This window comes from Culicoides brevitarsis, chromosome 3 (genome assembly GCF_036172545.1).
Source record: "Culicoides brevitarsis isolate CSIRO-B50_1 chromosome 3, AGI_CSIRO_Cbre_v1, whole genome shotgun sequence".
Classification (NCBI taxonomy): Eukaryota; Metazoa; Arthropoda; class Insecta; order Diptera; family Ceratopogonidae; genus Culicoides; species Culicoides brevitarsis.
The window spans coordinates 10,168,066-10,278,480 of record NC_087087.1 but is presented as its reverse complement, the minus strand read 5'-3'; the positions used below and the strand labels follow the sequence as shown (position 1 = coordinate 10,278,480).

General features: G+C 26.7%; 6 protein-coding genes across 8 annotated transcripts; 2 read left to right on the top strand and 4 right to left on the bottom strand.

Moving 5' to 3' along the window:
• Positions 1-2,378: 2,378 nt before the first annotated feature.
• Positions 2,379-76,996, bottom strand: LOC134834057 (guanylate cyclase soluble subunit beta-1). Of its 3 annotated transcripts, none has more exons than XM_063848581.1 (18): positions 76,901-76,996; positions 74,536-74,798; positions 67,955-68,028; positions 45,042-45,142; positions 42,355-42,473; positions 37,307-37,349; positions 34,314-34,423; positions 33,455-33,824; positions 29,878-30,186; positions 29,349-29,460; positions 25,945-26,190; positions 24,619-24,789; positions 24,488-24,559; positions 24,061-24,226; positions 21,961-22,098; positions 21,793-21,871; positions 21,652-21,730; positions 2,379-2,638 (listed from the first exon to the last, which is right to left on the bottom strand). In XM_063848581.1, exons 2-18 carry the CDS (start codon positions 74,536-74,538, stop codon positions 2,470-2,472), a joined length of 2,361 nt encoding a protein of 786 aa, XP_063704651.1. In that variant the 5' UTR covers positions 74,539-74,798; positions 76,901-76,996; the 3' UTR covers positions 2,379-2,469. The 3 variants fall into 3 exon arrangements, with proteins under 3 accessions (XP_063704651.1, XP_063704652.1, XP_063704653.1); XM_063848583.1 differs by lacking the exon at positions 2,379-2,638 and adding an exon at positions 18,676-18,777; XM_063848582.1 differs by lacking the exon at positions 76,901-76,996 and having other exon boundaries at positions 74,536-74,931.
• Positions 6,249-21,605, top strand: LOC134834058 (uncharacterized). The gene is made up of 8 exons (XM_063848585.1): positions 6,249-6,560; positions 7,664-7,763; positions 7,830-7,939; positions 8,044-8,147; positions 10,634-10,729; positions 17,118-17,277; positions 18,931-19,049; positions 21,481-21,605. Exons 1-8 carry the CDS (start codon positions 6,342-6,344, stop codon positions 21,584-21,586), a joined length of 1,014 nt encoding a protein of 337 aa, XP_063704655.1. The 5' UTR covers positions 6,249-6,341; the 3' UTR covers positions 21,587-21,605.
• A 9,455-nt stretch (positions 76,997-86,451) lies between the features above and the next one.
• LOC134835178 (uncharacterized) lies at positions 86,452-92,874 on the top strand. The gene is made up of 10 exons (XM_063850049.1): positions 86,452-86,512; positions 87,762-88,560; positions 89,737-89,897; positions 89,959-90,361; positions 90,422-90,868; positions 91,386-91,642; positions 91,700-91,904; positions 91,974-92,115; positions 92,563-92,692; positions 92,759-92,874. Exons 1-10 carry the CDS (start codon positions 86,452-86,454, stop codon positions 92,824-92,826), a joined length of 2,673 nt encoding a protein of 890 aa, XP_063706119.1. The 3' UTR covers positions 92,827-92,874.
• Positions 92,875-93,454: 580 nt separating this feature from the next.
• On the bottom strand, positions 93,455-95,190 carry LOC134834805 (uncharacterized). Its single transcript, XM_063849588.1, has 2 exons — positions 95,077-95,190; positions 93,455-95,000 (listed from the first exon to the last, which is right to left on the bottom strand). The coding sequence occupies exon 2, from the start codon at positions 94,904-94,906 to the stop codon at positions 93,476-93,478; it is 1,431 nt and encodes a 476-aa protein (XP_063705658.1). The 5' UTR covers positions 94,907-95,000; positions 95,077-95,190; the 3' UTR covers positions 93,455-93,475.
• Positions 95,191-95,648: 458 nt separating this feature from the next.
• LOC134835009 (cardio acceleratory peptide 2b) lies at positions 95,649-99,244 on the bottom strand. The gene is made up of 4 exons (XM_063849854.1): positions 99,026-99,244; positions 96,735-96,869; positions 96,148-96,370; positions 95,649-96,013 (listed from the first exon to the last, which is right to left on the bottom strand). Exons 1-3 carry the CDS (start codon positions 99,111-99,113, stop codon positions 96,165-96,167), a joined length of 429 nt encoding a protein of 142 aa, XP_063705924.1. The 5' UTR covers positions 99,114-99,244; the 3' UTR covers positions 95,649-96,013; positions 96,148-96,164.
• A 3,167-nt stretch (positions 99,245-102,411) lies between these two features.
• On the bottom strand, positions 102,412-109,431 carry LOC134835177 (transient receptor potential protein). Its single transcript, XM_063850048.1, has 11 exons — positions 109,006-109,431; positions 108,808-108,950; positions 108,551-108,752; positions 106,544-106,955; positions 105,331-106,206; positions 104,294-104,433; positions 103,809-104,025; positions 103,596-103,752; positions 103,367-103,539; positions 103,102-103,310; positions 102,412-103,047 (listed from the first exon to the last, which is right to left on the bottom strand). Exons 1-11 carry the CDS (start codon positions 109,429-109,431, stop codon positions 102,412-102,414), a joined length of 3,591 nt encoding a protein of 1,196 aa, XP_063706118.1.
• Between the last annotated feature and the right edge of the window lie 984 nt (positions 109,432-110,415).

The window sequence follows — 110,415 nt, the reverse complement described above, 5'->3', positions numbered from 1 at the left end:
TTTTTTTTTTCGAAAAATGGTCAAGGAAAAAAATTAAAATCAATTTATTTGAACTTTAATTTTTTTCGTATTATTTTTTTTTCAATTTGTTTTAGAAAGATGTCAATAAATTATTTTGTTAAAAATTAATCAGATTTTTTTTAAATTTTATTTATTTTTTTATATATATTTTTAATTATTTATTTATTTTTTATTATAAAAAATAATACAAAAAAAAATAAATTAATCAATTTAAAAATAATTAATTAATTAAAAATAATTTTTTGAAATAAAAATGTTAAATTTTTACATTTTTTTGTCAAAAAAAAGGATGATTTTTTTTTGTTCTGTGCATTTGCCTTGTCAAACCTTTTGTCTAATGCATCATTTTTATTTAATACTTTAATATTACTCCCCATTCGCTGTCAATGATAATCTCAATTAACATTTATTACATGGCGAACTAACTCGCTCATCATAAAACGTGATAAAAAGTGGAAAATAATGAATTCTTAATTAATGATGCGTTTAACTTTTAATTTTGTTATGAGTCAAACATTTAAAAACGGAAAGGATGAGATTTTATGTTGCTTTTTTTATGAGAATTATTTTTATGCTAATTTTGAATGCAAATTTGTCATTTAAAAAATCAGATTTATTACTTTGTGAAGTACAAGGCGTCTCCATTTTTGTCGAACATTTTTGCCCCATATTGAGAAAAAAATTATTTTAAAAATTAAAAGAGGTTCAGGTTTTGTATTGACTAAATTTTTTCACGATAGCCCAAAATTCAAAAAAGTACCGTTAGTTTCTTGCATTTTTTATGTTCTTCCAGAAAAAAATACCCTGAAAGCTCTTACTTTTAAGACAAATGAGAAAAATTCGAGGATTTATGGCCCATATTGGAAAAATTTTTCAAATAAATTTGTAAAGTCGAAATTTTTTTAAAATTCTGATTTAATTTAAAAACTTATTAAAATTTAAAAAAATTCAACTTACCAATAAACGAAAGAGAATCAAACCAAACTTTTATCCAATTTCATCAAGTTCCATCATCATAAAAGGTGATTGCACGAAATCCATATTGAAACCATATATTTTCAGTAGAGAGACTAAAATTTCTCCAAAGAAAACCGCACAAAGCTATTATTATTATTTTTTTGTTTCCTTTCCTTTTCTCTACTTTTTACCTGAATATTCCTCATTTCTCGAGCCATCTAAAATTTCTAGTTAGCTATTAATTGGTTTATTTGTCGGTGGTTCGACCAATTTTCCTCCTGAAGCTGTTCTCTGTCTGAAATGTCTGGAAGGTAACGAAACGATGTTTTAATTAAAATAAAACAAAAATTTTTGATTTCAATTTAACATCATAGAAGCATTTATTTCCGTTTTTTGTTCCTTTATACTCAATATTGTAACACAGTGTTTACTTAGCCAGAATACAATATTTTTCCTATTTATATAGATCGAGTGTGTGTGTGTGTTTTAGCATATTTTTAGACAGTATACAAGTATATTCTAAGATTTCATTTTCTTTTATTTGTTGTAATAATTAAACACAGTTCACATAAAGATATATGTGATAAAGCTATTAAACCATTGATTGTTTAAATATATTTATTTATTTTTCGTTTGCTTATTCTTTATTACCCTTAATAAATTTTTGATGGCTTGAAAGCTTTTTTTTTCTTTTTAGATTGCATTTATATTTCTAATTGAGGCAGGTGCTATTGGTAAAAATGTTTCAATTTTTTTTTTGAATTTGTAAAAATATTTTTAAATAAAATTAAAAATTATTTACTTAATTTAATTAATTAATAATCAAAAAAATAAATTATTTTTAAATTACAATTAATTAATAAAATAATTTAAATTAATTTAAAAAAATAAATTTTTTATTTTAATTTAAAAAATTAATTTAAAAAATAAATATTTTCAAATTAATTTAATTAAATTTAAATAATTTTTAATTTAATTAATTATTATTTTTATAAATTATTTATTAATTCTTATATTTAATTAATTTTTTTAATAAATTTGATTTTAAATTAAAATTTTAACATAATTTAATTTTTTAAGAATAAAAAATTTGAATTGTTATTTAAAAAATTGAACGTTATAAATTTTGAAAATCGCTTTTTTGCTAATTCAAACTCTTTTTTAAAATATTTTTTTATTTAAAAACTTATATAATTAATAAATATAATATAAAAAGTTATTTTTAAGCAATTTTGAGCCTTGTTGCTTAAAAAATTAACATTTCAGTACAAAGCTTATCAAATTTCCTGTCAAAAAAATTTTAAAAACTTTAAAAGTGTAACATTTTTACCAATTGCTCCAACCTTTTTTATCATTAAATATTAGGCTTTAAGAGAAAATCCTAGAAAATTTGGGTTTCAATTATTTTCAACCCGAAATTGGTCTTCAGGCTGTTGTTTAAATTCATTTTGTGTTTATTTTTGTGATTTGTGGAGTTTTCTAAATTTTTTTCTAATTTTCTGGTTTTACGACTTCTCCCAGCAAATGGTCCTCAACCTCAGCTTGAGACGCTCGCGACAAAAACCATACATCCATTGGCGTTGCTTTGCCTTTCATCACTACCGGTCCTCGATAGTCGAAATGAAACGATGGATCGTAGTTCTTCTCCTCCTTCAATAACCTGAAACGAACACAAAAAACCGTCGTTAATTGAATTTTATTGCCGCTTTTGTGTCTATTGTTTCCAATTTCAATCGTATATTACACAAAAGGAATTCAAATAACAATTTAACCAACTTTCCGGGTAAATTTGAGCGACGGTAGAGTGGCGGAAGTGAAGACAAGACAATATGTGATATGCGGCAATGAACGTGTTTGACATAAAAAACTACGTGTGTGAGAAGGTTTTTCCTTTGTATTTGCGTCAACAACTTTCATTACATAGAAAATTTGTTTACTTTTTTTAAATGTTAGTTCCTTCTCTGTAATCATGTTCAAGGAGAACAAACACGCAACAAACAGTGTAGCTGCGAGAGAAAAGAAACTTTATTTGAGAGTGTGTAGAAAAACAAACATCCGTACTTCACATCTTCATTTTTTTTCTGCACTTTATCATGTGGATTGAAAAGAGGTGACTTTTAAATGACCTTGAAAATTTTATGAGGTTTCAATATTTTTTTTAAGACCCCGGAGGAAAATTTAGGACCCCAAGAGATTTATTTTGGACCCCAAGGGATTCATTAAGGACCTTAAAAATTAAATTAGGGTCTTAAGATAAGAGTTTAAGACCTAAAGAGTTAAGTTTAAGACCTCAAGAATTAAATTTAAGACCTCATGAGTTAAATTTAAGACCTCAAGAGTTAAATTTGAGACCTCAAGAGTTAAATTTAAGACCTCAAGAGTTAAATTTAAGATCTCATGAGTTAAATTAAGGACCTTAAGAATTTCAATTCGGAGCTCAAGAGATTAATTTAGGACCTTAAGAGATTCATTAAGGACCTCAAAAAATTTAATTAGGGTCTCAAGAGAAAAATTTAAGACCTCAAGAGTTAAATTTAAGACCTCAAGAGTTAAATTTAAGACCTCAAGAGTTAAATTTTATCTCGTTAGGGCTTTAATGACTAATTTTTCTCATTTTCTCTTCACAGGACTCGATGTACAGCAAATATTTAGTTTAAGTTGCCTTCAGTTAAAAATCTTAAACACAGCAACGAAGAAGGAACGTAGAAAGAGAGAGGTAAATGTTGTTTACTTAACATGCTTGCCATATCCCTAACGTTGTACAGTGAAGTCGTCTTCCTTATCTCGCAAAATGTTTAACACTCAAGTTGTAAATTTCTATTTTTATTTGTATAGTTGCAAAGGTATTTTCAAGGGAAAATTACGTTACTTTTTGTGTAATTGCCCACAGATGTTGAGTCGTTAACGAGAATCTTGCTTGTTCACTTTTGAGTGTTACGTAATGAAAATTCACCCGAAAAAAAAATATTGATTTAAAAAAAAAACAATTTTATGAATGAATAATTTATTTGTGTGACAAACTGTGACTCACATGTCGCAAAAGTTATTCGCAAATTATTCATAAAATATTTATTAAAGTTTTGGGATTGTGTTTTTCTCTCATTCTGCTGTTTGTTTTTGCATGAGAACAAAAGTTACAACATATTTTATAATTATAACTCGTATAATAGTAATAACTTAAAATATTAATAACGTTTACCGCCGTCTGGAGTAACATAGGAATTTACAATGTTTGTTTATTAAAATTGTAAACTTTCATAATTATATGTTGATGTTGTGTTGGGTTAGGTTGGCTTCGCGAAAGCACGGTTTTTTATTTGTTTGTGGGTATGTGATAGGGAAACAATAGAAAAAGAGTTAACAAAGTTTAGTAAAGGGATTTCGGATAAAGTTTAGGGTTCGAACAAGTAGTTTTTGAACAACTGTCAAAATTTGACAGCTTATGAAATTTGACATTTTCTAATTCTTTAATTTTTTTCAGGAAGGAAGTTTTTTAAGAGTTAGTAACATAATTTGAGGTAAGTGTTCTTTGGGATTTTTTAAAAAGCATTTCATACTTTTTTGTTTTAGCTTTGAGATTTCTCACTTTGGCAGTCCCATGCATCCATCCAAGGATTTAATGGTTTGAATTATAGCGGTTCGAAGTATTTTTATCATTCCATGGCATAAAAGATGAAGTCCTAAAACTAAGTTCTTGATTTATTTTAAAGCCCTCATTTATAAAAATCTGTGGATTTTCAGTCAGTAACAACAATTGAAAACATATCGACTTATGAGGTCGAAGAGCTTCGAAGTCTAAGATCGAGCAAATTTCAACAGTAAAAGTCAACATGCCCATGAGACTATGTTCGCTCAAGCAGTAAGGGACAAGTTGAAGTCGTGTAATTTTTATGAGACAGTCTCCACAAGGAATTTTTTTTCTCTTAAATCCAAATCGAAAAGTCCTTTCAAAAGAAGGAACAACAATGGACAATGTTGATAATGATAGTGTAAGATTTTTTGTAGTAGAATGGACCTGATTTGAACATTTATTTATTCATCGTATGATTTCCGAGTTAATGATACTATTTGCCTGAACGGATTTAAAAGTTCATCTGATTAATCAGGTCATCAAAGATTACCTCCTCGATAACTCGGAATAAAAGGTAAAAATAGAAAGGTAGTCATTATTCATCGAAACAAGCCACTCGAAGAAAAAACTCTAAGCAGCAATTCCCCGAAGTCATCTAACTCCTTACCAACTTTTTCATCTCCGTGTAACAGATTCTTATTTAATCATAATTTATCATCTGTCAAACCCCCGAAATCTCAAGTTAATCCACTTGTTCACTCCCGCAACAGCAAACGAATGAACAATAGTCAACAACCTTTATGAAATTTTTAATGTCATCAACCTTCACGTACCATGACAACCTTTTCACTTTGCCTATTATGATTTCAAATCCATTCGTACACCTGACGTCGTGATGTTGTGTTTATGGTTGCCGCAAAACTTTTCCTCTCTGCTTTCTCTCGGTTACATCATCGCAGACACCAATTTACATTTGCACATCAAATTAACTTGTTACTAAGGTAGAAAATCTTCTTCTCGCAAAAACTTTATAATTTTACGATAAATTATACAGATTATCGCGCACTGTTGATACTTTCATTCCTTTTGTTGTGATTCCTAAATTTAAAGCTAAATTTGTTGTTGTTGATAATGGAATGCTTTGAACATTGCACCGCGATATGATAGGAACACACGACTTGTCGACTTAAATGCCGCATATTTTTTTCTCGTGCAAAAACCATAAATCACTCGTAATGCTAATAAATTTCAAAATATACCGCACTTGCGTCTCAAATTCCTCCAGTAAAACTCTAAAAAAATAATCCTTTATGAAATATTACTCTCCCCGTTATCGTTTGTTCTGTTCGCAAGCGATGAGAGGTTGAACGCATGTTCTTTCAAATTTATTTATTTTTTTTTTCGGGAATACATTTGGCGACACACTTTTCACAGGAATATCCCGAAAAATTGCCCTTAATTGAAATTGATGGAGTAGATTTGCCATTTGAATGGAGAAAAATGTGTGTGGCAAAACGGAGTTTGTCAATAAAAATAAACAAAACGGAGACTCACGTAGGGAAAAAACGACAACGACGACTCTTATTGATTTATGAAGCTGTAAAAGTTTATGTCGCTACAAAAAGTGACACAGAAGGTATTTCGACAAAAAAAGTAAAATAAATAAACTATTAACGTAGTTAGTCATGTTTCGATTTTACGTGCGACACTTTTGAATATTTATTGCTCTCTTTCTCCATCTTATCACTGAAAAGCAAAAAAAAAACTATCAAAATAATAAAACGAAGACAAAATGGATTACATTTTCGACATTTTCTACGAAGAAATTTTCGAGTCAATGGACCGTAATGGCTTACAGACACGCCAGAGTCGTCGTGACGTTATTGATCGTCTCAATTCAATCATATCGGGCGGCATTGGGGGGCAAAATTTGACGGCAACGCAAAGTAGCAGGCAGGCCATCTTGTCGGCAATCGAATATCATCAGCGACACAAGGAGCAAAATGGAAATGTAAGAATTCCCAAATCTAATTTTTTATCTCAATGACTTTCGAATTTGGTTTCGCGTGTTTTTTTTTGTTGTTTGAATGTCGTCGACGATTTTGAAGGGGCTCGTTTGTTTGTCGAGGCACTTAAAATGTTTTCGCTTGTTTTTTGCTGTTAGCAGCAGTAAAAGACAAATAACGAGCGAAACTCTAAAACAAAGTAATTAATTTTTTCTTGAATAGCTTTTATTTCGTTTAATTGTAAAAAATTCATTTTTCGCAACTGAAAACATTTTTCGAGAAATTCTTTCAATAATTTTGAAAAAAATTAGGTTTCAAATCAACTAAAAAACTTTTCTGACTCCAATCGTGCTTAGACTTTTTTTTAGGATTCTTTGAAACTCTTCGGAGCTTCTGAGAGAACTAAAAGAACTTTGAGGTCATATAAAGGTCATTTGATTCACAAGACAGATTAAACTCTACCCAAAAGGAGGTTTTTCAGACCCTGAGGATTTCAAAATAAGATCATACAAAATTTCATTGAAAATATTTTAAAATATTTCGAATGAAAATTTGAATGATCTTATTTTGAAACCCTCAGGGTCTAAATAAGGGCAATATCATTGGGTAGTATTTAACCTGTCTTTTGAATCAAATGACCTCAAAGTCTCTCAGAAGTCCTGAAGAGTTTCAAACAATCCTAAAAAAAATCTAAGCACGATCGGAGTCAGAAAAATTTTTCATGATTTGGAGTCTCGAGGCTAAACTTTGAGTTTTATTTCCTTTCATAAAATCTTTGACCTTCAAATAACCTTGAAGTTGTACTTTCGATAATTCTTGACCTTACCTCAACTTTCGAATCGTAAATTTTTCACATTTCACAAAAATGCCTCTGATTGTATTGAAACATGATAAATGCAAAAAAAAAACTTGTAAAACTTGCCAACTCACTTTTGTTTCGCATTCAATTCAATTCGAGAAACAAGAAAACGTAGAAAACGAGAAAACTTTTCGCGAGTTTCATTACAAAGAAACACAAGAAACGATCTCTTAATAGAGTGATTATGTCGAGAATTTTCTCACTAATTTTCCCGTTTTTTGTTCTATTTAAAACGAAAATTCTATGCAGGTCTGTTTGATGGGAAAATTCCACAATATTCTGTATGTAGCGGTTCGTGTCGCATGGGATTGGGGCGTCGAGGATTCCCATGTCGTAGCTGAGCTACTGAGTAAGTAAAATTCTGTCTTATCATCGCGTTTCTGCGATAATTACACTTGTCATTCACGAACATCAGGAGAAATTTATTCGTGCGAAAAGACATTCGAACGACTGTTTTTGGGCGCAATTTTTGGTACAAATGCTCCGTATTTCATTGCTGGATGGCGCAGTGATTTCAAGGACCAGGTAAATATTTGCTTTAGTTTTCCGCATGAATTGATATGGACGAGCGATAATTAAAATTTAAATAATTAATTTTTGATTTTTTTAAATTGAATCGATTTGAAAAGGACGAGAATACTCGAGCGATAGTTTTCTTTTTGCAACATGCAGCAAATGCAGGATTGGAATTTCCCATTTTCGTCCGAAAAAGCAATTGTCTGAAGATGATAAGGTAGGAAATGTTTGATTTGCATGCAAAAAAGGAAAATCCCCAATAGAAAAAGGAAGAAAAATTGATTCTTTTGTGCGAGAGAAAAGACAACGATAAAGCTGAAGATTATAAACTTAATCTTTCTTTCTCTGTACTTTGCTTGTCTTTTGTTCCTCTTTTACCGCTTTTTTCTTTGTTCAACGAGAAATAATCTCTCGAAGAAGTTGAAAGCTGCAGTTTTGCTGCCACATAATTTAATAAGTGTGCGACTGAAGTTCATAATATTAAATCAAATTTCAAAGGATAAGACGAAAAAAAAAATAACTGACAGTAAAAATAATTAAAGCCATGATAATTCCCACAAAAAATGCCTTTGACAGCTCGCACAATTGACACAAGAATCATGGCTACAATTAAGACGCTCGTTATGAAAGCAAAAAAAAAGAAAAAAACTTAATTATTGCACAAAAAATTATTAAAAAAAAAATTAATAGAGAAAGATGAAGAAAGTGCATCAACAAGAGAGGTTAATTGTCTGAACAAAAGCGTCTTGAAAAAAAATGAAGAAAAAAGTTTTTCTTTCATTGCTGCCATTGTTGTTGGCTCTGTAATTTATCGTATGCCAGACCTATTAAAATAGTTTATCTCATCATCATCAGACGAGAAGAGAATAGTTTTGAAAATTCATAAACTATTTTTGCAATTGATAACTGGTACAAGTTAAAACCGTTCAAGTGGGTAATGAGGAAAGTTTTGTTGACTTTTATGTCGTTTTCTTGGAAAAAAAGGGATGAGATGCTAAAAGGCAAATTTTTTGAGCTTTGATCGTCAAACACGAGATTTTTTTTGAGTTGGATAAGCAAAGCATCAAAATGAGTTCATCATTTCATCGAAAAAAAAAAATATGGAATGAGATTTTTTGATGGTTTTGTGCTATTTAGGTCTAAAACAATTGAAAATACCTGAATTCAAAATTTTGGAACGAGCTTTTGAGATTTTAAACATTTTTTAGTGCATTTGGTGGTTTTCAAGTACCTCTTTGACATACCTAACCAAACCAACAGTGCCTAAAATTTCAAAGCTCATTCAAAAATTTTGAATTTAGGTTTTTTCGATTGCTTTAAGTCTAAATAACACAAAACTATCAAAAAATCTCCTGCCATATTTTTTTTTTGAATATTTGGAGATGAAAACAAGAAGGACTAAAGAACTTAAATTTTGTTAATTTTTTTAGGTTATATAAAACTAAAAAGCGCACAAAATTTCAATTTTTAGCCCTTCTTGATCTCGGTATATTTCAAATAAATTAAATTTGAAGATCAAATTAGATTTGATGTTAAAAAAAAATTGTTCTATATTCAGGGCCTGAAAGACTTTAGACTTAAAAAAAACTTAAGTTTAAGTTAAATCGACTTAATTCGCATAAATTTTCAAAATTTGACAAAATATATTTTTTTTTTACAAAAATATGATCAAAAACTTAATTTTTTATGAAACTTAATGTTAAGTCAAAAATTTGAAGATTTTATTAAAATTTACTTAACTTTAAGTTTTTAAGTATTTTTAAGTTGAATTGCCAAATTTTTTTTTAATTTTTTCTTCACAATTTTTTTTCTCTAAAATTATTTTTAGCAAAAATTTAAAATAAAAACATTAGAATTTTGAAGTTATACTCAAATACTTAAAAATCGATTCTACTCATCAAATTTAGTAAAAATAACTTTTTTTTCAAGTATCTGAGTATTCATAACTGAAAGTTTTAAAATCAGATTTCGCTAAAATATTTTAAATCAAAGGTTAAAAATTCAATTCCAAGAATTTTATCCAGAAATATTATCCAAAGTTTTTGCTTCGTTTCTGTTTATAATTAACAGCAAAAAAAAATTGAACATTGATATAAGCACTTTAAAAGGAACTCACAACAGGCCGATACAAACTTTTTAAATCAATTTAAGAAACTTTTTTTTTTGCTTTAATTTTTACAATAAATGGGAGGAATTTTAATTTTTAAGCATACTTTTGAACTTGTTTTATGTGGATGTTGCTTGTTTTATCAAGCGACTGTCACCCAACCGACAGCAGAAAAAAATGTTAAACATCACTTAATCCCTCTTGAATTTCAATTTGGTGACATTTTAAAGGAAACTTTTTGATTAAAATGTCATCTGTTTGGTTTCTTTTTTATTTCAAACTTTTTTTTAATTTATTTTTTTCAAATGAAAAATGAAATCCCGAAAATGTTGTAAAAAAGCGCTAAGATTAATTTTCATACGAAATCCAATTTCACAAATCGATGTGCATTTTAATTTATTGATATAATTTTTGTGCAAAATGCATTTATTCGAGCGCAAATTGAACAATCATCTGGCTCGGTCATGTGTTAAATTTTTATTTATTTTTGCAAAATCTCGAACAAAAAAAAAATAAAAATAACTTTTTATCGTCAAAATTTTTTTACATCATCACCCGACAATTTATCACATTTTCTTCTCTCATTTTATTCGCAGATTCATCGATGTTCCGATCGAGTCGTGTGGCAAGGCGTCTCCATTGCGAGTGACGTTACAGGCAAGTGCGCCCGACATTCTCATGATTCTATTGAGGTAGGTTGGAAACTTAAATTTTCTTTCTTTTCTTTTCTGTTTTTATGGCGAACGACGGATAAAACTGTCATAAAAAGAGTTTTATCGATGTTTTAAAATGATTGATTGCAATTTTTTTCTCTTTCTTTTTCTCGTGTCTTGTTTTTATCATCATCAACTTGCTTGGAGGCAAATAAAATCAAAAGCAAGAAAAAAAGAGGGTCGCTCTTTTAACGTGATTTAATGAAGAACAACAACAACAAAAAAAATCTGGAGTGCACTTGATTTACGACTCTATCGAGCGTACGAGTGAATGAAAGAACTATAAACACAAATTATCGTAATTACAATAAATTTTTTCCGTAATTTCATTGCAATTACGTGGCTTTTGGCAGATGCGCGCGTTCACCTGTTAACACTAATTAATTTAAAATAAAATAATGCGTTTAATAATTATTTGTTCAAACATAAATGGAATTAATGGCTTTGGGCAAACACACGCCAATTGACTGAAATTACAACACACAAATAAATTTACGGCAAACCCGCAGTCGGCATTAAACGATAAAATAAAACGATTTTAAATGGACTCAAAACAGAAAAGATTTGTTCTAATTGATTATGAAATGATATGAAGAACGTGCGAACGTGACTGAAATTGTAAAACGCATGCCGAGAGCAATCGATGAGAGGACATTTCGTACTGCTTGCAAAAATATAAAAAGATTTTGGAAAGATTTCGTTTACGGACTCTTAATGAGCCAGACGTAAAATTAACTGCACGTGTGAATTTTCTTCATTTCAGAGCAGATTTTTGCTCAACGGATATCCTGCCATTAGACAATATGGGAAAAATTTTTAATTAAGATTTGAGTTTAAAATTTTTAGTTGAATTTATAAGCGGATTATAAGATGGTCAAAAATATCTGTCTTCATTTTCTTTTAATTTTTTTCTTTATTTTAAAGATAATTTTTGTTTAAATTAATTTAAAATATTTTTTTTGTTAAAAATATTTCTATTGTTTTTTAGCAGTTTTGAGTTATAAAATGATTAAAAATGATAAATTAGAGCCCTCTGATAAATTTTTATCCATTTGGAGCAAGAATTGACAAAAATTGCTTTGACACAGTTTTTTTGTTCTTGATTTAGTTTTCAAAACAAAACTATGTCAAAGGAAAAAATTTTTTTCAGTTTCAATTTTTTAGCAGTTTTGAGTTGTAAAATGATTAAAAATGATAAATTAGAGCCCTCTGATAAATTTTTATCCATTTGGAGCAAGATTTGACAAAAATTGCTTTGACACAGTTTTTGACACAGTTTTTTTGTTCTTGATTTAGTTTTCAAAACAAAACTATGTCAAAGGAAAATTTTTTTTTCAGTTTCAATTTTTTAGCAGTTTTGAGTTGTAAAATGATTAAAAATGATAAATTAGAGCCCTCTGATAAATTTTTATCCATTTGGAGCAAAAATTGCTTTGACACAGTTTTTTTGTTCTTGATTTAGTTTTCAAAACAAAACTATGTCAAAGGAAATTTTTTTTTTCAGTTTCAATTTTTTAGCAGTTTTGAGTTGTAAAATGATTAAAAATGATAAATTAGAGCCCCCTGATAAATTTTTATCCATTTGGAGCAAGATTTGACAAAAATTGCTTTGACACAGTTTTTTTGTTCTTGATTTAGTTTTCAAAACAAAACTATGTCAAAGAAAATTTTTTTTTTCAGTTTCAATTTTTTGGCAGTTTTGAGTTGTAAAATGATTAAAAATGATAAATTAGAGCCCTCTGATAAATTTTTATCCATTTGGAGCAAGATTTGACAAAAATTGCTTTGACACAGTTTTTGACACAGTTTTTTTTTTGTTCTTGATTTAGTTTTTAAAACAAAACTATGTCAAAGGAAAAATTTTTGATTTAGAGCAGTTTCAAAAATTTTTTTTTTGACACAGCAGTTTTTGTTCTTGATTTAGTTTTCAAAATAAAACTATGTAAAATTTTTTTTCAGATTAAAAAAATGATTAAATTAGAGCCCTCTGATAAATTTTTATCCATTTGGAGCAAGATTTGTCAAAAATGGCTTTGACACAGTTTTTGACACAGTTTTTTTGTTCTTGATTTAGTTTTTAAAACAAAACTATGTCAAAGGAAAAATTTTTTTTCAGTTTCAATTTTTTGGCAGTTTTGAGTTACAAAATGATTAAAAATGATAAATTAGAGCCCTCTGATAAATTTTTATCCATTTGGAGCAAGATTTGACAAAAATTGCTTTGACACAGTTTTTGACATAGTTTTTTTGGTCTTGATTTAGTTTTTAAAACAAAACTATGTCAAAGGAAAAATTTTTTTTCAGTTTCAATTTTTTGGCAGTTTTGAGTTATAAAATGATTAAAAATGATAAATTAGAGCCCTCTGATAAATTTTTATCCATTTGGAGCAAGATTTGACAAAAATTGCTTTGACACAGTTTTTGACACAGTTTTTTTGTTCTTGATTTAGTTTTTATGTCAAAAAAAATTTTTTTTCAAAACTATGTCAAAGAAAAACAGTTTTTTTTCAGTTTCAATTTTTTGGCAGTTTTGAGTTATAAAATGATTAAAAATGATAAATTAGAGCCCTCTGATAAATTTTTATCCATTTGGAGCAAGATTTGTCAAAAATGGCTTTGACACAGTTTTTGACACAGTTTTTTTGTTCTTGATTTAGTTTTTAAAACAAAACTATGTCAAAGAAAATTTTTTTTTCAGTTTCTATTTTTTGGCATTTTGAGTTATAAAATATAAATAAAATAAAATATAAAAAAATTGGTAAACTTATATTTTTTAGAAAGAAATTTTTTATTTAAGTTATAAATTAAATCAAATTAAATTAAATTTTTATTTGTTTAAATTAATTTAAAATTGATTTTCTTCGTCAGATATTGTTGCAAGAAAATTCTTGAAACTAAAAACAATCAAAGTTAACAATTTTGTCATAACAGTTTTCTCTTTTAATAGTTTAAAAATTTCTTTGTAGTTTATTTTTGAATTAAAAAATTCAACTTATTGATTAAAATTGAAGTTTAACTTCTTTTGACATTTTAACTAAACTTCAATAAGTTTTTTTTAAATATATTTTATTGAATTAAAAACTGGAAGGTTTTGCAAATTTTAAGTTTTTAACAACAAAAATTTGTTTTTCCATGAAAAATTTGACATTTTTTTTGTAAACTTTTTGAGTTTTTTTTAAAGTTAAGTTAAATGCAAATTTAGTTATGAAATTATTAGGAAATAAATTGAAAGAAAAATATTAAAAAATTATTTAGAAGTTTCTTTCCAAAATAATTTCATTCAACTTTAAAAATAATTAATTCAATTCATATCTGCCCAAATTTTATTCAAACAAAACTCATATTTTTCTGCTGAAATATGAAACTTAAACCAACAACGAAATTCCTAGACAGACATTCCATCTCCGCATTCAAAACGATTACACATTGTTGTTATAAATAAAATGAAATATGAATCATATATAATTATACTTTGGAGATTATCCGAAATAATTATGAGCATATTTCATATTTATATGTTTTTGTTGCAAATTAAAAAATAAAATACAACAAGAGGAAACAAAAGAGGAAACAAGGGAGTTAAAGATTTCAATTACAGATAAATCATAAATTTTTGTTTGACTTGAACTGACTGAAAAACGATACAAAAAGTTATCACATTTTGTGTCAATAAAAGTCATTAAATAAGCACTCTTTTGTTTCTCTAAAAGCTTTAAGAGATTAGTTTGTGCAACGAACAAAAGTGTCTATGAAGAGCTTTACGGGATTAAAAATTTCTCAAATATCAATTGATTCCAAAGTTTTGTAGGCATTGTTGTACAATTTGAATGGCAAACACAAAATTCATGTCTCTTTTTCCCTCTCTCTTTTGTTTTTGCTCAGAAAAGTGTGAAAATTTAATTAAGAAACAAAAGTTACAATAAAAACCAATATCTTCTACTACACTGGCTGGTATTTATGGGGAAAAGAGACACAAGAAAGTTTGCACAGTGTTGATTTTATTTGTTAACATAAATATCTTCCAGCCGATGATTATTTGCATAAAATGAAATAAAAGGACGTCCAATGTGTTGACGATATCGATATCGGGGAAACAAAAGTGAATAATATGAGCACAAAAATAAATCTATTAAGCGTAATCCGCACGTTAATCTGATAAGTTTTTGTGTTTGTGTTCCTGCTGAGGCTGTGATAAATAGTAGCTTGTTTGTTTTCGGGCACGTTCCCATAATTCTTTAGGGAAAATTTATTTTGTGGAGGCGTCTGGTCCCTTTTTTTTATCTCGAATTTATTTTTATTCTTTTTTTCCTTGGTTCAACAAATCCTCATGTATGGAAAAGTTTTGAATTCCATCTAAAATTTCATACAATCAACCCGCAGAAATAGTTTTCTGAATAGATTGGATTGAAACACACAAAAGATATTGATCTGATTGTAAAATATAGTTTGCAATATAAGAAATTCATCAGTAAGATAGAGTAACAATTTGACTAGAAATTGACTTGAAATTGGATAAGGGCATCCTTTTGACCCAGATATTTTTTTGATTAAAGTCGTAGGTTGGGATTTTCTTATAAAAAAGAAAGGAATTCATTTTTAATGGCATCATATCAAGTTTATAAGCAATTTTCCGTACAGAATGCCTCCTTGTTTGATGAAACAATTGAGATATAACGAGGATAATTATAAAGCTGCTTGTCATCTGGCATGAAGATAATTATTACGCTGTTTTGAGTAAACAAAAGTATAAATGGAAAGAATCAACAAATCCCTTTATTGTATCGACAGTTGTTTGCGTGTTTATTCTTCGAGATGGCACACGCAGTAAGACAAAAACATTTCAAGGTTTCATTGTGCGGGCTTTCAAGGTTTTATTTTAAGGAAGATGTAATTATGGAAAAATTTTACAAGCTTTATTTGATTTTTTTTAAGGAAAAATTACAAAAATTAAATGAATTTTTTAAAAGATTTTTCTTTACATTTTAATTTAAAAAAATATTGAAAAATCTTTAAAATTTCATTAAAATTATATTTTGTTGAATAAAAAATTATGTTTTTTTTTTTATTTTTATTAAGATTAATTTTTTTTTAAATATTTTAAATATTTTTATTTTAAATTTTATATATTTTTTTTATTAAAATATTTAAAAAAAATAATATTCATTTTTTAATTAAAATTAATTTTTTTTCTTCTTCTTCTTCTTCCTTGCTTTATTTTCTAAATACGAACTATATGAATTGAAAATTCTCATTTTTTTGACAAAAAAAATTAACAGTGAGGTTAGCAAATTTAAACATTAAATTTCAAAAAATTAATTTCATTAAATTTTTTCTTAATAATTTTTTTATGAATATTATTATAAAATTCAATTTATTTAATTATTTTTTTAACAAAATTAAAAGTTTTTAGCTATTTTTTGTTATTAATCTATTTTTTTTGTTTAATTTAAATCATTAAAATTTTATTTAAAAAATTAATTAATGAAATTAATTAATGAATTAATTAATTAATGAAAATTCAATAAAATTTAATTTAATTTAATATCAAATGAAAACTGAAGAGACTTGAATTTACAAAAAGTATTAAATTTGACAAAAAATTTTCATTAATAATAAAACTTGAACCAATTTCCATAATTACTTTTTCCTATCAAAGTAGACATCTATATTTTTTCGATAAACGGAAGCAAAAAAAAAAGATAAATTTATTATAAATAAAGCGTAACTTTCCCTTAGAAGAAGAGTAAGTATCGTCTCGATGGTGCTTGAATGTTGCCTCAAAACGTAGGGAAAGATAAGCAAACAAATTGTGCGCACTTTGTTAAGAAAAAGGAAAAACATTGATTAAGAGGCTTCCTATTATTATTTTTTTTTCTTCTACTATTTATTAGGTATCATCTCTTGTTGTTATTATTTTATTAAATCAATCGTTAAATAAGAGTATCATGTTAAAGACCATTTTATGAGAAATTTAATACAGCAACATTTTATTATATTTTTTTTTCGTTTGATTCATTACGATATTGACCTATATTTAAAGCTGTCTTTTTTTTAGTAGCTAAATGTGTTAAACGGCTGTCTGTTAACGCAAAAAATAAAGGGGTAAAATGATTGATTTGGAACTAATTAAATTTTGTGTCAAGAAAAGGAATTTTCGCGTAGCTTTTAATTATTTATTATTAATCATCAACAATGAACAAAAAAAATATTAAAGGGGAAAATCGAGTTTAAATTTTTCTCTACGATGTTTGTCAAGCTTCACGATGATAATAATAATTAAAAGTGACGCACGATGACTTGTCTCAAAGACGCTCCTACTCCAATTAATAAATAATGATGAAAATTTAATTTTGGCATTTACTTGCAGATACGGTGCTTCTCCGAATCCCTTTGATGACGGTTTACCGCCCGTAATTGCGCTCTTCGATAAATTAATTGAGTATCAAGATCGACGGTATCCTTATCAATTGGATGCTTGTCTGAGGTTGCTATTGAAGACACTCTCCTTCGTAGAAATGCCTTTTAAGGTAAGTTTACAAGCAACGAACATAAACAAGTGTGTGCACTTTGATATCGATGACAAGATATGATTTTAATGTAATTATTGTTGCATGATTGCATGTCGATTTTAATTGAACGTTATTGTTATTAATTTGATTAGGGACGAACTAATTAATTTATTTGATGGCAAGCTATTTCCGTCATGTTTGTGGTCGCGTTTTATTTGTGCGATCCCAAATTCGATAAAAAATGATATTATTGAAACGCAGAACGCAATTTGTACGTCAATTAGATGTGTAATGAGATTAGCAGTGGCGGGTGTGGTTAAAAGGGGGTTGGCAAGGTCATTTGAAGGATAAATAGTAATAAAAAATTAAATCTTTAAACTTATTTATTAAATTCAGAATGAAATATTGAATTATTGGTCAATTTTTATAGGCTAAGGATTTTGCCGTGTTTAAGAGTAAGCCTGGCTTAGATTAGCTTTTTCAAAGTTCAAAGAAAAAATATTAATTAGTTTCTGTATGTTTTATGATTTTCTTAGAAAATTAACTCACTGCAAGGATGTAAAAACAATCTGTTCTTTTTGTCGATAAAAAAACATTAAAAAATCTTTTAGTTCTGATAAAATGATCTAAAGGTCGAGTTAAATGGAAGAAGGTTCGTTTCTCTTCAAGGTTGAACGATATATTGAATTTTTCAGTTCTCGAATCATTGTTCAAATATGAATGTATCAAGTGTTTAGCAAGTTGCATATTAATTTTTATAGAAGAAGAAAAAAAACTGGAAATAGTTAAGTGAACCGTCGAATCTCAAATAACGAAAATTTTCCATGTTTGTTTCATGTTGATTTGTTCCTCGTTGATTTTGTTTTATTTTTAATTTTTGTCTTTTCGCACGATTAGTCAAAGACTGACCCTTTTTCTCTTTCTTCTCCTTCTTCTTAGTTTTTCAGTATTTTATTCACGTGCAGATTTATCGATATTTGGTTGGAAATGTTTATCATGCATATTAAAGAACTCTGCGTAGTTAATGTGCTTTTTTGGTTTGAAAAATTCTATCAGGTGACTGTTTAGAGCCAAACAGAATAAAATAATTTTAAGTTTCTTAGTTCGTGGTTTTATTGAGACTGACTAAAAATCATATGAGCATTGTTTATATACTCTTTCTAAAGCTCTGAAAGTTCTAAGATTTAATTTGTTGGCTCGTTTTTTGCATCTTAATTAATTTTGCTCGTTTTAAGTCGATATATGTATCATTTTTAGTTCTAAAATAATAAGAAAGCAGTTTAGATTCAACTTTAATTATTCCGAGAAATTTTGTCTTACCAATTTGCTCCTATTTAAAGATAAGTTATACATTTTATTGTTCCTGATATTTTTGAAGTCTCAAATAAATGGTAAATCTACTTCTTTTAAACCCTTCTATTGTATCTGCCATTCCCCGCCACTGCTCGAAAAATTTTGTTCCAAGTCCAAGGTCATTTTTCTCGTAAACGTAATTCCTCTGCGATTCACTTCAAAAAACTTCAATAAAGATCATAATTGACGATAATGACGTACAAAAAAAATCAATTTTATTAATAAAAGACGATGAAAAAAGAACGGACGAAAGAAAAACGTTGCAATATCCTCGAGGCAAGCACTATCACTGATTAATCTACACCAATTATTATCTAGCCACTCATGTACGATGCACGTAAAGAAATGTTTCTTGACAAGTACGAGCAGTTACTTCAAGACAAATTGCTGGATGCTAATCTCATTTTTGGCGTGCCTTCATTGAAGCATTTGTGCAGGTGACTTACATAAATTTTTATTTATTATTTTCCTCCCGCGCCGCTATTTTTTTTATCCTTGAACTTTTATCGAGCTAGTCAAGTAGAAAATTTTCATTAAAAATTTAATTGAATCCCGTTCATCGGATTGTGTACAAAAAAAAAACATAAATACTTGTTGACGTAATTCACTTCTGTGTGGATGTGTGTTATGCCATAACAATTACAACGAACACGGATAATCTTTTTCGTCAATTCCTGATGTCTCTATTTAAAGCTCGCACGCGGAAGAGCATCAGTGACAACGTTAATCCCGGAACGCGGCGTGTGTCGTTTTCATCTTTCGCATTCGTCACGTTGTTGGGGGATGTGCGACGTGAAAACGACGAAAAAAAAAACAAGTTAAAACCACTTCAAAGAGCACTCATCCATTCCGAGATATTTTGTAAACATTGTGAATTAAATTGTGTTTGTTGTCTTTTTTTTGTTGTCACACCTCTTTGATGGAAAAATGGGATTAAATTTTTTAAAAGGATTTAAAAAGTTTTCGATAATTTTTTTTTCTTGAAGAATTTTAAAATTTTTTTGAGATTTTTATATATTTTTTTTTTTAAATTTTAAAGAATTCACCATTTTTTATTTTATTTTTTAAATTATTTATTTTAATTTTTTTCAAATTTTATTTTAATTTAAGCTTAATTTTATCTAGTATAATTAATTTTTTTTATTCAAAAAAAAAAAAAAAATAAAATAAATAAATAAAATAATTTAAGATTTTTTTAAAATCTTTTTTCAGTTCTTCTTGTTCAAAATATTTTTTTAAATTAAATAAATTAAATTATTTTTTTTTAATAAAATAAAAAAATTAAATTTTTTAATAAATATTTTTTTTAAAATTAATTAAATTATTTTTTTAATTATTTTTTTTTAAATTTTTTTAAAAATAAATTAATAAAACATATTTTTTAAATAAATTAATTAAAATAATTTTTCAAAGTATGGAAACATTTTTTTCCTCGAAATGCTGTAAAAAAACTCACATGCTATTCCAGCCGGTAATTTACCAATGAAAAATCACACACGTTGTAGTTTCGTGTATTAATGAGTTTCATAAACAACTGCATTAAGCGGATGACTAAACTTTTCTTGTTATTCGTGTTAATAATGGCATAAAATATAACGGTAACACCGAGACAGAAAGCGAGCAACTGAGACAAACAGCTCGCAGATTAGCTTAAACGAAAAGTGATGTTCTCCGGGTGAAAGTTGCATAAAATAAGTGATATGAAACTTTCGTAATTGAATTTGATGAGAGTTGTTATTTTCGTTGTCACGTGGGTTGGACAGCAGTTTTGTGTAGGCATTCGGGAAATGCCGAGGATAATTTCATAAGGAAATAAATAAATTAAAGAGAATTTGCGGATAATCTCGTTTAAAAAGTATATGAGAGGAGTTTCGTTTGTTGGTTGAGCGAACAATTAAATGCTGGACATAAACGAGGGGAAATGTTCGCATAAAGATCCCTTTTCGTGTAAACGTCACATTGTTCAATCTGAAATTCTTTCCTTTTTTGAAAGTTTGTTTATGTGTTTTGGAAGAAAAATTCGTACTGAATGAAAAGTTTCTGTCTTGTATGAAAACTTTGGTAGATTAACAAAAATATTGTACTTCAGTCTTTTAAATTAGTTTTGGGATGAAATTTTAAAATGTCTTTTGGGTTAAATTTTTTAAATGTGCATTGGGGCGAAAGTTTAGAATATGTCTTGGGGTGAAATTGTGTTTCAATGAACATTTTAAAATTTCACCCCAATGTATAATCTAAAATTTTGCCCTAATATGCATTTTAAAATCTTGCCCCAATGCACATTTTAGAATTTACTCCCAATGCAAATTTTAAAAATTTAACCCCAATGCACATTCAAAGGAGTTACGAAAGGTCATATAGTTTTAAAGAGCTTCTGCAAAACTTTTGTATGTGTATTAGGGTTAAATTTTAGAATTTGCATTGGGGTGAAGTTAAGTTTCAATAAAAATTTTATAATTTCACCCCAATGTTTATTCTAAAACTTTTCCCTAATGTATATTTATGTAAATTTGAAAATTTTGAAAATTCATTCATAAAGCACATTTTAGAAATTTAAATAAATTTTTAAAATTTGCATCGAGTTTAAATTTAAATTTTGCATCGGGACAAAATTTTAGAATACTAAATTATGAAATTATTAGAAAAGCGCTTATGTCAATATTGCTTTTAAGAGTTTTGCTTTGTTTTTATCTCTCATTTCTATCCCTTCTTTCACTAAAATGTATTGCATGCCATGCCACTTTTGCTAAAGTTAAAAGTCGCTAGTGCTAAAAAGTTTCCTTTTTTCAATTTTTCTTTTTTTTTATTTTCAATTACATTCATCCTTTTTCTCTCCTCGTTTTTTTGTTCTTTTCATTTCATCCGCAGATGCACGATTCGAGAGAGATTAAACGAAAATTGTCAATTGCCAAAGGGAATCAAAGAATTGAAAATACCCGGGAAGTTGAGACGATACATCGATTTAATGGAGTAAAATTGAACAAAAAAAATAAATTTATATCTTGATAAAATTCTTTTGTTTCATTTTTTTGTACTTACTTGTACGCCTCTTCACTAACGTTAATTTTGCCTGCAACGCCAGTTGTTTCAGTTCTGCTCGTTAGGTTTACTGCATTGCCTGATTGATCAAAAGGAAGAAAGATTATTAGCTGTTCAAAATCAAAAAATTGCACAAAGTACCGAATAAACAATAACGGGGCATTCGATTGCCAATCACTCCGGTGACAACTTCCCCTGAATGGATGCCAATTGTGATTTCCTTCAAAAGTGAGAGAGAAAGAGAGACAAATTGACGTTGTCATGAAAAGTGCAAATAATTAATGATGATTCCGAAAAAGCAAAACTTACGATCGGTTCTGTGCCCATTTTAACATTTTGTGCCATTATTATCATGTCCAGTGCCAAGCGTGCGATACATTTTGCATGATTTTCACATAATTCTGGTAATCCACTAACCACAAGATATTTATCACCAACAGTCTCTACCTGCAAAGAAGGGAGAATGTCGTGCCAGTAGGTAAGCTATTCCTTTTTCATTTAATTAGAGTAAAACAACAAACACGCATTCCGGTTTAATTAAGTTTCCACAGAGAGAGAGCGAGGGGCGGGGGTTTCCACGAAATCTCGATGATTGTTATGAAAACCAATAAAAACCTTTGCTATAAATTTTCGTTAAGCTGCCCGTTATCCGTTACAACTATTAAAATTAACTGCGGTAAATATTGAACATGAGAGAAAAAAAAATGAACAAGACTCGTTTTTACCGCATGTTTTTGCCGTAAATAACATACAGTTCGTAGCTGACAAAAAATTGTCTGTTGAGGATGCTACTGCTACTGCTGCTGCTGCTGAAGCATATCCTCTTTCATACGTTTAATTAATAAATAAACGCGTGGCAAATACTGTAAATGAATGGCCTGAAGAGAAGTGAAATGTGACAACAGCAATTTTTAACCGAAAGTGAACACTATGTTACACAAGGATTATTTTTCTTTCAAGGGCTGTTCAAATTTTTTTAAAATAAATTTGATTTTCAAAAATATTTTTTTAAATTATTTTGAATTTAAAAAATTTAATTAATTGCTTAATAAAATTTAATTCAATTATTTTTTATTTAATTTAATTAATTAAATTTAATTTTTTGATTTAAATTTAATTAAATATCTTTTATTTTTTTAATAGAAATAATTAATTTTTAAATTAAATTAAAATTTCTAAAGATAATTTAACAAAATTTTTAAAATTAATTTAAATAATTAAATTAAATTTAATTATTTTTTTTAAATATTTAATTATATTTAAATTTATATTTTTCATTTTTTTTATTTTAATTTGATTTCTATAAATAACTCAACAAAATTTTTAGAATTAATTCAGATAATTAAATTTAATTTTTTTATTTTTTGAGAACAAATTAATTTTTTTTTTTTAATTTTAATTTTTTTAAATTTATTTAAATTAAATTAAATTAAATTTTTTTTTTATTTTAATTAAATAATTTAAATTTATTTATTTGATCAATTCGTTTTAATTTTGATATTTTATTTGATAAAATTAAACTGAATTAAATATTTTTTTTTATTAATTTCCTAAAAATTACTTTTGACCCAAAATTTATTTTAGACGATTTTTTAATAAAATTTTTGAATTTTTTTAGAGTTGAAATAAATTTGAAAAAATATTGATAAAAAATTCTATTATACTCAAAATGCGTTATTTTGGAAAAAAATAACAAAAATAAAAAATTACTTCAAAAATTGACATTTGTGAAATTCCTTTATTTTTAAAAATTTCATTAACAAAAATAAATATTTTTTTTTATTTTTTATAAAACTTAATTTTGTACTTTTTTAAAAAATCTTTACTTTTAAAAACATTTTAAAAATTTTAAATGAGAAAAAAATATTCAAAATTTCATGAAAATTTCAAATTTAAAAAAATCTGAACAAAATTTTATAAAAGTGAATTTTTAGGGAATTTCTTTTCTGTTTTTTTAATCAATTTTAAAAATTTATTAAAAATTAATTCAAAATTTAAATTAAATTTGAAAAAAAAAATCAAAATATATAAAAATTTTAATAAATTTATATTTTTTAAAACTTTTTGTTTCAAAAAATAATAAAAATTAAAATAAATTGGATCAGCCTCACAAAATTTTCTATCATAGGACAAAATCCACTGATTCGCAACATTTTATTGCCGCTTACTTTGCCGTTCTGTGTGCATCGATCCAATTCATTTGCAGGTTTTCAGTTTGAATTGACACAGACTAAACAACACTAAACTAGCTAGATATCTTCCCGTCGGGATGTGGTTTAAACTGTTTTCGAATTAAATTTTCTCTCTGCTTATTTATGGTTTTTCGAGCGGAAATGGATACGTTTGGAGTGCATTTTGCACTGACACACACAACAATTTATTTATAATTCTAACAACTATTCCACGTACCTTGTAGACATTCGAATTCCTCTTGGAGTCTGTGAGCGAATCGAAAATCGTGTACAACTCGTTCAGCATTTTGACGATTTTCATAGCACCGTTGGCATCCGTATGCGCCGCACAGTACTTTGTGAAACCAACAATTCCCGAAAACAGTAATGTCACACAATCGTATCTGCAAAAAAAAAATTGGGCCTTAATTGTGCATAAATTGTGTGCGAAAATGTGTGACGAGCAAAAAAAGGTCATCATTATTCCCTCGTTTGTCAAAAAATTGTCTCCAACTAAAGAGCGAATGAATAATTTATGACACGCAAGTGAAAAAAAAAACGTTGAATTTTAATGTTGATTGTTCCATTGGGTGATGTTAGACTGGTTTATTGTGAAGCCTTCATTCGTGTAACAAGAACATTTAGCAAAAAAAAATGATCCTTACCTTTTGGGTGCAACAGGTCGTTGATGTCGCAGTTCGTTTGCCACAGTCTCCGGCAAAACTGAATACAAAAGTCTACAAAAAAAAAAATATTTGCCTTTTTAATCAACGAGAAGAAGAGAAATAAAACTCACCTATCGGTTTTTTGCTTTTCGCTGTCGAGTTCGCGGAACGTTTGCTGCAGTTTGTCCGTCAATATCTCCAAATTACGCGTCAATTTATATTCTGCCTCGAATTTTTCGGACAACAATACCAAATCACGCGTCGCATCGTGTAATGGCACGTCTGAGATAAACAATCCTTTCCTATGGAGCGAAATAAATAAAACAAACAAATAAAATTGTGATTTCTGCCAGAGTCATCATTCACAGAAAAAAATGCGACGACCCAGTGATGATGACAAACACAATAAAAATTCTATCCTATTATTTTAATCTTTACACAAAAAAATTTTCTGTTATGATTTGAAATACGAAACAAACAACGAAAAAGGAAAAAAAATAATTTAAAAAATTTCCGAAAAAAGTAAAAATTCAAAGTAATTTTTTTTCGAAAATGTAAAATGTTTTTCGAAAATAAAATATTTTTTTCGAAAATGTAAATTTTTTTTTCGAAAATTTAATTTTTTTTTCGAAAATGAAATTATTTTTGGAAAAAAAATTTTTTTTTTCGAAAAATTTTTTTTCGAATTAAAATTTCGAAAATTTTTTTTTTTTTGAAAATTTTTTTTTATCAAAAATAATTTTCTGAAAAAATTTTAAAAAATTTCAAATTTTCGAAATTTAATTTAAAAAATTTATTAAAAATAAATTTCTTATATTTGAGAATTATTTGGAGGAATTTTCAGAGATCATAACAGTTTTCGAAAAATTTTAAAAGAACAAATTTCGAAAATTAAAATTTTATAAAAAAAATTTTTTTTTTTAAATTTTTGGAGTAAAATATTCGAAAATAAAATTTTCGAACATTTTCAAAAATTATTTAAAGATACATTTTCAAAAAATTTTATAAAAACAATTTTCGAAAATTTAATTTTTAAAGAAAAATTTTCGAAAATTTGAATTCTGAAGGATTAATTTTCGAAAAATTTCGAAATTAAAATTTTTTCGAACTTCTTTCTCTATAAAAAAAAAGTATTTTTGGAAAATTTTCAATAAAAAGCACACAAAAAAATAGAGTAGCTGCTCTGCTCCTTTGTTTGTGTCGCTTTTCATATTTTTCGTTTAATTGTGTGATATAAATGCAACAACAACAACAACATCAGCAAGTTTCTCTCTTTTTGTATGCAAATTTTCTATTTCGAAATTGCATATGGCGTTGAATGTCAAGAAGTGTACTTTACACATGTTTTATTACGTTTTTACAACAACAACAACAAGCTCGTCATCGTGGAATTTTATTGTTTTCTTTGCACAAAAGGCAGCTGAAAAGATGAAAAATGCACACAGAAGACTACTTACTTTGTCAAGTCATTCAAATTCATGACGCTCGGGTAGCATTGGAACAAGATGAGATCAGCGTCTGGCATGTACATCATTTGTCCCTTGAGGCGCACATTTCGCTCGTGATTGCCACAACTGACGCCCTTCCGCGTCGACAACACATAAATTGTGTTAATGTGTGCCAGAATGTTGTCGAATGTCAGTTGGAGATGCGGTCTCACGGCTTCGAGGATCTCGACGAGCGAACAATTTTCGTCAGATATTCTGGAGAGGATGATAAAAAACACAAAATGTCGTTATTATTCTATTATTATTATGGAGAAAATATAAGTTACGAGGGAATTACTGACCAAGAGTTTTCTATGAATTATTCTGGACATGTGACAGTTACACAGTAAAAAAAGATGCGATAAAACTTTGTATAAATATGGAACAGAAATAACGCAACAATTGATGAATTATTCATTTTTTATTGAATTTATGACCTTTTTTTCTTTTAAGTCATTTTTTTTGTAATATGGTGTTATAAGTCGAACCCTGAGTAAAAGCTTATCATTTTCGATAGATTTAATTAAAATTTATATTTTTTTTTTTACGAATTCGTTTTTATTTTTTTAAAGCAAAAATCCGCTCTTGATGAATATTAAAAATTTTAGAGACTTCATCTTTGAGATCAAATTTGTTCCTTTTTTTATTAAGGAAGGTTTAGCAATCAAAAAAATTAAAAAAAAAATTAAATTAAAAAATTAAGTTAAATAAAACAAAAAAAAAAATTAAAAAATTCATTGCATAGTTTGATAGGGGCTAAATTTCTATTTTGTTTTTTTTTTATAAAAAATTAAAATTAAAAAAATAAATAATTTAATAAAACCATATAAAAAAAATAATATTAATTATTAAAAAAAATTATTTTAAATTATAAAAAGGTTTTTATATAAATTTAATTACTTATACTTTTAATAAAATATAAAAAAAATTAATTAAAAAAAATAAAATAGAAATTTAGCCCCTATCGTACTATGCAATGATTTTTTTTATTAATTTTTTTTTTAATTTAATTTTTTTTTTATTAATTTTATTTAATTTAATTTTTTTTTTATTAATTTTTTTTAATATAATTTTTTTTAAATTTTTTTGATTCCTAAACCTTCTTTAGAAGAAAATGGATAAATTTGATTTCTATGACCAAGTCTCTAATTTTGATAGTTTTCGAGTTATTGCATTTCAAAACAAGTATGGAAATTAAAAATTGTTTATTATAGATCCTTTTTTTGTAACTTAAAGTGACCCAAATGTCTAAATTTTTCTTAATAAAAAATATTTAAATTAATTCATTAATTCGATCAATAAATTTTCAGATTTTATGCTATTTAAAGATGATTTATTTGAAACATTTAAAATTTTACCAAATTTCAAATTATTTAAAATAAAAAATCTAAACCGACAAACATACCCAACAATATCTTGAAACGCAATTCATCACTGTAGACCTCCATCAATCACTTACGTTTATGCAAATAATACAAGTTAACCTCAAACAAAAGGGTTATTATTATTGTGTTTTGTCAATATGTTCTCTCCAGACATCGTTTAGTGTAAATATTGAAATTAACAAGAACATTTTGCACAAATAAAGCTTTAAAACTTTAAGAAATTTCCCCTACAAGTCTACTATTTTTAACGACTCACATAAAAGAAAGATTAAAAATTTCATCCTTTTTTCACATTTTGTTTCTAACTGCCATTGCCGCTTATATAGAACAACATATAAATATTCGAAAACATGCCATCCCCATTATAAATTGAATTAAATTTTATGCAATACTAAACTTGTATAGAATTTGTAATTTAATATGAAACGATGACAACGCCAAAGAACATTTCTATGGAAGAGAAAGAGAGAAAATTCATTTCACATCCGAATAAAAATAATATCAATACCAATAGAATGTGAAAAAATATAAAAAGGGAGGAAAAAATATATACATCAAATATGTATGTGACTGGCGTGATAAAAAAAAGTGGACATTTTACACTTGAATGTGTGTAGAAATTTTTTTTTAGAATTAAAAAAAATTCTTTAATTAAATTTTTTTTTTCTTGAAAAAATTTTTAATTATTTTTTTTCATTCCAATTGAATTTAATTTAAAATAAAAAAAAAAATGTTAAAAATAAACTTAAATGTCAATTCAAAAATGACCGTTAAAAATTTGAAAATTGCTTTCTTGCTAATTCAAAAAAATATTTTTTATATTTTTAAATAAATTTAATAAAATAAATAAATTAATTTTAATTAATTAAAATTAAATTAAATAAATTAAATTAAATCAAATAAAAAATAAATTTCAATATATTTGTAAATAAAATAAATTTAATTATTTTTTAATAAAATTAAAAAAAATAAAATTAATTATTTTTTTTAAATAATTAATTTTTTAAATAAATTTAATATAATTGGTTAGTTATTAATTTAAAAAAAAAATCAAACCAAAAATAAAATTTACATTAATTGAACCAACACTTCTAATCTTTCTGAGTAAATAAATATTCAATGTTTCCAATAAAAAAATTTTACGAATAAAAATATATAACTTTTTTTTTTAAATTTTATCCATTTCCCATTCCAATTCGCCGAGTTAATATTAAATTATTAATATTGCAACCAATAACCATTCAAACGATCATTGAATGAATGGCACTTTGATTCGGTCGTGGCATGAAATTCCTGTGAAAACGACAGAAGCAAACTAATAATAATAAGATTAAATACGTTTTGTGGGGCACATTAATCCCCAATATTGGATGTGATTGAAAGGATATTGTAATTTATTTATCGAATTAGGTCGAAATGCTCGGAGAAGAAACAATTGAATCACTTTTGGGGCAAAGAAGATTATCAATATCTGGTCTACGTTCAACGACGAAGGTTTCTAAGCCTCTTATCTTTGCATTAACAGTCTTAAAGATACTTTTTTTTGTTGTTAAAGACAATCGAGATTTTAATCATGGGCGACATAATTTGAACATAATCGCATTTTATTTTATAAATTAAATTTTTCATGACTTTCAAAATTCCAAGTTTTTTATGAACTTAGAAGTTTGAAAAAACATGAAAAAATTAATTTATAAAAAATTACCACATTTTTTCTTCGAAATGCGGTAAGAAAAAGGGAAACGCATGGTACTTTGTACAAAAAATGTCAAAAATCGTTCAAGTGGAAACGCCTGGTCAAGCATTTAAATCAAAGTAGTGACATGCCCGCCTTCGAATCCGACAAAGGTCGTAAAATCCCCGTAATTCGACATATTATTTGGCATCCCTTGGGAAAATGCGTTAAAGGGATGACCCTACTAAATCACACATAAAATTACATTTATTACGAAAAAAATAAAACAATGAGAAAAGGAGACATTTACTTACCTCGGGATGATGCGTGAAACGGACCTTCCGGCTTGTACGACATGCATTCGGCGATCGAACATCAAATGAAACGGAAAAATGCGACAGAAGGTATTCGGTGATATAAGGGGTTCTGCAAATGACACAAATAGCAAAAAAAAAAAAGTATTCGTCAATTCTGTTTCTAACGACCTTCGATGAACGTCAAACAGAACGAAAAAAGGGTTTCGACGTAATTATTTACAATCAATATTATCAGTAAAGTCGAATAGGACGAAATATATCACGTATTCTCTGCTAAGTAAGCAAGTTCCATTGTTGATTTGATTATTTGTCTGTACGAGAGACGTTCATTGACTCGTCGTCGAAAAAAAAGGTAAAAATAAAAGAAAATCGCCCCGAAGGAAATTTTTCCAATATTTTTCTCTTTTTTTTTTTTTTTTGATTCAGAATCAATCAAGTTGATGATCTGATTTCTTTCAGTAGATTGGCGCTCTAATCAAGTGCCAGACAAGTCCGTGACGCGTTGATTAAAATGAATTTTACTTACCATTAGCTACGAACTCCGAGTCATCTGTCACATCATCGTCTTTATTAACTATCCGGGTGCCTTTTTCGGCATTGCTCGAGTTCACTTCCGTGATGAGAAATTGCACGTGGTCCGAAATTTCCGGCGATTTTACGCCATTCTCCTCGTCGTTCATGGACAACAAGTTGATTTTCGCAGATTTTCGTTCGTCGTCCTCGAAATACAAATTCAATTCCTCCAAATTTCGCGGGATATTGCGACGACAGCGTTGCGGTTGTTGTCGTTGTGGCTGTTCGTGATGATGGCTGTTTGACGATGATGCCAATTTATCTGTTGGATAAACTTTTCGTTACTAATCGCCGCGGGCAATGACTCGGAATCGAACGAAGAAGAGAAGGAAAATGAAGAAACGCAGAAGAGAGCAAAATAACGGATTATCCGAGTTGACAACCGCAAGACATGAAATTTTAAAATTGTTTGTTTGTTGCGGTTTTCCAAACTGGGAAAGTGACGTAATGTAATAAAGTTTATGAAGAGAAACTTTATTGTATTTATTTTTAGGCTGAACTAATTATGAAAAATTATTCACGTTACAATTTATAAAAAAAAAAATATTTTAGACTTAAAAATTTTTAAAGTTTAATATATATATTTTTTTTAATTTTTTATTAATTTTTAAAATTAATTTAATTTTTTTTTTTTTAAATAATATTTTAAAAAAATAATTAAAAATTAAAAAAACATAAATTTTTAACAATTTTATTTATTAAATTAAAATTTTTTTTTAAAATTATTTTTTTTTATTGATATTTTTTTTGAATTAACTAAAAAGCGATTTCCAAATTTTTTATTTTTTGAATTCAAATTTTCAAATAATTTTAATTTTATACAGTATGAAAGTTGAAAAATATAAGCAAAATTTAATTTATATTTATAAAAATATTTCATATATATTTCATTATAAATAAATTAAATAAAAAAATTAAATAAATTATAAAATTTTAATTAATTAAATTAATTAATTTTTATTTAAATGATTTTTTTAATAAATAATTTTAAAAATTAAAAAAAATAAGAAAAATCAATTTAAAATAGATAATTTTCAATCATTTTAATTTTTTTTTGAATTAGCGAGAAAGCGATTTCCAAATTTTCAATAATTTCAAGCAATTTTCTTTTCTTTTTTATTCATATTTAATTAAAATTTCTTTATTTTAAATTAAATTGATTTCAAATAAGTTAAATTTAAAAAAAATAAAGAAATTTTGTTAATTAATTAATCAAAAATTAATAATTGAAAATAAAAGCTTAATAATTTTTTTTGATGGTAATTTTAATTATTTTTTTTAATTGTTAAAAATTTCGTAATTTTTTTTTACGTGAATTCAAAAATTAATTTAAAAATAAAATTTTGAAGAAATTTAATAAAATAATTTTAAAAATAGAAATAAAATAAATTAATTAATAAAACATGAAACAAATTCATTCATTGCAACTGCCTTATATGAGGGAAAAATTTCCGGTCCAAACATTTTGTTATTACATATTATGACGTCGATGTCGATGATGTTTTTCAATATCGAAAATGATATAAATAAATAAATTTATGATTATTAACATTTGCTGTATCGCCAATAGTCCCCATATAATAAAACGTTGTTTATATTTTTCACATTGCCTCCCCCGTAAATTTTAGTTCAAACAGAACAAAAAATTTGTGTCTCTCCATGGTGTCATAATTGCAAAAATACCCAGAAGCTTGGGGCCAAAGAAACAAAAAAAAATTCTGCCAAAACCACATCATCGTACAAATTGTGTGAGACTAGCCACTTAATATTTTTTATGGCGTTATTCGGAAGTTGTGACACCAATGCATTGGTAGCCAACGACAGAGTGTGAGTTTATGTTCCGTCAGTTCGCATTATCATAAAAAAATAAAATGTGTGTGTATTGGAAAAGTAGCAGCAGCAACAAAATAAAAAGTTGCAGAAGGAGGAAGAAGAGATGAGAATTCAAATGTAAAATTTTATTACTGGAATTGTGTCTTTTGGCAATTTATACTGTATTTGCTTCTTTTGTCCGATTTGCTATTATTGAAGTTTTTTCTTCTTCATTTCTTGTGGGGCAATGTTCAAACAATGGAGACATCGGAAATCTGTGTGGAGGAAGTGAAACAAAAAGTTGAGCGGAGATGACGATGGCAATGTATGATAGGAGAAGGATATTAATAAAAAATGAGCAACTTAATAAAACAGGACAGGGAGTTCTAAAGGAGTTTGCACTAATTGGTAAGAAATTTTTAAAAAATATCGAAAATTTCTCAATTTTAAAAAAAATATTAAATTTTCGAAATTTCATTTAAAAAGCTTATGAAGGTCGAAAAAAAATTCTATTTTTTAAATTTTTATAAATTTAAAATTTTCTTTAAAAATTCAATTTTAATTTTAATATTAGTTAATTAATATTAATAATTTTAATAAAATATAATTTTAATTTTAATAAAATATAAAAAATTAAAATTGAATTTTTAAAGAAAATTTTAAATTTAATTATTTTTTTTCATAAAATACAATAAATATAAATAAAAAAAATATAAAAAATATTAAAAAAAAAATAAAAAATTAATAAAAATATTTAAAATAAATATTTTGTGAATTTTATTTCAGGTTATAAAGTAAGATTTTACTTTAAGAAAATAACAGAAAAAAATCCTCACATAAAAAAATGAACAAATCAGGATTTTATATGAAAATTTTATTTTTTGTATTAAAGTCCTTCAGTTTTACTTTTGAGCTTTTAAAAGTACTTTTTGAGGGTATAAAATTAATTTTTAAATTAAATATTTCAAAACTGAACTAAATCTAAGGTCTTTAAAGGGTTCTTAGACATTCTTAGCTCTTAAAACTAAATTTAGTTTTTTTTTAAATTAAAAAAATATTTAAAAAAAAATTTTAAAAAAATTTATAAAAAATATTAAAATATACCTATTTTAAAAAATATAAAAAAAAAATTTAAAAATATTTTAAAAGAATATTTAAAAAAAATATATAAAAATGTTTTAAAATATATTAAAAATTTTCATCTATTAGAAAAATTAGAAAAAAACTGTTAAAAAATACTAAAAATATAACATTTAAAAACGAACTAAAAAGTATAAAATAAGGGAATCTTAAACTTCCTATAAAAGTAGAATCTAAGTTCAGAAATCACAAAAAGTAAAATTTAAAAAAAAAACTAAATTTAGTTTTAAGAGCTAAGAATGTCTAAGAACCCTTTAAAGACCTTAGATTTAGGTCAGTTTTAAAAAATTTAATTTAAAAAATTATTTAAGACCCACAAAAAATCTTTTCAACAGCTAAAAAGTAAAACTGAAGTACTTTCATTCAAAAGCTGAAATTTTCATATCAAATCCTGAATTGTTCATTTTCTTTTGTATTTCCTTTTAAAACTAAAAGCTTTCAAAAAAATTAAATCTTTTGTGTTAAAAATTTATTAATATTTCCCTCACAAAAAATTCAATTCAATTTCTCTGTACTTTCTCCATCTTCTTCTCTTCCCTTGTATCAGATTCAAAAAGTAACGAAAAAAAATTACTTACTATTTGTAGTAGTACATGAATCACTTGGACTGCTTGCCAATCCATTCCTATTATTCGAAGACATAAATTCGTTCGGACATTCTGACAAATTATTATTGTTCCCATTTTCTAATTTATTATTATTGTTTGTAGCTGTAGTCGTCGTCGTCGTTATCGTTGTCGTTGTCGTACAACAACTGTTATTACTATCACTACAGCTGCTATCTATTGTTAAGCAATTTTTATTGTTTTCTTGTTGTTGCTGTTTGGTATTACTACATTTTGTCTTGACGGGATTTTTTCTCGTTTCCTCCGGCAGATATAATGGATCACCTTTCCGTTTGATAATTTGGATGTCAACGTCAACGCCGTGAAGTTTTGATGCCACTGCCTAATTTCCCGTGAAAAAATAACACGAAAAAAAGTTGTTGTTTAGGATAAGGGTAATTTAATTTTTTTTCCTTCTTCTTCGTTATTTTTTTCGCAATGTGTTTCTGTGTCAGCAGAAGCAACAAGAAATAAATAATAAGAAACTTTTTTCATATCCTGTCTGCTGCTTGCCCAGTTGGAAGAAAAATAAAATCCACACAACCACGTGACACGAATTCGCAAGAAGAACAAAGTTTATTAAATTTACTGCTGAATTTAAAAAAAAGGTGTCTGACGAAACCGGAGGGGAATGAAACGAATCAATCATATCTGTCAATTTAGCGTTATCATCAATAATCTCGTTCATTTGTGTTCAATTTGCGTCAGAGACAGACAACAATTCTCCAAGTCTCCTTTCGCCACATCAACAAAACGAAATAGACACAATTGCAAAGAAAGAAAAAAACGAAGAAGGAGAGAAAAAAGCAAACAAATTTACGTCATTCCTTACCTTTACAATTCCAATAACAATGTGCTCTAATCCATCTCGATCTGAATAGTAATGAAGAATCAATGTGCCATCTTCGCCTTCTGTGCACCGAAACGACGGCGCTCGCATTCCTAAAGAAATAAATAACACAGAGAGAATTAGACGAAAAAAACTTTTGCGGAATCATTTTTGGATTAGTATGATAATTAAGAGACACACAGAGAAACGCACAAAGACACACAAAATGGTAAGAGATTTATTTATTATTTACTTTTTATCAACTGTTACTGCCAGAGACACTCGTTTGCGAGGGAAGCTCAATCAATTTTGCATTACGAGCGATTTACGAGGGAAATATTGAAATGAGGCACAGTTGGCGAAATGGAGCAGCAGAACGAATGGAATTTAATTGACAATCCGAAATTTACTAGTTTTTGGTGAAAGTGTGTCTTTGTAAGGGAAAACATGTTGGAAGGATGTTACAAGTAAGATTTTATTTTCCATTTATTTAAATTTTTCATCTTATCTTTTAAACTTAAGCTTTTGAATGAATTAAACTAAAGTTTAAGTTTTAAAAAATATTTTGACTTAAACTTAGAAATTAAATTTTAGAAAAAAACCATATTTATTTTTTAAGAATTAAAAAAAATAAATTAAGTAAAAATTACTTAAATTCAAACTTAAGTTGAAATAAGTCAAAAATAAAATTTTTTCAGCCTTTCGACCAAATTTTGGATTTTTTTGAAAATTAAAATAAATTTAAATTAAGTAAAGAATAACTTGACAAGATTTCGATCATTCAACAAATAAAAATATTTAATTTATATTTTACCGCCTTTGCCTTTTTTTACAGAAGAATCCTTAACAAACGGAATTAACATGATGAATGTGAAACAATTAAACTAGATTTTCAAAGCAGATGTGACAATCGATTCAACTCTATTTCGACTCTATTACAACAAATCTATTAATCACATGGATTATAAAAAACTGACGAACAGAACCCATTATAAAATTTCACAAGGAATAAAGAGAAAACAAATTAGATCAACAAACTGGATGGCGCTCATATAGACTACTGCAGTTCAATATTGTTTCTGAATTGAAAAAAGAAGATATCGCATCACTACAAAAAGTACAAAATCGAGCTCAAAACTCATGAAAATAAATATGGTAGTACGTACAATTTCCCATTTAACGAAAATGCTATATAGTGAATCCCCATATAGCAAAAATCAACGAATTGTACGATTTGAGCAGGGTTAGAAACCAAAAATGTGCATTGGGACAAAGGTATTTAATGTAAATTGGGGTAAAAATTCAAAAATGTTAACTGGGGCGAAATTTTTAAATGTGTTTTGGGTCAAAACTTTTTAATGTGTACTGGGCCAATTTAATTAAAATGTCAAATGGTTCAAAAATGATGAATTTACATTGGGTCAAAGCTTTTAAATGTGCATTGGGTCAAAGTTTTTAAATTCGCCTTGGGTCAAAAATCTTAAATGTGCATTGGGATAAATATTTTTAAATGCAAACTGGGGCAAATATCGAGTGTATAATACTTTAAAAAGTTAAAATATGCACTGGGATGAAAAATCCAGTTGTATATTAGAATATTTTTGATATTCGCTATATAGTACCGATGTTGCTATATAACGAATTTCGTGAATACAAACCAATTTGATAAATAGGAAGTTTTACGTTTTTGATAAATGTTACAGCAAACTAGTTAATATGGGAAAGACTTTCGCATAGAGCTGAAGAAGAAAAATATTCTCGATGAGAAATTCTCTTAGAAGTTTAGAAAATTAGTTAAGGTTAATTCAGAAAGAATGTGTTCTTAGTCTATGGCTTCTAATTCAGGATTTCATGATTAAAGATGAGGTTAAAGTCGATTTCATTATGATATAGAAAATTTTTGGATCAGATGAGTTGATTCTCTGAATAATAACTTCTATGATTGCCTAACGTATGAAAAACGTATAAGTTTGATCTCCTAAAATTAATTTCTTATGAGCCAAATTCATCCTTTATGAGTGTTCTGATCACTTAAAGGTATGAATTTGACTCCTAAAGAATTGTTTTTGATCCCTTATTGATCTCATCCGTTTTTCATCCGAAAGGTAACGAATTCCCGATTTCACAACAAAAATTGTCTCGACCAAATTTAGACTTCTCGATAGGTTCTGAAGCTCTTGATTTAATTTCAAACTCATTGATAGACGTTCTTAGAATGCCTTTAGAGATTTTCTTTGAATTTTTATATCGAATCGTATATTCTAAGATTACTTTCTTCAAATATTGATAAACTTTTGTAAATTCTGAGGAAATTGCAAAAGTTTTAAATAATTATAACACTAAAAGGTTAAAAATTTAATTAAAATTTCTTTGAATGAAATTTTGTTTCGAACTATTTATGAATAGAGAAGACAAACTTTCTATCAAAAACTTGTTCCGGCCTCAAAAACTTTCATTCCGAAAGAAACAAAACCCAATTTTTTATCATACTCATTCGCACAAATCGAATAAAAGTGTGTCAAACGGAACATAATAGAGGAAGTCAGAGGTGACATCCTTGCAAAAATTTCTGTATCATTGTTCTATCTTTTTTTCCTTCTCCCAAGTTCACGAAGTATTTAAGTTTTTATTTTTTGTTTCTTGTTGTTGTCTTCCTCTATCTATTTAGTCGTCTCGCATGTCGAAAAACAAAAAAACTGGCAAAATTCCATCTCGCTTCCATGCCTCTCCTCCTACCATCGTCTCCGCCTGTGTCGACTCTTTTTTTTTCCTTCCACATTACAATGTCATTCCCTTATTTATCACGCACGCAACGACGAAGAACAAAGAGGAGAAGAAATGACACAGATGTGAATCATTTTGGCACACATATGCGGAACGAAATTTTTGCATATCCGGAATATTTGCGCGTATATCGATCGTGGGTACGGAGATAACCGAATTTACATAAATCAATGACGAGGAAATACACAACAGAAAACGGCAAAATTACTTACCCGGATACAGCGTGCCCAGATGATCGTGGAGTGCATCCAAATTCTGTGTGCAGCATGGAAAAATATTGCATGGAAAATCAATAAAATGTTATTTTTGTTTGCTTTTTATGGAGGTTTACTTGATGTCATCAACTTTTGAGTGAATGGGATGGCAAAGAATATTTTTACAAATTTTTTAACAGTTTTTTTCGGAGTTAGAAAAATTTTTGACTTATTTTAATTTTTTTAAATTAATTATTTTTTTATTCTTTAATTTTATTAATTAAAAAATTAAATTAATTAAATAAAAAATCTAAACAAATTTTAAAAATAAAAAAAATTATTTTAAAAAAAATTAAAATTTATTTAAAAAAAAATAGAAAAATTTATTTAAAAAAATTAAAATAAGTCAACAATTTTTCTCAATTTGAGACTTAAAATAGAAGATTTTTTAAATTAATTATTTCTTTATTTTTAATTTAATTTTATTTTTTAATTATTATTATTAGGTATTAAGAAATTAAATTAAATTTTAATTAATTAAATAAAAAATTTTAAAAATTAAATATTTTTTTAATTTGAAAAAAAATTAAATATTAATTTAAAAAAAAATTAATTTAAAAAAAATAAAAAAAAATTGTCTTCACTTTTGATTTATTTTATATTTATTTTTATAAATTAATTATATTTTGTTAATTAATTATTTTAATAATTTTTAATCAATTAATTTTTTTTTTCTTTTTTTAAATTTTATTAATATAAGAATTTTATTAAATTCAAATTTATTAAATAAAAAATCTAAAAAAATTTAATAATTAAAAATTAAATAATTTTCTAATTTAAAAAAAATAATTATTTAATTTTTTTTCTTATTTTTAAAATTTATTTTAATCCCAAAATCAAAAAAATTTAAATCAAAAAAAAAAAATACTTTTTATTTTTCCAATAAAAATAATTTTTTTTATAATATTTTTTTTAAATTTTTCACTGACGTCATTTGTCAGCTAGTTAACTTCACCACCATCGGAATCCCATTCAAGTTCACTGCGAAAAAATATGTTTTGTTCTCGATGAAATAAAAACAACAAAATTAATGATATCCGAATGAGTAATGGCAAAAAAACTTATCGATGCAGAAAATTCATTAGTTTGGTCAAATCAACAATCGTTACACAGATGACGAAGAAGAAAAAAAATAAAAAAATCAAACTAGCATTTAGCAGGCAAATAGGCAAACAGACATCAACAAACAAATATCCATTTGAAATGGAGCAAGAGAGAGAGAGAGAAATGATGATGATGATAAAATGTGAAATATTTTTCCAAGTGTGCACTTCAAATACACAGAAAAACATAAGAGGAATCACACAAAAGCTGGGAAAAAAAAAGTTTTCTGAAGAAGAACATTTTCACACTTGGCCTTTGTTATGCAATTGATGCATGCAAAAGTGGATGTTTTTACGATATTTTTATTTGTTTGGATGGAATGTTGTTGGCGTCGTCAATGCGAAAATTTAGAGAAAGAGAACGATTGTTAGAAGAGATACACAATGTAACGAGACATTCCTTTTTGTGCTTTATTTTATTTTCTTTTAAGAAGGATCGACTTAATTTCTCATAACAAATGCTTTACAGTCAATTTGGGAAATGGCAATGGAAAGAAGCAAAAATAACAATGGAGGAAACGACTGGTTGCTCATTAAAAAAAGTTTTTTTTTTGAAAATCTGATTTTTTTGTGAAAAGAATTGCTTTAAAATGCGAAAATCAATAAAAAAATTGAGAAAAATTTAAAAAAATTAAAAATTTGAGAAAAATTTGTAAAAATTTGAAGAAAAAAAAATTGAAAAAAATGATAAGTTTTGTAAAATCTTGAAAAAGGGAGAGAAAAGTTTTAAGAGCTATCAAAATTTTAGAAGAAATTAAAAAAATATGAAAAAAAATGATAAGTTGGCTCCAAAGTTTGAAATAAGGAGAGAAAAGTTTTAAAAAAAATAAAACATTTAAATGTCTGTGAAAAATCGAATAAAAAATCAAAATCGAGAAATTTTGAAAATTTGAAGAAAAACGAAGAAAGTCTTTTCAAAAAAAATTTTTTTTGAAATTTTAAAAATCTTAAAAATGTGAAAAAAATTAAAAAATAGCTTTTAGTTTAACAAAATGAGAAAAGCCATAAGAAAAGCCTTAAAATCTTAAGAAAAATGGAGAAAGTTATACAAAATGCGATAAAGGAAAAAATTAGCTTGAAATTATAACGAAAATCGAGAAAAGTTTAAAAAATTTAAGGAATGACTCAAAAATTTAAAAAAAATCGAAAAAAATCATGAAAAGTCCTTAAAATGTAAAAAAAATAGAAAATGTCTCGAAAATCTGAAGAAAGTCGAGAAAAGCCTTGAAAACTAAATCAAAATAAAATGTTCAAAATTTAAAGTTTTTGTCAATTTATAGCTTTTCCCGTATCTCCCAGAAAAGTTTAAAAAAATTTAGGAACGACTCAAAAATGTAAAAAAAAAACATGAAAAGTCTTTAAAATGTGAAAAAAATAGAAAACGGCTCAAAAATCAGAAGAAAGTGGAAAAGCCTTAAAAATTGAAAAAAAATCGAGAAACCCTTAAAATTTGTGAGCAAAATTAAAAAAAAAAGATTTAAATTTTAAAATTTAATTTAATTAAATTGAAAGTCGAACAATATGAAATAAATACGAAAAAATCTTTAAAAAATTCAATTTTCATAAAAAAATAAAAAAAAAATCATAAAAAATTACTTTATCTTCCACAAAATCCATTCTCATAAAAAATTCAGCGGAAACGTCTGGTCCCGCAAAACAGTTCATTAATTTTACATTTCTCACACAGTGCATCGCCTCGCATCATCAAACTCGCACGAACAAAAGTTAATTGTCTTGCTAAATTGTTTATCTCTCATGTGTGTTGGCACGATAAAAAATTTAACGGGCTGCATTCGCCACACAGACATAATCAGCAGAAATTTATCGCTTTCTCCGCTGCCGTACAGCAAACTACCCCGAAAAAAAAAGTTAACTGAAACAACAGTAAATTATTATATATTTTCTATTACAACACCCGACAACTTGCGAAACAAAAAAAAACTGATTTATAAAGTTTATAGCAAAAATTTATCGCTAGTTAAATTGAATTTATGTCATATTTTACACTAAACAACGCAACCACTGCTGCTGCGATATTTTACGTGATTCGTAGACGACGGCAATAATAATAAAAATTGAATTAATACTGTCATACGTCTTTCGCGCCCTCATTCGTTTCTTCCGAAGAACAACACGGAGAAACGAACAGTTTATTTAAGTCAACAGCAACATTTTTCACAGATGATGATGTTTCGAGTGTTGCTGTTATTGCGCGTCCCGCTACAAGTTTGTCATAATTTTGTTTCCTTGAAATATGTTCCGTTCTCACACACAGAGACACAGGAAACGGGAAATGAAATAAGGTTTTTTTTTTGAGAAATCTATAGCGATATTTATAAGCATCGAACACAGCTTTGAAGAATTGCTTCATAAATCAGTCAATTTATTGATTTTTGGTTTATTTTGTGAGATAAAATGTTTTCATTTTTTTATTTATTTTACGAAGAAGTGCCTAATCAAAGTCGGATTTTACACGAAGAATAAATGCAGTTGAATTGGAAAATTGGTCCGTGGAGAATTGGATGAATTGCAGTCTTACACAATTTTGCTATTTTTGAAAGCAAATATGAAAAGGTGAGCAAACAATCAATACAGGGTTGTTTACTAAAATTAAATTTTAAAATTTCGTCCCATTGCACATTTGAATTTTTTGGTCAAAAGCAAATTTTTAGTTTTTACCCCAGTGCACATTTTGAGATTCTTTAAAATTTTAATTGGAATAAAAAAATTTATCCCACAGCACATTTGGATATTTTTTTTTGACCCAATGCACATTTAAAACTGATCTTAACAATTTTTTTTTCAGTAAAAATTTCAAAGAATCTGCAAAATGTGCATTGGGATAAAAACATGAGAAATGTCAAATTGTACATGAGGCTACAAAATTTAGAATGTGGTTTGGGTCAGAAAATCCAAATGTGCTATGGGATGAAATGTCAAATTGTGCATTGGGACAAAAATTCAAAAATGCTTAATAATTTTTAGAAATTTATAAGCTTGCAGGATTTAATATAAAAATTCACAATTTTTTTTTAATAATTTTTTTAATTTTTTCTTTTGATTTTTAATTTATTTTAAAGAAAATATTTTTAAATATTTTTTTTATAAAAAAAATCACTAAAAAGCAGGGAAAAAAATATTTTCAAAATTTAAGTAACTGATTGACAATTTTTTCATGTATCTTCAAGACAATTAGAAATTATTTAATTTTTTTTTCTTTAAAAAATTGAAAAAAAAAATTACTGAAAAAATCTTAAATAGAATTTTAATGAAAAAATCAAGGAAAAAATAAATGTTTTCGAAAAATTAAAATAAAAAATTATAAAAACATCCAGATAAAATTCAATAACATTTTTTTAAGTCATTTCGAACTTAAAATTTATTCTCATTAATGAAAATCAAGCAAAAAAAAGAAAGAAATGTTTCATGATTTTTTGAAAAAATTCAAAACTTAAATTAAAAATTAAAATTAAATAAAAAAAAAATAAAGTTAAAAATCGGAAAGAAATAAAAACGCTTAAAAAAAATTAAGTAAACTCCTCTGTACCAAATCCCAGTGCCTTAATACCTCAGTATATTGTTTGTTTCCGTTTCTTTGCCCACACACAAAGATCCAAACGATCTGAAAAATGCAACTTTTGTGTAAAGAAATTTTTCCCTCTATCTAGCTTGGCTTGCTCATATAGACACAACATCACATTTATAAAAATAAATTATAATTTCAACTCAACCATAAATATTCTGACATGCAATTTTTTCTTCTCCTATTCTCTTCTGTATAAATTTTATCTGTCTGTGCCATCCCTTGCACACTCACTTGATGATGATGATGATGTTGATGACGATCGTTAATATAAAAAAAAAGATTCGTAATAAAACGAAGAATAAAACAAAAGTTTTTACCTGTAAAAAATCTCTCGGTGTCGCTCCAAGCACTTGCATAATTTTATCGTAGCCAGCATCTTGGCAGTATTCGAAAAATATTTTGCCGAAGAGCTCGAGAATGTCACTGGCAGGAATGTCTGCGAAAAAAAAGAAAAGAAATAAAAATAACAAATTTGACCAACAATAATTTCAACAACAACGAAATTTCCTGTTTTTGATGTTTCCCGAAAAAAAAAATAGAATTAATTAGTTGTAATTAAATCGTTATTGTGACAAAATTTCCGGAAATTTAGTGGAAGGAAAAGCAAATAAAATGTTAAATTGCTACAAAATTGGTCGATTTAATTAAGTGCTTTAAATTTGCTGAAATTCCATTCAAAAAAAATTTACAAAAAAAAAGTTGAACAGCAAAAAAAAAAGTTGAACAAGACCAAAAATGTAACAATTTTTGTAATAGAAAAAGTTTATTTTTTGGGGTAACATTCAGATGTTGGTTCTGTGGTTTCGGCTGCTGCTCTTTTTCTCTCGAACATGGGAGCGAACGCAACTGATCTACCTAATAACTCATTTTTATCTATTAACTACACACACAGAACACATGGTTTGCCCATAAGCGTTTTGTGTTAGTTTCTGTAATGTTATTAGGCTGAAATGGAGAATGTTTGTTCGCACACACACACGATGCGACGAAAGGAACGGCGGAGATGGAGAAAAAATGAAAAATTATGGAATAAAATGTAAATAAAATGATAAACGAATGAGGGGCTTTGTGTGTTAAAGGTTAAAAGGAACATAAAATCCGACACTTATTGTTAAACGAGGGCCTCGCACTTTTTTTTTGCTTTGTGTGTTTGAGAGGAAAAACGCGGTATTTATCTGGAAAAAAGGATGAAGTTGAGAAAGTGATGAAAAGCAGACGGTTTGGTGTGAGAAACTGTTGATTTCTGGCAAAAGAAGAAGATACTGTTGAGGTTTTTTTTTGTAAATTTAATCTTTTGAGACAAAATTTAAGTTTTTTTTTTAAATTATCGTTATTTCTTTTGTAAAACTAAATTTATTTAATTAAATTTGAAAAAAAAAATTTAAAATTAAAAAAAATTCAATTTAAATTTTACATTAGACTAAAAGTCCTTAAAATTTTATTTGAAATAAATTTAAAAATAAATATAAAATACAAAAAAAAAAATAAATAAATAAAAAAAATAATTAAATAAATGAAAAATTAATAAATAAAAATAAATAAAATTTTAGTTCTAAATTCAAATTTTGTAAAGAATTATTACAAATTTTTTCTTATATTTTTTGTGAAATTTTAATTGAAATAAAATTCAAAAATTATTAAATTAAAAAAAAATATTAAATCAAAGCAAAATGTGAAGGTTATGAAACAAAGCTTTTATTAAGCCCAAAAATTATATTAATTAAATTTAAAAAAAAATAAAATTGTTCTTTTGTTAAAAAAATTTAGTTTATCCCAAAATTATTTTTTTTTTCTAAAAATTATTATTTTTTTTATTTGAAAAAAAATTAAGGAGAATTATTTTAAAAAAAATTATAAAATTAACAATTAAATTAAATTTATTATTTAATAAAAGAAATCAAAAACTTAAGAGTCACTCAAAAGTTTTAAATGATTTGAAAAAAATTTATAAAAAAAAATTTTAATTCCAGTAAAAAATTTTGTAAAATTACAATTTTTTCTTTGTGAATTTAAAAAATTAAAAATCAAAATTCATTATAAACAAATTAAAAATCATATAAAAGCCTAAAAAAAAAATAAAAAAAAATTTTAAGAACTTTTATATGATTTTTAATTTTTTTTAAATGAATTTTAATAATTTTTTTTAAAAATTTTTTTAAAGTTCAAACTCACATACTTATTTAAAAAAAAATCCATTAAAATTAAGAAAATTATGAGAAAATCATAAAATTCATTTAAAAGTCGCATAAAATTTAAAAACGCGAATTAAAATGCGATAAAATTGTTCATTTCACGCCAGCTTTAATGCTCATTTTTACAATGTAAAAGTCTCAAAACGACATCTTCTAAACATTTTATTTCTTCATAAAGTATCGCTCTTAACATTTTGTGTCTTTTCACAGTCCATCAAGTTTTCTTTAGTGCCCTACTTTTCCAACATTGAGAGGATAAATTTTAATATTTTCTGAATAAGTAACTTCGCCCGTCATTAAAAAAAATTATTAAAAAAAATATATAAAAAAATATATAAAAAAAAATATATAAAAAAAATATTTAAAAAAAATTATTAAAAAAAATTATTAAAAAAAATATAAAAAAAAAATATATAAAAAAATATATCATTAATGAAGTCGTGTATTTACCAACAAAAACAAGCATCCTCGTCATCTTGTTAAGCAGATTTCAAAATTACTTAAAACATTATTACAATTTCGGCAAAGTCATGTAAATTACATGAAACTGAAAAGATATTAACATCCCCCGGAAAATTAATTGTTTTGTTTATAATTCCATCTAATCACAATATTTGGCCATATTTCAAGAAGTCTCTCTGTATTTGCATTTAATAAGCTTCTTGTCTTTCCTTCCTAAATTTAAATTGGGGACAACGACGGGAGTAATGATAACAATCTTAAAATTGAATGGGAAATTGCCACAACTTGAGTTACAACAACAACAACAACAACAGGAAAAGTCGGTATTGGTAATAATAATGGGTACTTACTCAAAATCTCAACGGCAGCTGTAACCAAATTATATGTAATTTGGTCGTCATAAATCTGTCTAACGAGAAATTGTCCTTCCATGTTTACTTCGGCTTTTTTTCTGGAATAAACAAGATAAAAAAAAGTTTCGATTAATAATTTTGAATCAGCAAGAAAATTCGATTTCACAATTTTTTAAAAAATATTGTGAAAAAAAATCTAAAAAAATATTTTTTAATTTTTTTTTAATAAATAAATTGAATTTAATTAAATAATTTCAATTTTCAATTAATTTTTAAATTTTAATTGTTTTTATTTGTTTTAAAAAAAACAAGCATTTTTTTTAATTTCAAAATTACTTAAAACATTATTTTTTTATTTTATTAAGTTGTATTTAAAATTAATTTTTATTTATAATTCATTTAATTAATTATTTTTTCTCTGTATTTGCATTTAATAATTTTTAATTTTTTACATTTAAATTGGGGAATTTAATTAATATAAATTAAAATTAATTTTGAAAATTTTAAACAACAACAACAACAGGAAAACTCGGTATTGGTAATAATAATGGGTACTTACTCAAAATCTCAAAGCTGTAACCAAATTATATGTAATGGTCGTCAAAAAACGAGAAATTGTCCTTCCATGTTTAAAAAAAATCGATAAAAAAATTTCGAAATAATTTTGAATTAGCAAAAAAAGATTTTGAATATTTTTGTAAGAATTAAAAATCTCTAATTAAATAATTTAAAAAAATTTTCAATTTTCAATAAATTTTTTTTTTTTTTAAAATTAATTTAAAAAATTTTTTATTTCATAAAATAGTAAAAAATTATTTTTTTTCAAATTTTTTTTTAAAAAATCAATAAAATAATAATATACTTTAATAAAAAAAAATTAATTTGAAAATTTTTTAAAAAAATTATTTTAATTTAAAAAATAATTAAAATAAAAAAATTTAAAAAATCGAAAAAAATTAAAAATATTTAAATTATAAAAAAATAAAAAAATAAATTAATATTTAAAAATTAAATAAAATTTAAAAAAATATTTAATCGATAAAATTAAACAATTTAAAATAAATTAATTTTAAAAAATTATAAAAAAAAATATTAAAATAATTCAATCAAAATTTAAAAAAATAAAATTATTAAAAAAATTAAAATAAAAAACAATTATTTTAAAAAATAAATAAAAAAATATTTAAGACAAATAAATTTTATGAAAAATTATTAAAAAAAAAATTAAAATATATTTAAATAAAAAACAAAATTTAGGAAAAACCAGACCAAAAACAAAATAGAATAAAAAACATAAAATACCATTAACATGAACATGACTACTGACGACAACAGATAATAAGAAACCATAAATTGGGGAACGTTCCAGTATTAAAAAAAATAATTTGACCGACGACCTCCTTTTGTTTTTTTTTCATGTCTTTATCTCATAAATTTCTTGCTTGCCATAAAAAAATAAGCCACTCTTATTTACATTTCATGCGCTCGGCCAAAAAAGAATGTTTCCCTTACACTGCCTTTCTGTTTATCTCCGCAACGCAAAGTTTTGTTTTCTGGATTAACGAACACAATGGCAGAAGAATATTTTGGATCGAATACAAGTTAAATGAAATATAAAGTGTGCTTCATGACCTTTGTTTAATATATTTTTAGCTGCAAGGACAAATGTATAAATCATAATACTTGTGGATTTTTTTTTGCGTGTTCTCTTTGTGTCTTTGTGCCGCGTGTAATGAGAACAAAATTCTTTTTGATGTTGCTTTTAACCAACAAAATTAATCCATCTGTGGCGTTAGAAAGAGTGAGAGACACAAATCCACTTGAAGCGCCACAAAAGACACCAAAAAAATTTGAAAAACGTGAACGGAATAATAACTTCTCCTTTCCTTAGATATTTACGTAATAATAATTTTATATTTTTTTTTTTTTGGTGAAGAAACATATTTTACCATTTTCTGCAATATTTTTTCGGTCTTCTGCGTTTTGTGTTTAGAAATTTTAAAAAATGAAAAAAAAGCTCTTTTGAGGATTCTATTGAAGAATTTTCTTATTTTTAACATGAAAAATAATTTTTTTTCGAATTTCATATTTTTTTTTGTTTTAATTTCTTTTTTTTTGCATATTGGAATAATTATAATTAAAAAAATTATTAATTTAATTTTAAAAAAATAAAGTAATTAGTTTAATTTAAAATTAATTTTAAAATAATTAAATATTTTTTTTATTTAAAAATTAAAAATACGTAAATAAATTAATTAAAAATATTTTTTTAATTTAATGAAATAAAAAAATAATAATAAATTAAATCATTTTTAAAATAATAATAGAATTAATAATTAATATTAAAATTTAATTTATAAAATATATTTTTTTATTTAAAAATTTAAAAAAAAATATTTAAAAATTAAAAAAAATTATTTAAAAATAAAAAAAAATAAAACCAACATGAATAATTTAAAAAAAAATTAAATTTATTTATTAAATAAAAAAAATTAATTAATTAAATTTAAAATTATTTTTTAAATAAATAAATAAATTAATTAATTAATTTTAATTTATTAAATATTTTTTTTATTTAAAAATTAAAAAAAAATATATTTTAAAATTAAAAAAAAAATAATACCAGCATGAATTAATTAAAAAAAAAATTAAATTTATTTATTAAATAATAAAAATTAAATTAAATTAATTTATTAAATATTTTTTTTAATTTAAAATAAAAATACAAAATAATTTTTTTTTATTTTTAGAGAAATCTAAAAAAAAATTTTTTTAGAAAAAAAAAAAATTTTTTTTTTTTTTTCTATATAAAAGGCACTTTAGCCCATCTTTCATGTTTACCCGTTAACGCAACTTGTTTTTGTTTGCCCCTTTTACTCTCATAATACATCGAGTGTAGTAAATAATAAGAAAACGACTTTCCATAAAAATTCCTCATCGTATCGTATTTGTGGCTCGTATTGTTGTGGTTTTTGTTTGCTTCGTCGGATAGATGAAAGTTGCCGTTCTATTGTTAAAAATTGTATAACATAAAAAATTATTACAAAAATCTTCTAATCCAATATTTATGTAGGTAGCGCAATTCAGCGAGACGAAAGAAGAGAAGATAGCAAGAGTGGATGAATGGGGATAAATTTGATCGAAAATGACCTAGATAAGTCGTTACAAACTCAGTAAATCGTCTCGAATGTTTTTCCATTTATCGCTGTCTCCATTTCACTTCCGATTGCTGCTGTATCGATGACATTGGGAGGGGGATGGAAAAAACAATGAGGAAGAAAAAAATTGAAAGAGGAAGGGAAAAAATTCCCGATATATTGGCATAAGATGCTTTCGTCTCTCAAGAGACGCGACGAGGGACGAGCAATAATGATAGCTATTAATATTATTAAGTGCTGCTACAAGGTCTTGTCTCTTCGCGCGTCTTTTGCATATTTTTCAAGGAATTGCGCACTTTTTTGAATGATTGAACATTTATTTTTATGTCATCATTACTCTCCCCACTCAACTTTTTTGATGGAGATTATCCAATTTTGTCGTCATCACCATATAACGGGCCATTTCACCTTTAAGACAAGAGTGCGAGAGACCTTTGTCGATAAGATGTTGACGAAGGTATGCCATCGCCAAATGGCAGCCCGTGATGACGGATAAATTTCAGTGCAAACCAATAAATGTGTCAGAAAGTGACTGCTCGGTAAGAGATATCTTGTCAAGTGTTTTAATGGAATTCGTAACACATCATTTTTCACCATGTACAAACAGTTCCTTTCAATGGAGGCAGAAAAATGTAATTCTTGAATAAACGTCATTCACACATTTCGGAGAAGAAAATTACGGAGGAAGACGAAAATGGCAGCTCCAAATGTGAATGAGAGGCACATATCCGATGCATTAACTCTATGAATCGAAAATGGATTAATTTAACCTCTTTTGATCGATATTGATTTCGAAAAAGATTCAATTAATGCCTTTTGAACTTTTAAAGACTCAAAAGGGGTTGATTTAATCCAATCAATATCCAGAAAGAGGTTAAATTAACTCATTTTCGATTCATAAAAGGATTCAATTTAGGCCTTTTTAAAAATTGGGCCTCTTATGAAGGAATTTTTCCATGTTAGGCCTAATTTTTAAAAAGGCCTCTTTTATTTACTTCAATTAATTCAAACCAAGCAAAAAATTTCAAAACTTTTAGAGGACCTATTCAAAGTCTTAAATCAGAAAAATATTTAGAAGGTATTTTTTCGTTTATATCATAGCCTGAAAATTAAGCGTTTAGCGAAAAATTAATTTTCAAATTTTTAACGGTCATTTTTTGAATTGACATGTATGAAATTTTTATTCAAATCTGTCAAAATTTTGAAAAATTTTTAAATTTTGATTAATTTTCTTATAATTTGAGTCAAACTTAGAACAAACTGAGCTTTTTAATTTTTCTTAAAAAAAAAATAAATTTTTTAGTTTTAATTTATTTTATAATAATTTCCGTAAAATTAGATTAAAATGTTTATTTTTTAGTTTATATTTTTTTGAAAAAAAAGAGATTTTAAAATTTTTAAACAATAATTTTTAAATTTACGAATTTTATCCATTCGATATATTTTTCACTTAAAACCAACGTGCAATAATCCCCAAATAAACAGATAAAAATTAAATGAAAAATTCAACATATTTTTTTGACAAAAAAAAACTGCAACAGCATTTCTTTTCTCTCTTTTTTCCGGAAACGAAAAATCATCCGCAAACAAGTGTGTGACATAATAAAGCATAAAATGACAGAAAAAAAAATTGAAGAGATGTATGACCTTGCTTTGCGTTTGCAATCCACTGAGCAAGTACAACTGGCTCGAGACTAACAGTACACATATCATCTCTTCAGTGTTGCTGCCATTATCATCATCACCATCAATGCACACAAACACTTCCATTTTTCGCACAAGCTGCTTGAAAAATCGGATAAAACTAACAATAATACGACGTAAGTAGCGAAAAAGGGAGAGAAGAAGAAGAAAAATGAAATAAATGAGAATGACAACCCATTTCTTTCATTCCCTTTGTTATGGTGTGCCATCATGTCATCAACATCTTAGCTTTATGTTTGAGTATCAATTTATTATATTTTTATTATTATGATAGTGAAATATGTATCTCTTTCTTACTCACATATTTTTTTTTCTAACAATGATGACATTGGGCACAGTGAAAAATTGCAGTTTTGCATAAAGAGAAATTTTCTTTAACTTTAAATTTTACTGAAAATCGAAAATTAACCAGTTCATTAATTTCAAAAAATAATTCTTTAATTAATTGTCGATATATTTCATTAATTTATCAAAAAAGTTTTTAATTTAATTAATCTTTAAAAGAAATGATAACTCAAAATCAGTTCTTAGTAAGATTATTTGATTTAAAACTTATTTGATGAAATTAGTGAACTATATTTTGGTACTGTGCTTCAAAAACTGTAAAGATTCCTTTTAATATGAGTTGCTTGATAATTAACAATTAATTTTTGAACGGATTTAGACTCTTTTTGCTTTTATGAACTTATGACCTTCAAATGACCTTTACTTGTTTCTAAGCGTTATTGTCAGATTTTTAAGCAGATTTTGATTCAAACGAAGTTTTCATCTTCAAAGCTTTAAAATTCTTTAAGATTAACTTAAAATTTTCAGTTTTTACCTTCAATTTTGAATCTTAAAGCTTTCCTGTTCATTTGAAAAATTTTAAAGACTTTGATATCTCGCAAGTTTTTTTTCGCCAAATCATTTATTGCGAAACACTTAATTTTAATAGAATATCAAACAGCTACGAGATCACACGAGAAGCAGAAGAAGAAAAGAAGAAGGTTCTTTTAATTATTATGAAGGATTTTTTTATTATTATTTGTGTGAAGTCATGTTTCTTCATTCATAAAATGCAGTCGGTGCTTGTTTTCTTGCCTGCTTGTTGTTTGCGTAACATCTTACTTTATTATTTATGTCGTAAAAGAGACGTCTTTTGCTAAATTTATCTTTGTTAATGGTGCACCGTCGTGCTATATTTGCCTTCGCGTGGGGAATAACAAAAATAATGATATTACTTCTGACTTCGGCAGCGAGTTTCTACAACAATGCAGTTGCTTATTTGAACTTTTTTATTTCTTGACTTTTAAGCGAAGGACGAGGTTAAACGCCTTCATAAATGCCCATTAACAATTTTTATCTATTAAAAAAAATTTAATATAAAAGTAGCAGGCGTCTCCATTTTTTTTTCATGAATGGGCTTATCTTACAAGTAGAATCTCCCAAGCTATTAAGGAGAGCTATTCATTATGTATCGTTAAAAATAGAAAAGATTAAAATCTGCTGAACGCAACAAATTTTTTTCGTTACATCACTTTTCTTGTCGACTCGTTTTCTTATTAAAACATCATTTCCTTCCACTTTTATAATTTTTTTTTTAACAAGTCATCTTATCTTACTCTTTCCTTTGTTCATCTCTTAAGCATTTCGAGCGTTTTGAACCGTCGTCAATGGTTTTTTAGCATAGAAAATCTTAGACAAAAAAGGCGCTCTTGCAAATTTTTTCAATCCTTCTCTTCCATTCATTTTTCTTCTAATATCCTTATCCTTTTATGTTTCGCAGAAGAAGTGTCAGATTTGCCTTTGGCGATTTACACTGATTAATTTATATGTCTCTGTTGAAGAAGCAAAAAACGATGGCATTGTGTAAGCGTCGCCTCCTTGTTTCGCTCCGTGGAACAATAAAACTGCCAGATAAGTACCCGCATTATCAGAGAATCAAATTCAAACGATCTTACTTGAATTACGAACAAAAGAGGCTGGCGAAAAAAAAAGATGTGAAAAGCGAGAATACCGTTGGGTAATCAACAAGGCATCAAACGTCTCGACAAGTACCTCTCAAGCGAATTGCGAGTAAAATTGATGAAATTTCGTCGTTCCCACGATTTTTCAATAAATTACAATTGCAATTTTTCTTTATGACAAAAAAAAAAAGATTTTTTTTCAGAGGAACCAGGTAAGAAAAAAATTGAATAAAAATTATTTTTCTTTTTCAGGTTCATCAATCGAAAGATTCGATAATTTTTGCGTGTTCATGCTTTATATTATTCATAGAAATGCCTCGCGGATTGTCGTTCGTAAAAGGCACACAAGTTAACGTTCATTCACAAAGAACATAAATAAGAGGATTAATAACAGTGAATAATGTTTTTTTTCTTTTCACGAGCAACAACAAAAAAAAAAGACTGAAGGACTTCTTTTACTACATTGAACGCAAAGAAACGAGAAAAAAAAGATCATCAACGTCCGTTTACTTTTTTTTAATGCGCGAAGAATTTTTTTTAAAAAGAAGTAAAACAATGCATAAAATGCGATGCGAATTAAGGACTGTCAAGCGTGTCTTTTAATGAGCAACATAAATCTACTTGTTTGTAAAACTGAAGTTTTTGTTTTAAAATTTTTATTTTATGGAGAGAAAAAATACTTAATTACTTTGAAATTCCGTTCAAATAATTTCCTTCGACTTGACATGCTGCTCGAGTTCATGTTCACTGATCTTGTGTGCAAATGCTTGGCTTGGAAAAATTGGAAAGGATTCAAACGTAATTGCACTAAATTGATCAAACGAAGCATTGATACGTGTAATTAAAACTGGAATTGGAAGAAACGAAAGACATTGATTGGGTTAATTGAGGTGCGCAATTATGCTTGAAGCGATTCTGAAGTAAGGTTGATGTAGAAAAAGGTTAAATTTTATCGAAGTGTTTTTGCTTGATTTTGAAATTTTTTGCGCATTTCAAAATATTTTTTTAAATTTTCTCCAAGCAAAAAAATTAAAGTTATTTTTTTGAGTTTTTAACAATGTCAATCGAGTTAATCTACTTTAAAATTAAGAAATTTTTTATTTTTAAATTAAATTATTTTAAAATTTTTTTTTATTAATTTTAATTTTTAAAAAATTAAGGAGGTTCAAAAAATTTTTTTTTGGTTCTTATGAAAAAAAAATTCTAAATAAATTTGCTATTCAGCATCTTTTTGAAAAAAATGCTTTTAAAATTTTGTTAAAATAGATTTTTATTAATTTACGAAAAATATCTGAATTTTTAAATTTGAATACATTTTCAAAGGCTTTTCAATCAGCATTATTTTTTAAGCTAAAAAAAGTGTTAAAAAATAGATAATTTAAAAAATTCTACTTTACTACCTAAAAAATTTCTTTTAAATTTAATAAAATCATTGCATCTTACCTATTTGTAACATGATGATACGAACAAAAAAAAGTTTCCCAAAATAAAGCATTTTCTCTCGTTCCTTTTTTTTTGTTCGAAGCACGTAACACGTCTTTTATTGCAGATAAATTACTTCAAGAGCCAAACTTTTGCATGTTCAAATGTAAAATTTACATATACCAAGCATGAGTGCAAAATTCTAACAAACTTTCCTAAATTTCTTCTTTTTTTTGCCATTTTCGTGCTCAAGCCCGAAAAAAAGTTCTTTATTAAGCTCTTACAATTATGTAAATTACTGAAAATTCCTTTTAAAATAAAGCTAACATGAATTTTTTCATCTCTTCTTTTTTCCGTTTTCTTTTCTTATCGCATGCGAAAAATCAATTTATCTAAAAGCAAAAAGAGACATGTCCTCATAAGTAATAATTATATTGGGTTTCGAAAGTTGCACTTACAATACATCCGATTTCGTGTATCCAAAAATAGCATTCCGAGAGAAAAAAGTTTCTTGTATTAAACTTTTAAGCAGTTTTTTCTGAGGATGTAGGTCACATAATTCGAGATTTTGTTTCAATTTAATGCACTTGAAGAGTTCATCGATGCATTCATGGACTTTTATTTTTACTCGTCATGCAATGAAAGTACGAAAAAAATCATAAAAAATTGTCAGAAAACTATCTGACTGAGATTCCGTTCATTTCGCATTAAATATTAACAGATGGAAAATTAAATGTTGAATTATAGAGTAAGTTTTTCAATTACTTTAATAGATTCTTATTACTACTGTAGTTTTTCTTTTTTTTTATAAAGGCATATCCCACTTCAGCTTATAGCTGGTTTCGGGAATTCATACTGTGAAATCGTAAGCTTTCTCAGTAAACGCCGAGGAATGGGTCTTAGCTTTTTACCTGTCATCCCAAGCAGGCGCCCTTAAAATTCACTCAGCTCTCCCAGAAGGTCCCAAAGGGTTTTTAAAAGATCTCAGTAAAAGCACGATTGGAGTCAGAAAAGTTTTTCATGATTTCGAAATTTCATCAGAATAAACCACTGTTTGACTCCCTTTTTAAAAGAAAAATTATGAAATTAGGAAAAAAAATTGAAGAAACATTTTTGCTGAATAGAAAAATTAATCAAAAAATTGTAAAAAATATATAAAATTTTGAAAAAAAAATTGCTGAATAAAATTTTATTGTTTATAATTATTTTCATATTTTTATATAAAAATATGAAACTAAAGAAAAAAAAATTGCTAAATATAAATCACGAAATTGGAGAAAAAAAATTTAATAAAACTTGCTGAATTAAAAATTTTTAAAAAGAAATTTGCTGAATTGAAGAAAAAATAGAAAATTTGAAAAAAAATTTGCTGAATAAAAAAATAATCACAAAATTATGAAAAAAATGTAAAAAAAGCTTGCTGAATTGAAAATTTTAAAAATAAAATTTGCTGAATTGAAGAAAAAATAGAAAATTTTGAAAAAAAATTGCTGAATACGCTCAATAATATCTTGAAAAAGCAAGTTTCAAACTTTGTTAATATTTTAATGCAGAAAAGTCCTAAGGTCAAGTATGTAGAGAAAGAATTTGTTATATGAAAAATTCCTCAGTTTTGTGTCTCCATAAGTTTTCAATGCTTTGATATCTTTCTCGGACTTTATTTAAAAGCAAAAAAAATTGCAAATATTTCTACCAAGAAAGAAAAAAATTCAAAAGAAAAAAAATGTAAGCAACTGTAAACTTAATGCATCATACCGAGATTAAATGTATTCAAAACCTTATCACTTTACAAGAAAAGCATCTTATGTCGCCTTAGTGCAACACTTTCCTGTCGTCTCTCTCTCTTAAGCAGGAACTTGTTACAATAATAATAATGATCTAACAAAAAGCAGTTTCTCCCGAGAATATTATTAGATATTACGATTCAACTCCTTGGAGCAATGCACATAGGAACATTCCAACTTCTGAAGACGACACGAAAATATGCACTTCTCAATATTATTGCTTGCAATCCTCTTTGCCAAGGCAGAGAATGCAAAAGGAAAAATTACTTGGGGATAAAAATTATTATTATGTACCTGAGTGAGTAGATATCAGACGCAAATCGAAAAGGTACCTCACATAAATGTTTTATTGTCGATAAAGCGAAGCAAAAAAAATCCCGTAGACGAAGATGATGATAATAGCAAGACACGACCTGTAATGCTTGATCTACTTCTTCGTTTTGTCGCAGCAGCAAGGATTTGCTTGTTCCCCGAGTAATAATCATGACAATAATAACAATAATGGAAAAAAAATTTATGCAGTATAGTCTGAAAACAATGCAGTTTTTATTCAGCATTCAAGCAGGCTGAAACTTGTTAAGACTATGACTGAAAGAGAGCGAGCAGATGAATAAAAGAAAAGAATTGAGTGAAAAAGAATTGTAGTTTATTACCGTGTTGATATTCAAAAAGGGATTGAAAGAGTACGTGATAGTGTAAATTAATTTTGTCGTGACACATTTTCTCTCCATGGTTGGGCACGTCGGGTAGTCCATGTAAGATGAACTTTTCACATTTTTCAGTGTGTTTCGATTTTTTTTTGTTTGCTTCAAAGTTTATCCTACGAATTTTGAAGATAAACTTAAAAAAAAACAATATTTTGAAATTTGCTGAATAAAAAAAAATGTGCTGAATATGTAAAGCTAAGTATCTTAAAAAATTATCTGAACATCTTAATATTTTTGCTGAACGTTTAAAAAAAATTTTGAATATTTTAAGAAATTTGCTGAATACATTTTCTGGATATCTTTATAAATTTGCTGAATATCTGAAAAAATCATTTTAATTATTTTTTTTTTAGATATTTTAAAGTTTTCATTATATTTTATATTTGTAAATTTTCATTAGAAATTCAGAGACACAAATTTCGATTCAACAAAGTTAACACGATCAAATTTTGATTAATTCATGAAAAAACGAAAAGTTGCTGAATACATTTGAAATATCTTCGAGAATTCAGCAAATTTTCATAAATTTCTCAAAATTTTATCGTATCACAAACTTTTAGAGTTTCAAGATGCTTTCAAGATGTTTTTTTCAAAGTTTTGCATGTTACTGAACTATAAAAAATTTATTCAGAAAATCTATAAGATATTCAGCAAAATTTTATTCAGATATTCAGCAAATTTAAAATATTTATTTTTACTTTGCTATTAACCTTTAAAATATCTTAAAAATTTATTTAGCAGCTTTATTTTGATATTCAGCAACTTCATAGATTTCCAATTTTTAATTCAGCAAATGTCTTTTTTTTTAGTTTTTCGTAAAATTTTCAAAATTAATGATAGAAAATTATAAGATCAACATATATTTGAAATATTTTCTAAAATTGACAATCTAATATCAAAAGTTAAACATCAAGTTAAACAACAAGACGGCAATTACATCTACTTTGTTTACTTCATATAACGTTCGGAGTTTTCATAGTTTGCTCCGAGTCGACTCTAATAATTATTAGAGTAGAGTTGAGTCTGCTCTATTGAAATCCAAATTTAAAAAATTTTTCACGATTCTTCCTCATGCTGAATTAAAATCGTGATAAATTTTGCAAGTCAATTTTTGAGCAATTTTAAGCTTGAAACTGAATAAAAAGTCATTCTGAAGATGATTTCCATTCATATTTTCTCAATTTTCGAACAAATAAAATTTTTCACGATTCTTCATCATGCTGAATTAAAATCGTGATAAATTTTGCAAGTCAAATAAAATTTTTCACGATTCTTACTCATGATGAATTAAAATCGTGATAAATTTTGCAAGTCAATTTTTGAGCAATTTTAAGAATTTTCCATTCACTAATTTTAAAAAGTCATTCAAATTCTTCCTCATGCTGAATTAAAATCGTGATAAATTTTGCAAGTCAATTTTTGAGCAATTTTAAGCTTGAAACTGAATAAAAAGTCATTCTGAAGATGATCTTCTCAATCATGCTGAATTAAAATCGTGATAAATTTTGCAAGTCAATTTTCTAAAAAAAGTTTTGAAGATGATTTCAAATAAAATTTTTCACGATTCTTCACGATTCTCATGCTGAATTAAAATCGTGATAAATTTTGCAAGTCAATTTTTGAGCAATTTTAAGCTTGAAACTGAATAAAAAGTCATTCTGAAGATGATTTCCATTCATATTTTCTCAATTTTCGAACAAATAAAATTTTTCACGATTCTTCCTCATGCTGAATTAAAATCGTGATAAATTTTGCAAGTCAATTTTTGAGCAATTTTAAGCTTGAAACTAAATAAAAAGTCATTCTGAAGATGATTTCCATTCATATTTTCTCAATTTTCGAACAAATAAAATTTTTCACGATTCTTCCTCATGCTGAATTAAAATCGTGATAAATTTTGCAAGTCAATTTTTGAGCAATTTTAAGCTTGAAACTAAATAAAAAGTCATTCTGAAGATGATTTCCATTCATATTTTCTCAATTTTCGAACAAATAAAATTTTTCACGATTCTTCCTCATGCTGAATTAAAATCGTGATAAATTTTGCAAGTCAATTTTTGAGCAATTTTAAGCTTGAAACTGAATAAAAAGTCATTCTGAAGATGATTTCCATTCATATTTTCTCAATTTTCGAACAAATAAAATTTTTCACGATTCTTCCTCATGCTGAATTAAAATCGTGATAAATTTTGCAAGTCAAATAAAATTTTTCACGATTCTTCCTCATGCTGAATTAAAATCGTGATAAATTTTGCAAGTCAATTTTTGAGCAATTTTAAGCTTGAAACTGAATAAAAAGTCATTCTGAAGATGATTTCCATTCATATTTTCTCAATTTTCGAATGCTGAATTAAAATCGTGATAAATTTTTCACGATTTTTTGAAACTGAATAAAAAGTCATTCTAAAATTTTTCACATGCTGAATTAAAATCGTGATAAATTTTGCAAGTCAATTTTTGAGCAATTTTAAGCTTGAAACTAAATAAAAAGTCATTCTGAAGATGATTTCCATTCATATTTTCTCAATTTTCGAACAAATAAAATTTTTCACGATTCTTCCTCATGCTGAATTAAAATCGTGATAAATTTTGCAAGTCAATTTTTGAGCAATTTTAAGCTTGAAACTGAATAAAAAGTCATTCTGAAGATGATTTCCATTCATGTTTTCTCAATTTTCGAACAAATAAAATTTTTCACGATTCTTCCTCATGCTGAATTAAAATCGTGATAAATTTTGCAAGTCAATTTTTGAGCAATTTTAAGCTTGAAACTGAATAAAAAGTCATTCTGAAGATGATTTCCATTCATATTTTCTCAATTTTCGAACAAATAAAATTTTTCACGATTCTTCCTCATGCTGAATTAAAATCGTGATAAATTTTGCAAGTCAAATAAAATTTTTCACGATTTTTCCTCATGCTGAATTAAAATCGTGATAAATTTTGCAAGTCAATTTTTGAGCAATTTTAAGCTTGAAACTGAATAAAAAGTCATTCTGAAGATGATTTCCATTCATATTTTCTCAATTTTCGAACAAATAAAATTTTTCACGATTCTTCCTCATGCTGAATTAAAATCGTGATAAATTTTGCAAGTCAATTTTTGAGCAATTTTAAGCTTGAAACTGAATAAAAAGTCATTCTGAAGATGATTTCCATTCATATTTTCTCAATTTTCGAACAAATAAAATTTTTCACGATTCTTCCTCATGCTGAATTAAAATCGTGATAAATTTTGCAAGTCAAATAAAATTTTTCACGATTGCTGACAAAAAATCGTGATAAATTTTGCAAGTCAATTTTTGAGCAATTTTAAGCTTGAAACTGAATAAAAAGTCATTCTGAAGATGATTTCCATTCATATTTTCTCAATTTTCGAACAAATAAAATTTTTCACGATTCTTCCTCATGCTGAATTAAAATCGTGATAAATTTTGCAAGTCAATTTTTGAGCAATTTTAAGCTTGAAACTGAATAAAAAGTCATTCTGAAGATGATTTCCATTCATATTTTCTCAATTTTCGAACAAATAAAATTTTTCACGATTCTTCCTCATGCTGAATTAAAATCGTGATAAATTTTGCAAGTCAATTTTTGAGCAATTTTAAGCTTGAAACTGAATAAAAAGTCATTCTGAAGATGATTTCCATTCATATTTTCTCAATTTTCGAACAAATAAAATTTTTCACGATTCTTCCTCATGCTGAATTAAAATCGTGATAAATTTTGCAAGTCAATTTTTGAGCAATTTTAAGCTTGAAACTGAATAAAAAGTCATTCTGAAGATGATTTCCATTCATATTTTCTCAATTTTCGAACAAATAAAATTTTTCACGATTCTTCCTCATGCTGAATTAAAATCGTGATAAATTTTGCAAGTCAATTTTTGAGCAATTTTAAGCTTGAAACTGAATAAAAAGTCATTCTGAAGATGATTTCCATTCATATTTTCTCAATTTTCGAACAAATAAAATTTTTCACGATTCTTCCTCATGCTGAATTAAAATCGTGATAAATTTTGCAAGTCAAATAAAATTTTTCACGATTCTTTCTCATGCTGAATTAAAATCGTGATAAATTTTGCAAGTCAATTTTTGAGCAATTTTAAGCTTGAAACTGAATAAAAAGTCATTCTGAAGATGATTTCCATTCATATTTTCTCAATTTTCGAACAAATAAAATTTTTCACGATTCTTCCTCATGCTGAATTAAAATCGTGATAAATTTTGCAAGTCAAATAAAATTTTTCACGATTTTCTTCATATTTTCTCAATTTTCGCTAAAATTTTTCACGATTCCATCATTCCTCATGCTGAATTAAAATCGTGATAAATTTTGCAAGTCAATTTTTGAGCAATTTTAAGCTTGAAACTATTTCTGAAGATGATTTCCATTCGATTCTTCCTCATGCTGAATTAAAATCGTGATAAATTTTGCAAGTCAATTTTTGAGCAATTTTAAGCTTGAAACTGAATAAAAAGTCATTCTGAAGATGATTTCCATTCATATTTTCTCAATTTTCGAACAAATCATTCCTCATTTTAAAATCGTGATAAATTTTGCAATTTTTTGAGCAATTTTAAGCTTGAAACTGAATAAAAAGTCATTCTGAAGATGATTTCCATTCATATTTTCTCAATTTTCGAACAAATAAAATTTTTCACGATTCTTCCTCATGCTGAATTAAAATCGTGATAAATTTTGCAAGTCAAATAAAATTTTTCACGATTCTTCCTCATGCTGAATTGAAATCGTGATAAATTTTGCAAGTCAATTTTTGAGCAATTTTAAGCTTGAAACTGAATAAAAAGTCATTCTGAAGATGATTTCCATTCATATTTTCTCAATTTTCGAACAAATAAAATTTTTCACGATTCTTCCTCATGCTGAATTAAAATCGTGATAAATTTTGCAAGTCAATTTTTGAGCAATTTTAAGCTTGAAACTGAATAAAAAGTCATTCTGAAGATGATTTCCATTCATATTTTCTCAATTTTCTTTTTTCACTCATGCTGAATTAAAATCGTGATAAATTTTGCAAGTCAATTTTTGAGCAATTTTAAGCTTGAAACTAAATAAAAAGTCATTCTGAAGATGATTTCCATTCATATTTTCTCAATTTTCGAACAAATAAAATTTTTCACGATTCTTCCTCATGCTGAATTAAAATCGTGATAAATTTTGCAAGTCAATTTTTGAGCAATTTTAAGCTTGAAACTGAATAAAAAGTCATTCTGAAGATGATTTCCATTCATATTTTCTCAATTTTCGAACAAATAAAATTTTTCACGATTCTTCCTCATGCTGAATTAAAATCGTGATAAATTTTGCAAGTCAATTTTTGAGCAATTTTAAGCTTGAAACTAAATAAAAAGTCATTCTGAAGATGATTTCCATTCATATTTTCTCAATTTTCGAACAAATAAAATTTTTCACGATTCTTCCTCATGCTGAATTAAAATCGTGATAAATTTTGCAAGTCAAATAAAATTTTTCACGATTCTTCCTCATGCTGAATTAAAATCGTGATAAATTTTGCAAGTCAATTTTTGAGCAATTTTAAGCTTGAAACTGAATAAAAAGTCATTCTGAAGATGATTTCCATTCATATTTTCTCAATTTTCGAACAAATAAAATTTTTCACGATTCTTCCTCATGCTGAATTAAAATCGTGATAAATTTTGCAAGTCAAATAAAATTTTTCACGATTCTTTCTCATGCTTTTAAGAATTAAAATCGTGATAAATTTTTCAAGTCAACAAATAAAATTTTTCACGATTCTTCCTCATGCTGAATTAAAATCGTGATAAATTTTGCAAATCAATTTTTGAGCAATTTCAAGCTTGAAACTGAATAAAAAGTCATTCTGAAGATGATTTCCATTCATATTTTCTCAATTTTCGAACAAATAAAATTTTTCACGATTCTTCCTCATGCTGAATTAAAATCGTGATAAATTTTGCAAGTCAAATAAAATTTTTCACGATTCTTTCTCATGCTGAATTAAAATCGTGATAAATTTTAAAAGTCAATTTTTGAGCAATTTTAAGCTTGAAACTGAATAAAAAGTCATTCTGAAGATGATTTCCATTCATATTTTCTCAATTTTCGAACAAATAAGATTTTTCACGATTCTTCCTCATGCTGAATTAAAATCGTGATAAATTTTGCAAGTCAATTTTTGAGCAATTTTAAGCTTGAAACTGAATAAAAAGTCATTCTGAAGATGATTTCCATTCATATTTTCTCAATTTTCGAACAAATAAAATTTTTCACGATTCTTTCTCATGCTGAATTAAAATCGTGATAAATTTTGCAAGTCAATTTTTGAGCAATTTTAAGCTTGAAACTGAATAAAAAGTCATTCTGAAGATGATTTCCATGAGTTTTGATAGAGTCGACTACAAAAAAATTGGAGTTTAGCACGGAGTTGGTCGACTTTATTTCTCAATGGAAACTTTTCTCCGCAATTTACGAGTGACTTGGAACTATAACGAAACTTTTACAACAACTTTGCTAACGACATCATTGACAAGATCCTGCTCGAGGCTTCACGTGTATTCTGCTCAACGACCTCGTTTAAAATTAGATTTCTCCGAAAGCTACAGAAACAAATTCGTCATGCATTTCATGCGTAGAATTTTAATCAAAACAAAAACAACATTTTCCAAGAAAAAGGGGAACAAACAAATATTGGCAGCTTGAACAATGTTGTTCTCGAGTCTTTGAAAATAGAATGTAGTACTGCATTTGTCATCTTCTGCATCTTGACAAGTTCCCGGAAATAGCGACATTCGCAGGAAAATTAATATTTGCAAATGTATTTTTTTTTCTTTGCTTCGTATGTTTTTTTTTATTTACGTTCTCCAGCGGGAAATTAATGTAATTTTTATTTTTCTTTTTCGCGATGTGCACGACGTCGCATCTCACATCTCACACAATAAATAATGAAATTGCCTTGGCGCACGTTACATAATGAGATCGCTCTCTTTCGTTCACACACAAGTGCCTGCCGCCTGCCTGTCATCTTGTCATATGCTTTACCGTCTCAACGTTTTTTATGCAACTCGCAACTTTGTAAGACAAACGGTTTGTTTGTGCGTCGCTGTGCCTTCCATCATCATCATCACATCTCACTTTGTTGCACAGTTTAAGTACAATAAAAGACAGTCGCACGTACGGAAAATGTCATCGGGTTATGGCACGCAAATAAGCTTCTATATTACGCGACGACGTGAGGACGAAGGAGATAAATAGAATAAGAGTATGGGGGAAAAAGTAGGTTAAGTTTACCCTATTTTATTTTTCATAAATTTTCATCGTCATTTTTCTTCATGAGGCAAGTGAAATTTTCAAAAATATTTTAAATTACATCCCTCTTTTTTTAAATAATTCAAAAAAAAAAACAAAGAATTGATATTTAAAATTATATATTTTTAAAATTTGCTGAATATCTTAATAAATTTGCTGAATAACTAATTTAGATATTCAGCAAATTTTTGTCGGATATTCAGCAATTTTTTTTCAGATATTCAGCAAATTTTTTTCGGATATTTAGCAAATTCATTCAGATATACAGCAAATTTATTATGATATTCAGCAAATTTTGTAAGATATTCAGCAACCTAGTTTAGATATTCAGCAAAGTCTTGAGAAATTTATTAAATATCTGAATAAATTTGCTGAATATATGAATAAATTAATTGAATATCCGGAAAAATTTGCTGAATAACTGATTAAAATTTTCAGCAACTTTAAAATTTTCTTAAATTAATTTTTTTTTTAAATTTTAAATGTTTGCCAAATTTTAAATTTTTTTCATAATTATATACTGCGTTTTTATTATAAAGCGTAAAAAAATAGGAGGGATGTAATTTGAAACATTTTTAAAAATGTCACTTGCCTATTAAGACTATAAGTAATTTTAGTTATTCATCTTCATGCATGAAGCAAAATAATAATAATAAAACAAGTGACAGGCAGTTTTTTCTGTCTCCTTCGGTCTACTGAAAAATGCATAAAAAATTCAATGCAAATTCTCTTATCGTCATCCATCATTCATTTCATTTCAAAAATTATAAAAAAGCAAAATTTGTAAGACAAGACAAGAAACGAGCTCAAATGACGGACAACGAGTAGTTTAGTGGGTCGCTTCTTCACCAGCACGATAACTTACACGTCGCACACTTCATAAATCATCTTTCAGACAACGAAAATAGAGCCATGAATACTAAATATGTAAATTAGAATAACTCATCCGGAGTGCATCAACAAGCAAGCAAAATAGCATGTCAAGCTGGCAAGAGGAGCGCTATGCAGTGTAAAGACTTAAAATATTATCATCATATCTTTTTACGGATTTCAGACGTATTATACTTTAAAATTTAAACACATGTAATTGAATTTTCATCTTTTGACGTGATGTCGCTGCATTATGTGTTTGTTTGTTTGCAGTGTCAAGTGAGAAGGGTTTTCTAAAGGAAAGGAAAGGATGCAATGAAAATCAAGTTTCAGTAAAAGGATTTAAGAAATAAAAAATCTCATAAGGTAGATTTTATATGTAAAAAAATCTGTTTTTGACATATTTTTCTAGGTAGTAGTTATTTACATCGAGTCTAGACTCTTGAGCTAAAGGCTATTCATGGAAACTTTAATATTCAAATTTTAATTAAAAAAAAATTTTTGATGGCAAAGCTGGATGATGATGGCTATTTTCGGTAAATAAATTCAGGTATGTATGAAGTTGATAAAGTGACCGTTATATTCATGAGGAAGATATTCTGGACATCAACAGTTAGACAGGCAACAAAAAAGGTAAGAATAAATTGAGTTTAATTTTTAACATAAGCTAATGAGTTTTTTTTTTTGTTTTTCTCTTTAAGACTTTTAAACAAAATTTTTGAAAAAACAAACGAGGATCCTGAAGAGGTAACTTCAAAAAAATCAACGACCTGAAATTGCTTTTCAAGAAAGTTTTCAAATGCGTAATGCGTCAACTCTTTTGTTCATAAGATTTTAAAATTCAGTATAAAAATTGTATCAAAAGAAAGTGAAATACGAAATAATACTCTGCAAAGATTAGTTAATAGACTTGATGATGAAACTGTTGAAAGAAAGTTCGTACTATACGAAAATCCATTCAATTCACTCACGATATTTTTTTCATTCATGTGATGACACTTACAAAAATCTACTCCGGATAAATTTGATTTGAAAATTAAATTGAAGTATTCATTGGAAACTTTTCATATGAAAAAATCACTAAATAAATTCAGTCGAGTCGTTAGATCCAAACATGTTGATTCATTTTAATAATTAATCAAAAACCTCCTCAAAATATAATTACGTACAATTTTCCATGTTTAACAATATTTTTGTTTTCGACATCATCGAATATCGAAAATAACGACTGGATTTTTCATCCCAATGCATATTTTAGCTTTTTAAAGTATTATACACTTCACATTCGCCCCAGTTTACATTTTAAAATATTTTTCCTTTTGCTTTTTAATTTTTTTTTGACCCAATGTGTATTTAAAAACTTTTATTCAGTGCACATACAGCTTTTTTTTTGCCCCAGTTGACACTTTTAATTATTTGTCCCAATGCAAATTCAAGTTTTTTGGCCCAATTCGAATTTAAAAACTTTGACCAAATGCACAATTGAAAATTTTTACCAAATGCGCATTCTGCATTTTTTTGCCCCATTTGACATTTTGATTTAATTGGCCCAAAGCACATTGAAGATTTTTGACCCAATATACATTTCAAAACTTTTACCAAAACAAATGTAAGATTTTCGCCCCAGATAAAAATTTGAAATGTTTACCCCTATTCACATTTTCGGTTTTTAACCTTGCTTACCTTGGGAAAGTTGTACGTATAACAAAATAAAGAAATTTTTATTTATTTGATTTAAATAAATACTTATTGAACATCTAACTACATTGAAATCTAACAATTAAAAGTTTTGCAATATTCAAAATTTACTTTTTCCCAGAAAAAAAATTTCAATCCGACAAATTCAAAACACCAAATCCATTAAAACCACAACCTTCCATTCGAAAAATTTCCTTTTTCAAAATCCAACAATTTTCATTCCATTAAGCAAATGAATGTATTATTGATCTGCTGCTGCTGTAACAACGCATCGCGTAAAGTCGTTAACGTAAATACCGTTCGTATCTAATTTCACAAAGGTATTTCAACGAAGAAGATATCAAATTACTCTTTTTTTTTGCAAAAGAAATAAAACGTATTGCACATTGACTAAAAAGGCGACGACGATAACGACGGGCCGTCTAAGAATCTCATAAATTTCATAATTTACGGTATTTTTACGCGAATATCTGCAAAGAGGATATAAAAAACATCCCGCGTTAAAAGATGGCGATAACATAAATTGGAAGCACTTAATTAATATCTGATCGCCATAAAGATACCTTTACCGTGGAAATTTTTACGAAAAAAGGATTTCAAAAGAGCTTTAATTAAAATTAACTTCCAGTTTTTTTTTTGTATTTTATCGTAACGCGGATCAATTACATTTTTACGTTCATTGCAAGCTTTTTGATACGCTCGTCATTCGTTAACCTTTGAACTTTTTTTCAGTGATTTTTTTTTGCAGGCATATCGATTTCCCTTTAAGCGAAACGAGCTAAAAGTGTCGCAATGAATTTTATACGAGTTACATGAAAAAAAGTGAAACAGCTACTAATTAAATTAAATCAGCGAAAAGTGTATAGAATCACTTTCCTCACATGTCGTCGTATGTGTAGCATCATGTAATTACTCATGACAAGTACAACGACATGTGAATTCGCGCAAAGAATATGAACGGCATAGAATAATCGATTAATAAATTATTTAATGATATAATCTACAAACTCAATTATGGCAGATAACAAATTTATAAAGGATTTAAGACGCAAAAATAAATCATTTAAAGTTGTTCACATGTGAAATATTTCTGTGTCTTTTCCATGTAACAAGAGCATGTGTAATGGCATGTAATATTTCTTCATTTACCTGTCTGAGACATGTAGAAGCGTTTTATCTTCATCTGAACTCTATCGCTGCTTTGTACAGGTAGATGTTCAAGATAATTTGCTCAATTCAGATTTTAATAGAGATTCACTGAAATTTTCCTGTGGTACTTTAAGGTTTAAATTTAATATCGCCAGAGGGCGTTTAATTTTTTTAATTGAATTTTTGCTTTTTACGTTTTCCAATAGAGGGCGTTACAGATCTTAATCCGTAATTGCTTTTTCATCGAGTTTTACAAATCGAAAAGGAGCTAATTTAAAGCTCTTTATGCAAAAAACGGGTCAGATAAAACCATCAGGAGTTAATTTTACCTCACAAATGATTTTTTAAATTTATTAAGGGATTAATTTAACTCTTTTTATGAAATAAGTTAATCCCTTAATTAAATAATTTGACTTCTGAAGAACTCCTGAGAAGTAATCTGACCCGTTTTTTGCCCAAAGGAAAGCTTAACGAATAAGGGGAGGGTTCTTACGTACAGAATATACGTTGTCTATAGATACAAAAGAGGAGGGGGTATCGGTCTGAAATTCTATCGTATTTTGTTTGTCTTTTAAAAATCAAAAGATAAGTAAAAGACAATAGAATTTCAAACCGATTTACCCCCTCCTCTTCTGTATCTATAGATCACATATATTCTGTACGTATGAACCCTCCCCTTATCCGTAAAATCTTTAAATTACCTCCTTTTTCATTTGTAGAACAACATATGGTAACAAATCACACGTTACAGTAGAAAATGAGGATTATACGAGAAAATTTTACAACCTTTCGTCTTTTTGGATAAAATTTAGAGCACTTTTGATTCACTTAGCAATCTTTGCCACTTAACATGAGCTCCAACACAAGAGTGAACTCAAACATTGCTTTTGTAGCGTGAAATGGCAGCAAACAAGTAACCCATGAGCAAGAAGGCTTTTATGTCAAAGCCATAATTCGACATGAGCGCTTTTTTTCAATAAATTAATGATCCATGTGGCAATTAATGGTCATAAAATTGACAAAAATTGCTCAATTTATGGCTAATTGACATATTGTGGCAACATAATGACGCCATTAAAACACTAAATGTCCCATTCCAGAACGACGTAGATTTTTTTTTGCTGAAAAAAAATTCGAAAAATCATAAAAGAGTGTACTTACTTTATTTCTTCCCATATTTCCACTCCGAACGTTTTTAAAACGAGCAGCTCGAGCGCGTAATTTACAAATCCATACTGAAAAAAGAGCAAGAAAAAACAACTTGATAAATATAAATAGAACATAAATATTTAATGAAATTACATCACAAAGGCTATGAAATCTTTTTTTTTAAGTTCTGAAAAGAAATCGTCAAGCAACGAACGACGACGACGACTCACTTGGCGTCATAAAATGAAATTTTTATAAAGTGCAAGTCCTTTGTTGTCGAATATTTTGTTTTTTTACGTGTTTTTTTCTAACAAAAATGAAAAATACAATGAAAAATAAAGTGAAAAGCGAAAAATTCATAGGCGAGAAATTTGAGTGGGAAGTTACTTTGTTGAGAAAATAATTTTCATCATCAAAGGTGCATTAAAACTCTCTAAAATATGGTTTGGTAGCGCACATATTTTACTTTTAAATCACGATTGAGACGAACAAATTGCTTTTATTATTTTTTATTGTCCTGTTTTTTTTGTATCTCCTTTTTTAACGCAATTTTTTATTAGAAAATGAGATTTTTCAAGTCTGTCTGTCACTTTTTCAAATTGAATCAAATTTTATTTTATTTTTTTATCAAGTTTAAAATTAATTTAAAATAAATTTTTAATTAAATAAACTTTTAATTTATTTTTTTTGTAAAATTTTATTTAAATTAACAAAATAATAGAGAATTTTTGAATTTTAATTTAAACAAATAATTCGAATTTAAAATTTAAAAAATTACTATTTTTTAAATCTTAATAATTTTATTTAATTATTTTTTTTACATATTTAACTTTTTTTTATCTTTTATTTTTTTTTTATTAATTTTATTAAAATATTTTAAAAATATTTTTTTACAAATTTTATATTTTCTGTTCTGATAACAAATAAAATTATTTTTTTACATAATTTTGATTTATTTTCAAGTAATTGAAGTTACAAAATTAAAAAAAATAATTTACAAAAATTTAAAAATATGTAAAAAAATATTTGAAAATTCACTAAATTTGTAAATTTGACAAATTAAATTTTAAAATAAAATAAAATAATTTTTTTTATTTAAATAAAAATTAAAATTTTTGTGTAAAAAAACAAAAAAAAAATAAAATTTTCTAAACATTTTTTAAAATTCTAAAAATTTGTTCTAAAATAAAAAAAATAAAGTAATTTACCCGAAAAAAAAATTGTAAAAAATATAAAAATACGCTCAAACCTCTCAAAATTTCACAAAAAATATCTCTTTTGTCTTCAACTGTGCACTCGTTTCAACGCACATCGAAGATAAATATTTTTTTAATGTTGCATAAATTTCTTATGTCAAGCAGAAACTCTCTCTTTTCTCATCTCCTCCAATTTTATTTGTTGTTTTCTTCTTGTCGCTGATCACAAGAAGAAAGAGCAAACTTCTTCGGGGCACTTTTTTAATAGAATTTAAATTGATGATTTATTTAAAAACAACACATTTTTCCAAAACAAAAAAAAACACGTAAAATTGCTTTTAAAGGGTTTCGACATTAATGAAAATTGCAAGACACTTTTCTTTCTTCTTCTTCATTGAATTTTTTGTGGGAATGGTCGACAACAACAGATGTCCTTCGAACAAAATAAATAAATAAAAACAAATTTTCCCGTCGCCTGTCTTATCTTATTTGTTCATTATTTATTATGTCTCGTTGACAATCACCGTTGTGCTCCTCCGTTGTTCCTCAATAAAAAAAAAATAATAAAAAAGTAACCAAAAAAGATCGTTTTTCTCTCTCTTTCTCCGTTTTTTTTTACAACAAAGCTCTCTTGGTCGTCTTATGTCATGCGAAATCCTTGCTTGCCGAGGCAATGATAACGAAAAAAAAATTTTTTTTTTGTACGAAAAAGTTATTTACATTTTCCCTCAAGTTTATTCTTTCTTATTTTTTTTTCGTTCAAAAAGTTTCTTAATTTCGAGAGTGAATGATGATCATAATAAGAAAAATACCGAAAAAAAAGAGTCTCTCACTCTCTCAAGTCGACTTCTTGTCAAAAATAAACACAATTTAATTTTATTGATACCATCGGAGCGAAATTTGCATTGTAAATAAATTATTGCTGAACCGCAATCCAAGTAGTAGTGCCGCGGTGTCTTGACTTCTTGTTTGTTGTCACTTTTCCTACGCACAATTTTCACCTGATTTGAAAACAAATTGTCGACAAAAAATAAAAGTTTTTTTTTTCGGATACCGCACTCGAGGCATCTCTCAATAATAAATAATACAGAAGAAGAAGAAGAAAATGTGTTTTTTGTCTGTCAAACACCCAAAGGAGAAAGATAGGTAAGGTCTTCATTTTATTTTTTTTTGTGTGGTTTGCCTTATTTTAGCTAAGAGGTGAAATAAATGCAAATTACGTTAGACGAAAAATGAAATTTATATTCAAAATGGTGATTTTAGGTTCATGAAAGATTTTGACAACTAGATTTTTGAGGAAATTTCAGATTTTTTGACAATTTTTTTACAATTTTATTTTAATTTCTATAAAAAAAAAATAAAAAAAGAAATTTCATTAAAAAATTAAGATTTAATAAAAATTTTGACAGCTGTCATTTGTTAAAATTATGACAGGTCGAAAATATCTTTTAAAATATTTTTTTGCTTTGAAAATGTTTACAAAATATATTTAAAAAATCCCTAAATTTCTCTTTATTTTTCAAAAATTTAAATGTCAAATTAATTGACATCTGTCATTTTTGAACAAAAAAAAAATAATTTTCAATCAATTTTAAAATTATTTTTAGAAATTTTTTAATTAAATTGTCGTTTTTATCAAATTTGATATTCGTAAATTAAAAATTTTATTCTAAAAAATTTCTTTAAATAATTTGATTTAATTGACAGCTGTCAAAATTTCCTTCAATCCTTATTTTTTTAGCAAAAAAGAATAAAAAATTGCTAATTAAAGGACTCTTATCAATTAAAGTTGAAACTTTTTATTTTTAAGTAACCTCAAACTTCATTGAAACTAAATTTTATCAAAAATTTTGACAGCTGTCAATTTTGAAAAATATGTCAAGTTAATAAAAGTCAGTTTTTGGCTAAAAAATTTATTAAATGTAATTTTTTTACTAAATTAAGCCCTTTGACACGTTGAAATTCTTCAAAAATTTAGATTTCATCAAAAAAAAAAATACAATAACTGTCAAATTGACAGCTGTCAAATTTTTAGCAAAATCAGAAAATTTTTAAAATTGAAACAATTTTTTTTAATTTTTTGAAATGTCAAAAGAATTTTAAAAATTCATAAAAATTAATTTTTATTCGCTAAAAAATAGCCACAAAAATTTTAAAAATTAGTTTCTACTCAAATTTTTGACAGCTGTCAATTTTTTTTAAAATCTCTTATTTCAAGTTAAAAGTAAAAAACTAAAACAATTATTTTTTTTATTTTTTTTTCAGTGTCTAAAAAATCAAAAGATTCATAAAAAAATAATTTTTTACTCAAAATTTTGACAGTTCTCAAATTTCACTTCTGTCAAAAAAAAATCAAAACATTAAATGGAGTTGCCTGGTTAACCACAAATCCTCTTCTTTTGTTACAAATTTCGTTTTCCTCTCCCCACATCATTTTGCACATCTTTTGCCTTTTATTATCATTTAAATTGTCGCCCATTGAATGTAAAACGAACAAACATGACGCAGCTATCAAAAGAAAAAAATGTTGTTATTGTCCCGCGTTTTATTCGCTCAATTATGAGGAAAGACATAAAAAAAATGTTTGTCGATGTGGTCGCAACAAGGCACGTCGTCGTCGTCGTCTTTGGACAAGGATCTCACTGCTGCAATAATATTATTAAAAATTCACGCTTGAAATGACGAGAAAAAAAAGTTTTTTCGAGAAAAAATTGAGAGAAACGACGGATATTTCATTAACATAAAAATTTTGCAAGAAAAACGAAATAATAGCAGAAAAAGTAAATTTTAAGTGAAAAACTTGTGCTTTTTGTTTACTCCAGAGAACATCTTTTGCTAATTATTTTATTAAACGTGGCAAATAAATAAAGGAAATTTTTAATTATTTGCCATTTTAATATCGCCGCGCTAAATTCGGGGTAAAATCAATAAAAGTCAATAAAATTTCCCCGAATTAATTTGACTTGTAGACAATTAGTTGTTCGAAAATGTAAATTTCTCCGAATTCTTCATTAGAACTGATTGACATTTCGAATATTTACGTCATTTTCACATGTCTTGTGCCATGAATTTCTGTCTCGCACGTCTTTTCACGTATTGTTTCGACGTACACACTCCGCCCCCCGATGATAATAACACAAAACACATCTCGACGACTGTCGTCACGATTGATAAATTACATTTTGCTTCGCATCAAACAACAAGCAACATCAAATTAGGTGCCTGTTTGCCTTTTCATTTGAGATGCAAGTCAAAAGTTGATGTGAATTTGCTCCGAATTTGAGGCGAGGAACATAAAGAGAACAATTGCATATCGTTTTGCGAGAAACTTTTGTTCATTCAATTATTGTTGCATGGCTCGGAACAGGAGTTTATTTAATGAATTTTAAATAGTTTTGTGTAAACTTTTTTCATTTTTTTTGCTGATGGTGTTTGAATTGTAATAATTGGCACAAAAATGATTTTTTTTCAAAAGTGAGACTTTAGAAAGAGCAATTTTGTTTGATGATTATTTGACAATTTTTGTGCCAAATCGGTTTTTTGTGAGAGTGAGATGACAATTTTTTTTTGTACGAACTGAGAAAAAAATTAAAAAAAAAGATTAAAAAGCGCATTTCATGAAAAATTATAAAAATTTAGTTTAAAAATTTTTTTTTTCGTGTTTTGTCTAAAAAGCTGATTTTTTTTATTTAATTTTTTCCTGATTTTTTTAAGTATTTATTTATTTTATTTTTTTTTGATAAATTTCAGATTTTTTAGTTTTTCCTAAAATTGCATTTGAAAACTCAATAAAAAAATTCTTCTATAATTAAAAATAAAAATTTCAATGAAAATTTAAAAGCTTCATAAAAACAAAGAAAAAAAAATCACCATGAAATGTATTTAAATTCATAGATTACTGAACGATGTGGTTTTCATGGGTAATTGACATGACCATATACATTTGTTCGTTAACGTTGCTTAATTTATTGGTTGGTTAACTTTCAGTCAAACTGTCTCCCTCTTATTTGTCTGGACTTTGTTATTAAATGTCGAGCAATTTTTATCCTGATTCGATATTTTTCGTTTAATTTTATTTCTTTTTTTTTTCAAATATTTAAAAAAAACATTAACAATTAAAATTAATTAATTAAAATTAATTCAACTTAAAATTATTTTTTTTATAAATTTTAATTAAAAAATTTTTTAAACAATTTTTAATTTTAGTTAATTTTGGGTTAATTTTTAGTTATTCTTTTACTTTCTTTTAATTTTTCAAACATATTTTTTTTCAAATTTTAGTTTTATAATTTTTATTTCGTTTTTATTTTTATTTTTATTAAAAATTTAATTTAATTTTAATAATTTAATTAAATTTTATTTACAAAAAAAAATATTTAAACATTATAAAATTTTTTTTGTAATATTTTAAATATTTTATTAATTTTTTTTTTATTTTTTTCATCGTAAAATATTTTTTGACATTTAAATGTAAATTAAAAATGTAAAATTTTTTATTTTCGATAGTTTCTTAGATTCAGACGAGTTCAAAAAATTATTTTGAAAATTTTTTTAACTTAAAATTTGATGCTTTTTTGAACATTTGATACCTAAATAAAAATTTTTACTTAGTTTTTTAGTTTTTATTTTTAATTTTTCTCAATAATTTTAAAATATCATTTTTTCGAATATCCAAAAGTGATTTTTTCAATAAAATTTATTTCATTTAATTTAATTTATTAATATTTCAATAAAATATTTTTAACGGTTTTAAAAATAATTGTCTTAAAATGTATAAGAATATTAAAAACAAATTTTTTTTTGCTAAATTGAAAAAAAAATTAAATAAATATAAGACAAATTTTTAAAAATTTTCAAAATTAATTTTTTATAAAAAAAATCGAAAAAATTGAGCAAAAATGCTCTAAATTGGTTTTGAAAAGAATTTAAATGAGATTATTATTATTTCAACTTTTCATTAATTTTTATCATTTCTTCGAAGAACTTTCCCCATCTTCGTGGCTTTCAAGTCGTTAAACATTGCTTTGTCAACAATTCTACGAAAATTTTTTGCCACAATTTTTTCCTCGAAATACGTTGCAAAAAAAAAATCCATAACATTACAGCCGAGATAAAGAACGAACAATGAAACGGATGTCCTGAAACTTTAACTAGAGCATCGCATTTAGATAACGAATCTCGTATGTATGAGGAAGGGTCACTCACACATCGACTGACTCACTCCCCATTTCTCGATTTTCGCTTTTTTTCTTCTCGTAATGACGAATCATTATCATTTCGTACGTCTTTTTATCGCATTTGTTCGTCTTCCGAATGGACAAGAAGACATTAACATACGAGAGAAGAAAAAAAACTCAGAAATCTTATCTTCTTATCATTATCATAACAATATCTTACCATTTTCAGCAAATGTGTTTCCCAAAGTTGTAGAAATTCTTTTGTTGCTTTAACTGAAGTGAAACTGCGGCGAAACTGCACGATTTCTGTTTATTTTTATTATTATTAAAAGTTTTCTTCCATTGTTTTGAAATTTGTTCTTATTTAACATTTTTCCCGGCGAAGAAGATTCTTTCAAGGCACACTTTTTTTAAATTTTTGTTTTCGCTTTTCACAGGACTTTCCATTATCGTTTTTTTTTTTGAGTTTTTGTGGAACGTGATCTAAAATAAATGACACATAATGTTTAATTAAACAAAAGCGCGGAAGAGATAGCGAAACCCAACACGAGTCATTAAACATCAACCGCGCTACATTATTAAAATAAACAAACAAAAAATGCAAATTTTATTTTTTTTTTCTCGCTCCTTTAGGAAATTTATGGACAAACTCGTGTGTCCTACAGCGTTTTCTCGTTTTCACTTGGCAAAATTATGATCTTGAATAATGTTATCGGCACCGCATGAAAAATTAGTATTCTATAAATATTCATTTGAATTTTAACACTTTTTCTCTCTCCCGCAAAATTTTCACTGTGGGTTGCAAAATGGGAGGATTTTAGTTTTAGTCTTGATTTTACAAATATTAAAAATTATAAAAAAAAATAAAATAAAATACAAATAAAAAAAATGTCAAGTTTGAGCTTAAATTATTATTTTAAAATTATTCAAATTATTTTTTTTTAATATTTTTTAATTTTTATAAATATTTTTTTTTTCTTAATTAAATTTTTTTTTATTAAAAATAATTTTTTTTATTCAATTTAATTTTTTATTTTTATTTAATTTTTTTTAAATTATTTACATAATTATTTTTATTTAATTATTTTTTATAAAAATTTTTAAAGTTTGTAACGCTATAAGTCAAGCTTTGATTTTAAAATATTTCTATGAATTAGTGTAAAAGTTCCATTTAAGCTACCAGAAGGTTTTTGTACTGAAAAAAATTGATTCAGATCGTTAAAAGTTGTAAAAATGGTAAATTAAGAAATGTAAGTTTGATTGCATATCTTAAAGTGACAAATAATTGAAAATATAATTAATTGCATATTTTAAGGGGTTAATTCAGGGTTTTAAGAGATTTTAATTTTATATATAATGTTTTTTTTTTATTTTTTAATTTAAAAATATTTTTGAAAACATAAAATTTTTTTTAAATAAAAAAAAATTAAAATTACTAATAAAAATATAAAAAAATATTTTTAAAAAAACTAAAAATATAATTTTATAAAATTTTTAAATTTACTAAAAAATGAAATTAATTGAATTTATTTTCAATTTTTTAATTATTTTCATTATATTAATTTTTAGTTTCTTAATTTACAAAAAAAATATTTAAATAATATTCTATTAAAATTAAAAAAAATTAAATCAAAATTGAAAATAAAAAAAAATTCAATTAAATATTATTTAAATATTAAAAAAATTAAATTAAAAATATATTAAGATTTATTTTTTAAATTAAAATTTTTTAAAATGAAAATTAAAAATTTAATTTAAAAATTTTTTAAAATAATTTTTTGTTCCATTTTCTAAAAAAAATAAATTAAAAGCCTCAAAGCAATAAAATAATTCAATTATAATTTACAGAGCCCATCTTCCAACCCTCACAACCACTCCAACATTGATCGCAATTAAAATTTGCCACAACTTTTTTCTCGCGCTCACCGCACTAATGATTACGGATGGTCGGAACACTTCCTGATTATCAACGCGCGGCACATAATTTTTTTTTATCATCATTATTTAAATTTATTCATATCGCGCTATGAAATGATGATCACTCCCTTTTGCGGATGGAGACACGATGAGTTCTCGGAAGCAAAACAAGTCATAATTGCAATTTTTTAATGATGTGGGAATTGAAATTTTTTCTCTACCGGGGAACAAAAAAAAAATTTTGATTGATTGAAATTGCCTTGGAAAAAATATTTGTAACAATAAAAAACAAAACGGAAATTAAATGTAAATATTTTCAAATCCTTTTGGCCTATTTAGATAATGGTTGGCTGCGCGACAATAAATTTCCATTAAATTTATATTTATAAAATATTATTTTTTTTCTCGACCAAAGGGAAAAAAATGGAAACACCTGAGAGCAGAAAAAAATGTTTTTTAAATAAAAAGTTGAACTTTGGCGCAAAATTATATTTATAAGAGAATAAAATGATGCAGAGACAGGTGTTACGTCCTGTCAGAAACACACAATCCTGATATGATTTGTATTCCATTATACACACAGGTTGGTACCCTTTTATCCATTTATCATTAAAACATAATATTATTCAAACAGAAAAATAATAAAATCTTGTTTTAGGCTCCGTTACCGTCCTCCGACACATTAAAGAGATTATTATTATTAATAATATAATTTATTTTTTTTTGCCTTTTTTTATCCAGTTTCACTTTTGATCGTTCTTTTCAATTATATTTTTTAATTTTTTTATTAAATTACACACACTGTGAATTTTAAATTTATTTTTTCAGCTCTTTTATTTTAATTTGTTTGCATTTTGTCGACAGACACTGACCGCTAATTTAATTGTGGTTGTCTGAATTTATTAATTTATTTTTTTTTTCAATAATATTTTCACTTGTTGATTTTTTCTTTTATTAATTTTTAATTATTTTTCAGGAATTTTTAATTAAATTCATTTATTTCCTTAAATTGAATAAATATTTAACGAATTAAAATTTAATATTTTTCGGAATTTTTCCATTATGAAAACATTAATTATTCACACACTTGAAAATTTTTGCCATCTCTCATAAATATTTATTATTTAGAAATTTTTCAAATATTTTATTTTTGTTTTTCTTTTCAGAGAGAAGCTGCGTTCCCGTTTCATGCCACGTCTCGATATCAACTGACTGATGCCTCACAAGTGCAGTTCGTATTTAAATGTTTTCATTCACTTTCATCCCCGACAATATGTGTAGGTTAGTAGGTTTCGAGAGAAATTTTCACGTGCTAAAGAGAGAAAATTCCTCGAGAGAGAGATTTTCCGTGAACAGCTGACGATTGTTTTCATTTCATTGATAACCGTTCTGTGGAAGGATACGTGAAATGTTGATAAACAATCGAAAGCAACATGTGACTAACAAGAGAGAATTCGAAAATCGTGAGAAAAATTTTCATAAAATGAGCGAGAGAGAAAGTTACGGTGACCATTGATCCTCTCTTTCCTTTTAAATCCTTCTTGATAAGCAAAAAAAATTTTGTCTTCGTGGAAGGATTAAAGGTTCAAACGGAAGTTAAATACACGAAAAAAAAAATCAAAACCGGAATCACGAACGGAAATCCAATCAATAAAATTCGAAGAAAAAAAACACAAAAAAAAAACCCACACAAGGATCGGACCTCCGTCAATTGACATGACAGTTTAAACAAGGCAACAAACAAATTTTTCTATGCTGCCAATGTTCCAACAATGTTCAAATATCAGGAGATAGCTACCTAGACGAAAATATGTAGCAAAAAAAATAACAAAAGTCACGACATGACATGTCTACCAAAAAGCATTGTTTGTGTGTTTGTTGAACAATTGTTGAACTTTAACATTAAATTAAATATTTTGGAGTTCATGGATTGGATTTAAATTTATAGTGAAGTGAAAATTTTTAAAGAGGTTTTTTTCATTTTGTGACGAGAAGTTTTTTAAGCGCATTTTTGTCATTTTTTTCTATAATTTTCAACGAAAATTTTTATTTGAAATATTTTATTTATTTTTGACTAAAAATGTTTAAAAAAATGATTTTTTTTAATTATAAAAAAACATTTTTTTAAAGAAATCCTTAAAATAAGAAAAAAAATAATTTTTAAATTTTTTAATACCTAATTAAATTTATTTAATAATAAAAATTTTCATTATTCAATTATATTTTTCAAAAATAAAATAATAATTAAAAAATATTTCATTTATATATCATTTATTTTTAAAAAATTAATGAAATATATAAAATTTTATTAAATTTTTATTATTAAATAATTTTAATAATTTTTTTTAATTAATTGTTTTGTATCTAATTTTTAAGAACTTTTTTGTTAACAAAAATAAAAATATTTTATATTTAAAAAAATATTTATATAAAAAAATAATTTAATTTAAAACAATTTTTAGGCAAAAACATGAAAAAATATAATGAGAATACTTTTAAAAATTAATAAAATATAATTTAATTTTTCATTAATTTTCATTAAAATTAAGTTCAATTGAAAATTTTGTAAATAAAAGAATTATTTTTTTTTAAATTTATAATAAATATTTAGTAAAATTAAATTTTAACTAATTTCTTAACAAAAAAAAAAAATAAATAAAAAAAAATATTAAGAAATACTTTTTCAAGATTTTTAATTTTTTTTTTTTGTTAAAAAATTAGTTAAAATTTTATTTTACTAAATATTTATTATAAAATTTAAAAAAAAAATAATTCTTTTATTTACAAAATTTTCAATTGAACTTAATTTTAATGAAAATTAATGTAAAATTAAATTAATCTTTATATTTATGTTTTTGAAGAAAAATACGACCATTACCCAATTTTTCTTTCTTTAAATTGGATGCACTGAAATTTAGTTAATTTGAAATTTTTTTACTCAATTGACGATAAAAGCTCATTCGCGTGAACCATGTTCCAGCAAAAAAGCGTGAAAAGCAAAAAAAAATCAAACACAAATTTAGAGCACGTAGTTCAATCACCTAGAAAGGAAGTCAAAACATGATTATTTATTTATTTTGTTTGATCAATGCTATTTTTTTGGAGGGAGCCTTCCTTCATTTATATTTTTTTTCACTACCTTGTCGTCGTGTTTGTTTCTATTTTTATTTTTTATTACATTTAAACTTTTTTTTTATCTATTTAGGAAAAAAACTAGTTGGGAGGAAATTTCCCGTGAGCACGATAAAAGTTTAAAAAAAGTTCTTGTAACAACCCCGCCAGTCAATAACCTGTCAATGAAGTTATTTTTAGTTTTTTTTTTTGCGAGACATGTGAACAAGAGAAAGGCATTTCCGTTAATTATACGTGTCTGCCAGTATGTTAGCCAACACTTTACTTACTCGCTTTAATACATCTTTCCTGCAACGTTTTATGGTTTCGTGAAAATGGAGAGAAAAAAAAGGGAACGTGATGATGTTCTTGGTTGGCGTGCAATAACAAAGCAAAAAAAAAGATGAAGACTCCCGTAATTGGCATTTTATGGTGAATGAGGGTTTTAGTCTTCAAGCGCAGGGAAGAGTCGGGTTGATGCCTCCAATGATGCCTTGTGAGTCGAAAAGGGTTGAATTTGACACATTTATTTAGGTATTAAGAAAATATTTAATTTTTTAATTAATTTTTTAAAAATAATTTTTAAATTTATTTTTTTTATTTTACCTAAATTTATTTTATAATTTTTTATTTTATTTTTTATTTTTAATATTTTTTTTAATTATTTCTTTAATTTAATTAATTTTTAGTTTTTTTTATATTTTTTTTTTAGGTAATTAATTTTAATTACCTTAATTTTAGGTAATTAAGATTACTACAAATTTTTGAAAAAATTATGATTTTTTATCAACGGATAGAAGTCAGAGATATAACTCGACCATTAAGGCAAATTACGAAAGGAACTGCTTCATTAAAGCTATGCAAGTCAAATTTATTATTGATCAGGGATAAGCCAAAATTAATCTTCACACCTTTTATGGCGCTTGTAAAAACTCTCTTGAGTAACTTTATTCTTAATAATTATTCAAAGCTCAATAAGAAGACACATCAGATGAACAAAACTAGAATATACATCGGAAATGGCAAAGGTTTATGTAGAAAAACTCCCTCGAGGCTGTAATAAGTAACATATTACACTAATAATTCCAAACAAAAGTAAAGATAATATAAAAGTTTCCTTTCTTTCAAAACTTTGAGACTTAATCTTGAATTTGAGTAAAGAATTAGGTAGAAATATTTTGATTTATTAACTAACTTAATATTATTTTTTTTATTTGAATGTAAGGATTTTAAGTTGATTCATTAAAGTTCTATAAAAAGAGAACTTAATTTTTCGTTAATTAAGAGGAAATTTCGTTAGATTAAATTTATTAAGTAAATTTTTCTTATTATTGAGAAAAAATGGAGATATTTTTTTTATAGAACTTCAATGAATCTATTTAAAATCCTGATCTTTAAGCAAAAAAAATTTTTTGAAAGTTTTTTTAATTGATTTAAAAATTAAAATTTTCCTACTTTTAAAATTTTTGTATAAAAAATAAAAAAAAAATTAAATAAAAATATTCATTTCTATCAATTTTCAAAATTTTTGTACAAAACTATGCAAAATTTTATAATAAAAATTTAATTAATTATTCAAAAACTTAACTTTTTTTTCTGACAACTGATCAAAATAAGCTTTTAACTGCAAAAATGTTAGTCTAAAGAATTTTCACGAATTTTCACGAATTTCTAAATGGTAAATTAATTTAAACTCAAAAAAAGCAATTCATTCCCTTTTAAGTCTCAAAGTCTCCTCTTTTTATTCCAAAGAGTGGTTAAAGAAAAACTAGAAGACTTTTGTAACGATAATTTTAGCATCACGTAACGGAAGAACCAAACAGCTTTTCAAACATAAAATCGACAGTAGCACGACGTGCGTGATAAATGGTTAACTTTCGCTCACATGTCGTCGTGCATCGCTCGCATGTGTTCACGTGAACTTGCTCGATATCCACCACTGACTGCCATCCAACTTAACACAAAGTCGTACTATGATGCAAATAAAAAAAAAAGCTAAAACGTAACCACGTCGTTACACATTTTCAACTTTGTCCGCGCGAGTCGTGTGTGCAATACGTTACGCGATACGCGCTTTTGTTTGTTCTAGTCACTATGGAAACTGTAGAATTTCAAACAAAAAGCAACGGAGCTCAAACAAATTGGATCATATAATCGCGGAATTTTGTTTTGATCGGTTCGTTTTCGTGTTAAAAACATGTTAAAAAAATTTGAAAAAAAAAATAAATAAAAATTCTTGGAAAAATCTGTGAAATATTTGATAAAATAAAAATTTTCATTTGAAATAAAAAAAATTAAAAAGAAAAAAATGAACGAGAACGTGAGATATAATTCACAAACAATGACAAAAAAGTTTCAATATTGGAACAAATAATTGAATTGTGTTCAATTTTTATCAAGCCAACAACAGAGAAAAAAAAATATGTACAAAATTAATTTAAAATCGTCGCTATTAAAAGCAATATTTTTTGTGACTTTTTGTGGATTTCGTGCAGCAGCAAAAGAATTGCAGCAATTTCAAACGCAGGGTAGGTTCGCCACTCAATTTTTTTTCTTTTTTCAATAGCTTTGTCGATATAATTACGTTTACTTAACCCAGATATTGATTCTTGTCAGTAAAAAAAAATTGAATAATGGGAAAAGTATGTTAATAAAAGTCTGTTGGCATGTTGCAGTGACGATGAACAAGAGTCGAACGAAATATGTGCGTTGCTTGAAAGACAATGAAAAATGGGAATTATGTGATGTTGGAACACCTGTTAAAGCGGTTTTTTGTCTGTTTTTTGCGTCGCATTATTTTAGCACAAAAAAAGGGTGATTGTTTTAACATTGATTGTGCGAGAAATTTGTGAAAAGAGGAATTAAACCAGAATTAAATATACGGAGAAATTGCACAAAAAAAATGCATGAAATATTTAAAGTTAGTTTGGATTAAAATTTGTTATAAAAATAATTTTAATGGAGTTTTTACGATGAAATATTTTATTTTTGAAGCATTTTAAGATAATTTTATGAAATGTAACAAATTTTTAAGCATTTTTTGAATTTTCAAAAAAAAAAAATAAAATTTTTTAAATCCAAAAATTGGCAAAAAATATTAAAATAATTCAATAATTTTTTTTTAAAAATTTATTTTTAAATAATTTTGGCAAAATTAAATTAACATAATTTTATTTTTTGTCAAAAAATAAAAAAATTATGATAGTATTTTTTTAACGTTTTGAAAAATAATTTTTGATTATTTTAAAAATTAATTTGAAATTATTTTATAAACCAAATTAAATTAAATTCAAATTAACTTTATTAATTCTTAAGTCAAAATTGAAAAAAAATCAATAGAAAAATTTATAAAAATATTCACCGCAATTTATTTTTTCGGAAAGTTTAAGTAAAAAGTTTAAATAATAAATTTATTTTTAATTTTAAATCAAATTTTGAATTAAACTTTTTACATTTGGTTTTTTTTTTTATTAAATTTTTATTTATTTTGATTTAATTATTTTTTTTTAATTTTAAAAATTTATTTTTTTTTTTTTTTTTTTTAATATTATTTTATGTAATAATTTATTTAATTTTAATTAAATATTTTTAATTAAATTATTTATTTAATTCATTTAAATTATTGTTATTTTAAATTTAATTATTTAATTTTTTTAAAAATATTTTGTCTTTAAAATTTAAAAAAAAATAATTTTTTTATAAATTTCGTTTTAAAAATTGTTCAAATAATGACCAATAAATAAAATTTTACGAAATTTCATCACACATGTCAACATAACTTTTCAAATTGGGAACATCAAACATATCCATAATTACTTTTTTTTTTGTTGTCATTGACAATCACTCAATCGAACATATTTTTTTTGTTCCATTTCTTTTGTTTAAAAAAACCAAATTTACGCGCCAAATTGTTTCATGAATTATTTCATCATAATCTATCCCAATATTCCACGTTGAAAAAAAAAAATCCAAAAAATAATCTAACTTGTGTGAATGGGACGATTATCGACATGCGTCAGTGATTTTAAACGGAAGTATTGTACATGTCACATACGAGCACTCTGAGAGTCAAATCACATTACAAATTTGCCTATCATTCGACGAGAGCGACGACAGTGTGATGCAGTATTCATGAATAAGTAATAATGAATACATTACCGCTGGCATTCTGCTACACGAGAAGATTGGTAAACAAATTACAGCTGATTGAAATTGAATCTTTGATTTTTTTTTCGTGAGTGGCTTTGCCTTGGATTGTCAGGTGAAAAGTTTTTCAATTTAGTGTATTTCCTGCCTTCATAAAGTTCTTGCTGCAGGAAAAAAGAAAAGTTTGAACGAAAAGGAAATGTTTGACCTACATCAAAAAAAAAGTTGCCAATAACAATCAATTAGGTTATCATTGTTGTGGTTTCGCAAAAAGTTGCTGCGGTAAAGCGATTAAGTAAATAAAGCAATTAAATTAAAGGGGTTTGAACGGAATAATAGGCGCCCGTTGCGCAAACAAGGCAAAATTTTCAAAAACCTAATTGGAATATAATCAAGTGTACGATATATATTGATAAGTAAATCATACAGTTGATTTGATTATTATTCGTTGAATTGTTCGGAGTTTTGCAAAATATAGTCAATTATTTGTTTGTTCGAGTTTCGTTATTTATTATAACATAATATCATCATTATCGGATGCTTATTTATTTGGAAATTGAGATACATGCGATGATGATGTTTCTCACTTGTGATGTCAGTGTGATGATTGATAACTTTTGACGAGGTAACGAATTAACTTTTTCAGTTTTGGGAAGATTGAAAAAACTGAAAAAAGTTTATTTCAGGACTTAAAGAGTTTCATTTCAAAAGCTGAGAAGTTTATTTGAAAACTGAGAAGTTTATTTCGAAAGCTGAGAAGTTTATTTCGAAAGCTGAGAAGTTTATTTCGAAAGCTGAGAAGTTTATTTCGAAAGCTGAGAAGTTTATTTCGAAAGCTGAGAAGTTTATTTTGAAAACTGAGAAGTTTATTTTGAAAGCTGAGAAATTTATTTCGAAAGCTGAGAGTTTCATTTTGAAAGCTAAGAGCTTCATTTCGAAAGCTAAAAATTTTTTTTCAAGAGCTGAGAATTTTTTTTCGAAAACTAAAAGATTAATTTCGAAATCTGAGAGTTTTATTTCGAAAGTTAAAAGATTAATTTCGAAAGTTAAGAGATTCATTTCGAAAGTTGAGAAGTTTATTTCGAAAGCTGAGAAGTTTATTTTGAAAACTGAGCTTATTTAGAAAACTGAGAAGTTTATTTAGAAAACTGAGAAATTTATTTCGAAAGCTAAGAAGTTTTTTTTAAGAGCTGAGAAGTTTATTTCGAAAGCTAAGAAGTTTTTTTAAGAGCTGAGATTTTTTTTTCGAAAGCTAAAAGATTAATTTCGAAAACTGAGAAGTTTATTTCGAAAGCTGAGAAGTTTATTTCGAAAACTGAGAAATTTATTTCGAAAACTGAAAAGTTTATTTCGAAAGCTGAGAAGTTTTTTTTAAGAGCTGAGAAGTTTATTTCGAAAGCTAAGAAGTTTTTTTAAGAGCTGAGATTTTTTTTTCGAAAGCTAAAAGATTAATTTCGAAAACTGAGAAGTTTATTTCGAAAGCTGAGAAATTTATTTCGAAAGCTGAGAGTTTCATTTTGAAAGCTAAGAGCTTCATTTCGAAAGCTAAAAATTTTTTTTCAAGAGCTGAGAATTTTTTTTCGAAAGCTAAAAGATTAATTTCGAAATCTGAGAGTTTTATTTCGAAAGTTAAAAGATTAATTTCGAAAGTTAAGAGATTCATTTCGAAAGCTGAGAAGTTTATTTCGAAAGCTGAGAAGTTTATTTAGAAAACTGAGAAGTTTATTTCGAAAACTGAGAAGTTTATTTAGAAAACTGAGAAATTTATTTCGAAAACTGAGAAGTTTTTTTTTTAGAAAACTGAGAAGTTTACTTCGAAAACTGAGAGTTTTATTTCGAAAGCTAAGAAGTTTTTTTTAAGAGCTGAGAAGTTTATTTCGAAAGCTAAAAAGTTTTTTTAAGAGCTGAGATTTTTTTTTCGAAAGCTAAAAGATTAATTTCGAAAACTGAGAAGTTTATTTCGAAAGCTAAGAAGTTTTTATCAAGAGCTGAGAAGTTTATTTCGAAAGCTAAGAAGTTTTTTTCAAGAGCTGAGAAGTTTATTTCGAAAACTAAGAAGTTTTTTTCAAGAGCTGAGAAGTTTATTTCGAAAGCTAAAAAGTTTTTTTCAAGAGCTGAGAGTTTCATTTCGAAAGCTAAATTTTTTTTTAAAAAAGCTGACTTATCTATTAGAGCTGAAAATTCAATTTCGAAACCTAAAAACTAATTTCTTTCCTAAAACGTTCATTTTACTCTAAAAACCATTCCATCAACCACTCAATTCACATGAAAATCGCTTTTCTATCGGAAAAACTTTTTACCATCGCGATTAATGTGTGATACGCTCATTATGATGGTACTTCACAACTAACTGCGCCAAATAATTATCATTCCACTGTCATAATTATGATTATAAATTGTGAATAGCCTTTTGTTTGCCATTCAATTTGTACGCTGGCTTTTATGTTGTGGCAATTTTTGCTAACGAAGCACACACTTATCGAAAAGCCATTCTAGCCGATTTTCACAAAATGAGTGTAATTACGGTCAAGCCTTTCATTTGTGTGTGAATCGCAATTAAATTTCGCATTGTTGCTGAAAAGTGAGAATTTCATTGAATAAATTTTGCTTCTTCGTCGAGAATTTTTTTTCGCGTCTTCGTGTAAACAACTCGCAAGACGACGGTAGTTAAGCAAGTTTTTCGCATGCAAGACGATGAGACGAGGTGTTAGAAACACACATTCACTGAATAAATAAACTTTTACGAGGAAGTTATGCATGAGACGTAGCGCAGCACGACAACGCATAGACACACACTTCCTGGCCCAAGTCAAGAGGGAGCAAACTTTGTGTTTGTTTGCAAGTTTCTAACGAGAATATGAGCTGCACGTGTGTTGCACATGAATAGCTGCTGAAGGAATTCCTCATGAGAAGACGATCGAAGAGAAATTTGGTTTGCGGTTTTTTAACTTATGAGTCAACGATGGTAATCAAGGAAATTGGTTCCATGCGTCGTCGAAGTCGTCGTCGTTGTTGTTTCGAGTGTTTGTTACGGAGGTGAAAGACATTCACTTGACAACCGCCCAAATTATTATTTTTTTTTACTATCAAAAAGTGTGCGAATTCGGGCTTTAGCGTAAACGTGACTGGAATCCTGTGGAAAAGTTGTGTCTTTAAGTACCTGTTACCGATGACGGCGCGTTTCCATCATAACCGACTATCAACAAACGGACTGTGATTTATGGGTTTGAACCAGAGATGTAGTATAAAATGGCAAAAAAGGGACTTTGTATCATTAGATTTTTAAATCAAATCGAAAAAAACAGTTTTTATGAGAAAATTTTAAAAATTACGAACCAAAAGAATTTTGTGTTCAAAAAAGGCTTTTTTAACAATTTGAAGCGTTTTTTACAAGAAAAATACGATTTTTGAGCTCAAGAATAAGATTTCGTTCATTAAAGCGCCCTCTAACGTCAAAAAAAATTAAGTTTTAATCGAAACTTTAAAAATTTAGATTTTAAAATGGCAAATTTGATTATTATTTAAAAAAAATAATGAAAATTAAAATTTTGAAAGAACTTTAATGGTTATGAGGCTTGAGGTAGCAATTTAATTTAATTTTTTAAATTAAAGCGCCCTCTGTTGTTTAAAAGTTAAAATTAAATTTAAACAAAATTTCAGAATTTTTCAAAAAATTCACCTTAAGAAAAAAATTTCATACGTCATATTTTCATTAAAATCAATAAAAAATAATAAATTTTCTAAAACTCTAAAAAAAATAATTTTCTAATATAAATTTTTAAAAAATTTAATTTTTGATTTAAAAAAAAATAATAATTTTTTGTCTCAAAAAATAAAAATCACATTTTTCCAAATTTTGTTAAAATATTTTTTTCAAAATTTATTTTTCTATTTTTTTTTAAATTTTTAATTCAATATTTTTATTTCTAATTTTTTAAAAATTAATTTAATTAAATAATTAACTTTTAATTAATTTTAATTTTAACCAAAATTAAAAAATTCTCATTATGTATTTTTTTTATTTTTCAAATATTTTATTAAAAAAAATCAATTTTAGATTTTTTTATTTTGGTAAATAAAATTGAAAATAAAAGTATTGAAGTGAAAATAAAAAAAAATCGAAAAATAAATAAATTTTGAAAAAAATATTTTAAGAAAATTTTAAAAGTTGTGAGTTTTGTTAAAAGTTTGCCTCTGATAAAATTTTCCTCTAAACTACTTCCCTGTCGAACATAAAATAATAATTTTACGACCTCCTCCCTCTCATTTCAGACGGATACATAATCGAAAATGGTCTTCAAGCGTCAGAACGTGAAATCCATTTAGAAGACTTTTTCTGGACAGGATCTGGCGACGGTCCCCCCAATTATGCCCAACAACCATCCAACGGTGCTGGCGGCGGTTCAAACGACGTAAATTCCCGTTTCCCAAGCACAATTGTCAAAACCGCAACAGTTCTTGCCACAGTTTACGTCGATGGCAGCATGGAAAATTTAGATCCTCTTTGCACGTTCGATTGCAACAATTACGAGTTCAACAACGTCGAAACGACAATTCCAAGCGATCGACGATATTGGCTTCTCACAGTTGTCGGAGGATTTTTCGGACCGCAAGATTTCCCAATTTTGGAGGAAAAACTCGCAAAATTGTACAGAATTGCATTTACGCGACAGCAAGCGAAGCATTTAGGCATCAACGGTAGCAACAGCACAAATTCCTCGAATTCTGCGAATGGCGGCACGATGGAACGCATCAAACGTGACATTCAACCGACGAAAGTGTTGTCGGTACGTGATCGATCAGTGAGTCAAGTTTATGATGTTTACCAAGGCAGAAGGGGGCAGCATCATAAAACGAAGCGCAAAAAGCGACAATCGATGGAGACAGTTAGAACGAACAACAGTCTCGGGTATGACAAGGGATTGACAGCGACGTTGCGGAATAAGAGCGAATATCAACAGATTTTGATCGATCGGAGGAACAGCAATAAGCGAAAAGTTACGGTGCTGATACAAAATGTCACTCAACTCACGGAGGAAGAGTTGTTGAAGCATCAGGATTTGGGAACAAGGTGAGTTTTTAAAAAATTAGTGTTAATGCACATTTTAAATATTTTTCTTATAAAATTTTGGTTTTTTTTTTGCTTAAATTTACATTTTTTTTTTTAGTGAAAATAATAATTTTTTTTACCTATATCACATTTTATATTTCTGACCCAATGCAAAATGTAATTTTTTTGACCTAATGTACATTCTAGATTTTTCTCCTAATGTCCATTTTAAATTTTCATCCCAGTTCGTAACTTCAATTTTTTGTCCCAATGCAAAATCTATGTAAATTTTTTCTCAAAGCCCAAATTTTGCACCAAATGCAAATTTTCAATATTTGACCCAATGTACATTTTCAAATTCTTCGCTTAAAAATTACAAAATTCATTTAAGATTTTCACCTTAATGCAAATTTTCCCTTTTTAACCTACTGTAAATTATATTTTCATCTTCATTTAAATTTTTACCCAGTGGATATTCTATTTTCAGTTTATAACTTGAATTTTGTGACGATTTTAAACTTATTAATTTTAAAAGTTTTAAATTTTTTAAATTTTAAAAATTTTACTAAAAATTTAATTCTAAAATTTTTGATCCCCAATTCAAATTTTAATTTTTTGATCCATTTTAAACTTTAAATTTTCAACTTATTATTGACTCAATGAAAATTCTAAATTTTTACTTACACTTTTAGATTTTTAACTTACTTCAAATGTTTTTCCCAATGCACATTCTAATTTTTGTTCCTGATGCACATTTTTAATTTTCATCGCAATTTATAACTTAAAAATTCAACTCAAGCACGAAATTTTCTATGTAGATTTTCACTCAAAACATAAATTTTGAGACCGCTGCATATTTTAAATATTTGCCCCAATGCAAATTTTTAATTTTTTGCTCGAAATTTCATTTTTTATTTAAATTTTAGTGAAAATAATAAAATTTCGCCCTTGAATTTTTCACTTTTTGAATTGTTTTTAGCCCAATGCACATTTTAAAATTTAACCCAACTGCAAATTTAATTTTTTCGACCCGATGCACATTCTAAATGTTTTCTTCAGTACAAATTTTGATATTTTTACCCATTTTTATTTCTTAGTTTTCAACCTTATGCACTTTTAAAATTAATTCCTACTGCACATTTAATTTTTTTTCAAATTTTTAATTAAAAATTGTATTAAAAATCTTATTTTTTTCAGAAACGACTCCTTAGACCTGAAAAATCAAACAGAAATCATCTATTCAGTATTTGTATCGGGAAAACCTGTTCTCGCAACAACTGCCGCTAAAGATATGGAACTTTTAACCGACAGCGAAGTCATGCAAGTGATCGAACATCCAATCATGACGAAGGCGGAACGTAAGATTTTCCTAAAAATCCCACAAAAAATCAATTTTTAATGAAAAATTCAAATTTTTAGCTTACCTCAAAGATCCTCAAGCAACTCCTTTGATCCCATCGCACAACGGAAACTCAAATTTAGTCGCTCTGATCGCCGAAAACCCTTGGTGGATTGCCGTTTTGTGTATCACTTGCTTCATTCTCCTCTTCCTGCTTGTCGCTTTGTTGCTGATGACACGCGCCAAACGTCGTCGCAGTGCTGAACTCAAGCGTCTCGTGACATCGCAACACGGAACAATCAGTCCGATCCATCATCATCACCATCATTTGGATTCCGACACGAAAACCGAAGACATTCATGCGCACGATAATTCAGCATTTTCCAAATCTGACGAAAAATCCGACGGAAACTTGTTCAAGGGACATCCAGTCATCAATTTTCCACTGCCGCCTCCCATTTCAAGACCTTCATCCTCATCAAGGTAAGAAATTGTCTTATGAAAAAAATAATTTTTAATTAAAATTTTTTTTTTTTTCGACAGTTCGACATCAGATTCGTCGATTTATTACCCGAAACGTCGAAACAAAAGCACTTTGCAAGAAATTTTGGACGAAAAAGCCGCCCATTTGTTCCATAAAAAGTGCAAAAATCACGATTCCGAGGAAAAAAGTAAGAAAGACAGGAAGAAGAGGAAATATTTGGCTGATAATAAAGTTGGATCTTTGGAGCAAGTCGAAGTGCAATGTCATTCGCCGCCGAGTACAGCCAGCAGTGACTTTACGTTGAACGAAAATCCGGAGAAAAACAACGAAAACATCGACAAAAATGCAATAATTTCGAATTATCACAAAAATAAGGTGCTGCACGATCCAAAGTTCACGCAAGATGTGAGCGACGATGATTTTGGGATTCATCGGTATCGCCGCGAACCGGAGGACAGCGATTGCGGAAGTTATTTGAGCATGATTTCGATTCGTAGTTTTCCGAAGTAAGTCATTTTTAATTTTTTTAAAATAATTTTTAAATATTTTTTTAAATAATTGAAAATAATTAGATGAATTAAATTTTATTTTTTAAATTAAAAAAAAAAATAAAAATATTTAAAGTTAATTTTTTAATTTAATTTTATGAATAAATATGAATTAGTAAATAAGATTTGAATTAATTTTTTTTAATTAAAAAATTAATTTTAAATTAAAAATTTATTACAATTTAATAATAATAATAATTTTTTAACATTAAATTATTTTATTAATTTTTATTTTCAAAAAATAATTAAACAAAAAATTTCAAATATTTTATTTAATAAAAATATTAATTTTTTTAATTAATTAATTAATTAAAATAAAAAAAATAATTCAAATAAAATAAAAATTATTTTTAATTAATTAAAATTAATTAATTTTTGAAAAAATAATTTAAATAAAAATTCAATAATATTTTTTTAATTTTATTTAATTTAAATTATTTTTTTTAAAATAACAAATTTTAATTTTTTTTTTCAGATCTTGCGTACCTGAGCCCCTTTGTCGTGTCCTCGAGCCGTCTGTAAGTGTAACATATCTTGACCAATCCGATCACGGTAGCGATGTTCATGTACGATCTTCCAAACATTTAGAGCCGATCCTCAGTGAAAAGGATGAAGATAATCTACGAGACGGAAATACACAAGACGCAACATCGGAAGCAGGTGACATTCAAAGAGAGCTGAATGCCGGCGCCGTTATTTATAAGTTAGAGAAGAAAGATTCTAGTCATCAATGTGAGCGATTTTTCTCCAAAATTTCCTTCAAAAATTAATTTTTTATTTTAATTTTAGGTCAAGACACGACAATTAGTCCGATTCACGATCCAGTTCGCACGCGAAATCGCTTTGAGGGTTTGCTCGAAGGTGCGATCGAACTTTATGCGAGTCAACGAGACACAACCGACTCGCCGAGCACGTCAGAAGTGATGGCCTCGAGTGCGGCAATTTACGCGGATCAATGTCGCGCGAATCGTGGCAAGTCCGCCATTCCCTTTAGGTACAAATGTTCCCTGTCAAAATTAAGTTGTGATAAAAAAAATTAACAAATTCAATAAAAATATTTTAGAAATCCCGCAATTTTGTGTAAACTCGGTTCAGGCACTGTCCGTCCTTTCACTGCTGGCACGTCGAACACGTCACAAAGTAAAGATTCCACGCAACCGCCGACACCGTCGAAAGCATGGGCAAGTGGCGCGCACTCACCTCAGGTAACATAAATGCACAAAACTAACATAAAAAACGTGAAAATTGAATTTTTCGACTCCTTGACTTCAAATATTTAAAAAAAAATTATTTTAAATTTTATTTTAAATAATTCAATAAATTCAATTATTTATTAATTTTTTTTGATTAATTAAATTTAAAATAATTAAAATTTAATTAATTTATTTTTTTATTTTTTTTTTAATAATAAAAAAATATTTTTAAAAAAAATTAATTTTATGAGTTTTTTTTAAATATTTTTAAAAATTTAATTTTTAATTAAATAAATATTTAAATTAATTTTTAATTGAAATAATTTAATTTTAGACAATTTTAAATGATTAATTAATTTAAATTTTTTCGAATTTTTTTAATAATTTTTGTCATTTAAGCCGAAATAAAATGTTTTCAAAATTTTTTGCATAAAAAAATCTTTTATTAACATACTTCAGGTTGACAAAATTCGACCATTAAGCGCTGGACCGTTCCACAAACCGCACACTCCAATTGTAGACGTAAGTCGTGTTCTTGCACCTAAAACTATTCTCGATCGAAGTGAATTGTCCACGGCACCACTAATTGGTAAAAATTACAAAAAAAAACTAAAAAAGAACAATTTTATGAGAAAATTAAATTTTTTTTTTACAGAAGCGATTCAGAATGAACTGAAAAAGTTCAACAAGGACAACAATACAAGTAGCTGTCATCATTATTAAATTTTTTGTACGATGAAAACTTTGTATTTTTGCCTTTTTAAAAAAAAAATCATCTTAAAAAGAATTTGTAAGCTTTTAAAAATTAAAGGAAAAATGCAATAAAATAAGCAATTAATTATAATTTAATGAATTTTAATTTAAATTTAATTTTTTTGAGATTTTAAGGTAAATTTTTTAAAAATTATTAATCTTCCGCCAAAATTTCTTCAAATAATGAAAAAATGGGTTAAAATGTCACTCGATAGATGGCGCTCTTTGACATGCGCAGAAATTTTTATTTGAATTACTTTAACCGTTACTTAACCTAATTAATTTTAAATTAATTTAATTTAATTTAAATTATTAAAATTAATTAATTAATTAATTAAATCAAATTAAATTAAATTAATTGAAACTATAATTAATTAATATTTTTTTTATTTAAAATTTATTATTTATATTTTATTTTTTTTTAATTTTTAATAATTTTTTAAAAATTTTTGTGTTCACGAATTTATTTCAATTAATTTTTTCAATTTTTTAATTAAATTATTATTTGATTTTAATTTAATCGAATTTTTCGATTTTTTAATTAATTTTTTTTATTTTTCTTTTTTTCTGTCAAATTTATATTTTCTATTAATTAATTAATTATTTTTTTTAATGAATTTTAATAATCATCAGAATCAGTATTTTCATCAGAGTCAGGATCAGAAGCAAATGTATCATCATCATTGTAATCGACATGCAAAATATTTTTATAATCTTTAAAAACTTGATATGCACGATACTCGCGATGAATTCTATTAACTTGAAGATTTAACTTTGGACGATTTCTCAATCGGTTCAAAATGGGAATTAACTCTTTGAAAAAATCAACAGTTACATTTGTATCTTGAAGGTCCAATTTTTCTAGATTCTTCAACGGCTCAAGCAAACAAAAAACCGAAGTGGATTTCTTTAAATTCTCAATCGCCAACATTTCAAGCTCTTCAAGAGTTTGTAATTTAATTAAGTCACTTTCTCCGAGACTTTGAGTTCCATAGAGCGAGAGTTTGTTCAAAGAAGTCAATTTGCCAATGAGATCCACATTTATTTGGCTATTAAATCCTGTGATGTAAAGTTCTTCGATTATATTCTTTTCCGTTAGTTTTTCCAAGAGATTGTTTAATTCTCGTGAAATCCACGGTTCATCTGATTCATTTCTTGATCGTTGATGGATTTCGAGTATTTTTAAGTTTGGTAAATCCCCTAAGAGGCTTACGTTGGATGAAAGTACATCAAATGAAAGATTTTTAATTTCGCACAAGTTATTTACGATAAAATTCACCAAATTGTGGCTCCCTTTTAGAAGAATCGGATGATAGTTGTAATAATCGACAGAATTTACTTTTATCTTAAGTTTTTTCAATTTGAGGTTATTTTTCAAAATTTCGACGTAACAATCTGATGTTAGATTCCAACATTCATTAATGGTTAAAGATTTCAAATTCGAGATATTTTCGAAGAATTTTTTTGTAATTTTTCTATTCCAAGACTCAAATTTCAATTCTTCAAGAGATTCACTCATCAGGAAGCAATCACTTAGGTTGTCATCAATTTGGTGACTTATTATGGTTAAACTTTTTAAACGTTTCACTATTGGCGCGAATTTTTGAATTGTTTTGTCATCCATATTGGTTTTTGAAAAGTACTTGAAATTCTCGAGGATCGTAAAATGTTTGGCAATACAGTAAAAAAATATTGATTTATCCTCAATATGATCGCTGGGTATCCAATCAAAATCAAGAATTTTGACTTGTGGTCCAACGAATTCGAGAATTTCTAAGATTTTTTCTTTCCAAAATCGCAATTGATTATAATAATAGTACAAATAAATAATTCCGAATCTTTTGCGGCTTTGAAGAATTAAATTATCCAAGCGACAACAAATGCCACGAAGCTGGATAAGCTCAAAAATATCGAAGAAACGTAAAAGATGCAGCAAACAGTCGTCGTCTAAATCCATCAATTTTGTCATGTTTAGTTCTGCTAATTTGAGCTTTTTTGTCATTGATCTGGTGATTCTTGAACTGGGCTTTCTTTTGTCGTTTTCAGACATTTCCCAATATTTTAATGAAGTTTTCGTCAAAAAACAGCTTTTAAGATGAATTTACGTATAAAATCACTCTTAAAACGAGTAAATTTGTTAAAATCTGCAAATAAAATGATTTTTTTTTGTTCTGAAAATGTAAACAAAAAAAATAGCAGATTTTTTTTTTTAATTCTTACCTTTAATATTTGGATTTTTCAAGTGAGAATAGAATAAAAGTTGAATTTTGACAAATTTAGATTAATTAACACATTTAAATCGTACTTTTAGTATTATTTTAGTAAAAAATTTGTGGAAAAATATTAGCATCAATTTCTCGACGCTCAAAATTTGACAAGTGAGTGACATTTTGGACCCTGTTTGGTTTGTTTACATTTTTAGTATCCCAGTGCACATTTTATTATTTCTTTCATAGATCTGAGATCTCAAGGAATTAAATAATTTAAAAAAATTAAAAATACTTCAAAAAATTTAAATTTTTAACTAAAAATAATAAAAAAAATTAAAAATAAAAAAAATATTTTCAAAAAAAAAAAAATTACTTCATAAAATTTAAATTTTTACCTAAATATAATAAATTTTTTTTTTTAAAATTAAAAAAAAAACAAATAAAAATAAATTCATAAAAATTACGTTTTTTTTTAAATAAAAGACAAATGATTTTTTTATAAGCTCTTTATTCTGTATCAATATTTTTTTTAATATATATTTTTTAAAATTTTTTTATTAATTTTTCTAACATAAAGTCTCATATTTTTTTTTTCTTCAACAATAATTTTATAAATTTCTGATGAATGTTGGTAAATTTTGATTATTTTAATTATTTATTTTTTTTTTAATTACAACAATTTCTTCTCCAATTTAATTCATTTCTGATGATTCCCAAAGAATTTTTCAAAATTTCTCTAATTTTTTGCGAAAATTTTGAAAAATTCTTCACCAGCCGAGTAATCATCAAAAAAGAAATGAATTAATTTTAAAAGAAGAAATTAATCAATAAAATTTTGTTTTTTTTTTTAATTCCATTTACAATTTTAAAGAGAAACGTTTATGGCTCGTGTAATTATCCTCTAAATATTTTTTTTCCTGTAAGATGTCTTTTTAAAATTTCGCAACCTGCAATTCAAGAAAAGAAAAACATTAGTTTGCATCAAGTCGTGACACGATTATCCCACGGTAGCGAAAAAATTATTGCAAGTGTAGGTACAAATCCAGATAAATGTGCTTGCAATAAAGGGCAATCGCGTTACCTGATTTTTGTTTGCGTTTAATTGTTGTCGTTGGCTTCGCGCTTCTGTATGCGCCCCAAGCGGGGACCGAACCACATGCCTGACATGGCGCCAGATTCAGCGCGTTTTCCCGTGTCTTGATTGTAGAGTTTGGCCCAGTAGCTTTGTTGGTTTTTCAAGCCGCCACGACCAACGCGGGGAAAGGGAACGAGTCCTTGACGCTTCATTTCGTGACGAGGTGAGTCTTTAAATTAAATTTTTGTTAGTTTCTGTTAAATATTTTGATGAAAACGTGTAAGCTTTGTACTTTAACCTCAAAAATTTGTTTTGAAATATTCAAAATGTGCATTGGGATTTTTTGAATTTCCCGCCAAAACTGAGATTTTTGATTTTATTTGAAACCCAATGCACATTTTATTAATTTTTTCAATAAAAACTTAAATTTTTAACAATTTGAAAATTTTTACAAAATTTAAAAAAAAAATTTTTAAAATTAAAAAAAAATTAAAATATTTTTGAAAATTAAAATTTAAATTAAAAAAAAAAATTATAAATAAAGAGTTAACAGTACAAAATTACACGTTCATCCTGTAAAATTAAAAACCAACCATCGTAATCGTCTATTCCATTAGCTGGCAACATCGAGTTATCCCACTCCAATTCTGGATCTCCGCGACCAACGCGTGGATGTGCAAATAACCCCACAGCTTGATTAGCTTGTCGCTTTTGAAGAAGATGATTTTCTACAAAAAAAAAATTTATTGTTAACATTTTTCAAAGCAATTCAACCAAAATTAACATCTTTTGTTAAAAAATATTTCTTAATATTTTATTTTTAGGCAAACAAAAGCTTTTTTTCTCATTTTCTAAAGAAAACTATTTTCACAATTTTCATTCAACAAAAAAAAATCCGTTACGCGCTTTTACTTTAATTTAATTCCCTGAGTCCATTTTCCGTACATTACGTACATTTTTCATCGCACTATGTGTGTTTTTCCCATTTTCGTTCGTGTGATGAGAAAAATACATAAAATAGAAAAATTCCTCGCAACAAGTGTTAGATCAAAAAAATAACATTATGATGATGATATTATTAACTTATAGGCATTTTTACGCTTTTTGCGACTTTTTTCTTGTTTTTCTTTGAAAGTTTCGGAAAGAAATAAAAGAAATAATGGGAGTTTAACATTGTTTTTACTCAGAAAAAAATATATCTAGAGAAGAAGTTGGGAGACGGATGATCTAATAATAGAAGAAAATTGACAATGAACGTCAATGGAAGACAAATTATGGTCAGTTTTAGTTAACAGATGGTAAGTAAATTCATTTGGGGTTTGATTAATTGACGTTTGTTGGTTAATTGTGAGTTATTTAGGATAAAATGCTAATATTATGATATGAATTTGTGGTAATTTTTTAATTAAAAAAAATTAATAATTATTATTAATAATAATTTTGAAAAAAATTTTTCAATTTTTTGTACTATTTTATGTTGGCAAAAAATTTTTAAATGATTTATTTAAATTTTTAATAAATATTTTTTTTTAATAAATTTAAATTAAATTTTAAATAATTATTTTTTAAAAAAAAAAATATTAATATTAGATCAAATCTAAAATATAACAAAAAATAAAAGAAATTTGTTTTAATTTTGATTTTTTTTTTTGTGATAAAATTTGACGATAAACTTACTTCAAATTTTATCCCGGAATTTTTTTGACAAAATTGAGTTAAGAATGAGAAAATTGCCTTAAAAAATAATTGATTTTCAAAAATTTTTAAAAAAATACCAATTTCAATAGAAAGAATAGACGAAAAGGATAAATCCTCGGATAAATTTAATGCATGAAAATTGGTAATGAGTCAAATATAAAAATTTCTCGTATTTTGTTCACGTGTTTTTATTTATTTTTTAGAAAAATTTGAACCAAAAAATTGAAATTGGAAAAATTATTAAATCATGTTTAAATTTTTATATGAAATTTTGTGCAATTGTGCGATTTAAATAATTAAAAGTACCCCTTAGAGATTAATAAAAAATTTTTCTGTAAAAAATAAATGAATTTCGTGACGTTTAAAAATGAAGAAATATTTTTTAAAAAAAATTTTACAGCTCAAAAAACGTAAAAAACATTAAATCGATTTTTCTCAAAGATAAAATTTATTAATTTAAAATTCACAAAATATTTTAATTTTACATAATTTTATTTATTTTTTAGATAAATTAAAAAAGTAAATTATTAAACACTAAAAAAGTTTTTAATTATTTTTCGAGTAATTTTTTAAAATTTAAAAATTATATTTTTTTAAAAAATAATTTTATTTTTTTTAATTTTTTTAATAAACTAGATTTCACTAAAAAAGTTTTAATTATTTTTTTATTAAATTTTTATTTTTTATTATTAAAAAAATTTTAAAAGAAATATAAAAAAATGTTGTCATTAATTTTATTTTATTTATTTTGCAAAAATTAAATAAAAATAAATTTACGTAATAATTTTTTTTTACTTAGAATGCTTTTTCTTTTAATTTTCACTGATTTATTCAAATTAAATTTACAATTCACCACAAAAATTACACAAATTCATATATTTGATTATTTTGTCGCCAAACTTTTGCGGAAATACACAAACTTTCAACAAACGTGTCAAATTAACTCGTGCAAATAATGTCGTTTCCCCCGAAAGAATTTGCCGAGACAGTTACAAGATGGATCATAAAATATGGTAATAATCTTTTTCATCAGCGTAAAAATTAATGAACATTTCCGGGCATAAAATTCAACAAATGTCACGATATAAAAATTTGATTGTCCTTTTAGTTAATTATTATTTTTTTTTTTTTTAATTATTTCACTTTTTTTCTCAAAAAATGGCTTCAATAAAAATTTAAAATTTACCTTCTGTTACTCCACAAGCGATGGAAATTAGCGTCGTCAGGAGAAAAGTGCAACAAAAAATGTCAAATAAATTAATTTGTTTGTTCATTTTTGTTTTTTAAATTTTTTTTGTCTTAAAAATATTTTTTTTTATTTTTTTTTTAACTAAGTCTATTCTACAACAACGAAAAAAACTATTTTTCACGTTTTTTTTTCTGTAGATTAACTTTAACTAACCAACTGTTGAATTTCGATTGAGACCGAGATGAAATTGTTGCTTCTTTTTATACAACTTTAGCTACAGAATCACGCAGCAACATGTGAGTACGTGTAAATGCAATGCAAATACGAAAGATTTTAACATTTTATCTTCATAACTGGGAAAACGCAGGCGTTGGATTTGAGTTGGATGGGAGAGAGATGATGATGAGGAAAATGTTGTTCGTTTTTGTTATTATTATTATATTAAAAGACACTTCTTCGCACGATGATGCACATGGATGGAAGATGAAGATGAGAGAGAACAAATACGACAAATGTGCTTTTAACACAAATATTTTGCTTTGTCTTTGATCAACAAACAAACAAAATGAATTTATTATTATTTATTATTTGAACTGAAACTTTGGTCAGTTTTGTCTATTTCCGTGCGATTAAAGGGATTTTCTTTGCTAAAAATAAATTTTTATGTGACGTCATTCGTCGAGGTTACGGAAAATTTATCGAATTTTAGTATTAATTTCGCTTCAAATTAAATTTTAATAAATTAAGTCAATTGATTTGACTTAAGACAAATTTAAGTGGCTTTTCCTTACGAAAATTTGTAACGCTTTAATTCAAGTTTTGCTTCAAGAATTACTTTGAAGCTTTTTATAATCTATTTCATTTGACTCTCTGAAGGTTTATGTACAAGAAAAATAAGAAAAAACAAAAGAAAACTCGTGAAAATTAAGAAAATGATGTTTAATATTTATTGCATACTTTTGGGTGTTAATTAATATTATTGAATTATTATTATTATTATTTCTTTATTTTTTTATCGCCAAAAAGTTGTTTACAATTTGTTTTCTTGGATAGAGTTAGGGGTGTCGACAACATGGGGAAGGAGGTCCACTTCAGTGTCAGAAGACTTTGAAGAAGTGGCCCCCATATTCGTTTAATTGTTAATTTTAAGTATGACGTAGCAACTTTTTAAAATTTTAAGTTTAAATTTTACAAAAAAAAATCTTCAGTGAAAATGTTTGAAATCCATCATTGTTAAAAAGTATAGTCAATGACATGTGCATTTTTGTCAAGGAACCGTTGAATCTTGTAAGCATGATCGTCGACAAAAATTTGCATCTTCGGTCTGTTTTGTAAATGTTTCAACATCTCAACCAACTGCTTGATGAATTTCAATTTTGAGTCATTCATATCCATATAACGAAGTTTCGGCAATGATTTAATCAAATCCAAAGTTGCTTGAGTATCTGGCAAGTTGGTAATCGTTAGTGACTCAAGATTTTTCAGATTTTGTAACTTTTCGGTGTCAGAATCGGATAATTTGTCATAACCCCACATTTCCAATTTTTTTAAGCTGGTCAATTTGCCAACTAATTCCATGTCGGCTGTGAAATCAAAGCAAAGTTCCTCAATAATGTTCGATTGAGCCAATTTCTCTAACAGTTTGTTCAATGCTTCTGTCGAATTTTTTACTGAACCGCGAATTTTCAATATTTTCAACTTTGGTAAATCGCCAAGGAGATCAATGTTGGAAGTGACTTGACGGAGGGAAACTTTTTCAAGTTGAACTAGATTTTGCGACATAAAGTGCACCAACTTGTGAAAATCTCGATATTTTTGACCGTCATTAATCGTGAGCTGCTTCAGATTTGAATTATTTTTCAAAATTTGTAAGTAATATCCGGATATCATCTTGAGATAATCAACTTGGTTTGCCCTCTTTTTAGGAGCACAAAATATTAATGAGAAACTGAATTTCTCCAAGTTTACGCAATGCTAGACTATCGGTTCTAAAAACTGATCTTCAGTCGATAGTCGACCAACTATCTTAAGTATTTTCAGGGCTGGACCCAAAAATTTCAACTGTTCCAAGAACTCTGCTTCAGAAACACGAAAATTATGGTTTAAATTGTATTCAAGCTCTAAAAATCTTGTCCTGAATTTGAGAATCAAGCTGTCTAAGCGACAACAAACGCCACGAATTTTCATCATTTCTTTTAGCTTGAAGAATCGCAAAAGATAGAGCAAGCAGTCGTCGTTCAAATCCATCAAATCTGTAAAAATTATTTTGAAAATCTAATGAAAAAACTCGAAAAACTAAATTTGAACACTTACTTTCACAGTTTTCCATCATTTTTGCTCGTTTTGGAGAATTCACTGTAATCTTGTCCTAACCTAAAAAAAAAATCAAACTAAGTTTCAGCAAAAAAGAGAAATTTTTTTCTTAATTCTCACCTTTTCTTCTTGAATTTTACAAATTACGGCAAAGTAGCTGTCCAATTTAAATATTTTTCTCAAAAAATGCTCGTTTTTCGTTCTTTTTGTGGAAAATTTAATAAAAAAAAATCAAAGCCGGCAATTTCACAACGCTTAAGAACTGTCAAAAAATTTTTTTTGACACAAGAGACCCTTTTTGAGGTTGGGCTTGTTTATATTTTTAAATCCCAGTGCATATTTTGTTTTTCGCGATTTAATTAATTTAAAAATTTTAAAATTAATTAATTAATTAATTAAAAAATTAAATTTATCTATTTAAGCTTTTTTATTTTTAGAATAAAAATTTTTAAACCAGGAAATCAAAAAAAATGTAAGAAATTGAAAAAATTAAATTTATTTACGTATTTCAAGTTAAAAATTTAAACAAAAATATTTCAAAAAAATAGATATCAAAAAATTTTGAAAAATATTTTTTTTTTTAAATATTTATAGAGAAGAAAATTCATGTTAAATTTCGTTTTTTAATACAAAAATTCTTAAAAATTAAAAATATTTTTTAATTTTTTTAAAAATTTCTTGAAAAAATAGGAAAAGACCAAAAAATGGTAAATTTTGAACTTTTTTTTATTTTGCCCCATTCGATTATTGAAATGGAAACATAGAAAAAATTTGGAACGGCCTTATTTTAAATCAAAAATATATTAAGTCAAAATAATTTTTTGACTTAAACTCAAATTAAAGTTTAAGTCATTAAGTTTTAAGATTACATTTTAAATTTTTATTTAAGTTCAAATTTTTGCAGTTGACTTAAAGTGAAGAAGAAAATTTTGTCATTTTTTTTTATTTGTTTTTCCTTTTTTTATAAAAAAAAATTGTTAAATTAAAGTCAATTGAAATAAATTTTAAATAATTTTCATGTAAATTTATTGACTTTTAATAAAAATACGCAAAATCTTGACAATTTTTTCTCAAAACCATCCACTGAGATTCTTGCCGGAAGTTTTGGATTTGCCGTGACTCGGACTTCCTTGATTCAGCTGATTCGCTGTCGGATCTATCGCAGCAGGTGACAATTTTCCGCTCTCTGGTGTCTTTGGTCTCGGAGACTTGGGACGTTTCTCATCGTCTTCAGTCTCTTCGGGCGTCTCAATTGTCGGAACTAAAGATCCTCTTTTGCTTTCAGGCGTCGGTGTCGTGGGTCGCGATGAGAGACTATCGACGGATTGTTGACGGGACGAGAGTTTATTCGACTTTTCAGGTACTGAGGCAGAGGTTCGACGACTATTGTTGGCACTGGCATCTTCGTTGGGGTCTTCCATGATGGGACTTGTGGTGCGGAATTGATGGATATCGAGCGATGCATCGGGCGGAAGTGCAGGATTGATGTCGGAAGGCGGTTCGGGAGTCTTGGGAGGCTCAGGCGTTGGCACGGGAGAGGAAGGTTTTGGTTCAATCGTTGCTGTGACAGTTTCTTTTGGAGCTGGAGGAGGTTCGGGCTTCGCAGTTTCAGTTTTTTCCGGTTGCGATTGCTTCAAGGAGGATTTTTTGGGAGCGATGCTGTTGGATTCGACCTTTGCTTCTTCTTTTTCTTCCATTTTTCGCTTCTAAAAAGAATTTTTTTGAAAATTTTATTAAAAATTTAAGAAAAACTAACTTACAATTGACTCCCGGAACACTTTATCGATGGATTTTTGGGAGCTACGAGCAGAATCGGTCCGTTTTTCATGCTCAAAAGTCGTTGATGTTCCCGAATTCGTGCCCAATTCTTCATCCATGAACTTGACTTCGCGCTTTATCTTCTTCGCCATGAATTTAACGTAAGCCACGCGAGTTCCGTGCTGCACTTCACCCAATTTTGGATTCAAATCTACGAAAAAAAAATTTTTTTCATTGAATTTCAAAGAAAAATCCCGAAAAACTCACCAACAAGATCATTTGTATCCATTTCGAGACCAGCATTGGCATTTGCAATGATCTGTCGTTTCAAACTTTGACGTTTTCTACGCGTTACAGCTTCACTCTGACTTCCAATTGGATCGCCACGAATGGTATTGGAGCGAACAATCGCATTCCAGTCCTGTTTCTTCTGACTTTGTCTAAAAATTTTTTCATTAAAGTCGATTTTTTGTTGAATAAATTAAAAAATTCTTACTTTTTAACGGATTTCTTGCCGATATTCTTCGCAATACTCGAGAAAATGTCGGTTTGAGCCCCGCCCTCTGCCGCATCCGCCAAAATTCCCTCAACAAATCCGATTTGGAAGTCCTTCAGGATGCGTCGTTCCATCACTCGACCCTTTTTGCCGGCGACTAAAAGAAAGTTTTTCATTAAAAAGTGCAAAAAATTCAATAAAATCGGTTCTTACTGTCCTGTTTGTTGACATCTGGCGTCTTCATGCCGTTCGAACGATAAATATCGATCATCTCGTACCGCATCGCCGAGATATCCTGTCGAATTTCCATGACGTCGTCCTCCGTAACGCCATAATCGTCTCGTTTGCGTTGCTCGGCGGTGACGTAACGACGAACCAGCAGTTTCATTACCGTGTCGTGACGTTTCTGGGCGATATCTCGCGATTTTTTCTGAGTAAATTAGCAGTGGCGACAACACGGCATCAATTTTGGTGTCAAGTCATGCGGAGAAATGGAGAAAAAAATCAAATAAATATAAAAATAAAATGTAAATCAGTTAGAACTTTGCGCAACTTTTCATTTTACTTTCGCTTCGGAATGGCATCTCCACGGGGAATTTTCCGTAATGTCTCCAAATAAGTTTGAATAATATGAAAAGTGTGCAGATAAATTGAATTTGATTGTGTTTTGCTGCCTACGCACGAGGCGTTAGTCGTACCTTGATGCTCAGTGTGGAGCGTTTCTCCTTTGCCCAGCGGCAGAAGATTTTCAGCGAAGGACACAAGTTGAAAGGAGGGGGCAATGTATCGCCGTCCTCGAAGTAGCTCATCCAGAGTTTGGAGCGGGCGAATTTCCATTCTAAGGGAAAAAGTTAGGAAAATATTAATGAAAATATCAAAATTTCTTATGAACAATTTTTAATTAATTTTATTTTAAAATTATGTCAATGTAATTAAATTTATTTATTTTTTTTAGAAATTATTCATCAAAAATATTAATTTTTTTAAATATTTTTTTTTTTTAATTAATTTTTTTTAAATCAGAAAAAATTTTTTGATTAATTTTTCATTTTAATTTTTTTTAAATTAATTAAATTTTCAATAAAAAAAATTATTTTAAATTAAAATTATTTTAGAAAATTCGTGTTAAAAATTTATTTTTTTTTTCAAAATTAAAATTTTTAAAATTATGACCATGAAATAAAAATTATTTTTTTAGAAATTATTCATCAAAAATTTTTACTTTTTTTAATTTTTTTTTAATCCAATTTATTTTTTAATTAATTTTTCACTTTGGAAGTTTTTTCTTTTTTTTCTTATTTTTTCTTTATTAATCTTTTTTTAATATTTAATTTTTTCTTTAATTAATTTTTTTTTAATTTCACGAATTTTTTTTTCAATAAATATTTCACCTAAATATTTTTTAAATTAAATTTTATTTTTAATAGAAAAAATTATTTATAAGTAATTTAAATAATTATTTAAAAACTATTTTTAATTTAAAAAAATAATTTATAAAAAAGAAATTAATTAAAAATTAAATTAATTTAATATTTTTTTTATTAAAAAAAAATTACATTCAATTCTTAATTTTAATTTTTTTATTTAATTTTGAAAATAAAATTAATTAAAATTTACTTTAAAAACTAAAAATATTTTAAAAAATATTGAATTTTTTTGTAATATTTGAAGAATAATCAAATAATTTTTAAAAAAATAATTTAAAATGTTAAAAAAATTTTTAAAAATTTCTTACCAGTATCCGCTCTCTCCGAAATAATTTGATACGAATTACTCATCATGGCAATCAGCATGTTCAACAGCACAATAATGTTGATCACACTGTACGATCCGAACATCAGCAAAGCCCAAAATCGCGTAAAACCCTTAATTCCTTGCAATTCAAACGCCATCAAATCCACTAAACCGAACGACGCCCAAAACAGCGACTGTGACGTCTCAAAAAGATTCGAAAATCGCCGCCAAATCGCACAAGACTTCTCATGATTGTCAAAATCCGGCGTATGATCGTCTTCGTGATAACATTTGTCCTTCTCGAGATCCGCATAATACCAAAGCAACTGATTCAAGCCACATCCGAAGGCAAAAAGCACCAAAGTATAGATGAAGAAGAACTTTATGATGTCAATTATCATCCTGCCAAGCGAAACTTGCAACGGTCCCAAATGCGGATTAATGGAAAAGATGTGAACGAGCTTTAAAAAGGAGAAAATCATCCCGGCAGCAAAAGCGCCTTCCGACAATAACATTGGATCAAAAGAACTCCATTGTTCACGTGGCATCCATGGATTCATCCCGAGCTGATAATCGTGGTAAACGGTAAAAATTGAGTAAAATCGCAGAAAAATCCACAGCATGAACGCCGAATTTGCCGCGCAATCCACAATGTTCCATAAATCGTTGATATATTCGATGAGACCTTCCGTGAAGAGAGATTTTATCTCGTGCCAACATAAACTAACGACATAAATGATGACAGCCCATTCGATAAAGCCCGGTAGAGATCCACGTTCTTTGCGTTTCCATTCAGCTGCCATTTCTTGCATCCATTCGTTGCCAAACCACTCGAAGACTAAAGTTTCAATGCGTTGCGATGCGGCGCCAAGAAGAGCTGAAAAGACAAATTTCACATTTTTGTACTCCTCATCAGGGTTGGAAATATTTTAAGTCAAAAAAAAATTATTATGTTCATTTAATTTTTCTTAAGTTAAATTTTTAAGTCAATTAGGTCAAAATTAAAAAAATTAATTTTTCCAAAAAAATCTTTTCTTAGACTAATGTTTGTCGAAAAAACGATTTTTTATGAAAAAATTTGAAATTTTGAAAAACTTAAGTTTTTAAGTTTGACTTAATTGACTTAAGACTTTGACTTAAGAAAAAATTAATCAACTTAATAAGTTTTCCTTTGACTTAAAGTATTTTCGACCCTGTTCTTAGTCAAGACTTACTCAAGAAAAACGCATAAGACGCTGAATGACAGATAAACTTCACAAATGGCTTCTTCATAAACTTTCCCGATTCAGAATACGGCATCAGCATATAAATCATACTGTAAACCGGAAACATTGCCGCCAATTTTCCAACTTGCGATAATTGACCAACCATGCCTTTTCGTCGAAATCCCGGCAATCCTTCGTACCAAATTTTCGCCAAGAGTTGTTGCACATTTGGATGCGCCACAAAAGCCTTTTGCTGATATTTGATAGCTAACTTGAGTCGATTGAGAGTTTGACGTTCGCCGGGCTCCCAAGCTGGCTCATCTTCGTCTGTCGTGTGATTCAGCATTATTTCGAGCTCGTTGGAGGTACGTGCGTGATCGAGTAAGGAACAGGCAAATTCCATGACGTTCTTTCGCATCACCTGAAATTTGAAAGTTATGAATTAGCAAAAAGGCGATTTTCAAATTTTTAATAAATATTTCTTCAAATGGATCAAAATTTATCAGAGGGGCTCTAATTTATCATTTTTAATCATTTTATAACTCAAAACTGCCAAAAAATTGAAACTGAAAAAAATTTTTTTCTTTGACACAGTTTTGATTTGAAAACTAAATCAAGAGCAAAACTGTGTCAAAAACTATGTCAAAAACTGTGTCAAAGCAATTTTTGTCAAATCTTGCTCCAAATGGATAAAAATTTGTCAGAGGGCTCTAATTTATCATTTTTAATCATTTTATAACTCAAAACTGCCAAAAAATTGAAACTGAAAAATTTTTTTTTCTTTGACACAGTTTTGATTTGAAAACTAAATCAAGAGCAAAACTGTGTCAAAAACTATGTCAAAAACTGTGTCAAAGCAATTTTTGTCAAATCTTGCTCCAAATGGATAAAAATTTGTCAGAGGGCTCTAATTTATCATTTTTAATCATTTTATAACTCAAAACTGCCAAAAAATTGAAACTGAAAAAAATTTTTTTCTTTGACACAGTTTTGATTTGAAAACTAAATCAAGAGCAAAACTGTGTCAAAAACTATGTCAAAAACTGTGTCAAAGCAATTTTTGTCAAATCTTGCTCCAAATGGATAAAAATTTGTCAGAGGGCTCTAATTTATCATTTTTAATCATTTTATAACTCAAAACTGCCAAAAAATTGAAACTGAAAAAATTTTTTTTCTTTGACACAGTTTTAATTTGAAAACTAAATCAAGAGCAAAACTGTGTCAAAAACTATGTCAAAAACTGTGTCAAAGCAATTTTTGTCAAATCTTGCTTCAAATGGATAAAAATTTGTCAGGGGGCTCTAATTTATCATTTTTAATCATTTTATAACTCAAAACTGCCAAAAAATTGAAACTGAAAAAATTTTTTTTCTTTGACACAGTTTTAATTTGAAAACTAAATCAAGAGCAAAACTGTGTCAAAAACTATGTCAAAAACTGTGTCAAAGCAATTTTTGTCAAATATTTCTTCAAATGGATCAAAATTTATCAGGGGGCTCTAATTTATCATTTTTAATCATTTTATAACTCAAAACTGCCAAAAAATTGAAACTGAAAAAATTTTTTTTCTTTGACACAGTTTTAATTTGAAAACTAAATCAAGAGCAAAACTGTGTCAAAAACTATGTCAAAAACTGTGTCAAAGCAATTTTTGTCAAATCTTGCTCCAAATGGATAAAAATTTATGAAAAGGGGCTCTAATTTATCATTTTTAATCATTTTATTACTTGAAACTTTCAGTTAATTTCAAAATAATTAAAATTTGAAAATCACCCTTTTGCTAATTCAAAATTTAAAAGCTTTGCTAAATTTATTACAAAGTTTAATTTTTTAGAATTTTTTTTTTAAATTTCTTTCGAGAAAGCTTTAAAAATTTTAAGATTATTTTTCAAAATTTAATTTGACTTTTTTAACTTATTTTTAATTTAATATTTTTTAATTTTTTTTTATGAAATTCATAAAATTGAAACATATTTGATAATTGTAAAAGCTTTATAAAATTTTCTATGTACATACATTGTATTCCGCTCTAAACTCCGTTTCCATTCTGCTCAAACGACGTAACTCCCACGAGAGTTCGAATGCGGTCAATATTGGATCACGTGAGCTAAGGGCAATCAATGAACTTGCCGAAAGTGCTTTATACGCATTAATACGTGATTGTGAGTGGCAAAGACTGTCTACTTCATTTGCGGCAACGCATTCATCGCATCCACAACTACATGAAAATTTCTTCGTTAAAAATAATTTTCGGTAAGTTTTGAATTTCTTACCGAACGTCATGCGGCATTGGCAACGTCGCACCTCGATCCAGCAAGATTTTTATAATTTCATAGTTATTTTTGTGTGCTGCGAGAATAAGTGGCGTTATATCCGGCGTAAAAGTTGAAGCTGCTCTATCAACAGCTTCCCAACTCTAAAAAAATCTTGAATTTAAAAGAAAATCGTTGAAAATTCAAATTTTATCTCACATAAGGTTCTCCAGCGACATGATTGTCTTCTTCCCAGCACAAAAGCGTCTCAACAGCTTCGACATATTCTTCTTTAATTGCATGCAGCAAAGCATCTTTAACCTTAATTCCCTCTTCCAACAACAAATTCATCAACTCAATATTCTCATTCTCGATTGCTGAGATGAGGGCGCTGCGATTCAACGGATCTGTGCAATTGATGTTCAATTCTAAAGGTTTATCCTTGTATTCATGAATTAACCGACGAACGGTAGCACAGTCACCGCGTTCTGCACTCAGTAAAAACCGTTTTTCAACTTGCGTGAGAACGACATCTTGTAATTCGTCGAGAAGGAGATCTTCTTTGGTACCAGCGCCCTCTTCCGGATTTGAATCAAAAGACGTCGAATTGACGAGATTTTCCTTTGATTGCGATTGTACTCCCATTTTTCACAATTTTTCTGTTTGTTTGTTTTCATTCACTTAAAAAAAGGCACTTTTAGTTCACTTCACATTATTGGATTATTTCGAGTATTACAAAACTCTTTACCAGGCAAAGTACATTATTTCATATGTTGGAAGATTACATTAGTGATGTAATGATATTATAAGTAAGTAGTGTAATGGAAAATCACTTTTTCTAAAAAAAAAAACTTGAAAATAGAAAATGATTCACTTTCCATTGATTTTTCAAGACATTTTTATGGATTTTTCGTTACAATGCCGTTGGGATTTTAAAAATAACGAACAGGTTGCTGATGTAATTTGAGACGCATTTTGAAGGTAGGTCAATGTGATTTTCGAGCAAATTTCAGGTAAGTTATAAAGAAATTGATTTTTTTGATATTGAAATAATTTAAATTTGTTTCAGAATTTTCAGAGACGTAGCTTAAGTATTTTAACAGGGTCTAATGTAAAAAAGATTAGCAATGTCACCAAGGAGAAAAAAAGATAAAAAATTTAAAGGCATCAAATTAAGATATGAGAGAACAAAGATATTGAGAAACGATTTATGAGACGAAAAGAAACCTTTGAAAATGTGTGAAGATTCTTCAAGCTGTCTCCTTAAAATGTAACAATAACCCAAAAACTACAAATAAATGAGTAACAAGCTGACGAGATTAACCAGAAAGCTTTTAAAGGGTTTCAAATATGCTGTTGAGAAACTCATTTTAAGAACTAAAACCAAATATGATAAGTTGAATTGCAAAACATCATTAGTTTAATCTACCTATACCAGCCAATGGACGACTTGAATGAAATGAACAAATTTATTTTTTATAGAAAGTGTTATATTTATTAGAATCCTCACGTAATTGAAAAGTTTGGTTCACATTTATGATAGGTTAAAGAATTTTTAGCAATGATTTTTTTTAAGTAACCGACGATTCTAAATCGAATCAAGACTTAAACACTTAACTTTGAAGATCT

Coding starts and splice junctions, on each gene's coding strand:
- LOC134834058 (XM_063848585.1), top strand. CDS start 6,342: ATGGATTACATTTTCGACATTTTCTACGAAGAAATTTTCGAGTCAATG. Junction 10,730..17,117: donor ATTCTCATGATTCTATTGAG/GTAGGTTGGAAA, acceptor ATTTACTTGCAG/ATACGGTGCTTCTCCGAATC. Junction 17,278..18,930: donor TCGTAGAAATGCCTTTTAAG/GTAAGTTTACAA, acceptor ATTATTATCTAG/CCACTCATGTACGATGCACG.
- LOC134835009 (XM_063849854.1), bottom strand. CDS start 99,113: ATGAACAAACAAATTAATTTATTTGACATTTTTTGTTGCACTTTTCTC. Junction 96,870..99,025: donor CGCTTGTGGAGTAACAGAAG/GTAAATTTTAAA, acceptor TTTTTTTTGTAG/AAAATCATCTTCTTCAAAAG. Junction 96,371..96,734: donor TGGAATAGACGATTACGATG/GTTGGTTTTTAA, acceptor TTTAATTTAAAG/ACTCACCTCGTCACGAAATG.
- LOC134834805 (XM_063849588.1), bottom strand. CDS start 94,906: ATGTCTGAAAACGACAAAAGAAAGCCCAGTTCAAGAATCACCAGATCA.
- LOC134834057 (XM_063848581.1), bottom strand. Junction 26,191..29,348: donor GTTTCACGCATCATCCCGAG/GTAAGTAAATGT, acceptor CATCCTCTCCAG/AATATCTGACGAAAATTGTT. Junction 24,790..25,944: donor AATTTGAATGACTTGACAAA/GTAAGTAGTCTT, acceptor TTCGCTCCATAG/GAAAGGATTGTTTATCTCAG.
- LOC134835177 (XM_063850048.1), bottom strand. CDS start 109,431: ATGGGAGTACAATCGCAATCAAAGGAAAATCTCGTCAATTCGACGTCT. Junction 103,540..103,595: donor GGCAAGAAATCCGTTAAAAA/GTAAGAATTTTT, acceptor AAAAATTTTTAG/ACAAAGTCAGAAGAAACAGG. Junction 103,048..103,101: donor AAGTGTTCCGGGAGTCAATT/GTAAGTTAGTTT, acceptor AATTCTTTTTAG/AAGCGAAAAATGGAAGAAAA.
- LOC134835178 (XM_063850049.1), top strand. CDS start 86,452: ATGGTAATCAAGGAAATTGGTTCCATGCGTCGTCGAAGTCGTCGTCGT. Junction 91,643..91,699: donor GAAAGATTCTAGTCATCAAT/GTGAGCGATTTT, acceptor TTTTAATTTTAG/GTCAAGACACGACAATTAGT. Junction 91,905..91,973: donor AAGTCCGCCATTCCCTTTAG/GTACAAATGTTC, acceptor AAAATATTTTAG/AAATCCCGCAATTTTGTGTA.